The following is a 137,652-nucleotide window of genomic DNA, read 5'->3' on the forward strand; positions in this document are numbered from 1 at the left end:
GGACTTTTGGTTAGACATTTGACTTTGATTTTCTAGTAATTTAGAGTCCAAATTGGGTTGTAAAATATATATTTTGAAGAAAAAGAAAAGCACTGTATGTATAACTGGGATGAAATTCGATTAAATGGAGAAAATATAGACTATTACGTGTGTTTCCTATTTCTCAGATGTTTCTTCTGAAAAAAGCTCCGGTACTCTCATGTGTCGAAATCAACTGTGTGCAGAATTGCCATGAAACCAAAGTCAAAGATTTCCATATGAACTCGAGTGCAAATTATCGTTCGGTTTAGGATTAAAAGACGATCTGACAGGAGATGTGCCGTGATCAATGGTTCTCTTTCAGGTAGTTTTCCTGTGCCTTTATTTTGATCCAATCACCTGTGATGTGTTCAGAATCAAGGAAAGAGAAGAAGGGGAGGTTAAATATTCTGGATTTCTGCATGCCATAAATTGCTTTCTGCAGGGAAATGTAAATCAACATGGCATGAGCAGATTGATGGAGGCACTGGTGCACATGAGGCTGGGTGCACTTTTATTTGAGGCCAGGGCAAAATGCTGCGTGTTTATGTAGATGGAGAGGACTTCAATGCACACGGTAGGGCTGTGAATACATTGAATAATAGACGAAAAGATAACAACCCAGGCTCATGGGAAATACGTTACTCTGCCTACATTTTTGCAAAACCTGAAATACGTACCTCCAGGTACGTTTCCCTGCACTTTTCGAGTGAAAAGTCCACTAGAGGCGCTAAGTGGTATCATTTTTTCTCCGTTCCAGATGGTTAAATAAAGTTTATAAAAACAATAATATGAGTAATGTTCAGACTTCTCCGTAGGCCTATACACTCATTTTAATATAAATTAGGAATTATTTCCACGCTTTTGAGGTGCCACACAGCCCAGTCTCACGGCAGTTCGTGATATGGTCACGTCATTTAATCTACTGGTTCGTGATACTGACACGTTTATTTCATTATTTTCGTGATATCAGCATTTTTATTTAGCCTATTTATTTTTTTAGTAATGTAATTGCACGATTCTTTCTGCCAGGCGTGCTGCAGCAGAGAAAGCAGTTTAATCGGCATTTATTCACGATATCTGATCATGTTTATATTTGTATTTATTTTAATGTTATTATTTCGGTCTTATTGCCAGGGAAGCTGGACTGTTTTGCTGTTGATTTAAAAAAAAAAAAGTATAAACGACTACGCGAATTTTATCAGTAGGAAATCGCGTTGAAGAAGTCTCCTTCCGAACACATCGCGATATTTGGCATCAGTTCATGTGTCCCAGATGTTGGTAAGTAGTCGAAAATACACTGTACTAATAATGCGTGATATAATGTATATTCTGATGGTCGAAATGAATCAGATTAGCTCATGTTCAGTCACTGCATTATCTGTCATCTCCACGGAGGCTTTGCGTTTCATTGCTTTCTAATTCAGAACAGGGTGATTAAACACTATCTGTCACGTGACGTGCTACAGGACTAGACCTTCTATCAGTTACTCATATTCATATTAGGTTTAAAGTAAGTTAGTACAATTAGTTCCAAAGTGGTATTTGTAGTAGAATCACAGTAAAAACAACACTAACCTTGCTTTTACCACAGTAGCCTTAGTTTTACTGTGATAGATGTGGTAAAAGGACAGTAACCACAAAACTTACCACACTTTTACCACATTATTTGTAGTTTTAATGTGATATTTTTTGTAAATGCATATTAACCACAACACTTACCATGCTTTTACCACATTATTTGTAGTTTTAATGTGATATTTGTTGTAAATGCACAGTAACCACAACACTTACCATGCTTTTACCACATTATTTGTAGTTTTAATGTGATATTTGTTGTAAATGCACAGTAACCACAACACTTACCATGCTTTTACCACAGTAACCTTAGTTTTACTGTGATAGGTGTGGTAAAAGGACAGTAACCACAAAACTGTCCGTGCTTTTACCTCAGTATTGGTAGTTTTAAAGTGATATTTGTTGTAAATACATATTAATCACAACACTTATCATGCTTTTAATTTCTAATAATGAAACAACAAATATTTGTAAGGTAAATCAGTAATTTTTCCATTAAATAATCCGATATATTTTATATAATGATATTTTCTTTTCTCTTTTTTTCAGCTGAAAAGACCAAAAGGGCCTTTCGGACTCAGTCAGCTCATTATTGTTTGAGAAGTAAACGCGAGACGAAAAGCTACAAAGGCAAATATTCGCAATGGTATGTATGTGTTGGTTTTAAGCCTAAATCAAACATTTTATCAATCATTTGTTGTTTCTTAAACCTTTTCTTACAAAACCCATAGCCCAATCAGTACAAACATAGTCTCAAAGTCTTAATAATTCACAAGATTTAACAAGTTGTCAAATTCGTACAATACTTGTACATAATCATGCAGCTTTTACTTCTTGTGCTGTCAATGGCTAGTGCCTCAATTCCTGTACATATTTATCTCCATATTTGTAAATCAGTTGCGCACCTTCTTGGAAAGTAGTCGGATGTCCCATACACTGTCAGAAAAGTTTATATTAATAGCATTGTATTCATTATAATTATTACAAATTGGACCCTGTCTGTTGATGTTCCAATGATACATGATGTCTCTCCACAACTCATAACCTTCCTCTGTTTGCAAGAGTGGAAAAGCTAATTTGACTTGTCACATGACATCAGATACCCGATTATTTTGTCGTAATCATATCAGTTACACTGCTGATAACTGTCCCGCTTGCATGTAAATCATGTTGTTGTTTTTTTACGTTATCATGTAACATATTATGTCATGTTATCATAATCACTTTTTTAAGTTCATATGATTATTGCATGCTATTAAAGACATATTTTTATTCATAGATATGCTCACATATCAGTGAACTTATTACATAAAAATGCTTTTAATATATAATTATGCAACACTCCTTACATAAATAAATCCTAAAGTTATATATAAACTGACTACTTGCAAGTAATGTATTAAAATGACCTTCCTTTCTGTTTTGCAGGATTGTCTTTTTTAAAGCTCTACAATATCAAACTCAACAGCTCTTTTAGGAACCAACCCTCACAAGATCTACTAGTGAGTCGCAGCAAATCTTGCCGTGATCAGCCCTTCCCAGGTAAAGTTTCTATAATATTTCAATCAGTATTTACTCATCAAATGTTCTCCCCTGAATCGTATGGTAAATTAACTTAATTATAACTGTGTTAATTGGTATGTTTCAAGAACAATAGTAATTGCACATAGAGTAAGTGGAGACTTTCTTGTTTTACAGCAGAGAAGGAAGACCAGTCCTTATATCAACGCAAGCTAATCGAATAAGTCCTTTGTTTCGGGTGAGGAAGAAACATCTGGTGCCCAAAGAAGACAGAAAGGTGCGCAAGTCCATTGGTATGTCTTGTATTCAAACAATGCTGTGTATTACATAATTTGATCTTGACAATTTTACATTGTACAGATTATCACTCGATTTTTATATGGGTTAAACTGTTTTTCTTCAGTACTTAGCTTATATTATGTGCTGCAATATTATATATATATAATACTTCAATGTGTATATTATATAATGTACTGACTGCTGCTTTGTAAATTTAAATAAGGAACAGGCAACTCTGGCCCTTTTGCGTTCTCCTTTTTGAGGTGGAGAGTTTACCTCCAACCCTAATTGAGCACATCTGAAAATTTTAACCAAAGTCTTCAGGTTTACTTGTAGACAATAGGCAGGATGGTTCGAGGTTGGAGCTAAATCTGCAGGACAGTGGACGCTGAGGGCCAGAGTAGCCCATCACTGCTTTAAATAAAGCTACACTGTGTCATTTTTTATGTTGATTCTTTGCAAAAAAACACTTTGTTCTTTCAAAATTATATGTGCTCATTCATGTGTAATTACTTCCACCAACTAATCAAGTACTCTCGTAAGTGTAGAATCTGCCATTCAGAATACATATGAGCGAGTCGCTCGAATGGCGGCAGCCATGTTGCGCCTCCATCTTGAAAATACATTAGCCAAAGAGGGACATACCTGGAAATTCAAGCTTCGCCTTTCGAGCCTTTACTTAGTGGCACCGTGACGAATGCGAGGGGGAGATTACTCATAATAATACGGCCACAGTAGGAGTTACAACGCCCTCGGAATGGGAGGGGCTAGAAAGTAATATTCAGTTGGTAGTCTTATACAATTTCACCGCTATATGGGAGAAAATCTTACACAATGTAGCTTTAAATAACACAGAACATAAGCTGACCTGACTGTCCATTAAACAGTTTAATTTGAATTGTTTGTGTTTTTTGTTTTACTTACAGAGCAGGACTGGAGAACGCCTGACGATGAGATGTTGAGACTTCTTCCTCTGAGAAAAAGCTACACCACATCAGTAATCACATCTTCTGCTCATCAGTTGTACTGTAGGGCACAACTGAACAAACTGTTTTCACGAACAAACTGAAGAACACGAACACGATAGAGACGTACAGGGAAGAGCAAGAAACCAGTTTAGCTGTGATATTGAATTAATTTTTTCCAACACAATATAAAATCTGTTTTCTGTATCATAGGTGACTGAATAGGATTCTCTGGCACTCATTTGTGTGGCTTCAGCAGTTGTGAATGGATTAATTTGATGTTAATGTATTTTTGAAGGCTCATTGTTATTTATCTTGAATCTCATTTGTCTTTATGCTACTTTATCAACTTTATGTTGTGTCCTCAAATAAAGTGTTGTGTAATAAAGTATGGTGAATATTGTGTATTGAAAGTGGTGTTTGGGACAGAATTTTATTTGAGAAATTTGAATTTCTTATTTAGCTTAGTTCATAATTTAAAAACAACTAAATATAATTAATTACCATAATTATTTTACTTAGGACATAAACATTTTGTTGTGGTTAATGATATTTGGGACAACAATGCAGCAAAAGTTGCACATACTTGCATGTATGCCAGTTTTCAGTGAAATAAAGAGAAGGTGTGTGAATAACAAGAGGCTGCAGTGGGCTATCTTGCTACAAACACTTAAAAGTATAATTGAAGATGATCCATGTTGATCATTCTAGTACATCTACTACTGCATTTAAAATGAAAGCATAGACATTACTGATGTCAGGCAAATAATCAGCAGTCAGATGGGGTGAAAAGGATATTTTGGCACTGTTTTGTTGTTTTACTGAACGGTGCATTATCCTTGTGATATAGTAATAGTTCAAAATCTAAAATCTGTGTAGACTGTACTGCCCGTCCACCCTCAGGGGCCCAGCAACGGCCCCCAGAAGAGCAAAAGAATGCACATTTCAAATGGCTGTAACTCAAAGTCCGGTTAGTGTATCAAAGAGACAATATGAAGGACAACTGCTTATGCTATGTTTACTAAATAATGTTGGGCACAGTTTTCAGACATATATGGCAAGCTGGCATAAAGGTTATTTTAAAAGTGCTCGCAGTAAAATATCAAATTGCAACCTATCCCTCATATATATCATAAAGGTTTGCACAATTAACAAATTTAGATATCCAGTTGCCCATTAAAGATATTATTTATTTAACATTTACTGTTTCATTACTAAACGTTTTAAACTACATTACCCACATATCTCTGTCATTATATCAATGGAACAGGAAGCCTTGTGCTGTAGTTCATTGAAATGTGCAGACATGCTTAGGGTTAGGGTTGGGATCTCGGTAAAAGAGAAATTTCTCACAACATAGAGACACTTTCTAGTTACCTTAAGGTATAACTAACGTAATAATAACACCAAAACATACTTTGTAACATGAAGCGCCGTTTTATATGGGTTAAAAGATAGTCCAATCACAGCGAGTTCTGCGATAAAGTCACAGCCAATAACAACCCAGCTGAACAGATGCGTCACACTTACTTGCCCAATTATGGTAAATGATGACAGATCTCTTCCAGTTCCGGCTGCAGGGATAGATTCCTTAAATATTTAATATTTGGGCTAAATATGTATTGTTTCTAATTAAATTATAAAACTCACATTTAAAAACAAAAAGACTCCTTTCTGTGGTTACCATCCAAAAACGTTGGATTCATATGATCATGACACAAATTTGCTTATTTGATTAGACTGATGCATACATTTGAAAGAGAAAGCAATGGCAGGGTAGTTTGCAGTTTTTTTAATTAAAGATAATTGCATGTACTAAAGTGCTACTAACATTTACAATGTATGTATAGTATATCCAGTATATTATATAACAAAATGTAACAAAAGCATAATGAATGCACACAATTTTTAAAACAAATTCCAATATTTAATGTCAAACTGTTTAAAGACAAATGTAGTGCCAAAACTAATGCACAACAGAATAAAAATCAGATAATTGTAAACAAAACATAAAATCCAGATACAGGGGCAATCTATTATAGTGACACATACAGTTATTTAAAAAAATCGCTGATGAAGTTATATTTTTACAAACCACAAGATGAGATTCAACTTTGTTATGTGAAAATATATTTGTTTCTTCCCTTTAAAGAACAAATAGGTGAAAACTTAAGCACAACATTTTACATTCTCAACTTTAATTCTATATCCTTGTGATTATTGGTCACTTTTATTGTAACTAAATGAAAGGAAACCTAAAATAGTTAATTATTATAAATGTCAGCAAGAAAATGCTTCTATAAAATACATTCACAGGTAGGCCTGTATTACAATTACATTAAACAGGTAGTCATACAATGATAACATAGATGTAGTTATAGTGGATAAATAGTGACCACTGTAATCGAAGGTTTAATGAAGCTAAATGTAAGACATTAAGTCCATCTAAATGTAAAGGTAACAAACTCACAGAATAATGTCCAGTTGTCAAGTGTCATTTCTGTAATACTCTTTCAGCACCAAACAGAACTCCATGAATATTGCTTGTTTTAAAAGGTTTTCCTGAACACTCTCACTATCTTCAATTGTTCGGACAAACACCTGCTATATACACTTGCCGAAATATACATTTGACTATTGTCATGAAGTCGCTGCATGACTAGAACTAATGGATGTCAATGAATATGTCCTTTACCAAAACTTAAATAATGGTTCTGCATATATCAGAGATCATAAGAGTGGGACTCCACATAAAGACTTTCAGAAACTGTGACAGAAAAAAAGGGAGCACCTCGCTGGACACATCCTACGCATGCCCAAACTACACCACCCAAAAACAGTTATGAAGTGGACACCACTAGGAGGATGCAGGAGACAGGGAAGACCAAGGAAGACATGGAGACAGATGTTTCATGAAGACCAGAAGAATGTCAGTGTCCCATGGGAAGATGAGGAGAACTGGTCCACGGATCGAATACGTTGGAGGACACTTGTTGCCCAATGTGCCCAGCACAGGACTTGATGATGATGTTGTGAGTTTATCCATAACTGTGGGATATTTTTCTGTAAGGAGTATTGCATAATTAAATGTTAAATGCATTTATGTAATAAGCTCACTGATATGTGGTCATTTCTACGAAAACAAGTATGTCTTTAATAGCAAGCAATAATCATATAAACTTATTTAAAAAAAAAAACATGATTTACATGCAAGCAGGACAGTTATCAGCAGTGTAACTGATCTGATTACGACATAATAATCGAGTATCTGATGTCATGTGACAAGTCAGATTAGCTTTTCCACTCTTGCAAACAGAGGAAGGTTATGAGTTGTGGAGAGACATCATGTATCATTGGAACATCAACAGACAGGGTCCAATTTGTAATAATTATAATGAATACAATGCTATTAATATAAACTTTTCTGACAGTGTATGGGACATCCGACTACTTTCCAAGAAGGTGCGCAACTGATTTACAAATATGGAGATAAATATGTACAGGAATTGAGGCACTAGCCATTGACAGCACAAGAAGTAAAAGCTGCATGATTATGTACAAGTATTGTACGAATTTGACAACTTGTTAAATCTTGTGAATTATTAAGACTTTGAGACTATGTTTGTACTGATTGGGCTATGGGTTTTGTAAGAAAAGGTTTAAGAAACAACAAATAATAAATAAAATAAATAAAAATAAATAATAGATAAAATGTTTGATTTAGGGTTAAAACCAACACATACATACCATTGCGAATATTTGCCTTTGTAGCTTTTCGTCTCGCGTTTACTTCTCAAACAATAATGAGCTGACTGAGTCCGAAAGGCCCTTTTGGTCTTTTCAGCTGAAAAAAAAAGAAAAAAGAAAATATCATTATGTAAAATATATTGGATTATTTAATGGAAAAATTACTGATTTACCTTACAAATATTTCTTGTTACATTATTTGGCATTAAAAGCATGATAAGTGTTGTGATTAATATGAATTTACAACAAATATCACTTTAAAACTACCAATACTGAGGTAAAAGCACGGACAGTTTTGTGGTTACTGTCCTTTTACCACACCTATCACAGTAAAACTAAGGTTACTGTGGTAAAAGCATGGTAAGTGTTGTGGTTACTGTGAATTTACAACGAATATCACATCAAAACTACAAATAATGTGGTAAAAGCATGGTAAGTGTTGTGGTTAATATGCATTTACAACAAATATCACATTAAAACTACAAATAATGTGGTAAAAGCATGGTAAGTGTTGTGTGCATTTACAACAAATATCACATTAAAACTACAAATAATGTGGTAAAAGCATGGTAAGTGTTGTGGTTAATATGCATTTACAAAAAATATCACATTAAAACTACAAATAATGTGGTAAAAGCATGGTAAGTGTTGTGGTTAATATGCATTTACAAAAAATATCACATTAAAACTACAAATAATGTGGTAAAAGTGTGGTAAGTTTTGTGGTTACTGTCCTTTTACCACATCTATCACAGTAAAACTAAGGCTACTGTGGTAAAAGCAAGGTAAGTGTTGTTTTTACTGTGATTCTACTACAAATACCACTTTGGAACTAATTGTACTAACTTACTTTAAACCTAATATGAATATGATTAACTGATAGAAGGTCTAGTCCTGTAGCACGTCACGTGACAGATAGTGTTTAATCACCCTGTTTTGAATTAGAAAGCAATGAAACGCAAAGCCTCCGTGGAGATGACAGATAATGCAGTGACTGAACATGAGCTAATCTGATTCATTTCGACCATCAGAATATACATTATATCACGCATTATTAGTACAGTGTATTTTCGACTACTTACCAACATCTGGGACACATGAACTGATGCCAAATATCGCGATGTGTTCGGAAGGAGACTTCTTCAACGCGATTTCCTACTGATAAAATTCGTGTAGTCGTTTATACTTTTTTTTTTTAAATCAATAAACAGCAAAGCAGTCCAGCGTCCCTGGCAATAAGACCGAAATAATATATTTTCTAAATAAATATATAAATAAGTTATATTTTCTATAACTCACTGAATTTTGTAGCTAGAGTTCTCAAACTTTTATACAAAGCACCCACACGTGTTCACTACAAATCAATCCAATGCAATCCTCTACAAGAATATCACAGACCTTGTGAGGTGGTGTCAAATACATGAAGTACCTTCGTTACAACCTACCCCAATACTGGGGTAGGTTGTAACACATGCTGGGGTAAGTTGTAACAATTACACAAAAGAAGCAAAAATGGATGCCACACTATAAGATATGCTTCAAAAACATGTTTATTGACATAAAAGAACAATTTCTCAATCTGGAACTCTGGAACAGACTGTCTGATTTTGTGTGTCAGAACTTGTGTGTGCATGTGTGTGTGTGTGTGTGTGTGCGTGTGTGTGTATGTAAATGTGTCTACTTGAACAAACTTACTTAACAGTAATACTTAACAGTATACAGTATAAACAAACTACAATTTCTAACAAAAAAAACATATCTATCTGTGTGTGTGTGTGTGTGTGTGTGTGTGTGTGTGTGTGTGTGTGTGTGTGTGTGTGTTCTTAATCAGAGTCACAGTGCTGACAAATGAATGCTGGTAACCCAGGAGTGCAGGCTTTGTGGGCCCAGAGACTGCATAGGGCGCATTTTTCCCAGACCTCCTTCGGCTTTGAGTTGCCATATGGCTCCATGCACACAACACAAAAGTTTTCCTCATCTGAGATGTCAGAATCCTCAAAGTTCAACATTTTCTTGGTGGGCTTTCTCTCCTTTTTCTGTTTCTTGCCTTTATTCTTACCAACGATGCTCTGTCTTTTCTTTCCTCTTCCCTGTTGTTCTTCCATCAGTGCTTGTTTCACTGGTGTATCAGTGAGTATTTCAGACCGCCTCTTCTTCCTGATCCTGCCAGTTGTTTTTCTTGGCCCTGCTTTTGGAAAAGGCCGCATGGCTGAAGGACTGAATGGCTGACCTGGAGACAACCCTGAGGTGCCTGGCTCATCTTGAGCACAGGACATGGTGACATTGTGAATTGCAGAGGAGCCAGACGTAACCAGGTAGGTTGGAGGAGAGGAGGTCGTTCCCAGGTGAGTTGGAGGAGGAGAGGAGGTCGTTCCCAGGTAGGTTGGAGGAGAGGAAGCCGTCCCCAGGTGAGTTGGAGGAGGAGAGGAGGTCGTTCCCAGGTAGGTTGAAGGAGAGGAAGCCGTCCCCAGGTGAGTTGGAGGAGGAGAGGAGGTCGTTCCCAGGTAGGTTGAAGGAGAGGAAGCCGTCCCCAGGTGAGTTGGAGGAGGAGAGGAGGTCGTCCCAGAGTGAGTTGGAGGAGAGTCCAGCTGGGAAGGTCCAGATGTCGATGACGTACCTGGGTCTGGCCGGTCAGTGACCTGTGAGGGTGCATAGTCACACTCCTGAAAAATGTCAGGGTTGAAGGGCCAAATACCTGTGGATACAAAACCAGCTGTAATGTTTTTGGGTGTTGCAGCTGTGGGCATGGCGGTCTTCACAATACTCGGTATGTCATATATCGTAATCGCCTTGGCAGGATTCATCTTCATCCACGCATCACTTGCAGTGTTCACCATTTTCTTAAATGGGCCGTAGACACTGCGATCCAGTGGCTGAAGTTTGTGGCTGCATTGTGGGGGGAAGGTAAGTAGCACAATCCCCCTTTTTTTGCAGAAGTCGATAGCTTTCACCGATATATGAGAACCGTGGTTATCCATCAAAAGCAAAACCTTCTTGTCTAGGCTGACCTTTGTGTGTTTGGCAAAGTGCTCAAGGAATAACAGGAAGTCTTCCTCTTGCATCCATCCTGAAGCGTTTCCGCTTCCAGCACTCCCAGTTGGGCCACTCTGAATAAAGTATTCCTTGTACCGTTTACGGGGGAATACAAAGAAGGGGGGAATTGCATTTCCCAGTGCTTGCACAGCGCATGCTACCGTCACAAGCACACCTCTCTCACCCGATGTCATCGCACCCACCTGCTTTACTCCACGACGTGCAACAACACGGTCTGGTGACTGAACTGTGGTTACACCAGTTTCGTCCATGTTCCATATGTCACCCCCATCAAAGCTGTATCTCTCAATGACCTGTCCGAGGCTGTTGAAGAAACGTTCCACATTCAAATGATTAAAACTTGTGGCCCGTGTAAGGCTGGTTGGCTCTGGACTCCTCATGGACAGGTTGGGGTTCCGCTTCATGAAGAATGTGAACCAGTCAGGCCCTGCCATCCGCTTCTCACCCCATGTTTGTGGGTATTTGAGGTCATAATTTACAGCCAGTTCATATGCAAACGTTCTGACCTAAAATAAAGTAAAATAGAAAACATGATCATATAGAAAAAAAATCTATTTATCTGGAACCTATGCTAGTATTCAATTATACTCTGGTCTCCAGTAGCTAACCTTTCATATTGCTTACCTCACGTGGAGCCAATCCATAATACAGATCTGCTGCCTGAGTCAAATATTCTGCCAACACTTTCTCCTGCTCCTCAGAGAAAACTCTATTGCTGCTCCGGTAACCTACGCTGGGAAGATCACTGGACCCCTTGTCTGTCAGCTTCTGCAGTGATTTGCAGTATCTGCTCAGTGTCACATGACAGATCCCATGTGCCTTCGCAGCTGATCTGACTGACTTGCCCTTTGTTGTGACCTCATCTGATGCTTTTTTTAAAAGACTGGCAGTCACACCTCTGTTTGTCTTTCTTTTCCACTGCCTAGGCATTCTATAAAAATATTAAAATCAATCAGTTGTATGATAGGGGATGGTTGTAACACTTTTTCAAGAAGTGTTACAACCCACCCCACCCCTGTCAGTCACTGTTTAGCTAGCTGTATTAGCATACTAGTTTGAAATTAGCAGGGGCAAACTGCATCACATTTTGCCTAAGAAACTACATTTTAATCTAATATAAGTCAATCTTATTTATCTGCAATACTTTAGATACTAGACAAAAAATAGTCTTGGTCAAAAAAATTACTTTCTTACCTCAAAATCAGTTTTTTCTCGATAAGTTCAGATTGAATCAGTTTTCAGACTTGACAACCACCATGCGTTGTCAGGGAGACAGTAGGTAAACATTGAAATGATCACATGACTCCTATCTTATCCCCAATTGGCGGAAATGCTGATGTTACAACTCTCCCCGTGTTACAACCATACCCGGTCTCCCCTACATAAACATGATAAGATATCGTGAATAAATGTCGATTAAACAGCTGCCCGACTGGCAGAAATAATCGTGCATTACATTAGTAAACAAATAAATATATTAAATAAATAAATAAAAATGCTGATATCACGAAAATAACGAAATAAACGTGTCCGTATCACGAACCAGTAGATTAAATGACGTGACCATATCACGAACTGCCGTGAGACTGGGCTGTGTGGCACCTCAGAAGCGTGGGAAAAAATCCTAATTTATATTAAAATGAGTGTATAGGCCTACGGAGAAGTCTGAACATTACTCATATTATTGTTTTTATAAACTTTATTTAACCATCTGGAACGGAGAAAAAATGATACCACTTAGCGCCTCTAGTGGACTTTTCACCCGAAAAGTGCAGGGAAACGTACCTGGAGGTACGTATTTTAGGTTTTGCAAAAATGTAGGCAGAGTAACGTATTTCCCATGAGCCTGGGTTGAAAGATAAACTAACCAAACTCTTTGCGATGAAAGATTGGAGGAATTTTCTGTTTCTGTTCTGGTCTTGTTTTAAGCTTCTTCTTTTTTTAAGAAAGCAAGACTTAATATATATATAATATTTTCCTCATATTTTGATGGCTTAATCAAATATACATTGGATACATTTTTTGTCTTATTTTTCAGTGAAATTATTCAAACATTCTTGAAACTGGATAAATGTACCTAATATCCAAAGCTGCATGAGATATTGTGACTTGAAATACATGCATTAAATACATTCTTTAATTATGTATTTGATAATTAGGTATTTGTTTTTAATGACCCTACAAATTTGATTAAGCCATCAAAATATGAGGAGAATATAGATATATTAAATTTGAGGGAAGAGCATATACTTAAGGTATTTATCTGACAAAATGATTTAGCAAAAAATGCAAACTACAGCAACAGGTTTTATTTTACAATGCAAAACAAATCACAGCAAAAAGCATACATTGACTACTGTCACACTACTGCAAGGATGAAGACACAGAGAATGGCGTTAACAGGTTTTATTTTAGACACGGTATGCAACTCCTGAATACGGGAATGAGCTTCGAGATCCACACAGGAGAACACAGGGAGAAGACTTGAACTTGATGCCGTCTCGTAGATACTGGAAATAGCTGACCACTGGAGTCCTGATAGAGATCCGAGAATTCCACTGAAGAACACAGAGAGGCGGTTTGGAGGATCCCGGGGAACCACCGCACACAGAGGCTGCTTGGAATACACACACACTGAGAGGTTCGTGTTGAAGGACAATACTTGCGTAGATATACTGAGTATACTGGAACCAGACCGAAGAGTTAGGAACCGGAGAATCACTGGCGTCAAAAGACGAGACCTGACAGTGAGTATATATATATATATATATATCATTTATATATAATTTATAATAACTTAACAGTTTTGCTTCAGTTTGCCTTGTTTTGAGACAGTTTATTAATATTAAATTGACTGGAAAACAACACAAAATACTGACAAATATATTTTTCTTCAGTTTATTCATGGAATGTCTGTCATGAGAAGTCGAGTGCTGCGCTGCTCCTGACATTACTGTGACCCTAAGAGGCTGTTCTTCCAGCAGGGATGGCTGTCTGTTGATTTTTCCGATCCCATGTGTGTGAAAGCGTGGTGTGGTCTCTCCCATCTGCTGGATGCAGCTCATTAGGATGCGATAGAGATCCCTTCCAAAACAAACCCGGTCTGCGCTCAGAGAATGGGCCTGGTGGTAAACACCAGCGCGACATGACAGCTTCACTCTCACCATCGATAAATCCTCTCAGCCTGCGTGTGCACACCTGTGAGAGAGAGAGAGAGAGAGAGAGAGAGAGAGAGAGAGAGAGAGAGAGAGAGAGAGAGAGAGAGAGAGAGAGAGAGAGAGAGAGAGAGAGAGAGAGAGAGAGAGAGAGAGAGAGAGAGAGAGAGAGAGAGAGAGAGAGAGAGAGAGAGAGAGACTCAATGACAACAGATGACCCGGAACCAGAACAACTGTGAAAGATGATCAATCCAAACATCACCATTCCACAGACAATCCTCTAATTCAGGTTCAGGAATATTTCTGTTCATTTTTACATTATCTTAGTAGAGGTAATTTAGTGTTTGGTTTTGCATATTATATTATATTATATTATATTATATTATATTATATTATATTATATTATATTATATTATATTAATGTGATTTGTCTCAGAGGCTCACTTTAGAGATATAAAAAGAGACAGAAATTTGTCACTATAGTTGACATTCAGTAAGCGTTGAGTTACAAAATGAATGTGGATAACTGCTCAGATCATTTAATCAAAGAATTCATATTGAGATCTTGGACTTTTGATTCCAGATTTTAATGTTTTGGCAAATCTGTGCACAGTTTGAGAGGTTGAGATCTCTTCATGGTTCTCTTGTGGAGACATATGTTAGTCACTCCATTTAATCTTATTTATTTAGGAGATTCAATTAAAGAGATTCCTATGCTTCCTATGGATCACATTCCATGCAAACAAAAATGTCCTTGCTTTTCTTAATGGGAGATTTAGGTAGAATGATCACAGTCTACATTCACTTTCATTGCATCTTTTTTCCAATGTAATAAAAGTGAATGGTGACCAATTCTGTCATTCTACCTCCATTTGTGTTTCATGAAAAAAAACTTGGGAACGACATGAGGTTGAGTAAAAAATATTTTTGTTTCAAATATAAAAACAAAAAAAATCCCTTAAGCCAATTATAATCTCTGAAAACAAGTCTGACATAATTGTGAGAAATTAGTTATTTAGGAAAACAAGAAAAATGCAAGTAAGACTTTTTTCACCAAAATGTACTTTTGTTTTATTAATCAAAGTCCATAAAACATGCCTGCCCTACTGAACAAACCATATTATCTCAGCATAAATGATTTATGAGCTGGTTTACTGATTTTCTTGATGGCTGACCAGGAAGTTTCGCTGGTTAAGCTAGTTAAGAAGCCTAATGGGGACACAAGCATCCAATAATGATGACCAGCGTCCAAAACACAACATATGCTGGTGTTTTCAGCAGGGTGGATATGAATTAAACAGGCCTCTGAGAAATTATCCATATTTAAATGAGTTCTCTGACATTAAAACACGAGAACAACCCAACTAAACCCAACACAAACCTCTCAGAGACAAGAAGGAATATTTCAGCATTTATGAGCACATCTCCACTTTCAGGTTCAGACCACACATTTTTCGGTTGTCAGCTCTCCAGTTTTGGAGAATCAGCAGCACACACTTAAAAAACAAGTGCGTTTTTCTGAACAGGTTGGAACTTATGCATAAAACGCCCATGTCATCCCAAACACAACGGGATTTGTCCTCTTAAACCCCACGTAATGGAAACAGACCTCCTGCTGTTTGCAGGTGGAAACATGGTTAACCGCCGCTTAGTTATAATCATCATACTCAAAGCCACCTGCTGTCAGCCCCTCTTATGTAATTACAATGGGGTTTAACGTTATTTTTAATCTTTGATTTCATACAGTACTTCTTGATCTATTTGCAGAAGATTGTTTCATGCTTTTGCATTATTTATTTATTTTTGACCGCTTTTAGCAGTGTTTCTCAATCGGTGGGTCGCAATATAACAGTGGTCAAGGCTTAATAGTCATGGGAAAATGTGAGTCCCATGGCCAAACCAGTTGAGAACCACTGGATTTTAGTACTTTAAAGTACTTTAATACCTTTAGGGTCTTGCACAAGATAATTTTGTACTTTTTATGTCAGGGCAAGAGTAATTCAGGTTGTGAAAAAAAACCATATGTTGGCACATGTATTGTAGAATAAATATCTCTTTACATCATTCTGGACACCATGTAATTGATACACTGACTTTACCTTAATTTCATTTACGTCACTAGGATTAATTCATGTTTCATGACTTTTCAACCAACATGTTTATGTAATAAACTAAACAAAAGGATTCTCTGGTTTGACGTGACCCTCGGGTCAGAACGGCTACACAATGCTATATTGTCTAGTCTGTCCGATCTTACGAATAATGCTTCGACGCAGCACAAGCTTCCACAAGACAGATTCTTGTTTCCAGTGAATCATTTGATTTACTCATTGTAGTCCTCTTGGGGCTTCGTAATAGAATGTCCGAGCTTTCCACGAATCACATTGACATGTAAGAAATAGGTTTTTGGGTGTTGGGTCGACAACTGCTCAAAGCTACTCAGAAAATAGCCGAGCGGCTCAGTCACCCACGGTGGAAGGAATTTATGAGAGGACAATCGCTTTCACTGTTTCATCTACTGGGAATTTTGACAACCACATTTTTTAGAAAACAAGTGAGTTTTGTAAGAGAAAAACTCTGTTACTGTTATTCTAGTTCTTAATCAGCATATTTGTCTGGTTTTCCATTAAAAAGAAAAGTTTTCTTAAAGCACATTGTCTTTATTTGGATTACTAGTTTTAAACATAGAAGTCTCTATATTTAAGCTGGAAAGTCAAAAGCAGTATCAAGTGAACGTCTTTCAAAAGAGCAAGACGAAATATATGTATTCTATATACATTTTCTAGAAAGTCTTAAAGGGATAGTTCACCCATTAATGTAGATTCTGTCATCATTTACTTACCCTCATGTCATTCTAAACCTGTATGACTTTCATTCTTCTGTGGAACATAAACACAAACAATCTTATGCAATTTAGCTTTATTAAAGGTATTGTAGGTAGAAATCCCCAAAAATACTTTTTTCCAATTTTTTTCAAACTGTCTTTATATATCAATGCATAATTAAAATGTAAGTACTCTGGAAAATAAATTATAAAAATCGAGTGTCTGTAGTTCTCTCAGGACTGTAATAAACACAGCTCATTATTCCATTCGGGACGAAAGAAATGATTGGCTGGGGCGACTGTCACTCTCCCTCGCTACCATGGATACCACCTCTGCTGATACAGGAGGAGCCCAAATGCGCGCACCCGTTTGAAAAGGAACGGAAGCTAGTAATAACAAACAATTATGGCAGAGAAAGAACAGTCACAATTCTCAGTAACGTTACCTGCATATAGAGGCAGCGAAGTCAAACGAGTTAAAAAAAGGAAGACAGTATTTGAAAAGGCTATGAACAAAAAGTCTTTGGATAAATAAAGAAATCATAAGAGAGTCGGCGTGGCTTTCCAGCGTCGGCTACTACTGAGTGATCTCAAGGGGCTGAAAAGTGACTCCATGATGGCTTTATTTCTGCTGGACAGGTAATCTTGCTGTTTTCATTTTGATGGCATTTATTTTTTCATGAAGCATGTATCACTAGCACACCTAACTACCTAATATTAGCTACCTAACGTTACGTAGCATAACTAACGGTACTGGCTTAGCTATGACAGTGTAACTTTGGTGTCGACTAGTATAACGTTACTGTTAGTGAGCCAGGGTTGAGACGATACATAAGCAATAGGCCTATCTGCAGTCGAAAGCTGTTTTATTTAATTTCGCCGAATCTAACTTTAGGTTAAAAAGTTTAGGGGATCTATTTTTATACCTAGCTTTACCCTCTGCCTAAACTTTGTTCCTATTTTCACCGTGAACTCTACCTGCTCCGTTTTTTCACGTTTGGTTTGTTGTTATATGCTCTACATATGTTTACATATGTCTTTATGTTGTATTTGTATGTGCTATACAATATATGTTGTGTGTGTGTGTGTTATATTATCTTGGGTCTGCAATGCAGTTGTGAGAAGGTGTTTGAGTGTATGTAATTCAGTTTATCTGTAAACAATCTTATGTTATGAAACTTACAAATTCCCCTTCATCACAGTGTAACTGATAGTAACGGCAAACGTCTATCAATGAAGCTATTTATAGCTTTGCCTTATATTGAGTTTGATTCCGTTACGAGCTAGTAAAATATTTTAAACTTTACAAGTATCGTTATGCGAGCTGGATAGGGAGTACTAACAGCCATGTTAATTGTTTATATTCATACTGATAAAGTTAGTTATTTTATTACTTGTGATTCTGACATGATGTCACTACATCTGGTAAAGCTGGTAAACACGTCCGACTCTTCCAGCTGAGCGAATGGCCGGGATCGCGCGTTCATTTGTTTTGGGGGCGTGGCTTTGGAAGGAGCCGAGTAGGGAGGGAGTGGGAGTTAATGGAATAATGAGCTGTGTTTATTGTAGTCCTAAGAGGACTACAGACACTCGATTTTTATAATTTCTTTTCCAGAGTACTTTTTAATTATGCATTGATATATAAAGACAGTTTAAACAAATTTTGACAAAAAGTATTTTTGTGGATTTCTACCTACAATACCTTTAAGTAATTTTAAAGGTCTCGTTCCAAACGTTGATTTTCTGTTGAACAATTTCATATGGTGTGTGTTCCAGGTAAACCCTTCATTATGGGGACAACATTTCCCCACAAAGATGGCAATATCCAAAACCTTTGTCCATTTTTTGGTCAGAAAGTTTTCTGTGATGGGTAGGGTTAGGGATAGAACATAGAGCTTGTACAGTATAAAAACCATTATGTCCATAGAGAGACTCCATGAAGTGTGTGTGCGGGCGGTCGTGTGTGCGTGTGTGCGTCCATCTGGAGAAATATTCTGAATGTTATGATCCAATCTGACTTTTGACCTGTAATGCTGCCTGTATCATAATCATACACTGTTCATGGTTAGAAATGAAAGTTCTTAATAAGACAATATTTTCATCTAGATCTGCTGTACAGCCGAAACAAACTCTGTTGCATTATTTTCCTGTTATCACTGTAAAGCTGCTTTGAAACAATCTGTATTGTAAAAAGCCCTATATAAAGGTGACTTGACTTATGTGCGTGTGTGTGTGCGTGTGTTTGTCGACTGGACTGGTCCCAGCTGCACCAGGTCATGACACCAACTCGGATAAGACTCAAACTCCTCCAGGCGATTTGTCCCAGCCTGTTGCCATATGCCTCCTCCACGTTCCTTGGGGTCTGTCCCACATGGTGCCGTAGTGGCATGCAGACTCAGAGGTTGTAGAGGACACGCTGGCTTCTCTGGTCATGCTGATATTTGTGTCGCCTGCTGACAGTTGGCCTCACGCACACACACACACAGTGTCATTGTGTCGGGCCGGTGATGCAGACTGACAGAGCTTCACTACGCATCTGGCATCAAGGTGGGTGAGAGAGAATTCAAACACCTTAGACGTCCACAAAGACTGTCCTTCCAGGTTAAATATGGCAGACATGAACTGTGTTCAGAATGAAATACTTGCACACTGCTTATGTGTCCACCCACATTGAGTTTGGGTCATGAGTGTAGTAATTAGTTTACTTACATAATACATACTGCACTACAACTGTCTACTCTTATAATCATGGGCGTCGGAAGCAAAAAAAAAGTGTGTGGGTCCTCCCCCAGAAAAATGTTACTGGTGTAAATGCCATTTCATGTATTCTGGTGCCTAAAGTAAACTAAACTCCGTTTCACGTCATGCATTAAATGCACAGCTATCCATGGATTATCCCGCTGCTGATACCATGGTCATTTGCCAGCATTGACAACTTAAAGCTGTTATTGATGTTTGCAATGAATTTGTACAACCTCACTCGTACGAATTTGTACGATTTGTCTAAACCCACGTGATGGGTAGGTTTAGGGGCGGGGTCAGAGGTAGGTTATTCGTACAAATTCATACGAATTGGGCAACTCATAAAATATGTAAGATTTAGAAAAAATCGTATTAATTCGTACAAGTGAGGTTGTATGAATTCTCACGAATTAGCCACCTCGTAAAATTCGTACGAATTACCGTGAGATCAGGCTGAACAGACATATGCGCTGAATTGGAGACGGTAAAAGGGAGTGGGTCCAATATCATTGGTCTTAAAAAGTGGGTGGGTCTTGTCCCACCCATATACAATGGTTCTGACACCCATGCTTATAAAACACTACTTAATACTGGTTCACAGAATACATACTGAGGAATACAGTAGCTAAAGAGCTAGTATGCTCTTTCCACACACACACCCATAAAGAAAAGTGTAGTATGAAAGTCATTAACGACAAAAACAAAACCAGCGTTCTTGCATTTTCCCGCAGCCTGCTCTTGCCCTGTTCTGAGTCTGGCTCATGAGGAGTGTATGCAACACTGCATTATTTAGCAAGCCTAAACAATACAGTAAGTGTTTTCTTTTTGTTCTTGTTTTGTTTCTTCCACTTGACATCCCATGGAAAATACAGAGACCTTGAGAGCTACGTATAGTGGTTTGTAAGTATGGCAGGAGCTACGGCTGTCTGGATCAGTCTATGTGAAAGCAAGCGCAAGTACAATACACTCTGTCATCAGCTTTTTCTGCTCAATGTCAAAAGCACTTGTTCAGCTGGCTACATTTCCACAAATCGAAATTGATTTTGTGTGTACTGTGCCGTTGCCATGACGAAAGCAGCAAAAGAAAAGCAGAGTTTTGATTTCCTTTTTTTTTTCTATTTCTAATATAAAAAATGAATACCCAGTAGCACTACATATATAGTCTTGCATATATTGCACGCATGATGAATGCATCCACTTGTTCTCGCAGGACATCTGCAAACATTCGATACCCCCCGCAGCATATTGATTCCTCATTGTTTCCTCTTTTCACGAGAACTCTTGTGTTATCTCCACATCTGCGTGTTTGTGAGCATTGCTGAGATTAAGCCCACCCCGAGGCCGCCACTTTCAATACGCTGTGGTTCGTTTCCAGGCGACTATTACTGTAGGACAAATATAAACAGGAATTAATTTTCCCCTGCAGACCACTGCTAGATCCAGTCGCTGATTAGCCATACGCTTGTTCTCGCCTGCTTTTATTACATTAATGACAAGGGAATTAATTTTGTTTTATTGCGTTGATGAAACAAGGAACATTAATTAACCAGGCATTCAGAGGCGGGAGAACAGAGCAAGTGTGGGGATTGTTTGGATTACTGAAAATAGGGATTGTGAATTGAGATTTGGCCTGGAATGACATTCAGGTGAACAGGTCATTTGGACTCACAAACTATGTAATGAATATTTTTATTTTTATTTATTTTTTTTGCTGTCAAAGTCGATACAGGTTAGATGTTTTTCAATACGACGTCAGTCTGAACAGTCATTTCAGATGCTGTGCAAAAAGTTCGGTCCGCCGTCCCATCGCGCAAAGACACATGGTTTTTTTGGCCCTGTTTATACCTGGTATTAAGATGCGTTTTGGTCGATCGGATCACAAGTGGACGGGGTCTTAAACGGGGTCTAAAACGGTTTGAGTTTGTCCACTTTCCCCCACTTCCAGAGAAAGTCCTAAACACATTCTATTGCTTTTGTAGTGTAAAACCTCATGTAGACAAATGTGTCACAAAAGACGTCTACTCTCCGCCTACTGACCTGATGCGTGAACATTATGGGAAGCGCGCTATACAGACGAGATTTAAACTTTGTCGGCTGGAGACCCAAGTTTGGTTTGAAGATGAAATACGTACCAAGCACAATGTTCTCTCACTATTCCTGATTTCTAACACACAAACACTCACTGTGTCCGGCTGATCTTGCGGCTTTCAGAGCAGAAACTAAAGCTGATTTTTTTCCGTTGTCTACGGGCGCTTTCACATATGAATTGCTTGAGGTTATTTTGTCCATTGGATCGAAAGATTGGAAAAAACACATTAATTTACTGAACCCATAGACCCTCCCGTCAAAGAAATCAGGACAGAAGTGGTTGAAAGTGGACAGAAAAGACGCATTAAAACGTACTCGGTTACTAACGTAACCTCGGTTCTCTCTAGAGAGGGAACGAGTACTGCGTAATATCTTACGCTACGGGGAAAACCTCTTTTCCACGAGATATTGAAGCCAAAAATTATCCTTTAATTTTGATTAATGTAAAACGCTGTGCGGCAGCGTGCAGACATAGGCAAGACGGCTCGCGCGCCTATTGGCTGCCCTGCGGCAACAGCAGCAAGCCTATCGAGAGAGGCCCTGCGTGACGTGACATCCAATGGGGGTGCTTCGCGCCCATTTCGTCGTGTCCCGCCAGAATAGGCGTGGCCTTGGCCTATAAATACGCTCGACAGGCTGATACAAACTGGTTTTCAACGCTGAAGCGAACCAGCGCTGTTGTATGCACGGCAAGATACGCAGTACTCGTTCCCTCTCTAGAGAGAACCGAGGTTACGTTAGAAACCGAGTACGTTCTCTTACGAGAGTATCTCTCGTACTGCGTAATATCTTACGCTATGGGGAACACAATGTAAGACGCCGTGCGTACTGGGATCCGACACCAAAGTCCCAAGGGCAGTAGCCCGGGGCTCATATAGTGCATAATCACCGTAGACTCACAGAGAGTCGGAGAAGAGAGGCTACCAGCATCATTCCCCACGAAATAGCATCCCATAGGAGCTAGTTATGTCAACAGTATATCCCGCAGACAGGGTGAACGCGTTCAGCCTGAACTGGGCAAAAATACGGGCTATTCAACACCCATGGAGCTGTTCCATCGATCAGTGAGCGATACTCAATCAAAACTCAGCATTCTGCGCCGGCGCAGCGGGACAGATAGTACTGAATTCTAGACCGACAGCAGCTTGGCCTGTAAGGCGGGAACTTCTAGGTTATAGAACCTTATAAATGTAGACGGCGAGGCCCAGCCCGCCGCCATACAGATATCATGCAAGGAAATCCCACTAGACCACGCCCACGAAGAGGCCACGCCTCTCGTGGAGTGCGCTCTGACACCCAAAGGACACTGCAGGCCCTTAGAAGTGTAAGCCAGCACTATGGCATCGACTATCCATCTGGATAGGCTCTGTTTTGATGCGCCCAGTCCCTTGGAGCGTCCGCCAAACAAAACAAAGAGCTGCTCGGTCTGCCTGAAGACAGACGAGCGGGACACATAAGCCCTCAGCGGCCTGACGGGGCAAAGGAGATTAGCATCCGCTTCCTCATTGTTCACCGGGAGGGCGCACAGGGAAATAACCTGGGCCCTGAACGGTGTGTTGAGGGATTTTGGCACGTACCCGTGCCTTGGTTTGAGTATGACTTTTGAGTCATTAGGCCCAAACTCAGTACAGGACGCGCTTGCAAGTCCCCCATGCGCTTCATTGAAGCAAGAGCCACAAGAAATACCGTTTTGAAAGACAGGTGCTTCATGTCTGACAAATGGATTGGCTCGAATTGGGCACCTTTCAGGGCTTCCAGAACCGTAGAAAGGTCCCACATAGGGACTGAGGGAGGTCTGGAAGGATTCAGCCTCCGAGCTCCCCTGAGGAATCGCACGACGAGGTCGTTCTTCCCCAGTGACTGGCCAGACGTCGGTTTTGCAAACGCCGCTATGGCCGCCACGTATACTTTGAGCGTGGACGGGGTTCTACCCTTATCCAGCAGCTCCTGAAGGAAGGAGAGCACTTCCGTAACCCCGCAGTCTACGGGTGAAAAGCCCTGAGCTTGACACCAGGTAGAGAACACTGACCATTTCGAGGAGTAGAGCCGTCTAGTAGACGGGGCCCTAGCCTGCGTGATCGTGTTTAACACTCCCTCCGGGAGGTTAGCGGGTACCCGTTGATGGCCCACACATGTAGGGACCATAACTCCGGGCGAGGATGCCAAATCGAGCCCTTTGCCTGAGAGAGGAGGTCTCTCCTCACCGGTATCGGCCACGGGGCAGTGCTGGCCAGCTGCATCAGGACTGGGAACCAGGTTTGGTTCGTCCATAGCGGAGCCACGAGCAGCACTGGGCATCCATTTTCCCTGATTGGTTCCAGCACTTGAGGCAGGAGCGAGACGGGGGGTAAAGCATAGAGGGGGCGTCGGGGCCATACGTGGGCCAGCGCGTCCCTGCTCTTGGAGAAAAAGTTCGGACAGTGAGCGTTTTCCTGGGACGCGAACAGGTCCACCTGCGCTCTGCCGAATGTCTCCCACAGCAGTTGGATCGTCTGCGGGTGCAGCGACCATTCCCCTGCTTGGACATTGTTTCTGGACAGTCTGTCTGGTCCAAGATTCAGGTGACCAGGCACATGCGCTGCTTTCAGTGAAAGCAGGTTGTGCTGAGCCCAGCCCAGGGAAGGGTTTCGTCAGCCTGTAAAGGCTTCGGGACCTGACGCCGCCCTGGTGATTTATGTACGCCACCACTGACATGTTGTCCGACCGGACTAAGACGTGGCGGCCTTTTATCTGGGGACAAAAACGCCTTAGCGCGTTGTCTACTGCCAGCATTTCTAGACAGTTTATGTGTAGGAGCTTCTCCCGTTCTGACCACTGGCCAAAGAACGGTCTGCCCTCGAGCAGCGCTCCCCACCCCGAGGTGGAGGCGTCCGTGGACACCACCATCACACTCGAGGGAGTCCCCAGACTCACGCCTGACTGGTACCAGTCGGCTTTTTTCAAGGTTTCAGAGCCGAGACGCATTTCCTGTCGACCCTGAGGCGAAACAAACCAGCGGCCCAAGCCCCGGGCGGAACTCGTGCTTTCAGCCATAACTGCAGTGGGCGCATGCGAAGCAGGCCCAGCTGAAGTACTGAAGATGCTGAGGCCATGAGGCCCAGCATTTTCTGAAACCGTTTGAGCTGGACTATAGGGCCGCGGCGGAAGGATTTCATGGCGCGCTGAATGTTCAGTCCTCGCTCCGGCGACAGACGTGCTGTCATAGACAGCGAGTCCATCACTGTTCCCAGAAAGGAGATTTTCTGGCTGGGAGACAGCGAACTCTTCGCCCAATTGACTGTGAGACCCAAATTCTCGAGATGCTCGAGTAATGCGGTCTTGTGTTCTATGAGCTCTGATCGTGATCGAGCTAGAATCAACCAGTCGTCCAAGTAGTTCAAAATTCGCATGCCCTGAAGTCTCAGGGGTGCGAGAGCCGTGTCCATGCACTTTGTATTGATATGCCTGGCCCTCGAAGGCGAATCTCAAGAATCGCCTGTGACGTGACGCAATCTGTATTTGGAAATAGGCGTCTTTCAGATCTATTGACATGAACCAGTCTCCCTGGCGCACGTGCGCGAGGATTTTGCTGGTTGTCAGCATTTTGAACTTGCGTTTCAGAAGCGCTTTGTTCAATTGTCGCAGATCTAGAATGGGTCTGAGCCCCCGTCTTTTTTCGGTACCAGAAAATATCTGCTGTATACACCCCCTTCGCTCTGAGCCTGAGATAAAGGTTCTATGGCCCCTTTGCTCAGTAGTTTCGCTATTTCGGTTCGAAGTAGATGAGATACTTCATTGTCCACCGTGGTTTCGACACGCGCCGTGCAACGGCGGGGACGTCGAGCGAACTGTAGCGAATAGCCTCTCTTTATAGTGTTCAACACCGATTCTGATACCCCGGGAAGCATTGCCCATGCATTCGCGTGGATAGCTAGAGGCAGAATGATATCCGGGCTCTGGCCGCGGCACAGCGGCGGCTGCAGAGCTTCGGTGTGCTGAGACATGAACACTGTGTTTAAAGTGCGCGAGGCGGGGGGCGCGCCGATCACGGCGGGCAGCCTGTTCGCACTCGCTTTCTCTATGACAAATTGTGGAGAGAGAACGAGCGGGACAAACCCCGTAGGGTTCAGCGTGTCTGTGAGTGAATGTGGGCGCGGGACAGCGGGCACATTTACTGCACTGAAAACACCGTCGGCTTGCGCTGACTGAATATGTGTTGGTTTCGTTTTTACAGAAACCGTGGGACACGAACTGTGTAGTGTTCGTGGGCACTGCGTCGTGGGCACATTCACTACGTTTGCACAATCGACATGAGTCGATTTTATTTGTGCTAGCCCTGAACTGTGGCAGGCTGTGTCTGTGTGTGGGAATGGGCACTGTGACGTGGGCATTCTTACAACACTCATAACACCATCGGCTATGGCCGGGACACCAGAAAATACACTCTTTATTGGATTTATCTGGGTCGCCGTAAAAATGGCGTTAATGTGCAGGCAAGCGGGCTGTGGTACCGGCTTGTTTACTGCGAAATACACTGGAACAGTCACATTGTTTGGAACTGAACGAGCGAGAGGTTTCGGTGGAGTCTGGCCGCGGCGAGACTTAAACACCGTGGGTCTTAGCTGACTGTATGTGTGTTGGTTTCGTTTTACAGAAAACGTGGCACATGCAGCGTGTAGTGTTTGTGGGCACTGGGTTGTGGGCACATTCACTACATTTAATGCACAATTGACATGAGTCGATTTCATATGTGCGAGCCCTGCATTGTGGCGGGCTGTGTTTGTGTGTAGAAATGAACACTGGGCTGTGGGCATTTTCATTACACTCAAAACACCATCGGCTGTGGCCGGAATACCAGACAATACATTGCTTATATGATTTTTCTGGGTCGCCGTGGAAACAGCATTTGTGTGCAGGCAAGCGGGCCATGGTACCGGCTTGTTTACTGCAAAATACACTGGAACAGTCACATTTTCTTGGAACTGAACGAGCGAAAAGTATCAGTGCAAGTCTGGCCGGGCGAGACTAAATTTTATCTGCTGCGAGAGCTGGGATCGAACACGGGTCTCCCGTGCGATGACTGTAGGTTTCGCCACTGAACCACAGGGGGAAACGACAAAAGCCTAAAATAGCTCGACCACATAATAGAGCGTCATCACAGTTTTGTGTGTGTTGGCGTTTGTTTGCATGCGTGCGTGTTATACAACAGGCTCATTGCTGCAATATTGACATTTTCAGCCGCTCAAACTAAGAGGAACTGAGAAATGTTTGAGGAATGGAGATTGGTCCGGCCTCGGCGGGACTAAAAATACACTCTATCCTCATTTCGCCGATGACGCATGCCCACGGGGGGCGGGGTAGCTTTCTTATAACGTAAAGAAAAGCTAGCCGCGGTTTAATGCTGGCCCGTTTCCCTGACGACTCGCGGGCAGAAGGGGGAGATCCACAGAGCTCGCCCAATCCTCACTGTCCGACGCGGGGATATAGCAGCTGGCCTCCTCTACAGATGCAGCTATCTCGTCGTCATTAATGGCGGAAGCGGCGGCGCGCGGCGGCCGTTGTCCGTCAGTGAGCGACTCGATTGAAGCTGGTGAAGCTGGCGGGCGAACCGGCGAGCTTTCACGGCTGGAGAAGGATCAGGGACCCGCTGAGTACGGCGCTTTGCGGCGCGGCACTACAGCGGGCGGGAGTCTCACTCACCATGGCAATAGCTGGCCTCCTCTACCGATGCAGCTATCTTGTCGTCACTAATGGCGGAAGCGGCGGCGCGCGGCGGCCGTTGTCCGTCAGTGAGCGACTCGATTGAAGCTGGTGAAGCTGGCGGGCGAACCGGCGAGCTTTCACGGGCTGGAGAAGGCTCGAGGACCCGCTGAATACGGCGCTTTGCGGCGCGGCACTACAGCGGGCGGGAGTGCAGACTCGGAGAGAAAATGCCAGGCAAGTCCTCAGAGTCACCATGGCAATAGTTCCACAGGAACGAAGCGTCTTCAAAAAGACGCTTGCTCTTTTAGAACAGATACAAAACAGAGATAGAGTGTGAGTCGCAGCGGCGAACACACACTCAGCAGTGAAAAGGATATGAACGCCGGAAAGCGTAGCAGGTACGGCGGCTGAAGGCGGCGAGGTGTAGGCCAGCGACTTCAGGCTCGAAGGCTCGTCCCGCAGAAGGCTTACAATCAGACGGCGCGGCTTCTCACTCCGGATCCAGCGATGCAGTAGTGCTTCGCTGAAGAGTTGAAAATCAGTTTGTATCAGCCTGTCGAGCGTATTTATAGGCCAAGGCCACGCCTATTCTGGCGGGACACGACGAAATGGGCGCGAAGCACCCCCATTGGATGTCACGTCACGCAGGGCCTCTCTCGATAGGCTTGCTGCTGTTGCCGCAGGGCAGCCAATAGGCGCGCGAGCCGTCTTGCCTATGTGTGCACGCTGCCGCACAGCGTTTTACATTAATCAAAATTAAAGGATAATTTTTGGCTTCAATATCTCGTGGAAAAGAGGTTTTCCCCGTAGCGTAAGATATTACGCAGTACGAGAGATACTCTCGTAAGAGAACACCAGCTGTAAACAGGAATGTGTCTCCCTCGTCTACTTGTGATCCGATCGACCAAAACGCATCTTAATACTAGTTGTGAACTGGAATTTATTTGGTAAATGTGCTTCCGTCATATTTTTCTTATCAGATAAAAAATGCAGTACATTCAGTGAATCTGGAATTCAAACCAAAATTGCATTTCTCATCCCTACAGAAAAGGCAACATGCAGAGAAAAGTTGGGAAAAGCTTGTAGACAAAATGTCTTTGTAGGAGTCGTCTAGGACAGGCCTTCGTCCAACACTGAGCTGTTGTCTCATCTGTAAGTGACAAAATTCAGATGCTGCGACATGTTGTTTATGTGCTGAGCAGCACGGCAGAGGCAGCAGGCGTGCTGCAAACTTGTGATTTATTAAACAAGTCGCCTTGCCATGGCTACAAATTTCCCTGACATTACAAAAAAAACTGGGGATTGTCTCTGGCATATCAAAGAATTACAACAGGATGCAGAAGCGAGGACAAACACAGAGGTGCATTCATTTCTACTGCAAACTGCACTATAGATAAAACAACAGATAAAAAGCTGGACGTGGCGACACAACAAATGCAAAAAAACATACATATGTAATGTACATATGTATAATGCACAAAATTTTAGTTCTATTTTTTTATTTGAAAACAATACGACATTCTGTTTCTGCTATATCCTACTATGTACTATTCTCATTTAATAATAATTAATGCCACAAGTAAAATTAAAATTCAAGAAATATGAATAATATGGTTAATATAATAATAATTATGTAAAAAAAAATACTGTAATAAATCAGACCACATAGCATGAAGGAAATGAACAATAATATAAACCATAATATTTCATATTTTGTGGTTATATTTAATATTTATTAAATAAATAATATTTATTTAATATATATATATATTGGCTCTACTTGGCTCAAAAATGGCTTTACTTTATAAAGTATCTTCTTATTAAATTGTCTGTACACTTACAAAGTTCTCAATGCTTCGGTTTGCAGGTAGAGACCCTCATTGAGCCTTGTTAGTGGTATTAACTAGCGATTTTGATTTTTACTTATTCGATGCCCCATACACTAGCGTTATAAAGTAATCTCTGGTTGAACTAAAACTAACGTTAAAACTGTGTACATTCGATTATCATGAAAACGCATCCCAGAGAACGGTCAACTCAGTACCCATGTGTTATTTACCCCTAGGTTTATTTTTGGCTGGAATTGTCCTTTAATAACAACTAATATCAATGGTCTTATTAAAACATATTGAAGTGGCAAGTAGCACAAGGAGTTAGCTGACTCGGACATGTCCTGCAGAGATCGGGGCCGTAAGACTCGCTCCTGTTGTGTTGTTTTTTGTTGGTTTTTTTACTATTTACAGCAGCTCTCTCGTAAATCTCTGTAACAGAATGGGTTCATTCCCACGTGTGTGATTAAACACAGAGAGGATAATTTACTTTTATGTTTTACACACCTGTCACTGCACAAATCTGCTGAACGGGTTTTATTCTCAAGAAATGTGAGAAAATTGGTGCATTTTATTTGTGGTGAATGTGCTGAATGTTAATCATTAACTGTGTACATCTCCCTAGCAGTGATATTTTAGTATCATTGACATACTATTATATATATTTGTATATTTTGAATTTGAGTTTTCTGTTTTTATTTTAAAGTTTTAGTAGACTAATTTTGCTGTGTTTTATCACTTTTATTAGTTACTATTTTTTAAATATAGTTTTATGAAATTTTATTTTAGTTTTAGTTATTTTAGTGTATATCAAATTAAACTAAATGAAAATCTGAAATGTTGCTTTGGCAACTAGCTGAAATAAAATAAGTTTTGTAATACTTGAATTGAATTATTTAAATAAAGTTTTTCTTTTTTGTAATTTCCGGGCTTCATTTTGATTTTAGTTAAAGTTTTGGTAATTTTCACATTTTTATCAGTTAAAAAAAAAATTAAATAGTTTTCATACATTTTTATTTCAATTTTAGTTTGATTTTAGTAAAGTACATCAAGTTAAACTAAATACAAATTTGAAATATTTTAAAAAAATATATATATATATATATATATATATATATATATATATATATATATATTGTCCTAAGACAAGAACGGGTATTGTTCAAAATTCATATATAACTGATGAAAGGTTTTTATCCAATTCAAATGTTGACTACTGTATTTATTTGTATTTATTTTGTACTCTCGGTTTGTATTTACACAGCATGAAGGTAAGATCTGACAGATTTATGAATGAAACGCTCCTTTAAAAGATCTTCCTGGTCTACAGACATTTGTTATGGCATCCACTTCAAACACTACAATGCTCATGATAACTTTTGTTAACTCTACAATAAGTAAATCCTCTTCACCATCTAATTACTCTTCGACAGTGATTCCATAGAAATATACTGAGCTACCGCAAAAAAACGTAAGTTCTAAAGATGGCTGCTGCTTGTTGATATCCCAACATCCAGTAACGTTCAATTGCAAGCTTATGCTAGGGCATTTGGTATACTAACAATCTGAAATGTGTCTGACTTCAGAAGCTAATGCTTTAAGACAGCAGAGGAGCGAGCGGCACGTCACAGCACCCGAGGGTCCACACACAACCCACATCAGATAGACGCAAAGCGCGTGAAGCGTTTACGTTTTCTCACTGATCAGCCCGGTCAAGATTGTGGCGGGATGCTTATCAAGGGCCCTGGCACCTCGCATTTCCAGCTCACTGCAGCTGAAGACAGGCGAGGAAATACGCACACAGCGGGATGAGTTATCGTCCAATGAATGCTGAAGGAGAAAGGGCAGATAGATTGCTGTTGTCACTTCTTTTTCATTTATTTACCCTTGGCCCTTATCAGACTCGCCATGCAAACACGGGTGTTCAAATACCAGTGTCACAATTAGAATCAGGAAGGGCTCTTGTAATGGGAAATGAGAAATCGGCAAAGCGGGGCGTTGGGACAGAGAAGACCCGTTCTGCTCATCTAATAATCACTTGAGACGGGATTTACTGCTGCATGATGGCGTCTATGAGAAGAATTCAAGAATAATGTCTTATTCGGAAATAATCTGAAGATGATATTTAATGAAATATAGATTAAAATGTCATTATCTTCTCGTGGGCGTTCCTGTATGTTTCATGCAAAATGCACGAATGATAGTATTAAACAACTTATCACTATTCAAGAATACAAAGCTGTCAGCAAATTATGTGCTTTTGAATCAATTTGTAAGGCAAGTTAAATCTCTAAATTGTTTGCCATAGTGTCAGAACACCATATTTTGGTTTCATGTATATTCATGCTCTTCTCTGTACTAAAAAAAAAAAAGACAACCAAAAACGACAGATATTGCACGTCTAAAAATACTGTCGACTACTAGTACAGCATACTTATCAGATTACCAGCCAACAAAACAAATAATCATAATAAAAAGTTTTTTTTTCTACAGTCTAAAATGTATTCATTTATCAATAATTATTTATCATCATCATCATCATCTTCTTCTTCTGCTTTATTTATTTATTTATTAATAATTTTATTTGTATTATTAATAATAATAATAATAATAATAATAATAATTCTGGTCTTATTGATTGGCCTTATTAAAGTTTCCTTGGCATCATAAGGTTTGTTCAGTGTTTAAGTCTAGACTCAACAAAGTAAAATGTGTATCTTGTTTGATTTTCTGTAGAGTTTTTGTTTAATAAAATAACTTTTTCTTTTCCAGGGAAAATGTAATCAGCTACTATGTTTCATACATGTATATAAATATATATAAACATTTGATTCACTATTTTCTATTTAATAATAAAAATTAAATGTAATGAAAAATAAATATTATTGTTTATAATAATAATAGTAAATTTTTCTACAGACAAAAATTTATGAAATAAATTAATAGTAATAACAATAATAATAAATATTTAATTAAAATCCTTTACCATATAAACTGTTAATATCAGTTCAAAACACAGAACAGCTATTTTTTGTACGTCATGGAGCAATTGCGTCATTACATTGTCATTAACATCTGTGGAATATTTCAAGCTATCAGCTTTTTACTGTTTTAACATTTCTTTGTTATTTGTCTATTAAAGTAATTTATTTTAACTTCATCAGTCAAATTCTCGGTTTACTTTACTATCCACTCATTTACTGGTTCTCGCTATGGGAATATGTGGGAATATTAGGTGGGCTTATTAAAGCTGATCTGCTAACATACTTTTTTCAGTGTTTAAGTATTTGTTTGATATTCTGTGGATTTTAGGGGGGGGGGGGGTTTAAAGAAAAGGGGGGAAAGCCTTTTCTTTCAGGATAAAGGTTGCTTTATGCCTTGGGAGACTTAATCAGCTGTTTATTGGTTTCATTGGATTGGTTTCTTATAGAGAAAAAATATGCAGAAGCTCCCGAAAGGTCTGACTTTGCCCTCCATTTAATCAGATTTTTGTAAAAGAGAAACTCGTTTGTTGTATTTCTCTTCTTTAGGCTGTTCATATATGTAAATCTAAACTAATAGTCTGGTTATGAATGCATATGAATACTTTTCCTGTGGAATACGGCATGCCAATTAAGCGCTGTATCCGGATATGAGTGGAATGACTCATTAGTTAGGCTTAAAACAATCTTATTCATGGTGTGTCAGAGCAGGATGGAATCAGATATTTGCAAATTACTCATTCCCTAGAATTCTGGGATATGCATTGGCTCCACATGCTTATTCGGAGATAATGCAGCCGGGTAAATTATACATCCACACATATCCGTGGACTAAGGCCTTTTCTGTGCTGCGAATCCCTGCTCTATTCCGCTGACCAAGCGTCTAATGTATATTGTTATTCGAGCTCATTGGCCGACTCTAACAACTATGAAAATGACTTTTTGCCCATCAAAAGCTTCAAAGGTCTCTGGAGTGCCAAAGCCACCTTCCTCTCTTCAGGCAGTATTCAAATCTGACCTGTGAGCAGCATGCATAAATCTCAGCTGGAAAACTGCACAGGAGGGAAGCGTTAGCACAGCACAGCCTCGCCTTTGTGTGTATGTGTGTGGCTCGTGAGGGGTTTTAGTAGTTAGCGTGTGTAGATTTAGAAGTCTATTTGTTTGCTCGATTAGTTTGGCATAAAGTATTTCCATGGCTCTCTTGATTTCATTTACCCTAATTACCGTCCAGCGACAGACTCAGGGAAGCTTGAAATATCAAGGCCATGGCAGACCAAACAAATGAGCTGATTAATGGGAAGTGTATGAATGAGTTATTCGGACTGTTATTCAGATCTCGTGGGCAGTCGGAAAAAATCATTCTTTCTGCTATATGAGGGTGGATCCCATGGAAACTTGTCCTGATAACATTTCAGCTTGAAATCAAAATGAAAAAAAAGGAAATATTTTTGCATGAGGTAAATAGAGCATATTTTCTAGACCATTAGGACTGTGTTTTGTCCATTACAGACCATTATATGTGTGTGTATATATACACACACACACACACACACACACAATCGTTACTAAATAAATGCTATTCTTCTCAAGCCCCGCCCACAGTGAAATGTAATTGATCGTGCTTTACGTTCCAGTTAGTTCATTCGTTCCGAATGCAATGATACGATGTCCTACCTGCCCTTTCAGCGTATGTATTTTCATATCTCAGTGCATGACAGACGTCAGTCACCGAGCGCCGCAACCGAAACAGCAACCGCCTTTTACAGTTCCTCCTGAACTAAAACAACCAGCTTATGGTATTTCATGTCATATACCATAATTTGGAAGAGATGAAAACCTGTGACATTAAACTACAAGCGATTCGTGACTTAAATCTATGCATTTCTATGTCAACGCCGAAATGAATCTGCAGCAGTCGGGTGGTACGGGTCAGTGCTCTTTAAATTGTTTATGTTCATTATTATTGTAATGTTATGTGCTTTGAGACATGATGTAGTTTAACTCGGTCTCTTGTGACGCTTTTGTTTGCTCCTTGCTGTCCAAGTTCATGTGTTTTGTAGGAGGCATGTCTTCGGAGACGCTCTGAAGGGAGGGCGGGATCATATGCTTTCAAAGCTAGCTCGCTAATGCTAGCCACTCTGAAAATCCCCTACCCTTCCTTTTAATTATTATGCAATTAATATCACAGTGCAAGATAATCAAGTGTGTAATAAATTTTGCCGTGATGTTTCCAAACAGATTCCTGAACACTCACTCCTGAACATCTGCCATTGATCGGAGAAAGAAATAAATTATGGAAGAAAGTGTTTAACCACACATTTATTTTCAGTTCCCAGTGCTGTTTTTGGCTTTGTCTTGATGCTGCATCACCGGAGGAAAATAAGGAAGCTGTGAAAAGGTTGAATCAGCATTTCTAAAGGAGCAATGTTTTCTGGGGAGGTGGCCAAGCTCTGAATGGAAGTCACATCTTGTTTGTCACTTGTGAAATATTGAAAGGGTGAAAGATTGAGAGCCTTTCGTTCCCTCTTCCTCTCACAAAATGAAAAGAAAATAGTTGATCTTCAGCAAATTCTGAGTTCCGACCATCAAACAGGCTATCAATCATTGATCAAACAAAACTCACAGTGGATGTTTTGTTTGAGTGTTGTATAACTTTTCATCTCTCTGTCTTCTTGACTCTGGAACTATCTGGAACACTTTGCATGCTCAGAAATACAGATGTAATTCTGTCATTCGCTGATAAAACACTGCACTTATCAAGAGACTTTTTCTGTTTTAATGATGTAATACCCTGGCAGGGCGAAATAGTAGCACAAGCTTGATGATTGTTAAAATAAAATCTTCTATATGATTTTATACAACCAGAAAAAGCAGTGTTTAATCAGATCATTGATTAAGAAACACCAGCTGCCAGCCTGAAGCCTTCATTACACAGATGATCCTCAATGATCATTGAACCGTGGACATTTAACCTACATTTTCTTAATGTCTTATTTCAGTCTTTTTTTTATTTATTTTCCTGAGTTGGTGATTTATTGTGTTGAGCTTGTCCTTAACAAAAAGACGATTATAGTACTTTGATACATATATATATATATATACCATAGTGCTTTTTTGTAAGAGTAAAATCTTCAGTGTGAAACTAAATGCATCCCAAGATGAAAAGATGTGCTAAAAAATATTAGCTAGATTATAACCCTTACAAAAATATACAGTCAGATGTTTTGATATACAGTATATCATGGAAATATTACCATTTTGCAAATACTATGGTATTTACATGGTACTTTAAGGTGCACTATGGTGCGAAAACATGATAATAAAATTTTTTCACTTTTTTAAAAACTTTTTTTGTATAACATGATGAAGATTTTTAGCATATTTTATAAATACAGGTCCTTCTCAAAAAATTAGCATATCGTGATAAAGTTCATTATTTCCCATAATGTAATGATAAAAATTAAACTTTCATATATTTTAGATTAATTGCACACCAACTGAAATATTTCAGGTCTTTTATTGTTTTAATACTGATGATTTTGGCATACAGCTCATGAAAACCCAAAATTCCTATCTCAAAAAATTGGCATATCATGAAAAGGGTCTCTAAACGAGTTATTAACCTAATCATCTGAATCAACTAATTAACTCTAAACACCTGCAAAAGATTCCTGAGGCTTTTAAAAAAAAACAGCCTGTTTCATTACTCAAAACCGCAATCATGGGTAAGACTGCCGACCTGACTGCTGTCCAGAAGGCCATCATTGACACCCTCAAGCAAGAGGGTAATGCCTAGTTCACACTACATGATTTTAAAACGTCGGGCTGAACTGTGGGGTTCACACTACATGACTTGCTCTCTGTGAAATCAGGAGTGTTCAAGTTGTTGAGCTGTTCACACCACACGACACAACGTGATTGATCCGCAACAGGAGGTAACGCACTACACGAGTTGACAACAACTCTGTCACCCAACGATTCTATCTTGTCTACAAACCAGATTTTTTCACGAAAAATCACGCAAACCGAAAATGAGGTGAAACCGCACGCGCGCCGAAGAAGAACACAAACACGGCCGCGAATATGGACGTCAGACAGAAACTAGTGCTGCAAACTGTTTCCGCGATGATTTGCTCTGAGAAAAAAACGCAAAAAAGAAAAAATAAGAGAGTATGGCCGAGTGGATCTGCATACGCGAACAGCAGGGATTGTCTGTGCTACAGAGAGAGTTGGAGGTGAGTACAGCATGTTTATATCGGAGATGTGCATGTTTATGTTTGGCTGACGGCAAAAATCGTGTATTTACCCCCGTATTTACCCGGTGACCTCAACCCATGCCTTGCTCTGATTGGCTGTTGTTCATGACATCAGTGAGGTTGAGTCGTGCGACAGCTCTGGATATTTAGCATGCTAGATATTTTTCTAGGCTCGGCGACGCGTCCGTGAGGCATCTGCGAGCGTCTTTGATGCGTTGTTGGCTCTTTCATACTAACAGATTGGCGAGCGTTCATCGCCCGCTAATCCCCCGCGATTTGCACGCGATAACACCCTGACCTGTCGGCGAGCTCAACGATTTGCAAATCGGGCTTAAAATCATGTAGTGTGAACTAGGCTTAAGACACAGAAAGAAATTTCTGAACAAATAGGCTGTTCCCAGAGTGCTGTATCAAGGCACCTCAGTGGGAAGTCTGTGGGAAGGAAAAAGTGTGGCAAAAAACGCTGCACAACGAGAAGAGGTGACCGGACCCTGAGGAAGATTGTGGAGAATGTAGGGTCGGGACCAATCAGACACACACTAATTATTCATATTCACTATATTTAATGAATATAAAGGTCTATGAAACTCTCCCCCAAAACTAACCTCACAAATGAAGTTACTTTGTCAGCCGGGTGTCCGGTTACAGAACACTTTAAGACTGATAACAGACTCTACGACCTCAAAGGAATGTGGCCACATGCGCCACATGCTTAAGAGAGAGAGACCATCTTTAATTAAATAAACTTTGCGGTGTTACTCTGATCTATGAAGGAACATGCCTCACAGAAACTGTGATGATTTACTGTCTCGTGTACTATTAGGTATAACAACATGGTATGTTTGATTGGGGTGTATGTGGTTGAACAACCACCCAACGGTCAATATAACCTCACCTGTATCATGCTTCCTAGCAAATTAATCCTCATTTAATGACACACACTTTGATGTACATCACCTTCTCTTAGAATGCAATGTGAATTTGTTATGTCTATTTGAGCTTGAATGAACAGTCTAAGCATGCTGGGGACAAAGACCATAAATCAACTAAGAGCCGCTTCCCCTCTCGGACATGTCACCTTACTCATAGGTCCATTCAAACCTTAGGGGTTGGTTCTTTTCTCAGGGTATATCAGAGGCAGGCAACAGTGACCGCCCTCTCTTAGTTTTTTCATCCAGCCGCAACACTGTTCTGGTGAGACTGGGGAGCCCCCTCCCCCTCCACGGGGGCCCCAAGGGCCCAGCAGGCCTCGATTCCAACCAGAGGTGGGCTCAGGCAGGAGAGAGAAGACTCTCTCACAAAGAACCAAGGACAATCTCAGGAGTTTTGGAACAAAGACTCCAACCAACAACGACTACAATCACCCATCCTTTTGACTTCCTCACTTCTCCTGGGTGCTCGGCGTGGCCTCAACAGAGTCCCAGGCCTTCACCAAACCAGTCATGCGTTCCTGGAGAAAGAGAACGCTCAACCAACTTCCACTTGACACTGCCGGAACCATCAACGACTCCAATTTTCAACAACTTCAAGAATTGTTCCCATTACAAATGCAAGTATTCAATTCAATGAAATGTGAAAATGAAATTCTGATGGTTCTTCTCATAGACCCTCTTCCGGTTTCCAATTTCATCCTATCACTAACCTATTTATATATTCATGTGTGTATGTTGTTTAGTTTATTTATATTCATATAAATATCTATATTTAGTTAATAAAACTTGTACATAATATGTATTTGGTTCTGTTTTGTTTGCAATACAAGTCACTTTACGATCACGGTTTTTGCTACTGGCTCAAAGTACAAGTACAGGCGAAGAAATAATTATTCTTCGGTGGCCATGGAAGATACCCTTTATTAGAATAAATTAATAATCAAAATAGTTCGTTGGAAGAACTGATTAATTGATTGTAATATTAATTCAGCCACATCAAGTTAATCCAATTAACTGACCCAAATATTTATAATTAATAATAACAAGATATTATTGATTATTAATATTTCCAAAAAGCTGAGTTCCTTACAAGAAGGACCGATTCCAGACCTTGGGGGACCTGCGGAAGCAGTGGACTGAGTCTGGAGTAGAAACATCCAGAGCCACCGTGCACAGGCGTGTGCAGGAAATGGCCTACAGGTGCCGCATTCCCCAGGTCAAGCCACTTTTGAACCAGAAACAGCGGCAGAAGCGCCTGACCTGGGCTACAGAGAAGCAGCACTGGACTGTTGCTCAGTGGTCCAAAGTACTTTTTTCGGATGAAAGCAAATTTTGCACGTCATTCGGAAATCAAGGTGCCAGAGTCTGGAGGAAGACTGGGGAGAAGGAAATGCCTGAAGTCCAGTGTCAAGTACCCACAGTCAGTGATGGTCTGGGGTGCCATGTCAGCTGCTGGTGTTGGTCCACTGTGTTTTATCAAGGGCAGGGCCAATGCAGCTAGCTATCAGGAGATTTTGGAGCACTTCATGCTTCCATCTGCTGAAAAGCTTTATGGAGATAAAGATTTCATTTTTTAGCACGACCTGGCACCTGCTCACAGTGCCAAAACCACTGGTAAATGGTTTACTGACCATGGTATTACTGTGCTCAATTGGCCTGCCAACTCTCCTGACCTGAACCCCATAGAGAATCTGTGGGATATTGTGAAGAGAAAGTTGAGAGACGCAAGACCCAACACTCTGGATGAGCTTAAGGCCGCTATCGAAGCATCCTGGGCCTCCATAACACATCAGCAGTGCCACAGGCTGATTGCCTCCATGCCACGCCGCATTGAAGCAGTCATTTCTGCAAAAGGATTCCCGACCAAGTATTGAGTGCATAACTGAACATAATTATTTGAAGGTTGACTTTTTTTGTATTAAAAACACTTCTTTTATTGGTCGGATGAAATGTGCTAATTTTATGAGATAGGAATTTTGGGTTTTCATGAGCTGTATGCCAAAATCATCAGTATTTAAAACAATAACAGACCTGAAATATTTCAGTTGGTGTTCAATGAATCTAAAATATATGAAAGTTTAATTTTTATCATTACATTATGGAAAATAATGAACTTTATCACAATATGCAATTTTTTTGAGAAGGACCTGTATATATAAGCATGGTTATTTTTAGATGTCATGATCCAACAACTTAAAGGGATAGTTCACCCAAGAATGGAAATTATGTCAGTAATTACTCACCCTCATGTTGTTCCAACCTTGTAAGACCTTCATTCATCTTCGGAACACGAATTAAGATATTTTTGATTAAATCTGAGAGCTGGATCACTCCTCCATAGGCTTCTTAAGGGATTGAATCTTGCCAGCCCCGAAAAGTTATTAAAGACATCGTTAAAATACTCCAAGTGACTACAGTGGCTCAATCTTAAGTTTATCAAGCGCCGAAAATACTTTTTGTGCGCAAAAAAACCCAAAAATAACGACTTTATTTCAACTATTGATTTCCTTCTCTATGGGCCTCTAGTCAGTTAACGTAGTGTAATAGCGTAGAGCTACGTCACACGTAGGCTCACTATTGGCCGACGCTGGTCATGTGTGTGATGCGTGTGACGTACAACAACAGAAGCTTACACTATTACACTAGTAAATAAATAATATAAATAAATAAATACTCCTCTTTTAAATCTTTCCTTCCCTTTTAAATCTTCCCTTGTCTGGCTTTTGCTACTCTGAGCAATGCCTGAACTTTGTCTTTTGAGCACTTCTTGCGTCGTTCTTCCCTCTTCACGATGACTCGCTTGCTTTAGTCCTAAGATGTAAGTCGCTTTAGATAAAAGCGTCTTCTAAATGACTAAATGTAAATGTAAATGTACTGTGTTGTGATTGGTCAATCACTTCAAGCGTGTTTAGGAAATGCAAATTACTATTCATAACAGGCCGAATAGTATTATTCAGGCTCAATGCCATTTAAATAATCTTGCACCAGAGCTCACAATCTTCTCTAAAATATGCTATTTTAATCATTTTCAAATGTTGTTAAATTCAACAATCAGAATTATTAAGAATTTTTATTTGCGCATAAAGACCACCTTTTTTAAAACAAATTATACGGTCACACTTTAGATTAGGGTCCAATTCTCACTATTAACTACGACTTTTTCCTTAATAAACTCCTAATTACTGCTTGTTAATAATTAGTACGGTAGTTGTTAAGTTTAGGTATTGGGTAGGATTAAGGAATGTAGAATGGTCATGCAGAATAAGGCATTATTATGTGCTTTATAAGTAATTTGAATGATAATAAGCAACTATTGGAGCCTAAACTAAAGTGTTACCGATTTTACTTACGTCCGAGTCCTAAATTTATTTATAGGTCTGCACAGAAATGAACGTTTATAGCAAAGACCTGATGCAGGTCGTGACCTTTAAATGAGGTTGATAAGGAGAAACACAATCCGGAGGTCTAATATACAGCAGCATCCCCAGTTTCCAAGTAACATTTTCCCAGACTATTTTTAACTTTTAAAGGGTATTTCCACCTCATGCATTTCTACTAATCAGATAGTAGCAACAAATCCGATCTGATAGCAACTGGATCAATGAAAGCACATGAAGTGACTAAAGGTCCACAAGAGAGATTGCTGTAATTGGAGGATATATTTTGAACATTATTTTATTCATGTGCCAAACAGATGTGGCCAAACCAGACGGTGGCGATGCAGCAGTGCATTGTGGGGTCAGACAGGTTCAGAGATGACTCTCTTTACAGCACTTAAGAGGTGGGCAGCACTTCCTACTTGTCTTAATGAATAAGGTGAGTGTTTTTATGATGGTGGAGGACAGTAAGGATAAAAGTGGTGTCGTAAATGCAAATCGCAAATCGTAAAAGTTTAAACTTGGAAGTTGAAGGGCTGGTCTGAACGCGAGGGAGATTAAGAGAGATTAAAACTGCTTAATACCTGGCATCATGTTACTGGATGCTCTCCGTGCAGCCGCGACAGGAAAGGTGACTTTAGCTGAGAAAAGAGTCGAGCTGTCCGTCACCTCCAAGGAAGTGTTTGCCCTGAAGTGATTAACATACCATCGCTATGTGTTATATGAAGAAAGATGGTATGTTAACACTAAGTTAAACAGATTGTATTTATCATTCTGATGCATCTAGAAATCAAGATTTTTGTACCTGATGCAACCATGATGCAATGAGATTCCAGATTGTTTTTGCTGTTTTTTGTGCTTTTTGGAGCTTTACAGATGTTGTCACTGTAGAAAACAGCTGCATAACAGCAGCATGCATCTTATTTTGTGTCCTGCAGAAAATTGTTGAACTTTTGAGGAAGTTATCGTATGCGTTCCTTCACCAAATAATCCTGAAGTAATTTATCACTGTTTCCATTTTTTTCAACATGCAGTGTTTTCAGCATTGATGATGATAATAATAATAAATGTTTCTTGAGCAGAAAATCAGCATATTAGAATGATTTCTGAAGGATCATGTGACACTAAAGACTAGAGTTATGATGCAAAAAAATCAGCTTTGATCACAAGAATAAATTACAATTTAAAATATATTAAAATAGAAAATTTTACTTTAAAATGTAACAATATTTCACAATCAATCAATATTTTTTCTAACACTTCATTAATATACTTTGTCTCAATACACAATGAATTAAAAAAATAGGGACTGAGCCTTTAATTTTTATCATAAAACAATTTAACTTGAGTAGTAATTAGTGCAATAAGGTTCATTAGTGTTTTAGACATCTTTATCAAAAAAGAAATAAATAGAATTATAATTTTTATATAAAACGTTCAAATCTGATGGATTAATGTTTTACACCTTTTCAATTAACCTCAGCATTGATTTTTCTATTAATTCAGTGCACCTTATTTTGTAATCCACTAAAAAGCAACAGGATGCAGGTTTGGAACGGCATGGCTTCATGAATTTGGTTTTCTGATGTAAAATTAGACGTTTTTGCAGGTCAGCTTCAATAAATGATTATTTTGGTCTTATTTTGGTTTTAACAGTACTCAGGAACACTTTTAGGTCGAGGGGGGAAAAATTCCCCTTGATATGACCCCTTAGAGATGAAAAGTGTATTATAACCTGTTTTGGTGCTAATAGTACAAGTTGACCTGAGGGGAAAACATAAATAATAATAAAAATACATGATATAACCCCTTTAAAGCACATAAAGCGAAGAGCATATGAGTGATCTCAGTATGCCACGGCACAAACTGCCTCGGAGATAGACACCATGTTGTGTTATAGTTTCCATAAACCACACATCATCAACAAAGTGATTTCCTGCTGGCAAAAATCAATAGTACTCCTGTTATGTTTACACCACGACGGCAGACAGACATGGCCAGATCAAGTCTGAAAACAATCTCGTCTGCTTCGTTTCATCTTCGGTGATGGACAACAGAGCTCACCTGCTCCCCAGAAAAAGAGCAAACCTCACCTCAGGTCATGGATCGGGAAGAGCGTCTCCGGCTCAATGAGGCTCTTGTGTTGTGTCTGCGTACGCGCATGAGTCAGTCTTTATGGGAAAAATATGAAGTCCTGCCAATTGCCTTGTAAATACAATGTTGAACATTACCACGGCTCCATTTATTTTTAGGAAGTGTGCACGGATCATGTATCACGGTTAGCACACCAGCCAAAATATTTCCATTCTTTATATGACGGATATCTCCAATTTAATTATCAAGTTCTGTGAATGAAAGTCGCAGAGTTAGGGAGAATAATCGCTGGTTTAACAGCATGTAACATCTGTAATATTATGCATCTATCTGTGCTCTCTTACCTGTCATGTTTGCACATACTGTATTTATCTGGAGCAGGGGCTTCAGCTGAACCCCAAAATACCGTTCAAAATTTTGGGGTCAGTCAAATTACATTTGAAAACTTTTAATCAGCAAGGATGCATTTAATTGATCAAAAAGTTACAATAAAGGCATTTTTAATGTTTGTAAAAAAATTAATTAAAAAACTTCAAATAAATGCTGTTCTTTTGGACTTTCTATTCAATAAAGAATCTTGCATAAAAATGTATCACAGTTTCCAAAAAATATGAAGCAGCACAACTGTTTTCAACATTGATAATAAGAAATATTTCTTGAGCAGCAAACCAGCATATTAGAATGATTTCTGACGGATCATGTGACACTGAAGACTGGAGTAATGATGCTGAAAATTCAGCTTTGATCACAGGAATAAATTACATTTTTAAACATATTCACATAGAAAACAGTTAGTTTTAATTGTAATAATGTTTTACAATATGACTGTTAAGACACTTTCAAAACCTTACCAACCCTAAACTTTAGATCAGTAGTGTACTTACTGTTTAAAGTTATTTAGTTAATTAGGTATTTTTAGTTTCCTTTAAGAAAGTATTTTTAAGAAATGAAAAGAAAATGACAATCCATCAATACTTTTCTAACTTTTTTCATATTGTTGTGTATACATCTATAAAGGCAACTATAAATTGTCTTTTCAAAAAATAAATAAAACATTATTGGACTAAAAGTTCAAATGGATGCTGCCTGTACCCTTTTATCCTTTAATTTCTATCATAAAACGCACAATAAAAGCTTGATTTTCACCGCAGGGGGACTATAAGCTTGTAAGCTTAAAAGTAGCTTCCCCTACACTAATTATGCTCCTATATTCTAGCTTTAATATTTGACCCCTGTTTTACGAAAAAAATCTGTGAAATTTCTTCATTTGTGACAGCGACAAACATCGAAACATGCAATGAAATAAAAAGACTCTCTGGGAACTGAAAATGCCCTGCAGTGCTAGTTTCGATAATGAAACGGAGGCACATATGACCCCAGTTGACTGTTTGTAACCACAATAACGTTGATGTATTGTAGTTATGCCCTCCTGTTACTGTACTGTTTCCAGCCACCTTCGCTGAACTGGAGCGCACAGGCGGCCTACAGTCGTGAGTACAGTACCAGAGACACGACCCTGACGTGACCTCTGTCAAGGCTTCAATAGGATAGTCCGCTAAAGACCCCCAGTCGCCACCCAACACGGCCCCGATGACTCCAATTAAGGCAGCCCGATGTGACAAAGAAAAATGAGTGTTTTGGCGGGGAGCCGTAATTGCGTGGATACGACCCATTACCTGCCTTTCCCAGGTGTAATTATTAAGCCAGTGGTGCCGAACAAATGAGTGGAGTACAAACCTGGAGGCGTCTCTCCTCCAGACCAACAGCTGCGAAAACACCAACCTCTCTGACTGATGGAGGTCCCTGAGCTAGACAGATCCACAGCCCCGCTCCTCACTTACACGAGGGGCCTGAGGTAGAGCATTTCAGCTCACGACCATTCACGCGTGCGTGTGATTCAGAGAACCAACCAGTGGCGGTTGCTGGTCTTTCAAAGAGGGAAAGCTCATTTTCGGCCTACATCATAAAAATTGTTCATTTATTCATACTTACTGTATGAATGATTGAACAAACGATCTAAAAACAAAAGATATTAAACTCGACGGAGGAAATGTGGGAATTAGGTTAAACTGAAACAAGGAATGTGGTGTATATTTGTGTGAAATGTATGATGAAACTTGGCTAGCAATTTCGCTGTCAAAATCGCTGTCAATCAAATGGAGATGCAGTCTTTCGACAGACCCTCCAATCATCACGCGGAAGCCCGGATTCCAGCCCCGACATAATCGCTGATTCATCCAATGACCGTCTAGTTTCGAAGCACTGGACAAAACTGTTTAAAGCAGCCCCACTGAAGTCAATGGACGCTGGGCTTCAACAGGGAAATGCACTGTGACGCTCCGGGAATGAATGAAGAGGGAAATCCGAGTCAGCCGACCTGCTATATGAAGCTGATTCTGAACGAATTCGTCGTCGAGATGAACGTGTTCTAAAACATTTTTAGTCAATAAAATGTTAACACAATATTTGACCATTAATTTTTTGACATTATAGGGGAAGCCGAGCTTCCCTTGCAGTCTTAAAGAAATCCCCACTGGAACCAACGTATACAAAAAACCTGCGTACGCCTCTCTTCCAGATGTGAAATTTAGAAATCGCGAATGATCTTGAAATTGTGCGCAGCTGATTAGTCTCAGAACTCCGCTTTGTAAACGTCTCCTATTAATGACATACACATACAACAGAGCACCAGTCAACGTTCAAAAGCTTTTCTTGGGAATCGCGAGCGTATTTCCAAATCCCTGCAGATCTCCGACTCTGTCACAAGGAAAAGTGCACGCGTCTGCTTAGACTCTGACGTGATGCTAAGCACTTTTCCAAGTCAAACACTATTTTTATAAATATGAAAGCAAGCGTAGATTTTAGTGTAAGCAGACTCTGAGACCAAGTCTGTGCGTACACACGTTTTATAAATGAGGCCCAAGGAATAGTGCGGTGAAGGTTAGATTAAACTGGTTAAACAAATAGTTGGAGTATTTGAGTAATAACATACCGTAATTTACTCATTGCTCCAAACCTGTATTATTTTCTTTCTTTCTTCCTCTCTCTCTCTCCTCTCTCAGACTCAGAGGAGTTCAAGAATTGGCTGCCTTTTCATTCATAAATCAGCATTTGATTGTAAACTGGACAGATGAAGTTGAATAGGAATTGGCAGGAAGGGCCAGGTATTGAGTAACACAGCTAAGGCATTCTGGGATATTAAGTGTTCTTCCACCATGTCTTGTAAGACCTATAAAAATGTCAAGCCAACATTTAGACATTCTATCCATCACCTTTCTGTCTCTCTGTAATTCTATCTATCTATCTATCTATCTATCTATCTATCTATCTATCTATCTATCTATCTATCTATCTATCTAGCTTGTCCTTTGTAGGGTCACGGTTATTTCATTATTTATTTAAAGCACATCAAATCACTCTTAAGCAGTCTGACTGAAGTCTGTGAAAGAAAGTAATGCAGCATCAAACCCACATGAGGTGGAGTAAATGATGACAATCATGTCATTTCCTCGTAATAGCTCTGTTAGTAAACACAAACAATGCTAGACAGAGTCTTTTGTTAGAAAGGGCTGCAGATATTATTATGTACATACTGTCGAGATTCATTTTTAGTCGTTCTAAACATCATCAATGTGCAGCCTGTCCTCTTCCTGAAGTCCGTGTTGTTGGCATGTTTATGTTGTTTAGTGACTTGGGATATTGAGACTGCATGCGAGTGCCGTCACAGAACGCCACATCTGTCTCTGCTCTCGGAGAGCGTAGCCAAACCCGGTGCGCTCCAGTCTCTTAATGTATCCGTGAGCCCAGAAAACTGCTGTTCGCTTCCGCTCTCCATCTGTAAAAGGTGTCCAATTTCATTGTACCTGCTGCTGTTGTTGGATTTGAGCCCATCCCAGCATACAAAAAGGCATTAACTTAAGCGCTATTCTCCTGGACAGAGACCAATGTCTTGTATTTGTATTATTCGCTGCAATTTCTCGCCCCTCATATGTTTGGCCCATATGTTATGGAAGCGTTTTTTTTAAATCTCCTTAATCATTTTACAGAGCTGGCTTTAGGAAGACAGGGCATATATTTGAGGCGAATGGCGAATGTAACTTAAGGTTATGCTATCCATTACAGTGGGCGGCCCGCATAAGATATATGGCAACAATAGCAGCATTGCAGCATAGGGCCAAAACCAGAGAGGCTATATTTAAAATAAAGGTAGTCATAAGTAAAGAACACTTAGCACACTCACTATTTCTCCCTGGAGACTATTGATGCAAATAGCAAGTGATGGGCAGCACCAGGAAACAACATTATCTGTTATCTATAGCGTTGGGTCTGTGCATTTACTTGGCCGACTGCATTACATTAATATATTCAATTCCAGAAAGGTACCATTATGCTTGTCGTACAGTTTTTATCAACTGAACTGTGTATTATGCATGTAGTATTATGCACATAATGATAGTTAGCAATCGGTCAGAATGGTTGATAAAGCAGCAAGGATGAATTTACAGCTGCAATTTCTCGGAAAGGTATTTAACATGCTAACCATGTGTTGTACTGTGCTTTTGCATCCTAACGGTCTTGCAGTGACTAAAAAGTGTATGATCGGTGTCTGATGTATGTGGTAACACATAACCGGCCTAATTATATTATTTTTCTATACTATGGCCAAAACAAAGCCATTGAAATTATTAGTGTTATTTTAGTATTATTTATAGTATTCATTCAATGTTTAATCAGCTTTTATATTTTCATTTTCATTTTCTTTTTAATATAAGTAGGTTTTAGTAATTTTGTGCTTTTGTAATTTTTATGCATTTTTGGCTTTATTTTCATTTTAGTAAATTAAGATCTTCAACTATTTAAATTAAATTAAATTAAATTAAATTAACAAAAATGTTCTTTTGGAAAAACTTTTGGAACCTTTTTTTTTTTTTTTTTAAAGTATCTTCCATAAAATGTATGTAATTACATAAACGTGTTAGCACCAACAGCTGTTAAGGACACTATAGTGAAACGTGTTTGAGAATCTAGATGTAAATATAAGACAACGGCCTGTTGAAACAGATGAATGGTTTTTTGTCATCTGTAATCTAGTAGTGATTCCGCAGTCATTCTGACTGTAAATAAACCAAGAAAAAGAAAAAAACATCACATGCTTTTGCTGGCGAACCATTTTCTTCATGCTGCACAGTGAAAGTGTGTGAGCTGTCAGCTCACACACTTTCATTTTCCGCTGTTGAGACACACAGTATAACATCAACTTTATATCCCCTCTCTTCTTTTTTTTTTACAGAAGTTGAAAAATAGGGCTCTGTTTCCACTAAGCGAGTTCCCCTCATGATCATCAGCGCTCTGAAACACATCATCTATTGACGTCAGTCCACACATATACTTTTAAGGCAGATCTTTCTTTGTAAAGCTTTGAAATGTTTTATACCACTTCGTACCAAATTTGATTCTTCATCTTATATCCCCGATGAATATAAGCCCATATAATATAAAACAGGACTTTTCTTATGATCTTTTGAAATAAAAGAGTTATGATGAGTTTTGTAAACTCTAATATTCAGAATTCAAAACTCCTGCCTAATCCACAGAGAACATTTATTTATAAGCTTCAAAAATCTGTCTTGTTCAGAAACTGGCATGGTAATGATCGCAAGAGCTTGTTAAAGTATGACTGGCCATTTCAACATACAGTATCAACAGCTTTTCAGTATTCAGCAACAGTACGTCGGGTGTTGTTTGTTTGTTGGAAGAAATTAATACTTTTATTTAGAATGCATTAAATTGATCACACTTGACAGTAAAGACATGTATAGCATTACAAAATATTTCTATTTCAAATAAATGCTGATCTTTTGAACTTTATATTCATCAAAAAATGAAAAATGTATCGCGATTCCCACAAAAATCTGAAGCAGCACAACTGAATTCAGCATTGATTATAATCACAAATGTTCCTTGAGCATCAAATAATCATATTAGAATGATTTCGGAAAGATCATGTGACACTGAAGACTGGAGTAATTATGCTGAAAATTCAGCTTTGATCACAGGGGGAAAAAAAATATTTTAATAATAATAAATGTTATTTGTAATGCGCCTTTATCAGACTCAAAGCGCTACTTTACAATAAATTTAAATAGAAAACAGAAAGAAATTATTACTGTAATTAATATACATACATATTACTGATTTGATTGTATTTTTGATCAAATAAATGCAGCCCTGATGGGCAGAAGAGACTTCCTTCAAAAACATTTAAATATCTCACTGACCCCAAACTTTTAAATGGTATATTTTTTTCGTTTTTCTTCCCTCACTGTGCATGTTTCACATGTTTCAAATGATGTAAAAAAAATAATGTGGTCTTTCAACAAATGTTCTCCATACGCCGAACACACCACGACCTGCACTAGTAGAGCCACCCATGAAGCCCCCGATGGAGTGATGAACCCCAGCTGTGATCCTCTCTAGAGCGAGCGACTCGATCGGCCCTCGCAGCGGAGGGTCAAAGGTGACGTGATGCGTGTTCTGCACAGGGAGCAGACGCTGGGGATTCTGATCCAGGGTCAGTGGAAGATCTTCAACAGAGCGCTGAGGTGTGTGCATGTGTGCATGGACAAACACACAACTAATACCCCTCACATCTGTTCAGAGACAGAGGAAGAGCTGGCCGTAATCTCACACCTGCTGCGAGACGACGCGCAAGACACACGCAGCTGCTGAGGATCAGTGATGCCACCAACACACACACACACGCGTTTACTTAGCTATCTAAATGGGGACATTCCATAGACGTAATAGTTTTTATACTGTAAATACACTCCCCTTACACTTTCCCGACCCCTAAACCTGCCCATCACACAAAACTTTCTGCATTTTTACATTTTTAGAAAACTGTTAATAACTTTATTTTTCTACCAGATTTGCAAATGAGGAAATCCCTAAAGGGAGGTTTTTGGAGATTTTGTCAGGTTTTGATCTATCTGGGTATCTGGACACATTTGTCCCCAAAAATATAGTAAAGTAGGTACACACACACTCTGTCTGTTTATCTACATATCCACCTATCCATCTATATATTAACCTTTCCACCTATCCATCCATATATCTATCCACCTATCCATATATCTATCCACCTATCTAACCACCTATCCATATATCTATCCACCTATCCATATATCTATCCATCCACCTATCTATCCACCTATCCATATATCTATCCACCTATCCATAAATCTATCCACCTATCCATATATCTATCCACCTATCCATATATCTATCCACCTATCTATCCACCTATCCATATATCTATCCACCTATCTATCCACCTATCCATATCTCTATCCACCTATCAATCCACCTATCTATCCACCTATCCATACATCTATCCACCTATCCATATATCTATCCACCTATCCATCCACCTATCTATCTATCCATCTATCTACCTATCTATCCACCTATCCATCCACCTATCCATATATCTATCCACCTATCTATCCACCTATCCATATATCTATCCACCTATCCATATATCTATCCACCTATCCATATATCTATCCACCTATCCATCCATCTATCCACCTATCCATCCATCTATCCACCTATCCATATATCTATCCACCTATCCATATATATATCCATATATCTATCCACCAATCCATATATCTATCCACCTATCCATCCACCTATCTATCTATCTATCTTTCTATCTATTGATCGTCAAAAATGTTTGGAGAATATGTTTTTGATTGAGTTAGTTCAACTATATTTAGGTGATTTTATGTAACCAATATCTGGCAACAGTACTGTATATCATTTTTCCACTCGGACGACAATTCAGGTACAGCTTTTTTAGCACCTGAAATTCCCCATGGATACATGCTGATCTTTTGTCAGTTTAACATAAAATAAAGCAAAATGAACATGTACCCTGCTGAAAGAAATCCAGCATAAACCAACATAAATTCCATGCTGGTATCTGCTGGTCTAGCTGGTGGACCAGTGTAGTCATGCTGTTCTCAAGCAAATCTGAGCTGGTAAACCATCAAATCATGTATATTGACCTGCAATGCTGGATTAGGGTATACAATACACAACTAACAAATTCCCTACCTTTTTTACCTTAAGTACTTTTGTCTCATTTATTATTTTTTATTCCATACAACTTAATTGTGGGTTTTAGTAACTAGTTTACACAGTTGGGTAGAAACAGTCACTGTTTATTTTAAGTAAATCCAACGTTCTTCTTTTTTTATGTATTACGACTTCAAGGTACCTTTCCCAACACTGCACACAAACACCCTGATCAGAAGTGTCCACACACACACACTTGAGTCTGACATAGATATATAGATTGCACAAGTCAGAAATGATAAAGAGTAAAGAGGTAAGACGGGCACTAGTGAGGAACCATCCGCAGGTGCTGTGCCACACTTGATCGCCGTCCTTTCACTGAGATTATACAGCGAGGAGAGCGCTATCATTTTATCAAACCATTCCAGCCTTTTCCTCTCGTTCACACTAACCTTTCCTTCTCCCTCAGAAACGCCTGCAGCTCTAGGGAACATAAAGAAAAGAGAGAGAGGAAATCAGACAGAAAGAGAAGAGAGATATTCTTCATGCCATCGTGGCAGCACATGAAATATGCAGCTGTCCCACTTTTTGGAGCTTTACAATTAATCTAATGTTTCTCCAGCAATCGTGACGGTGGTAATCCAGATCCCAGTGGTGAAGAGACTGCTGGAGGAATTACACGAGACACGACACCAGAGAATAACCACACATTACTGAGAACAAGCCAGCAGGTGCCGAAGATTTATCCTAAGAGTCCATGGAGGAGGTGAAGAGAGGAACACACACACACACACACACACACACACACACACACACACACACACACACACACACACACACACACACACACACACACAGGATTCATAAGTGAGGGCTCACCTTTCTAATAGAAATCCATCCAGTTCAGTTGTTAATAGTATTATTCCTAAATGGCATGGGTTGCATATAAAACTTTGCATAGATTTTGTCCAAAAACTATGCACAACTGTCAGATTTTCAAAATGTACTCTTGCCAGATCCTTCATAAAAACCGTGCCAGTGTTATTTTATTTTAAAAACTATAAAAACTTTTTATGCATTTTACTGTTCATTTACACAGCAGCAGTGTTTTGGGGGCCTGAAAATAAAACTTTTTTAAAAAGTGTTTCAAAATGCACGTTTTTGAAAGTGATAGTACTGTTATCATTTCTGTGTAACTACAAAAACCCAAATCTGTGAGAACGTTGACATCATGCGCATCACGTGTTCGTTCTACAGGCGTGGCGTGTTTCTTTACAAAGTGACATCGCCAACTACTCTTTTATCAGATAATGATGATTCCATAACATTATCTTTACTTGCCATCTTTAATTTATTCTTTCCCATCACCAACCCAACAAATCACAGCAAGTATCATTAATCCGTGAACAATAGAAAGATCGACTCCATCATGCAGATATTAATGTACAAGAACTCCATTCTCCACTTTTCATTTTGATTTATCTACAACCTTGTTAGTCTTTCACTTGGTTTGATCCTATTATAATTGAGATTTCACCAATATTCTGACCCTAAACTGTTTCATTGTGCACTAGAGAGATTATCTGTCTGATTATGATTTTTTTTCCTTTTTGCATTTTTCGTTCAATGTTGTATAGCAGCCAATCTTTGTTTATAGAACACATAGAATTAAATGTATATTGTTGAAAAATTGTGACCTTTACCAAAAATGTATGTATTCCACACGCACACACGCACAGACACACACACACATATTAATACATATACATACACATATACATATACATATACATACATACACATACATACATATATACATACATATATACACATACATACACATTCACACACACACACACATACATATATATTGTACTATAAAAATATAAAATGATGTAGCTCACTCCAGAATAAATGATAAACTGTAGCAAACATGCCAAGTAGTGAACAGTAAGTCAGTTTATGGTCAGTTTATGGTGTGACGAGTTGTTTCCACACAAAGCATCTCCTCCATTGACTTCCATTCAAACTGAACAGCTTCTAGTCTCTGTCGGGATCCTGCCACAATACTTTTCTTTTTTTTAATCTAACCTCTGAGGCTCCCCCTGGGGGAGGAGCTTTGTTAAAACTCGCCCGGGGTGCCCTGCTAGTAAGAAATAGAATAAAATATTGTAGTGCCACCAATAATGCATTGCAGACAATTGAGCTCTGAGCAAGTTTGGGTCCACATGACAAATGTTTGGGGGTGTTTTCATAGGTATAGAGGTTCAGAATTTGGAGATATTGCATGCTCTAGTGTTGTTACCATGTATAGCGGCACTGCATGGATTGCTAGACATGTTCATTATTGTTTCTTTTTATGCTATACACTGTTTTGTGTACTGTATGTGCTTTGTGATTAAAGTAGCATCATTAATATTTCTGCTTATATAACATTGTTTGATATTCTATGGACACTAGCAAAGCAAAATATCAAAGTTGTATACTGGTACACCAGTAATATGGTGCTTTCTTATCTCACTTGTCAAATGCAAAGTAAAAATCTTTAGATTTGTTGTGAGTTTAACAAGCTTTTTTTCATTTTATTTCTGGTTGGATTGAAAATAGCAATGCAGATATCATTTATGTATTATTTTGTTACAGTTAAATTGGTTTCATTGCTATATGCATGCCTGTTTTTGTTCATAAAAAGTGTGATATCCTGTAAATCACTTTGTACATTGTTTTAGGAACTAATCATTATTTTCTAATCTTTTTTTTTTAAAGAACACATAAAAGCCAATGCTTTTTTGAAGAGATGCAGCATCCTCTCCTGAGGTCTCATTTATAAAATGTTACGTAGAGAGACCGTCCTACATTTGATTAATATAATTTCTCAAATGTGTGCACGTGTGATTCAGAGAAAACGAACGCATGTACAAAATCCAACATATGCTACACACACACAAAATGCATTGCATGCCATTTTATAGCCTATAGTTCCACACGTGTAAATTAGTTCAGCTAGAGTATGCATACTAAATAATTGAACTTCAATGCTGTGTAATTATGCTAACAGGGTTTTATTAGTATTATTGCTGCTTTGATTTGCAAATACCTGCAGCTGCATGCAGTACTCTGACTCTCTGCCTCAAGGAAAGTGCATACATCTATTTAGAACCGGCACTTTTCCACATTTTTTATAAATCTAAACGTTAGGGTGGATTTTAGCATACGCACTCTCTAAGATCAAATTTGCACATTTTAATAAGGCCCCTGGACTGCCACTCAATTGGAGTCTCATAAGAGGTTTTGATGATCTAAATGCAGATTTATTGAACCTGAATGAACATTAATGGGTAAAAACAGACTAAATGAAACCACTCCACATCAACAACCAACAAGATTTACAAACCTTTCAGATTACACAAGCAATCACAAAAAACCCATGGTGGTTTTTCAAAAATGTTATGAAGCTGACTTGATGCAGTTCATTCATTATGATGCTTTTCGGCTGTCGGTATAGCGAGACACTTTGAGGATTTGTATCTCTGAAGACGTTTGCCTTTGATGATCTTTTTTGATTTTTTTCAGTGAGGGGATTACTAACAACATTTGCTGGTTTCTGTGTTGTTTGTGAACTGCATCAAGTTGCGTTTTTGACTTGCGTTGTTCAAGTGGGACAGGTCGTAGACATTCTGTAAGATCAAGCATTCATTATGTCTCTTCACACAGATAAATGGCTTAACTTTGAAAAGTGGCTATTATGGATCAATCTACTGTTGCAAGCAAGTGCCAGTGTGCTAAAGACACAAATACGTTCAAAAGATTGGTGTCAGTAAGATTTTTGCTGCTTTTTTTTTTTGAAAATAAAAAGCAAATATAATACAAATATATATTCCATTTAAAATAAATGCTGTTCTTTTGAGCTTTCAACAAAATTCTTTAAAAAAAGTTTGTTTATTTATTGCCCGTTTTCCCCATCACATATTTCCATAATCATCATAAATTCGGTATCAATCGAAATTGTAAAAACTCAAAAGTCATCCTGTTAAAACCGGTTTGAAATCGGACATTGCATTACCAATGAAACGGTACTTTTTCAAAACATTTTAGCAGGCTCCTCCCCTTAGTGGACGGTGTCATGTTTCACATTACAATTTTTTTTTTTTTTTTTATAATACTTTTTTTTTTTTTTTAAACACACCGTCGGAAAGGTCTGAAACTCAAGGTTTCATATTTGATGACTGTTTTGTGATATAATTAATATAATGACACATTTATTAAATTCTGTCAGAACGCATTAAAAAATCCAATGGAATGTGGGTCTCACCTGGTGGCTATTTTTGGTATAGCGGCCTAAACAAAAACAATTTTCATGATATCAACTTCAAATTTGAAACACAACTTGGTTAGACATATGTCTTTCATTTTATAGCAATTTTATAGTAAAATATTTTTTTCTAAAATATAACATTTTTATATAAAACAAAAAAATGTTTAGTACAATTTTTAAACTTTTTTTTTTACATTTTTAAAGTGCATTCACCTCAGCAATAGTCTGCTGAATTACACTTAAGTCTGGATAGTGAATTTTCACTTCTATGCTCAAAAAGAGGGGTGACAATTTAGGGGTTACATTGTAATAATATCTCACAATCAAATAAATGCATCCTTCCTGGTGAACATAAAAGTTCTTTCAAAAACAATACAAAATCTTAACAACTCCGAACTTTAAGTAATGCACTTGATTTTTTTTTTATTCAAGTAAATTAATAAAATAAGAAATAAAATAAAGTCTTTGAGAGAAATATATACAGATTTAAATGAATCAATAGTTGACAGTAAAATAAAGTAAAATGATTGTAGCCTATAGCAGCTCAGATCAGTTGGTCTCGGAAGAATAGAATTAGAAATACTTGAGATCAAATTGAGATTTTTTTGATTGCAGAGGTTGGCCTCTTGGCAACATGAGCACAGAAAAAAAATTAAGTCATATATTTTTTATTGTTTGGGGGGTTTTTTTATCCCTTTGTTGGTTTGTGTGCTTTCTAAAGCTCTCATTCAGCCAGCATGTGTGTGTTGGTGGTCAGTGCTCAGTGTCTGGGAGTTCGAGTGGGCTGATGGGTAAGAATAATGCCTGTGTTAGTCTGTGGGAGGCCAGGATACAGTCAAAGCAAAGGCCATCTGCCACAACACACAATATGATTATAAATCTGGGGAGGAGTTCAGCTCTTTACTCACTCCTCACACTCACACACTTGAGGATCTGGCAAGAATACATTTTGAAAATCTGACAGTTGTGCATAGATATCATAATTTTTTTGGACAAAATCTATGCAAAGTTTTATATGCAACCCTTATATGCAACCATCACACTCACATGTTCTCCATTCGCTGCCAATGGGGGGGTGACAGGACATCTTATCTCAGCTGTTTTCTCACAGACAGCTATGAGATTAAATTGAAAAAAGCAATGACGTTAAAACTGAGAAGAAAAAAAAACTCAAGTTACCCAAGATTTAAATCAATAGACAGAGATCTCAATATGAACTCGACCATTTCTCACCATAAAAAAATGCTAGTAATGCTACAGTAAAACTAGTTATCTCTAAGCTTCCTTAAAAATACTGAAAGGAAATAATTCGGCTTATACTACAGTTACCACATCTCAAGACATTGTTCAGATGTCAAGTTGTCAAGTTATTGTCCTTTAAACGCTCTTGTGTGTAGGAAGAATTTCTTAGGCATCTAATCCAACGCCTCCGTTGCCAATTTCGAAATCTAATTTTAGAGCTTGTGGCTTGAGAAACTGATACCAGACTAATGTAGTTATTAGAGAGAGAGATTAAGGTTGATTCAACGGATTTTGAATGATCGATAACTTTACTTGTGATGGTTCTCATAAGGTTTATAAGAAAGAAAAAGGCTATAAATCTTGTTTTCAGGAATGAATCCCTCAGGCCTGTAACACAATCCCATCTTCCTCTGGCTTCTGTCTTTCTCTTCAGGCCGATGGCGGGTTGCACTTTTTTGGAGGTCGCTCAGAAATGAAATGCAGATTTGTGTCTCTTCTCCTTCCTTGTGCAGTCTGCTGCCCGAAGCACGACAGCAGCACTTTATTTCAACATAAATGTATTTGTAAGACCGTTTAAGGAATAAGGTATGGATTTTCTCAAGCGTGTAAACGCTAAATGCAAATCAGGAGACTGTTCGATGGGTTTATTCAGGTAAATTGTTAAATGCATGCTCTAAAGCATGAGAGGAGTCTACTGCGTTCTCCAAATTAGGTGACAAAAAAAGGCAGAATGCACGAGACCTCTTTGGTCCATTTAAGAAGGGAAGTGCAAACTTAATTTTGATGGATTATGCCAAAGCACCTCCGTTAGCGTTCTGAGGGCTATCATCTATCTCTGTCAGTTTACATAACTTTGATGAACCCTTTAGTCATACGCAGGTGATGCCTTACCAAAGGAAAAATGCAGAAGGGAACCATCGATCATGGGAAAACCTGTATACATAAACATTTACTTGTCAACATACCGCTGCCATGAAACAAGATCATGTTTGCTGGCGGCCATGGCAAATGTTCTCTCTCTTGAGGATTTCTCTCTGAAACAGTATATGAGTCTTTTTTTCTAGTATCTGTTCAGAGCATCAATGTTATGCAATAGTCTGTTTAAAAATAACTTACAATAGGTAACAGGCTGGTTTATGTCAATAAACTGGTTCAAAAAAATCATTCACTTAGTCCCTGTGCCACATTTTAGGTCTTCTTTTAATTAGTAAAATATTTTGTCTTCAACTCCTTCATTCAAGTTGTAAAAATCCAGATGTTTACTATTTTTAATTGAGCAATTAATTTTCACAAAATGCAACTTAAAAGTCAAAGTTTAATGGTCTCATTTAAAGATTTAAACACTAAATATTACTGTGCTAGATAAATGTGTCTATAATAATCAAATAAAATATATAATTTGTGAAAAATATAATGTAGTTAATATATTTATCAATTTTAAATAGCATAATGAAATAGTAGCTTGACTAATTGAACGATGTACATTAGTAATGGTTAGTAAAATGATACCAAGAACTAAAATGCTGAACTAGGGTATGTTTCCCGTACAACGACGTAACAAAGACACAAAATTTTATGCAAACATTCCAAAAACATTCAGCAAATATTATGATAATATTATAAAAGCATTCAGCAAATAAAAATGTTCTGATAATGTTTTTCTTAGAATTTTTTCCTCTCAACATTACAAGAACATATTAATAATATTACAAGAAAGTTCCATTAACATTATTTTAAGAAAGTTTTTGTCCTGACATTAACTAACGTTCCCTGTTAGCTGGGTATGCTCGTCCTGATTTTGCTCTACAGTATGCGATTTTGGATGCAGTAGTAAAATAGAATTCGCATATATTTGGAATAAAAGATATAGAATGTACTGCATGTTGCTTGCTCATTGTGCCAAGAGCATGACCTATTTGAGACCATGGGCCCCATTTTAACTATCTAATTGCACTCAGGGAATTTCCAAATCTACTTTTGCTAGTTTAAAGACGGGAAAATGGGCGCATAAATAGGCGCAAATGCATTTGCTATTTAAACAACGTGGCGCAGGACGTGAAAATGATAACTGCGTCAGGCTGAAACTAGCAACAAACACTTGAAACAGCTTGGCGCTGTATTGCACCAGGTGTATCTGATAGGGCCCCATGTGTCATTCTAGCAAGAAACCATTTCTAACCACAGAAATGAGAGCTGTAGTTCCAACAACACAATTACGAATGTTCATTGGAACTATGGTGTCAGAAAACACTGAATCATTGAACTATGCTGGTAACGATGGAACTTTTGGGATATGCACCCCTGACTGACCTAATGTAACGTCAAGATGTTTTCAAAACTCCAAAGAGCCATAAAGAGGAAGTTGAATAGACAGAACTAGCTGCACCTAAAGAGGGCTCATGTGTCTAAGAGTTGCCCTTTACAAGCACAGTCCGACGTCTGTCCATCCCCATCATAGCTTATAGAGTTTGTCCCACCGCGGGAAAGGGCTGCTAAAGACCTCGCCACCTCACACACAGCAGGCAGGATTGAGAGTGATTGCTGCGGCCCCTAGAGATCCGCAGGAGTTTGAGAGGGAAGAGATTTCTGGGACACAGCAATCCCCCACAGGGCCCTGTGCTCTACCCCACAGCGGTGCGCTCGCTCCCAGATCTGTCCTCCACGCTGAAGTCACAGTTACACACATTTAAGCTGCAGATTCACTGAGAGAAGGTTTGATGCGCTCACTGTCCCCATGAACAAAATAAAAGGGGATTTGTTCGCTTTTTTGTGCACTTCTAGAAAATAACCTCCGTTTCTAAATATAATTAGAAAGCAGGACTACAACAGTGCTTCAGAACACATCAGAATGATAAAGAAATACATATAATTTACAGTAATGTTCAAATACATGAGTGAGTTTCTTTCCAAAAGTGGCTCCATAAAGATTCTTATTTGAAGCGAATGGGAAACTCAACTTACATTGATTCTAATAGAATTTTGTGATAGAATCTTGATAATTTTAAAGGTCAAATGTATAATTTTGTGTGTTAGAAAGAATTGCATCTCCATCTGCTATTGGGTGGACAAACTATTCCTAACCAGAACAGTTATAATTCTAGTATTTTTCATCAACATTAATTTTAAATTAAATGTAGTTATAGTGTTCAAAACAATGCTGCAATAATTCGATCAAAAATACAATACAAACAGTAAAAGTGTAAACTATCTTGATAATTTAAAATAACAGTTTTCTACTATAATATATTTTAAAATGTAATTTATTCCTGTGATCAAAGCTGAATTTACAGTATCATTACTCCAGTCTTCAGTATCACATGATCCTTCAGAAATCATTCTAATATGATGATTTGCTGCTCAATATAAATAGTCAAACATGCATCAAATCATTCAAGATGCTTAACATGGTAAAAGTGCTTGATAAAAAGATACCGTATAAAAAAGCATAACAAAAGTAGTCCATAAGCCTCATGCATTACAAATATTCTAAATAAAGGAAAAGACCTAAATATAAAACGTTACCTGAAATCTCATTTGCAGCAAAACATTAAAATATGTCAAGACGCCCAGAGCCAAGTTTGATCTCAGTGTTCTCACGTGTCTCGTGAACCATTGACATCAATGACATGATGTCAGCGGGTCTATTATGACAGAACCATTCCTTGCCCTTCAGAAAGACCCTTTAGTCAAGATGGGAAATGAGAAAACATCTTTCTATCTTTCAGATTTCAGCTCAAAGCCTCAATGATAGAGGACTATTACTGTGAGATCCTACCTTGAGCATGAAGACGCTCCACATCCACAGATCTCAGATGTGGTCCACGTGCTCCATCTAACTGCAACCTTCGAGCTGAACGTCCCAAGGTGGTGGACACACACTTTAGCCGGTGTAAACCTTTAAAAGAGCAGACACTCAATTACAACGCTCATCCCAAAACATGCAGGTTGTAATTGTCGTAAATCAGTTCGGCCCAGACAAATGCAATCGTTTGCTGAGACTGGAAGGCCGCCAAATTGACAAATTAAGAAACAGATTTACTTTTATTCTTTACCGCCAGTCTGACCAAATTTAACATAAGCGGTTAAAGAGCATTTTAGAGCTCATGAGCAAGTCCACTAATTTTCGATTGCGGTAGACGAAGGTCTTTCATCTTTGAGCTCTTGCAAAGGTCATAACAGCAATTCATCTGTTTTTCTACAGACTAGCGATGTGCAATGGTGTATTTTTTTTCAGATACATGAAAGACAGAAACAAAGGGGGTTTTTCTGTATATATCAAGGATAATCACTTTATAATCAACGTGCTGGCATTTCGTTGGTCTGTTGCAGTGGACTAATTAACTACCTCTTGTTAAAATTAAATTTCTTTTAGCAAACTGTCAGTATGCGGCTAACTCTGATTTCAGGAGCACAGAAACTGCTCATTTACCTTGAGAAATGGAGGAACGAAAAAACATTCAATTAATATTACAAAACAAAGAGAGAAAAAGTAATTTTTCATATGCAAGGCACTTAAAAAATGTTTTGCACCAAGCAATTGCTCAGGAAGCAATATTGCTGTTGTTTTTCTAATGTTTTATTTTGTATTGCATGTGATTAATTGCTATTGACAATCATATTTAGCATTTTGTTGCTACTTTATCAAGGTAAATTATGCCATCCCAAATAAAGTGTCAGTAATGTATGACTTCACATACTGCAGTTTGTATAAAATGCAACTGTGCTTTATAATCAGCGTGGGGGGGGGGGGGGGGGGGGGTAAGGCATTACAAGTAACATGAGTTACGTAATCAGATTACTTTTTTCCAAGTAACTGCAACTGTGGTGGTGGTGATGGCGCAGTGGATAAGACATATGCCTTTGGTGTGAGAGACCTGGGTTCGAATCCACTGTGAGACACCAATGTGTCCCGGAGCAGGACACTTAACCCCTGGTTGCTCCAGAGGCGTGCGACCTATGAAATATAGCAATTGTAAGTCGCTTTGGATAAAAGCGTCAGCTAAATGAATAAATGTAAAGTAGCATTACTTTTAAATTTCATGCATTCTTGAAAAAATTAAGTTATGTGGAATACTCAAGTTCATATAGTTTATTTACTTAATTTTAAGACAACAGGTTTCCTCACTTTTTACAGTGCAGATGAGAAAAAGTAACGCAATTTTGTAACTAATTACTTTTAAAAGCAACTTTCCCCAACAAGGAATACTACAGTTTTTACTATATTTGATCAAATTAATGCAGTTGTTACAAACTGCTCTGAGACAAAAAGGTTGAGGTTCCATATGCAGTTTATTTGAGTAATCCAGAATCATAATCAAACAGGCAAATGGTCAAGCACAGGAAGGCAGTCCAAACAAGGCGTGGCGGCGGCCATCTTGTCCGAAGACACAGGCTTGTCTTCTGGATCTTGGTGTTTGGTGTAAAAAACTTTTAGGGGAAAGAGTCCTCAACCTCCCCAACAGTGAAGGAAGAACCAACAAACAACAGAGCATAATCCAGAAAGTCACTGAACGACCCTGGAGGGGCATCGTGGATTAATTTGTCCTTGAGCGAACGGTTAAGCCAATAACAGAAAAAGTCGATGAGAGCACAATCTGACAGTTCAGAAACATTCTCAATGTCCAAAAAAATATGAATGTGCTCTTCAAGGGTGCGGTTACCTTGGCGCATGCGGACTAACTCAACTGCTGGATCCATATTTGGTGAAGCCTTCTGTTACGAGACACAAAGGTTGAGGTTCCAAATGCAGTTTCTTTGAGTAATCCAGAATCGTAATCAAACACAGGAAAAGGTCAAGCACAGGAAGGCAGTCCAAACAAACAAACAAACAAACAAACAAACAAACAAACGTCAGAGGCAAACATTCTAGAACCAAGAGACAATGAAACCAGGGACAATGCTTAGAAATGCAGTGTAACACCATACAAGACTTCACAGGGAATGAATGAGTGTACATGGTTTAAATAGGCTGAGACTAACAAGGTAATGTGACACAGGTGGATGCAATCAGGGATGACGAGTCCGTGCAGTGAGTTATGGGAAATGTAGTTTGTGAGGGAATCACAATAGTCAGATGTGGAGTGCCCTCTGGTGGATCTAAAGGGTTACAGCAGTTTGGTAAGCATAAGAGACCAATCTTACAGACCCCAAACTGATCGGTGGTGTATAAACAAGTACAAAATAATTCTTACATTTAATTTAAAATGACAATATAAAATGTACTGACATGTAATGTGCAAGGACATGTTTGTCCAACCAATAGTAGATGAAAATGCTGTGTGGTTAGTTTAACAATTTTTTCTTTTGTAATGCATGTTATTAAGTGCTTGACATTCGTAATTCTGCTGCTACATTATCAAGGTCAATATATTGCCATCCCAAATAAATAGTGTCAGTGATGTACGACTTTGTGTAGTTTGTATCAACTGCACTTGTGCATAATGCATCACATCATGAACAAGATTCTCAATGCACAAATCAAACTCACTTAGAAATAACCTGCTGTCATTGAAAACTAATGACTCCAGGTGCTTGGCTATCAAAGTCAATGTCAGTGTCAACAGGGGCTTTACTGCATAATGTTGGTGCTGTTATGAAAATAGAAATATTACCATGTTTTTTAAATTCATTGCAGACACGTGTGTACGGCTGCCAGTCATACAAGTGATGCTTAATAAATGTGCTGTATGTTGACAGATGCGTCTTATCTGCAGATGAATTTATACAGATGCCAGATCTCAGTGTCGATATTCTACACCTTATGCTTGTCCTCATTAAGGGACAGATGCATGACGGAAACTTCTGTTGGATGCGTTTACACGGAAATAAAAGTTTTTGCACAGTAACTTTTCTCACTCTGAGAACTTCTTCCAACCGCTGATGCAGAATGTGTGATGAATGCATTTGAACATATGTTTTTGTAATTAGTACTCCAGATTCAGAGTCATTGAGTGTGCATATTTACTCAGTTAATCCAAATAATCTGTGTGATTTAAAATACTTTCTTTTAGGTTTTGAAGACCTTCATTTTGGTTCTATGTCAAATCACATAAATATGAATGTTTTGTAATACTTTTGTAGGCTATAAGCTTAAGTATTTTATTTTTTAAGTTTAAGTTAATGGTCAGCATTACGTTTAAATAGTTATAGCATCAAACACAGTAAAATAAAGTGTTCATCAAAAGATATTTATGTCATTAAAGCAAAACGGCTTCAAATCAAATCAATTACCGCAGGCGATGTGCCTGCGCAGAGATGTGCAGAGAGTTTATTGTACTGTAAAGCTGCTTTGAAGAAATTTGTATTGTACACAGTTTCCACAAAAATATTAAGCTGTTATCAGCATTTATAATATTCAGAAATGTTTCTTGAGCAGAAAAGCAGCATATTAGAATGATGCTGAAAATTCAGCTTTGATCACAGGAATAAATTACATTTTAAAATATATTCACATAGAAAACAGTTATTTTAAATTGTAATAATATTTCCTGTTTTAACTGTATTTTTGAACAAATAAATGCAGCCTTGGTGAGCAGAAGAGACTTCTTTCAAAAATGTGTTATTTGAGCTGTAAAGTGGTCATTCTTAATAATTTAGTGTTTTCTATTGCAAGCACATTATTGTAACCACAAAGTTTGCTTGTTTTTACAAAAGATGAAAAGAGCATATGAATAATATGGGGGGGGGGGGGGGCATAAGTTGACAATGGAAGATTTTATATTGTCAAGCAGTGAGTCACAGGTCTCTCACAATGAGATCTCAGTGATCTGAAGTTTAAATGTTTGTGTCTGAATTTTCTTTCCTCCTCGTGAGGAGAGGTTATTATGGGAGTATAGGAGACCATATAAGTCTGAGTGGACATCCATGTCATGCGGAGTCCCTCAAGGCTCAATTCTTGCGCCACTCCTATTCAACCTGTACAAGCTCCCAATGAGCCAAATAATGAGAAAACCATATCGCTTACAACAGCTATGCAGACGACACACAGCTCTACTTATCCCTATCGCCTAACGACTACAGCCCCATTGACTCCCTGTTCCAGTGCATTGATGAAGTAAACAGTTGGATGTGCCAAAACTTTCTTCAGTTAAACAAAGACAAAACTGAAGTCATTGCATTTGGAATTCTCAAGGTGAACGCTTCACTCTAGGGGTCAAACAACTAAAAATCAAGTCAGGAATCTGGGTGTGACTCTAGAGTCAGACCAGTTTCAGTAGTCATGTCAAAGCAATGACTAAATCAGCATACTATCACCTGAAAAATATTGCAAGAACTAGATGCTTTGTTTTCAGTCAAGACTTAGAGAAACTTGTGCATGCTTTCATCACCAGCAGGGTTGATTATTGTAATGGACTCCTCACTGGCCTTCATAAAAAGACCATAAGACAGTTGCAGCTCATACAGAACGCTGAGCAGAACCAGAACATATGAACACATCACACCAGTCCTCAGCTCTTTACACTGGCTCCCAGTTACATTTAGGATTGATTTTAAAGTATTATTACTGGTATATAAATCATTCAATGGCCTAGGACCTCAATACATTGCAGATATGCTCACTGAATATAAACCCAACAGATCCCTCAGACCATTAGGATCACATCAGCTGGAAATACCAAGGGTTCACTTTAAGCATGGCGAGTTCGACTGTTTGTACTGTTTTTTTTTTCAAAACTGTTTTAATTACTCTGATTTCTTTTGATTATTTTAATTTCTTCTATGTAAAGCACTTTGAATTACCACTGTGTATGAAATGTGCTATATAAATAAACTTACCTTGCCTTGCCTTGCCTCACACGAATCATACAGTGCAGTCACGTGTGCGTCTGTGACCGCGAAATGCACATCCATTGCCCCTATATTCAATCTCTGAATGCTGGGTCTGACACTCTCTCTGTCTTTCTCTCACTTTATCCCTTCTTTCTCCAATAAAAAAAGCAGGCTATTGCAATAGCGGGACGTACCACGGTGCATTGGGAAGATTCGTTAATTCTTTGTGCTCTTTGTGTTTTGGCCTAATGAAGACTAATGAATATCTTAAACCTCTGTGGTGCAGGAGGAGAGACCTGAATAATAAGAGATGAAACTATACAAATCACGATGCAGAAACGACCTGTGGAGATTAAACCACCGGCTGAGAGAGTCCAGCTCGCACTAGGACTCGCCCTGCATCCCAGAATGCAAAGGGCTCAACTTGACCTTGGGAATGGCATACTGTTAAAATATGTGAAATATACATTATGCAATAAACAGTATGCATGCTACATTATTGACCTCATATGACAAGTGCAATCCAGTTATCAACTTAGATTTCATTATAATTTTTAATGTAACGTGTATAAAAAAATGATTAGGAATGGAAAGTCAAGCGCATTGCATTGTGGGATATCCATTGTGTCATTCATTCCAGGGTTTAACTAAAACCATAAAAATAAAAATAAACATTTTCATTACTTTAATAATAAACTTTAACTGAAATAAAATAAAATAAAATAATAAAAATATATTTCCCTTTCAAGGGAACTCAAGCTGTGGGAACGCTCTGCGTGATTGCGTCGTGAAGCACGTGTATAATCAGTCCAATGGAAGAGCGAGATGTCATAGGCGGGTGACGTCATAGACCAGGAAGCTATAAAGCACACCAGAAAACAGACCGTGACAGCTTCTGTGCCTTCAGCAAGCGATCCGTGTATTCTGTCCTTGTCATATTTATTGTTGTCTGTCAAGTTGCAAGATATATATATTATGTCAAAAGAGAGCAAGCAGCTTTGTGTTGTTCCCTGCCCACGTTATATCACGGATGGGGACACACACATCAGCTTGTTGTTACTATTTGGGAGTGGAGCATGCCACATTCAGTTCTCGAGTGGGCTGACTGTGAGCATTGCGAGAAGCTGTCCGTGAGGACGCTCCGCTCCCGCCGGGCGTTCTTCGAGGAGGACGGTTCGGTTCACGCTCCCCGCGCGGGTCCCGCGGTTGCCGAGGCACGGCGGCGACTCGCATTTTGGGACGGATCTGACAGCGGGGGTTGGGACAGGCTCCGCCCTATCTCAGCTTTCACCTGTCAGATCCAGTGCTGGCGATTTCCAGTTCCGAGGAATTGGTATCGTTAGTGTTTTGTTTAGAAAAAAGATAACAAAACAAATAAAGATATTAAGAAAAAGACAGAAGTCAGCTCATAACTCTGTTGAATAAAGAGGAGCTTTACAAGGAGGTTTATTTAGTGCTGTTGCTAGTTAAATATTTACTGGCCAGCTGAACATTATGAGAGTGAAAATAAAAAGAGTTTATTAGATGAATATATCTAAAAACAGAAAAACTCTGTATCTCAGCCTCCTCGTCGGGGACTGCTGTTTTTCCCTATCTCCACACTGAGGTGTCGAGATCATGGAATAAGCCGGTTTCTATTTTATTCAATTCAATTCAATTAAAATTTATTTGTATAGCGCTTTTCACAATACTTATTGTTTCAAAGCAGCTTTACAGAATGTGCATTTCAGAAATGTACATAGAAAAAAATACAGTTAGTTAATCATGTAGTAATTTAGGGCATAACATATCGCCGGCGTTGAGTCGTCTCTTCACAGGCGTTTAGTCATCTTATCGCAGGTGTTGGGGCATCTGAGGTCTCCGTGAGAGGCTGGATACAAGCCGGAGCTGATGAACGCTATTTACCTCGGGACTAGCATCCCGAGATAACAGCAGAAAAGCAGATAGGAGATAATTAGCATAGCTGCTGTTCATAATATTAATGCATTCGATCTGATTCAACAGTGGTATAAAAGGTAAGCATTATGTGAATGCTTGGCTAAAGAGATGCGTCTTTAATCTAGTTTTAAACTGGGACAGCGAGTCTGAGCCTCGAACAATATCAGGAAGGCTATTCCAGAGTTTAGGAGCTAAATGCGAGAACGCCCTCCCTCCTCTAGTGGACTTAGATATTCTAGGAATGACCAGAAGCCTCGAATTTAGTGATCTTAAAGAGCGCGATGGATTGTAGGGCGATAGAAGGTCCATTAAATACACAGGAGCTAGACCATTTAGGGCTTTATAGGTCAGTAGTAGTACTTTGTAATTGATATGGAACTTAATAGGTAACCAGTGTAGAGATGATAAAATAGGTCTTATATGATCATATTTTCTTGACCTAGTAAGAACTCTAACAGCTGCATTTTGCACTAAGTGTAGCTTGTTTATTGAGGATGCAGGACAGCCAGCTAACAGAGGATGCAGGAGAGCCAGGCTCGAGGTCATGAATGCATCCTTGCGGCACTCCATAGTCTACTGACGTTATCTTCGATTTTTCCCCATTTAAACAGAAAAAATGATAACGGTCTGATAAGTACGATCTAAACCAGCTTAATGCCTGTCCCTGAACACCAGTGTAGTTTTCTAGTCGATCCAAGAGTATTTTATGATCTATAGTGTCGAACGCAGCGCTAAGATCGAGCAGAACTAGTATTGAGATACAGCCTTGGTCAGAAGCTAAAAGTAAATCATTTGTAATTTTAACTAGCGCAGTTTCTGTGCTATGATGCGGTCTGAAACCTGACTGAAATTTTTCATAGATATCGTTTTCTTGCAAGAAAGAGCACAATGAAGCAGACACAACTTTTTCTAGTATTTTAGACATAAATGGAAGATTTGAAATGGGTCTGTAATTTGCTAGGTTATTCGAATCTAATTGCGGTTTCTTAATGAGAGGTTTTATTACTGCCAGTTTGAATATTTTTGGAACATGACCTAAAGATAAAGACGAGTTAATAATATTGAGAAGAGGCTCTTCCACTACAGGTATCACTTCTTTCAGTAGTTTAGTGGGAATTGGATCTAATAAACATGTTGTTGGTTTAGATGCAATGATAAGTTTATTTTGCTCTTCCTGTCCTATATTTGTAAAGCGGTGTAGTTGTTCTTGAGGGGCGAATTACCATTGAATTGTCATTGAGACTGAATCATAAGACATCATAAAAGATTGTACATTTACAATTGTGTTTCTGATGCTTTCTATTTTCTCATTGTAGAAATTCATAAAATCAATACTACTATACTGTAACGGAATATTTTGCTCTGGTGATGTTTGTTTATTTGTTAGTCTAGCTACGGTGTTGAATAAAAACCTTGGATTATTTTGGTTATTTTCTATTAGTTTGCGGAGATGCTCAGCCCTGGCTGCTTTTAGAGCCTTTTTATAACGTGACATACTGTCTTTCCACGCGATTCTAAAGACCTCTAAATTAGTTCGTTTCCATTTACGCTCTAAGTTACGAGTTTCTCTCTTGATTGCATGCGTAGCACTGTTGTACCATGGTGCTTTAGTTTTCTCTCTAACCTTTTTTAATCTAATTGGTGCAACAATTTCTAGTGTACTAGAGAAAATGGTTCTCAAACTGCTAGTCATTTCCTCTAGTTCATCCGTTTGTTTGGGTTCACTGAGCAGCTGAGATAGATCAGGTAAGCTATTTGAGAATCTATCTATAGTGGTTGGAAGGATTGTTCTGCCTGGTAGATAACGTGGCGCAACATGACAAATTTCAGCAGAACGTATTATGCAAGTTATCATGTAATGATCAGTGAGATCATCACTTTGCGGTATAATATTTATATCAGTTGGATTGGTTCCATATGATATAATTAAATCTAGTGTATGATTTAGACGATGAGTGGGACCACTGACGTTTTGCTTGACCCCAAAGGAGTTTAATAAATCTGTAAACGCAGCCCCTAACGCATCATTTGTGTTATCTACGTGTTTGTTAAAATCTCCAACAATTATTGCTTTATCGACATTGACCAATAGATCTGAGAGAAAGTCTGCAAACTCTTTTAGGAAATCAGCATAGGGCCCAGGAGGTCTATATACAGTAGCCAAGGCTAGAGATAATAAGGATTTATTTCTTACATCTAAGAGCGTAACATTTAGCACAAGTACTTCAAACGAATTAAACCTGTGACCTGTTTTCTGAGTAACATTTAGAATATCTCTATAGATTGTTGCAACACCGCCGCCATGACCGATCAGACGGGGCTCATGCTTATAACAGTATCCTGGTGGAGTAGACTCATTTAGACCGAAATAATCATTTGGTTTAAGCCAGGTTTCAGTAAGGCAAAATACATCGAAACTATTATCTGTGACCATTTCATTTACAATAACCGCCTTCGGTGTGAGCGATCTAATGTTTAGAAGACCTAGCTTTAGAAATTGTTTTTGTTCACTGATATTGAGATTTTATGGTTTAATTACAATAAGATTTTTCCTAGATCCTACAGTAGATTTATTGTTTGGCCTCACTAAACGAGGAATAGACACAGTTTCTATATAATGTTCTACACTACTTATATCAATTAAGTTGGGACAGCAAAGACTGTGATTTGGACTTTGACTTACTAGTCATATGGTGTGTAACGTCTTGGAGATGTTGTCCGACAGAACAGCCGCTCCGATTCTGCTGGGGTGCAGGCCATCAGCACGGTAGAGCCTAGGTCGCTCCCAGAACAGATTCCAATTATTTACAAAGAGCAGTTTCTGTTCATTACACAATGACATTAACCATTCATTTAGTGCAAATAATCTACTGAACCTTTCCTGTCCTTGTCGGTACGTGGGAAGCGGTCCAGACACGATGATCGTTGCTTCAGGCGATGTGCTGTGTACCGTCTCGATCAGGCTCCTGTAGTCCTTCTTCAGAACCTCCGTCTGGCGCAGCCTGATGTCGTTCACTCCCGCGTGCAGCACAACAGCTCCGACGCGCTCGTCACCGTTCAGGATCTCGGGAACATGTGCAGCGACATCTAGAACACGAGCACCAGGAAAGCAGTGGGTGCGCATCTTACCCTTACCTGAGGTAGCACGGACATGACGGACGATAGAACTGCCGATGATCACGGCGTCGTCGCGTTCCGACTCGCGAAGAGGGGAGAAGCGGTTCCGGGTGGAGATCTCGAAGACCGGGAGAGGCGGAGAAGTTCTTGGTCTGGTCCTGGCTCGTGTCTTCCGCTGAGGAATCACCCAGGGCCCATGGTGTTGTGTCGGAGTGAATGAAGCCAGGGAAGATCGCGTCCTGGGAGAGTAGACGAGGTCGGAGTCAAACAGTTACTAACCACTGACTTGTGAGCATCGGCGCGTGATGTTTCAAGCGCTGATCGCCGATCTCGCAGCTCGGCTTGCCTCTCTAGCAGACCACGGATCTGCTTCTCCACGGACTCCAGCTCGAACAACACCGAATGCAGCTCGAATGTGTCCTCACCTGCACTCAGAGGTAACGTTAGACACACATCCGATATATTCGCCATTATAACAGATGAACAGTAAATTAGTAGTGATACTACCAATATCACTACTAATTTAGGACTGGAATCCTGGATATAACCCGTATCCTTTCAGTGAATCGGGTGTAAATGAGACGATCAATAGGCGAGAGTCCACGCGTGCGATGCTAGCGGGCTAAAGGCTAGTAGCGGAGATTCGGAAAGTTGGATCTAAGTAGCGAAATCAAAGCAATCCGATTGTTTTTTATAAGGAAAAGTATCGAAGATAAGTTCACATGCTATAAAAATAGAAAGTGCTTGTTTATAAATGAGTGTTAAAGAAGAAAATCAAGGATTTATGAATCAATTCGACGGAGCTCCAAACACAAACACAAACCGCACCATGTGCGTTTTATGTGTTTAATGGCCAAACGTCTAACTATAGTAATGCTTTGGGTATTAAGTATCATGGTATGACAGTGCCTCGGGTTAACGAGATGCTTGCGAGCTTTCTCTCTCCCGAGTCAACGTCATCGTTTTTAACCCCGACGTTACCCACCAGCCATCTTAAATAAATACATTTTATTAGGCAGCGCTGGTGGGTAAAGTATAAGGACATGGATGAATGTGAGGATGTCAGCACTGACGCTATTCGAGAATTGCGTCGTGCAAAAACAGATAAACTATACTGGGGAGGGACGGTTTCGAGAAATCGTTTCTCTTCTGCGTCCTCTGGGGGGGCGACTCTCTGAGGAGGGTCGCAGCACGGCCAGTTCGGTTGTTATCCTACTGGTTGCCACGGAGTGATATATTCATATATATATATATATATATATATATATATATACGTTTTTCTGATTTAAAAATAAAGAAAAATAAGATAAATTATGTCTGTTCTTCTGGACACTCCGCTTTCAAAAAACTAAGAAATAAACCATTCAGCGACGTTCCAGAGGTTTCTTCCTCACCAAACTAATGTTCCCGAGACTGCTGGGCGGGAGCAGTCTCGGTCTACTAAGCTCCTCGCAGCACAGAGTGCAAAACGAGCATCACCATTTGGGCTCCTCCACAATCGAGGGGGACCTGGGTGGTGGTAGCAGTCTAGCTAGTTAGAGATATGCAAGATCTGAGGACTGTTTTATCTCTAAAATAGCTTGGACAAAGAGGAAGCCCTGACGCCGAGGCTATCAGGCTTCTAAGGGTGGTCCCCTCCGGGGTAGGGATGGTTTTGAGAAATCGTTTCTCCTCGGCACCCTCTGGGGTGCGACTCTCTGAGGAGGGTCGCAGCGCTGCCAGTTCGGTTTTCCTGCCGGTTCGCCGTTCAGGGCACCAAGGTGTCAGTGTCCCCAAACGATCCTCCGAGGGGGGTCGTAGAGCAGTCAGTTCGGTTTCCCTGCCGGTTCGCCGTTTGAGGGTGCAAGGTGCCTGCTTTTTCCAATGATCCTCCGAGGAGGGTCATAGGAACTAAGCTATTTAGAGGTAGGCAAGATCTGAGGATTATCGTCATCCCTAATAAAGCTTAGACAGGAAGTCCTGTCACAAAAAACGAGGCTATCAGGCTTCTGAGGGCTCCTCCGGGGGAGGGACGGTTTTGAGAGATCGTTTGAGAAAACAAAACCTCCGAGGAGGGTCGTAGAACAGTCAGTTCGGTTGTTCCCTGCCGGTTCGCCGCTTCAGGGCACCGTAGTGACTGTTCAAACAAATCCAGAGGCCAGTCTTGAGAGACTGGTTCCCCTAGTAGAATTTCTGGCAGCGTGGAAACTACTGCCACATATTTCTCAGTGGGTCCTGCACACTATAGGAAAGGGTTCAGAATTCGGTTCTTGTCCGCCCAGATTTCTAGGGGTCCTCCCCACTGTGTTGGACCCCGAGCAGGCTTTGGTTATGGAGCAGGAAGTACTGACACTTTTGCAAAAGGAGCTGTAGAAGGGGTTCTTCCTCCCGGCAGACAGTCAGGGTTTTACAGCCATTACTTCATTGTTCCGAAAGAGGATGAGGGGTTGTGTCATACTCTAGACCTGCGTCATTTAAACAGCAGGTTTCAGAATCTTAAGTATGCTTACGCTAAATATGATTGTGTCACAGACTCAGTCCGAGGACTGGTTTGTCACAATAGACTTAAAGGACGCTTACTTATCTATCCATCCTCATCACAGGAGGTTCTTGAGGTTTGCTTTCAGGGGCGAAGCATACCAGTATTGGGTTCTTCCATTCTACCCAGGTTTTAACCCTGCACCTTTACAATATGCGTGGATGCAGCTCTGGCTCCTCTGAGATTCCAGGGCATTCATGTATTAAATTATATCGACGATTGGTTGATATTAGCTCAGTCCGAGCTTTTGGCAGTTAAACATCGAGATGTCGTTCTGTCCCACATAAGGAGGTTGGGGTCGCGGCTCAACACCAAAAAGTGTACTCCTCCCAGCTCAGAGGACCACTTTTCTAGGTGTAATATGGGATTCGACAACATGAAAGCACGTCTGTCTCCTGCACGTATTTCTGCGTTTCTCAGCCGTAAAGAATGTAAACTAGGTCAGTCATTCACTGCAAAACAGTCTCTGAGACTGTTGGGGCTCATGGTAGTTGCCTCCAACGTAGTTACTTTTTGCCTTCTGTACATGAGCCCAGAGGGCCCACAAGGGGTTTTCTCCGAGGGGAAATCCGTTTTCGCATGATCAAGGCCACATGGCTATGCCTTCGTGCCTCAGCCATGTGGAAGAAACCTTGGTTCCTCGCCCAGGGCCCAGTGCTGGGGGCTTCTTGTCGACGCGTCACGCTATCGACGGATGCTTCCCTCACAAGTCGGGGGCAATCATGAGTGGTCGCTCGATGAAGGGTCCGGACAACACACTGATGGTCTCGTATATCAGAGCAGATATCCTGTGAAGGCAGGGGCTGTGGCCCGGGGAATTGAGACTTCACCCCGAGGTGGTGGAGCTTCTTAGGAAGAACTTCGGTCAACTCAAGTCGACCTTTCGCATCGTTTGTACAATGCATTGCCCTTTGTGGTTCTCCCTCACGCATCCAGCTCCGCTTGGACTGGACGTGATGTATTAGGTGTGGTTGACGCTACACCTGTACGCATTCCCGATATCTTTGCTCCTGGAAGCTCTGGAGTTATGGAAACTGTGGGCTCGGCCTCTGAGGGGGCCCAGCTCATAGATTCAGGTCTCTCGACCGAGGTCGTGGAGACCATACTCCAGTCCAGAGCTCCCTCCACGAGAAGACTAAATGTGCATTGAATGGAAACTGTTCTCTGCCTGGTGCAGAGAACGCCTTCTGAATCTTGTTTCTGCCCTGTTGGTATTGTCCTTGATTTCTGTAATGAATGTTTCTTTGCTGGGTTACCTCTGAGGAGAGATCCTTAATTTCGTCTTCTCCGTGGTAAATGAGGCTGAGGCCTGCACGTACTTGGATTTTCACCTGGTTTGGTGGTAGTATTTCTTCACCCCAGGGCGTGTTGTATTTCTTAGTTCCCTACTAAATGTGCGGGTCATTTGTGCTCCAGGCCTTCTGTCCTCCACCTTTAATACCCCAGATCAGAAAAAAACTTAATCTGTTATGCCCTTTCCGGGCTTTGGATGCGTATGTCCACAGAGCTGCTCAGTGGCGTATATCAGAACAATTATTTGTCTGCTTTGGGTAACTTAAGATAGGTTGCCCTGCATCTAAACAGATAATGAGCAAGTGGGTAGTTGAGGCTATCTCACTTGCTTATGAAGCGGCCGGACAGCCTTCACCTATGGCTGTTTAGGCCCATTCTACAAGGAGTATGGCTGCCTCTAGGCTTTAATTTCGGGGGTTTCCCTTCAGGACATTTGTAATGCGGCAGGCTTGTCCTCACCACATACATTTGTCAGATTTTATGACCTAGACCTCTCCACTCCCAGGGCTAGGCTGCTTGCTTCTTAGTGTGCACAAGGACTTCACACAGAACGGGCATTTCTCATTATGGCGTAGTGGGTATAGGGTTCCCACAGCGTCTCAACGCAGCTAGAGTTCCCTTGAAAGGGAACGTCTCAGGTTACGTATGTAACCCTGGTTCCCTGAGAGGGAACGAGACGCTGCGTGTGCCTCAAGTGCCTGCCATACTTCCTGCATGCCCTGATCGACTTGCTTCAGGCTTTTTCAGAAGCTGTCGCGGTCTGTTTTCTGGTGAGCTTCCTGGTCTATGACGTCACCCGCCTATGACGTCTCGCTCTTCCATTGGACTGATTATACACGTGCTTCACGACGCAATCATGCAGAGCGTTCCCAACGTGTCTCAACGCAGCGTCTCGTTCCCTCTCAGGGAACCAGGGTTACATACGTAACCTGAGATGATTTCAGCTAATTGCCAACATTTCTCACTTTCATTTAATTTGAAGTAATAACTAAAACTGAAATGAAAACTAAGAAAAACTGCAAAGAAATACAGTAGTGGCCAAGAGTAATGTCTTGCCTAGAAAGCTTTACATTTTCACCCTTTATTTAAAAATGTGTCAAAGATTTTGTACGAATTTTGCATTGTGGTTGGAATTTTGCTTCCTTCAATTTTTAAGTACAATCAACTTGATGTTTAAGTAATTTCAACTTAAATAACATTAAAAATTACTTTTATATTTTTGTTGAATCTTGTATAACTTATTTTTATGAGTTAAAGCAATGTAAAAATATATGTTGTCATAACTTATTGATCATATAATTTTATAATACAAAGAAGTTATGAACATGTAAAAACAAGTTTCATAAAAAACTTTTTGTTTTTTGCATTTTTTGCATAGAAAAATAAAATCTGTAGGTGTAGTTTGCCTTTTTGCGAAATCATTTTGTCAACAAACAAAAAACACTAACTAAGTTTAGTGTTTTGTTTTTCCTTCATATTTAAAATACTTTAATATAAATATAAAATATATTTCTCATATTTTGATAATTTAATCGAACTTGGTCACAAAAAAAAAACATCCCCTCCGGACATTACATTTGGCCACTTATTTATTCTGCCTACTGTGTATATTTGATTCTAAAAAACAACATATTTCAACAAAGCATACAAACATTAATACTGTTTTTGCAGTGTAATGTGTAGCTTATACTCTGTGAAGTATGCAAATTTTCTGTGGACCACAAGGATGACCTGCATTTGCCAGAATGTGCAATATACAACAATACAGCAGAGAATATGCAATGCACATGACTTGACTTTGACTCATCATCAACCGGACTGCCAAAACAATTCGATTTACATGCAATGCAAAACAAACACGTTTAATTCTACACACTAAGGTACACATTGCAATTTAGTGAAGCATACTAATGTTAAAAACTCAGAATTATACTTCTTTTTCTTGAGAAGATGATAACCAACCAGAAGCATAGAGTTTAAGCCGAGAGCCTCTGCAGACACAGATTATTCTGTTTCGGTCCCTCTGTACCAGGTAGTTCATCACAGCGGCATAATTAATACCCATAGAGCAGCGCGAGTGTTTGTACGCCGTGATTTGTACACTGCAGAGAGCTGCTGTTTGCATTAATAATCCCACAGCTTGCAAATTCAAAGGCACAATGAGGCACGTGGGACAGCCGGTGGGTCCCGGTGTGGGTCCCGCTAGCTCATGTGCTTAAACCTACAGAGGTTTATTTAATGATATCTAATCACACCAACTTCCTCCCAAGCAGGAAATAAGAGCCTGAATCTCTCATCACACATAAAAAAACATTGATTCTTTATATCATATATTGTAAGGGGAAAATATATATACACACCCAGACACGCACACACACACACACACAATATATATATATATATATATATATATATATATATATATATATATATATATATATATATTATTATCAAGTCAAGATACATTTACTTTAGTAGCAAAGTGTGAATGCGTCAAACTGAACTCAGCTTAAGCTTAAAATAGTAAAAAAAAAAAAACTGCCAGTGGTTTCAGAAAAATAAACTTAATTCAAAAGACAAACAAGATTTCTTTTTCTGACCCCATTGACAGCTATTTTTTTTTCTTGTTTTAAGCATAAATTGACACATTTTTCAGTAAACAAGATTTAATATCTGCAGTAACTTTGCTTCGCAAGTAAGAATCTTTAGATACTGATAAATATTTTTTTGCCGTAAAAACATTTTTAAATCAAGATGCATTTACTTGAGAAGCAAAATTAAGTAAAATATAGTCAGTTGTGTCTTCTGATAAATGTTGTAAATTTAAGTGGATTTATGCCTTTAAAAATCTGCCATTTGGTGTAAGAAAAATAAACGTCATTTTCTGACCCCGCAGGCAGATATTTATTCTTGTTTTAAAGGGTAACTAAACCCTAAACCAGCTTTTTTTAGTTAATGATCTGTAAGAATGGGGCTTTATTAGTACTGTTCATTGATTCGAGAAACTTTTTTGACATTTGTGTATAAAGTGTTTTAATTCTACAATATATGGTGTAAAACGTCTGAGTGCTGCCCTCTTCAGGTTGAACGGTGGGTACTGCAGTAGAATTTTCCTATTGGATGTTTGCGGTGGTTCGTGACGTAAGGGGTTGTTGGTGAGGTAGGCAAGTTCCATACAGACAGATGCGTCTCAGGTGCACGCCCCCCTCCGCTGGGCTCTGCCCAATTTTCCAGCATTTTTCAAATATTGCCAGTGGGTGGAGTCAGGCTCTGACCAGGGGTTTAGTTACCCTTTAAGCAAAAACTCACTAAATTTTTATACATTTTTCAGAAAACAAGGCTTAATATCTTGTAATTGTTTCTTATAAAGTAAATGGTTCTTGATATAATAATGTTTTTGTACTGGAAAACAAGATACAAATAAGTTGAATTAGTCATTGTACGTGCAAAGTTCTGACAACTTATTATGAATCAGTAAGTGACCATTTGAATCATTTGCATACTAGATCTCAAAATAGGGTGAATCCCATCAAACAAAAACTAAAAATATCCAGCTTCAACATTATTCCTGATCAGACAGAAGCTACTTTAAGACCGTTGTCTAATGTAACACTGAATCTGATTGATGATGACAAACCACTTGAACAAGAACATAAGTCCAGCTCTCTATTTTTGATCTGTTTCAGGGTTCTGTATTCCCGAAAACATAAAACAACTAAACCACCTCTCCTTCTCCCTTTGAGATCTATTTGTCTTTACTCTCTGATTGTTATAGCATGACGATGAAATAATGTCAAGAAAACACCAATGCGAACAGCAATTACATTTAAAGTGCATGAAATGTTGTATGTCTGTTCTTTGCCTCAAAAAATGGTAAACGGTGAAAAAATGACTGCAGTGTTGTGCTGCACAACATCTGTCACAAAACGAAACACGGAATCCATTATGTCAGATCAGCCGATGTCAGGCACAAAAAGGCGCTCTGGAAATATCTCCCGTCGAGAGAAAGCCGAGCTCAAGACAGGCTTCTGGCGCAATTTTACAATCAATCCAAATTCTGCCGAGACATAGTGTTGTTTAATGACTCAGGGAATAAAGTCCATTGCACAAGGCCTTTTAGCTCCGTGGATTGCCGATGCCAAATTGGGAGAGTAATAACAGGGTAGGGGGCTGGAAATAAACAGAGACCGTTCAGGGACCCACAGCAAGTGATGCTATTTAGTTCTCAAAGTCATACAATGAAGGGAAAATAGAGAGTTAGACTGTGTGCTGCTTATGCTTGGATGCTTTTACATTGTGTGTGTGTGTGTGTGTGTGTGAGAGAGAGAGAGAGAGAGAGAGAGAGAGAGAGAGAGAGAGAGAGAGAGAGAGAGAGAGAGAGAGAGAGAGAGAGAGAGAGAGAGAGAGAGAGAGAGAGAGAGAGAGAAAAGAGAGAGAGAGAGAGAGAGAGAGAGAGAGAGAGAGAGAGAGAGAGAGAGAGAGAGAGAGAGAGAGAGAGAGAGAGAGAACAGAGAAAGGAAACAACAGAAGGAAATTCTTAATGATTTTTACATTTCCTGAGAAAAATGTGCAAAACTGGCTGCTATTATGGGTAGTTGCCAAGCCTCTGTCAGCATTTTACCTAATTAAAAAGTATCTAGCCAAAAACATACTTGAGTTAAAAATAAATTTAAAAAGCCACAATCATTGATCTAAACGTATAAAGTGTTTTAAAAAGGTTCTAACTGACTGATCATGTCGAGAGATAGAGGAGGAAACTACTTTTCTCATTAAAGTAGTTTGGATGTAAAACAGCTGGTTTAATCATGATGTCCTGACTATGTAAAGCTTTAGGACACACCAGATGTTCAACCGAGAGCAATATCCTGAAACCAGAGCTGATTTGATCGTTGTTAATATACACTGATCACTAATCGTGTTCAAACTTAGAGTTTGTCTCTACCTTGTTAGCGCAGTCAGAGAAACAAAAATATGCTTTTTAATATGAGGAGAGACATGACAGCCAATTTGCACTTTGAAGTATTAAAATAAATTAGTTTATAGTACTCAAGTAAAAGTGTTCAGTTTCAATTGTGAAATAATACTTATATATATATATATATATATATGTATATATATATATATATATATATATATATATATATATATATATATATATATATATATATATTAATACTTTGGGGGTTTTATACTTCAATTTTAGTTATAGTTTTAGTAATTTTGTTTTGTTGTAATTTTTGTTCGTTTTTTTTAAATATGTCTATATAGTTTTATTAAGTTTTAGTTTATTTAGTTTTAGTTTTTTTTAGTACTTCAACGTAAACAAAATGAAAATGAGAAATGTTGCCTTGGCAAATAGCAGAAATAATTTTAGTAATGGAATAATCAAGTAATGGAAATATTTTTTTTTATGATTTTAGTTTTAGTAAACGACAATAACTCTGTCTATGTGGTTATCAACAGGTTCAGATTAACAGAATCCTGTACAGTCATGACTCAGTGATTCTGATCTCTCCTTCAATGTAAGTCTGTAGGATATTCTTTCATCCAGGAGCTGAAAATCTGGAAAGTCCAGGGTTTCCACAATCATCGAAAACGTGAAAATAATTATATGACTTTAAAAAACTGATTTCCAGGTCGAGAAATGTCAAACTTTAAAAATAAAAAAAATAAAACATCTAAATGTTAAAAGGGCTATATATATATATATATATATATGTATAGTATTGCCAATGTTTGTTACAGCTTGTAAAAGAAAAAAATGAGACCTTCCTCGACTTCCAGGTTTCACACTCAAGTGTGAAAACGTCCATATCAAAGCCTGTAAAGGGAACCTCGGCCGGTTTTGCCTGAAAATAGGATGCAATGTTTACACGCTTCATCTCTTCCATTCTACACATTAAATTAATGCTTATACAATGTTCAGGATAATCACAAAAGAACCATTCTGTACTGTCATGTCAATGTGTCATGGAAAGAAAAGGGATTCATTCAATCTCATAAGTAGAGAGTATGCGATGTTGGACGCAGCCTCTGTCTCTATGCGACAGTTCAAGCATGAGCAAAAAGTAGCTGTCTGCAGTTCAATTGTCGTCCACTGGTGTCGCTGATTACAAGGGTTTTTGAATTCTACTTATAGCCCGTTTAATAGTAAATATCATTACAAATCAGCACACTCAGCTGGAAAATGTTTTATCCACTACAAATTGCTCTTCATGATAACCATAACATGATTTTTTAAAATCCTTATTTGTAATGAAGGCCTGGAATCAGGGAGTTTCACAGTAAAATAGCATGTATCATTCACATCAGTTACAGTATATGTTCAAGTTTATTACTTTGTGTTAGTGATTTGAACTAAACTAAGTATGCACAGAAATAGTAATGTTTTAATCTAGCAATAGAATTAGTAAAAGAAAAGAATACACAGAAATGTATTAATGATAAATGGATGAGTGTATGAGCCACATTTAAGCACAACCAACGAAATGTAAGGCAGTTCTCAATGTACTATCTTGTATTTCATCGTAATTGAGGTGTGTGTGTGTGTGTGTGTGTGTGTGTGTGTGTGTGTGTGTGTGTGTGTGTGTGTGTGTGTGTGTGTGTGTGTGTGTGTGTGTGTGTGTGTGTGTGTGTGTGTGTGTGTGTGTGTGTGTGTGTGTGTTTGTTTGTTTGTTTGTTTGTCTGTCTCACTTCTGTTTAATGAGAGCGGTTAGCCAAGACTGAATCCCTCTAAATATATAACCTCAAGTCTGCTGAATAAGAAATTACATTTTCATTTTGACTTGAAGCCTCGGCAGAAGAGGGTAATACATGCAGATATATTTCATTATTCAGCCCCTGTAGAAATTAGCTCATAAATTAGAGAGGGAAAATAATATAGTACACAGAGTCTGGATTGTGTTTCTAACCTTGAGAAATATTAAAGTCAGACCATCCTACATGAAAATACACATTTGTATTTATTGTATTTGTATTATGCATTTACCATCCTGGAAAGTTCTTATTAGTTTGAATGTCATATGACGCAACAAAATGGTCAGAACAAAATGGACATCTCCAACAGCTTAAAATCAACATGAATCCGCATTTACAAGCCATTTTACTTCTTGAACTTGATTTTACACATCAGAAATTGATTGGAATGTTGGGAGTTGGACAGCCGATTGGAGTGACGCAAAAATAAAAGTTGTTGCCGAGGTGATTACATTAGTTATCACGACTAGTTTTTACTAACTAATCTAATCGCCTCGGCAACAACTTTCCTTTTATGCACATTTAAAAATCTCGCAAATAATTATAAAGACAAACGTTTTTCCAAACCGATCTCACGGCAATTCGTACGAATTTTACGAGGTGGCTAATTCGTACGAATTCATAAGATTTTTGCTAAATCGTTCATATTTTACGAGTGGCCCAATTCGTATGAATTCGTACGACTGAGCTACCTATGACCCACCTCTAAACCTAACCATAACTACTCGGGGGAAACTCCTTTTCCTCGATTTACTGAAGCCTTTATGTAAAGCGCATTTGCAGCTGCACAGCTAGAACATGAGCGTCTGGCTCGCTCATAGGCTGCGCTGCGGCAACTGCACATCCAATGGCGCGGGCGCCTCTGACGTGCGACCAATGAGATCACTCTGCGTCATACACGTCAGAGCCCGCCAAGGGGGCGTGACCTCAGTCTATAATAGTCCCCGAATTCGCCATTATAGCAGGTTTAACGACTGAAGCGACAACTTGCCATGTTACTATAGTGCGGCTGGCTACGCAATACTCGTTCCCTAACTCAGGGAACTGAGGTTACGTGAGTAACCGAGTAGTTCCCTTTCGAACGGTCACTTCGTATTGCGTAGCTATACGCAGTGGGGACGCCATGCAAAACGCCGCACTGAGTAACTGGCTGCCACTGCAACTCAGGCCCCTGAGCATACAGAACAAGCCATAACCGCATAATTATGTATAAATAGACCAGACACCGTCAGGTCTAAAATAGTACACATCAGTTAGAAATAACCCAACATACTACACCAATGAACCCAGACACTGTCGGGGTTATTGGTATATGAACATATAACCAGTCAAGTGGGTTTATATATGAAATTATAACCGGCCAAAGCAGGTTTTATATATGTATGGAATATAACCGGCAAAAGCGGGTTTTATATATGTCATATAACCGGCCAAAGCGGGTTTTATATATATGTAAATATAACCGGCAACAGCGGGTTGTTGCATGAATACAACCAGCCAGCAGCGGGTTTTATATATATATGTGAATGTGATAGTGCACAGTAATATATGACAAGACCAGCCACCGACGGGTCTTAATCATACCGAAAGCACCTTCGCCTGCAGGGAAGGCACTTCCCTATTATAGAAACTCATAAATGTGGAAGGCGAGGACCAGCCGGCCGCATCACAAATATCACTAATGGGCATGCCAGATGACCAAGCCCATGACGAGACATACCTCTGGTCGTATGGGCCTTGATACCTATAGGGCCAACTTGACCCGCTGCGGTATAAGCCATAGAAATAGCATCCACTATCCATCTAGACAGTCTTTGCTTAGTGACTGGATCCCCCTTGGATCTACCACCAAAGCAGACAAAAAGCTGTTCTGATTGTCTAAAAGACGCAGAAAGCTCCCGATAGATTCTCAGCGCTCAGACAGGGCAGAGAAGATTAACCTCTCCATCCTCTGCAGAAGGAGGGAGGGCTGATAATGTCACCACCTGTGCTCTGAACAGTGTTGAGAGCACTTTAGGAACGTAACCATGTCTGGGCTTGAGGATGACTCTGGAGTCATCTGGACCCAACTCCAAACATGCAGGGCTCACAGAGAGCGCCTGCAGATCTCCCACTCGCTTGATAGATGCCAACGCCATAAGGAGAGCGGTCTTCAGCGAGAGGGTTTTTAGATCAACCGATTGGGGCGGTTCGAAAGGCGGACCTTTCAGAGCCCACAGGACCGTGGAGAGGTCCAGAGGCGGCACAGACGGAGGCCTGGAGGGGTTCATTCTCCTCGCACCTTTCAGGAATCTTACGACCAGGTCGTTTCTTCCCAGTGACTGGCCAGCCGTCAGAACATGATGTGCTGCTATGGTTGCCACATACACTTTGAGCGTGGACGGGGAGCAACCCGCGTCCAGCAGCTCCTGTAAGAATGAGCGAACCACTGATATCACACATGACTCTGGGTCAGCCTGATTTTTCGAGCACCAGCTGGAAAAACCTGACCATTTTGAAGCATACAGGCGCCGAGTCGACGGGGCCCTGGCGTCAGATATAGTGCTTAAAACCTTCTCAGGAAGGTCCTTGGGTACCCGTTGAGGGGCCAAACATGAAGGGCCCATAAATCGGGTCTCGGATGCCACAATGTCCCGTTCACCTGTGTGAGGAGGTCTTTCCTCAGTGGGACAGGCCATGGGATTGTGTCCGATAACTGAACCAGTTCCGGGAACCACGATCTGGTTTTCCAGAGAGGGGCCACCAGAAGGACTGGGCACCCGCTCTCTCTGACCCGTTTGATGACTTGTGGAATCATCGAGACGGGGGGGGGGAAAGGCATAAAAGGGACGGTTGGGCCAGACATGGGCCAGCGCGTCCCTGTTCTTCGAGAAGAACAATTTGCAGTGGGTGTTGATTCTCGAGGCGAAAAGGTCGATTTCGGCCTCGCCAAACACCTTCCATATTAGACTGACCGTCTGTGGGTTCAGGGACCACTCGCCGAGGGGAGTGTTGTCCCATGAAAGCATATTCGCGCCCACATTCTGGACGCCCGGGATATGCGCTGCTCTCAGAGAGCTCAGGTTGGTTTGTGCCCATATAGAGGAGGTCTCTCGCCATCGCATGCAGGTTCCCTGACCTGATGCCCCCCTGGCGATTCATGTAGGCCACCACTGACGTATTGTCTGTGCGGACTAAGACGTAGTGACCTCTGAGGTTCGACAGAAATGCCTTCAGGGCCAACCCAACTGCTTTCATCTCCAGACAGTTGATATGTAAGCTCTGCTCCGTGCTCGACCAGAGGCCGGATGCAGGCATGCCCTCGTGCAGCGCTCCCCAACCCAGGTTGGACGCATCTGTAAGAACCACTTTCCTCCTGGAAATTGTTCCCATTGTCACCCCCTCGTGGTGCCAGTTCTGAGCCCGCCCGGGAATCAGGGTTCTTAAACAACCGTGATTCACCATAACGCGCAAGCTGCCTGACTGCCATGCATGAGTTGGCCCACAGCGTTTCAGCCAATGCTGCATCGGGCGCATGCGCAGTAATCCCATGTGGAGTACTGGCGATGCTGCTGCCATGAGACCAAGCAGTTTCTGAAATTTCTTCAGTGGCGCGCGCTCGCGCAATCTGAAAGTGCCTGCAAGCGCTCGCACCGAGAGCGCGCGCTCTGTGTGAGTCACGCTGTCATAGCTCTCGAGTCTAAAACTGTGCCCAGAAAGATCATGCTCTGGCTGGGGGTTAGTTTGCTTTTTGAAACATTGATTGTGAAACCCAGGCATTTTAGATGGCCGAGAATCAAATCCCTGTGAGCTAATAGCTCGATTCTCGACTGTGCCCGCACCAGCCAGTCGTCGAGATAATTTAACATGCGCACTCCCTGAAATCTCAGAGGAGAAAGCGCTGCATCCACACACTTCGTGAATGTACGGGGTGCCAACGATAGACCGATCGGCAGAACGGTGTATTGATAAGCCCGGCCCTCGAAGGCGAATCTCAAGAATGGCCTGTGACGAGGATTTATTTGAATGTGAAAGTAAGCATCTTTCAGATCCATTGTGACAAACCAATCCCCCGGGCGCACTTGCGCAAGGATATGTTTGATAGTTAACAATTTGAACGGCCGTCTCATGAGAGCTTTGTTCAAATGTCTCAAATCTAGAATGGGTCTGAGACCGCCGTCTTTTTTCGGAATCAGAAAATAGCGGCTGTAAAAACCCATATTTTTTAGCGCGGGGGGGACTAATTCTATCGCCCCTTTTGCTAATAGATTTTGTACTTCGGTGCGAAGCACGTGACCCACGTTGCTTCTCACCGAAGTCTCAAGAACCGCCTGAAATTCCGGGGGTCTGCGAGCGAATTGGAGCGAGTAACCTCGCTTTATAGTGTTTATGACCCAACTCGACACATCGGGGATAGCTTGCCAGGCTAGAACCCGTGTGGCTAGGGCTTGACACACTGATTGGGGCTGGTCGCCTAACGTAGGGGGACCTGATACCCTTATATTGTGATTTGTGCACACATTGAGTATTGGACTGACTGTACAAGCATTTGCGTGTGGGGAAGTCAGTGTTACAACGGGGGAGGGGCCACCTAGTGAAGGGGGACCGTGAACCCATATATTGTGATTTGTGCACACATTGAATGTTGGACTGACTGCACAAGCATTTGCGTGTGGGGAAGTCAGTGTTACAACAGGGGAGGGACCGCCTAGTGAAGGGGAACCGTGAACCCATGTGTTGTGCTTGTGAAACTGATAGCTAACATTTTGAACGGCCGTCTCATGAGAGCTTTGTTCAAATGTCTCAGATCTAGAGTGGGTCTGAGGCTGCCGTCATTTTTCGGAATTAGAAAATAGCGGCTGTAAAAACCCGTATGTTTTAGCACAGGGGGGACTAATTCTATCACCCCTTTTGCTAATGAATTCTGTACATCGGTGCGAAGCATGTGACCCACGTTGCTTCTCACCGAAGTCTCGAGAACCGCCTGAAACTTTGGGGGTCTGCGAGCGAATTGGAGCGAGTTGCCTCGCTTTATAGCGTTTATAACTCAACTCGACACATCGGGGATAGCTTGCCAGGCTATAACCCGTGTGGCTAGGGCTTGACACACTGATTGGGACGGGCCGCCTAACATAGGGGGACCTGATGCCCTTATATTGTGATTTTTGCACACATTGAGTGTTGGACTGACTGTACAAGCATTTGCGCGTGGGGAAGTCAGTGTTACAACAGGGGAGGGGCCGCCTAGTGAAGGGGGACCGTGAACCCATATATTGTGATTTGTGCACACATTGAATGTTGGACTGACTGCACAAGCATTTGCGTGTGGGGAAGTCAGTGTTAAAACAGGGGAGGGGCCGCCTAGTGAAGGGGGACCGTGAACCCATATATTGTGATTTGTGCACACATTGAATGTTGGACTGACTGCACAAGCATTTGCGTGTGGGGAAGTCAGTGTTACAACAGGGGAGGGGCCGCCTAGTGAAGGGGGACCGTGAACCCATATATTGTGATTTGTGCACACATTGAATGTTGGACTGACTGCACAAGCATTTGCGTGTGGGGAAGTCAGTGTTAAAACAGGGGAGGGGCCGCCTAGTGAAGGGGGACCGTGAACCCATATATTGTGATTTGTGCACACATTGAATGTTGGACTGACTGCACAAGCATTTGCGTGTGGGGAAGTCAGTGTTAAAACAGGGGAGGGGCCGCCTAGTGAAGGGGGACCGTGAACCCATATATTGTGATTTGTGCACACATTGAATGTTGGACTGACTGCACAAGCATTTGCGTGTGGGGAAGTCAGTGTTACAACAAGGGAGGGGCCGCCTAGTGAAGGGGGACCGTGAACCCATGTGTTGTGCTCGTGTGCTTTATTTGGGTCGCCGTGAAAACGGCGTTTGTTTGCAAAGACGCGCTCACTGCTGCGGGCCTGTTTACAATAATAAAATCCCCAGCCGCCTGAACTGTACAGGGGGCTGTGGGAAGTTTTGCTGGCTTCTTTGAGGGTGGTCCGGCAAGCGCGGGACACGTGCCCTCTCTTTCCTTTGCGTGCTAGGACGGCTTTGGCGGGAAGCGTTCGGCATCAGCCGCAGGGCGGGGCTGAGAGGCCTGTTTCGCCGGCTTTGCTGGTCGGCGCCAGCTAGCACGGTTAGTTCCACTCGAGCTCGAGGTCCGCGACGGCCTGTGTTAGGATCCGAAGCATTTCAGCGTCGGAGTTAGTCCTGCCTCGCTGGGTCCGCCGAAAGAGACGAGGCCCGCCACGTGGTGGTGGGGGGGCGCTGATCTCCCTCGAACGGGACCGGAGATGACTGAGCTGGAGTGAGTGAAGCACGCGGGGACGTGGCCGGCGTGCATTCACAAACGTCCGTGCTCTCTGGATGCCGTTGGCTGCGGCGCTTCTTCTTCCTCGGCTGAAGTAGGGCCGGAGAAGGGAGCGCGGGTGACGCGGCGCCGCCGTCTCGAGAGAGAGCTAACGTTAGCCGAGTTCGCAGCACGGAGATAGGCATGCACGCGCAGGCCGCACATCCGCCGACAGAGAGTGCATTCTCTGCGTGGTAGAGTCCCAGGCATGAAATGCAGCTCGCGTGTTCGTAGGCCTCGCATAACACGAGGCATATGGAACAACGCTGATACAGATATAAACACATAATAAACAGATATTGAAAAGGATATCGCCGGATAGCCACAGGAGAGACGGCGTCAGGAGAAACACGGTTGAGATGTGTAGTCTGCTGAACTGTAGCTCGCTCAGGCTGAAGGCTTGTTCGACGGCGAAGGCTCAATAAATGGTCAGAGACGTGAAGTTTGTCGCTGAAGGAGTAAAATCTGCTATAATGGCGAATTCGGGGACTATTATAGACTGAGGTCACGCCCCCTTGGCGCCCGCGCCATTGGATGTGCAGTTGCCGCAGCGCAGCCTATGAGCGAGCCAGACGCTCATGTTCTAGCTGTGCAGCTGCAAATGCGCTTTACATAAAGGCTTCAGTAAATCGAGGAAAAGGAGTTTCCCCACTGCGTATAGCTACGCAATACGAAGTGACCGTTCGAAAGGGAACATGGGTTTAGACAAATCGTACGAATTCGTACAAATTGGTTGTGAGATAGCATTGTTTTGTCTTTAGAATAATGAGCACTGATTTTTTTTGCAATAAAATCTGAAATATATATTTAAAAAGTCATCCCAGTCTCAGCAGACATGAATACTAAGCATCCAGCTAGTAATTAGTAAACATAATTTTATACACCACGCATACGCTTCGCTATATCACAGGCCATTGGCAATTCACGTTGTTTGCACAGTATAATTAAAGCCCATCCATGGGTTTGTAATGACCCTTTGGACATTGCATTTTAATTATTATTCATACTTGCTGCTATTAATTAATCAAGAGAGGGCTAGATAATGTTTCGTGTGGCTCGTGTTGTTGAATGAGGAGAAGTGTGCTGGCACTGCAGAAATGATCCGACTCGCAAACTCTCATGTTATTGCTGAGGAGAGAGACGCTTGAGTGCTATTACACCAAACATCAGTGCTCAACCTCTAATGAGGCAAAATAATGCTGAATTAACTAACAGGCTAAACAACGATGGCATTTGAGAAGCCAACCAAACAAATCACTGACAATAGACTGGTGAGCGAGCATCTGCTTTTTCAACATTTAAGACAAACTGTATCATAAGCAAATAGCCTAAAGGAACATTAACGCTAACCGTGACCCCTTGATCTATCGATTCAATAAATGAGGTGGCTTAAAGGGATAGTTAACCCAAAAATGAAAATGTTGTCATTTATTACTCACATATGCGTGTTGTATTGATGCGAGATGAGACATTGGAGGTTTAACCACTGGAGTCGCATGGATTACTTTTATGATGTTTTTATCCTTCTGGGGCTTGAAAGTGGTGGTTGCATAAAGGGTGACCACCCGTCCCGCTTTGAGTTGTACCGCACAGCATTTTCACCCCTTGTCCCCCACTCGCATATTGAGAAAATGTCCCACATTTTCATCAGTCTGTTGGTGTTTAATTATCATATTAAGAAAACGTGCATGCTTCTTTTGCCTTTTTAAGAGAGCATTTTATTTATTCTTTTTGTGGTGTAGTTTTTCACCTATATTTAACAGCGCTTCGTCAGAAGTACAAATACAACAGCCGTTTTTATAATCCTACCCAATGGTTAAAAGCAAAGGAGTAAACACGGTCACTAGTGGGTTTTGACGGCTGTCCATCAAAATGTGGAGCGGTGATTCGTTCCTTGTGTTTCTGTCAGAAAACAAATGGATAATTCGGTAAATTAAATTTTAAATTTAACAGAATTTATCAACTTGTTTTAATTCACATCCTTTCTAAAAAAATATGAACGTTTTTGGTTTAATATATTCTTAATATATAAGACTGTCAATGAACTAAATTCATGTTGGTTTATATTTTATTTTTTCATTATTTATTTTGTTGGATTTTAATTGGACTTGGTCAGAACTGTTTCAAAAATAGTGATCTGCATGATGCTGCTGCCTTTCGGCTCCGTGATGTTAAATTTAAATTACATGTAAAATAAAGACATGTTATGTTACATTGTGATGTAATAGTGTTTTCTGGAAGGGATTAAAGAACAAAGAATTTTTATCAGCTGAAAGGCAGAATACAAATGTTTTTATTAAGTTAAATAAACATTATATAACAGTTTCAGGTTATGTTTTAGTGTTGGTAACATGTCCCACATTGTCCCACACAAACTTATAATCGTCCCACATTTGGTTTGTTTGATGGTGGTCACCCTAGTTGCATAGACTGTAAATGAAGGAACAGAAATCATTAACTTTCCCACCATTGATGGAAATTTCCAGCTTTCCATATTTCTTGTTATATGGTGGGGGCACTATTACGCATCCTCTAAAAGAGGACTGAATCTCCTGATCAAAATGTAGGCGAAGAAGCAGAAACATGTGATATCATATGCAAACACATGTAAAATAATGCGATCATCAACAATAAACAGCATAAATATCAAAACTGTCTAATGTTACTGAATGAAATGTCGACCCAGGACGAGCTACAGGACTGTGAAGCTTTGGGGGTGTTGATGGACTTGATGGGGTGTTGAATACCATCCAGACGTAGATTTTGACAAAAACACAATTTTCTGGAACACAATTGCTTTTTTTATGAAACTTAACCACATTCAAGTGTTGATTAAAAAAAGAATGGATGTTGTTGTTTAAAAGCAGAGGCTCTATTCTTTCTTTTGATATATTGCATATTCAGATATTTATACAACAAAATATTCTGGAGGCCATGAAACTTTTGTGAAAATGATCATAAATGCTGGCGGTGGTTGGCAACTTTTTTTTATAAAACACTGGCGGGGAAAGAGTTAAAAAGATCTTCATTTGTGTTTCCAAAGATGGACAAAATTCCTACGGGTTTGGAACGGCATGAGGGTGAGTAATTAATCACAGAATTTTCATTTTTGGTTGAACTATCCCTTTAAGAATCTGTGATCAAATTGGTGATTTGTGTCTGAGTAAAAGAGCTGAAGGAACAGAATATGAGGTTTGCTCATTCAACAATAAGGGGAAAAAAACAGAGGCACTTCAATAAAAGAGTGCACAGTTTACAAATGTGTAAAAATGTGACTGAAGACCATAAATTATTAAAATGATGTTAATTGCAAGTAGCCAATTGGTAATGCAGTATTTTGTTAGAAAGGGAATCAAAACAATGACTCAAAAACAAGATTTTGTCAACACTGGATGTTGTTCAGAAGGACTTGCTGACCAAATGGAGCTGAACACGACTCAAAACAAGAAATCTAAGTGATATTTTTAGGGAACAGATCCAAAAGATCTGATCACAGAATCCCATATCCACAATGCCTGTGCTGAGCCAATCTCAGCCCGTTCCATGCATTTGCATGCAAGGCCTAATTTCACAAAACTCTGAAAAACAGAGCAGAACTTCACATGTTTGAATTGCTTTTTGGTCCAATTCATCCTATTCATCAAACTCTTTTAAGAAAAACTGAAAAAATAGGCTTCATATTGGTAAATTTCATAGTCATGAATGTGAAATGTAACTAATATAGTAAGATTATTTTTTCATTAAAAAAATATATACATACATTACCATTCAAAAGTTTAGGGTCAGTAAGTAAGAAATTAAAACTTTTATTCAGAAAGGATGCATTACATTCATCTAAAGCGACAGTAAAGACATTTATAATGTTACAGGGGAAAAAGCTGTTCTTTTGAACTTGATAAAAATATCACGGTTATTAACACAAAAATATTAAGCAGCACAGCTGTTTTAACATTGATAATAATCAGAATTGTTTTTTGAGCAGAAAATCAGCATATTAGAATGATAGTTTAAATTGACATTTTTTACTGTTTAAATGTATTTCGGATCAAATAAATGCAGCCTTGGTGAGCAAAAGAAACTTCTTTCAAAAACATTTTGAAAAAACATTTGAACATTTGTGTATACAGTATACAGTATTAACATTATATATTTAAATAACTTCTGTGTTATTTAAATATATTTGATGAATAGGATGAATAACACAGCTCTCAGTGATATGTGTCGGGTCCCCGCTATGATAACAATAACTTTCTTAAATGTTTACAGAACAAGCGGGAACCCAGTGTGCCTGTATCTTTTTCTATTGCTGTTCGATTACATGATAGAAAGTCTAAGGCCTTCAAAAGCCGTACAGCAAACCCATCTAATCTGGTGCCTATTACACGACATACCAAGATTGCTGTGGGGACAAAAAGTAAGACTGTTAAGTTAGCACTTTTAAACATCCGCTCACTTAAAAATAAATCACTTTTAGTCAACGACTTAATAACCACATACAACCTGGATTTTATGTTGCTAAATGAAACTTGGCTAGAAGAAAGTTGCAGTGCAACAGTCCTCAATGAAACAGCCCCTCCTAACTTTACTTTTATGAGTGTCTGCAGAGCTGTCAGAAGAGGCGGAGGTTTAGCTGCTCTTTATAAAGATGTCTATCAATGTAAGCAAATATCATTTGGGAATTACCCGTCTTTCGAATATCTGGGTATTGTGTTAAAAGGTGCTCCACGCATTTTACTTATCATTGTTTACAGGCCTCCAAAATACTCTCCAGCTTTTGCTGAGAACTTAACAGAACTGTTATCAACAATTTCCTCAGAGTTTGACTGCTTTGCCATTGCTGGAGATTTTAACATTCACATAGATAATGCAGAAACCAATATGGCAAAAGAAATCAAAACTGTTTTAAAAACTTTTGATCTGACTCAGCATGTACATGGACCCACACATAATCGTGGACACACTCTAGATTTACTTATCAGTAAGGGTCTAAACATTTCATCAATTGTTATTAAGGATGTAGCACTGTCTGATCATTTTTGTATTTTCTTTGATATATTGATCTCTCCTGCCATTGAAGCTAGATCTGTGTCTGTCAAGAAGAGATGCTTAAATGAGAACACTAGTGTACTATTTATGAAGGCTATATCTTTAACACCAAGCATATCTGCTGACTCTGTTGATTTTCTCCTTGATTCTTTTAACTCAAAAGTTAAGAGTGTAATTGATGATATTGCTCCTGTGAAAGTAAGGAAGAAGAGTGGCAGACAAAAAGCACCTTGGAGAAACTCAACAGCAGTGCAAAATATGAAAAGACAATGCAGAAAAGCAGAGCGCATGTGGCGGAAGACAAAACTTGTAGTCCATTATAACATCTACAAAGACAGCATCCATGCTTTCAATAAGGAACTAAGCAAAGCTAGACAGACTTTCTTCTCGAATATTATAAACAGCAATATAAACAACACGCGCACTCTTTTTGCTACTGTAGAGAGACTGACAAACCCCCCAAGCCAGATTCCCAGTGAAATGCTCTCAGTGAGAAAGTGCAGTGAGTTTGCTTCTTTCTTCTCTGAGAAAATTAATAATATCAGAAAGGTGATCAGCTCATTCTTGAGTTGCGCTGGTGTCAGGCAGATCAGACAACAGCACGAGAAAGTAGCCACTATGTCTGATTTCGAAGAAATTGATGGCAAAATTTTGGAAGAAACCGTACAGCAACTAAAAACATCAACCTGCGCCCTTGATGCACTTCCCACATCTTTTTTCAAAAATGTGTTACACAGCTTAGAAGCAGATCTCCTGGAAGTGGTAAATGCCTCACTTCTCTCTGGGAGTTTTCCGACCTCCCTGAAAACTGCTGTTGTCAAGCCCCTCCTGAAAAAGAGCAATCTGGATAAGACCATATTAAACAACTATAGACCGATCTCAAATCTTCCTTTCATAGGCAAGATCATTGAAAAAGTTGTCTTCAATCAGCTGAACAAATTCTTAAGCTCGAATGGATACTTTGACCATTTTCAATCTGGTTTCCGACCGCACCACAGTACAGAGACCGCGCTCATAAAGATAATAAATGATATTCGCTTAAATACTGATGCAGGCAAATTATCAGTGCTGGTACTACTCGACCTCAGTGCTGCATTTGACACTGTCGATCACAAAATACTTCTTGACAGGCTGGAAAACTGGGTCGGGCTTTCTGGGATAGTCCTAAAATGGTTCAGGTCAAACTTAGGAGGCAGAGGTTATTATGTGAGTGTAGGAGACCATAAGTCTGAGTGGACATCCATGACATGCGGAGTCCCTCAAGGCTCAATTCTTGCGCCACTCCTATTCAACCTGTACATGCTCCCAATGAGCCAAATAATGAGAAAGAACCAAATCGCTTACCATAGCTATGCAGACGACACACAGCTCTACTTATCCCTATCGCCTAACGACTACAGCCCCATTGACTCCCTTTGCCAATGCATTGATGAAGTAAACAATTGGATGTGCCAAAACTTTCTTCAGTTAAACAAAGACAAAACTGAAGTCATTGCGTTTGGAAACAAAGATGAAGTTCTCAAGGTGAACGCTTCACTCTAGGGGTCAAACAACTAAAAATCAAGTCAGGAATCTGGGTGTGTCTCTGGAGTCAGACCTTAGTTTCAGTAGTCATGTCAAAGCAATAACTAAATCAGCATATTATCACCTGAAAAATATTGCAAGAATTAGATGCTTTGTTTCCAGTCAAGACTTAGAAAAACTTGTGCATGCTTTCATCACCAGTAGGGTGGATTATTGTAATGGACTTCTCACTGGCCTTCCCAAAAAGACCATAAGGCAGTTGCAGCTCATACAGAACGCTGCTGCTAGGATTCTGAGCAGAACCAGAAAATATGAACACATCACACCAGTCCTCAGGTCTTTACACTGGCTGCCAGTTACATTTAGGATTGATTTTAAAGTATTGTGACGAACAGGACGGCCGAGGGACGTGAGAGAACGGCGCGAGGCCGGTGGTGCGATTGATAATGAGCAACACCTGTGAGCACACCGGTCTCGCATCTCTCACGGAGGAGCGGAAGCATAAAGGAGGAGCGACGACGTTGATGATCGAGAGAGGAACAGGCCTGATTTTAGTTGTTCTGGTTTTTGTATTTGTGTTTTATTTTAGCCAGCAGTCGTCCGCGAGGGGCTGCTGGCCGTTATGTTTTATTTTGGGTAAGCCAGCAGTCGTCCGCGAGGGGCTGCTGGCGGTATTTTAGTTTGTTTGTTTTATTTTAAATAAAGTTTATTTCGATTGTTCGCCGGTTCCCGCCTCCTTCTTCCCTGAACATTGCTACACTGGTGCCGAAACCCGGGAAGAGGGAGGAACGCGCTGTCAGAGAGTCCTCGCCGCTGTGGGGAATCCGCGGTGTCATCGAGCATGGTGCGTGAGTCGCCGCCGCTCGCCGTGGGCCGGAGCCTGCTGCCATCCGCCAGAAGGGGAGGAGCAGGGAGCGGGGGACTCGCGGCCATGGACGCTCGAGGCGGTGCGCTGGAGAGAGTTGCCGGTTGGACGGTCGAGCTCGCTGCCGGCCGCCTGTGTATTGGAGGGGCGGCTGCCATCCGGGAGGGAGAGGGGGAGTCGCCGCCGCTCGCCGTGGGCCGGAGCCTGCTGCCGTCCACCAGAGAAGGTGAGGTGCAGGGAGCGGGGGACTCCTACCGTCTGCCCAAGGCACCCGAGGAGCCGTCGCCGTCCACCGGGCGACGGAGGGGCGTCGAGCCGTCCACCGAGGGCCATCCAGCGTCACCGCCAGGCACCGCGGAGGAGATCGCCCAGCTGGTGGGGGACCAGATGGCAGCGCGTTGTGGGAACCGGACCATTTTTTTTTTTTTTTTTTTTTTTTTTCCTCTCTCCCCTCTCTCGATCTGTCGCTCCTCATGCTTCCGTCTCCATTTCCCTCGGCTTGTCGGTCCATACCCCCCAGGGATCGCCGCCGCCGGGGGGGAGTAGGCACAGGCTCGTGGGTACCCCCCGGCCTGTGAGGGGCGATGGGGGTATGTGACGAACAGGACGGCCGAGGGACGTGAGAGAACGGCGCGAGGCCGGTGGTGCGATTGATAATGAGCAACACCTGTGAGCACACCGGTCTCGCATCTCTCACGGAGGAGCGGAAGCATAAAGGAGGAGCGACGACGTTGATGATCGAGAGAGGAACAGGCCTGATTTTAGTTGTTCTGGTTTTTGTATTTGTGTTTTATTTTAGCCAGCAGTCGTCCGCGAGGGGCTGCTGGCCGTTATGTTTTATTTTGGGTAAGCCAGCAGTCGTCCGCGAGGGGCTGCTGGCGGTATTTTAGTTTGTTTGTTTTATTTTAAATAAAGTTTATTTCGATTGTTCGCCGGTTCCCGCCTCCTTCTTCCCTGAACATTGCTACAAGTATTATTACTGGTATATAAATCATTCAATGGCCTAGGACCTCAATACATTGCAGATATGCTCAGTGAATATAAACCCAACAGATCACTCAGATCATTAGGATCACATCGGCTAGAAATACCAAGGGTTCACTCTAAGCATGGCGAGTCTGCTTTTAGCTACTATGCCAGCCGCAGCTGGAACCAGCTTCCAGAAGAGATCAGATGTGCTCCTACAGTAGTCACATTCAAATCCAGACTCAAAACACATCTGTTTAGCTGTGCATTTACTGAATGAGCACTGTGCCACTGTTCGTCCGACTGTTTGCACTGTATTTTATTTTATGTTTTAATTATTCTGATTTCTGTATTTTATCTTTTATTCTAAACTGTTTTAATTATTCTGATTTCTTTTGATTATTTTAATTTCTTCTATGTAAAGCACTTTGAATTACCATTGTGTATGAAATGTGCTATATAAATAAACTTGCCTTGCCAAACTTGCCTTCTGTCTGCTAAATTAGATTACTTTTCTTACTTAAATTCCTGTAGATACGTCATCATTCAGCTCTAAGTCCGACCAGTTCTGAGCAAGATCTGCAGTTTCCAGCTGTGGAAAGAATCAAAGTGCTATTAGGGTGTGTATTATGTGTGTCCTCTTATCTCAGCAGACCTTAATGACCCAGTGCACAATCTCGATGTCCCACTGTCCCAAATGCTGACTGGTGGGGTGCTGCGACGGGAGCCAGATGGGATGATATATGAGCATGCACTAATCACCTGCTCATTCACATCAATTACACTCCCATCTGACAGGCAACCCACCACTGTACACTAATGGTTTTTTAAACGAGTCGCTCCAGATCAACTCTGCCGTTCCCAAACTCCCACGCGTGATTGATTGGCCGGTGAATTCCAGTTGACTCGTCCCCGTCGTCTTTGTCTTGACGTTTCCCCACAGGTAACTGACAGTTGTGGCACGCTGACAGAAGTTTGAGAGGCATTCAGGAGAGAGACGTGAACAAATGCGTGGCGCTGACGGATGGATCATGTTTGAAGCCTGTTGCTGCGGCTTAAAATGGCAACGTCTTTCTCCTTCAGCTTGTTGCCATTTGTTTCAAAATAGGAAACTATGTTAGGAAAGCAGCGATTCCCTCGTATTGTCGAATCTGACAGCGCGCTAGCACCCCAGTATGTGCTGCAGATTATGTGGATTGATGTGCTAATGAGAGAAAAATCCTCTTGGCACAGAAAAGAACAGAACTGTTGTACAGAGCGCTGTCGTGTGTCCTATTCTCTTCTAAAGAGCATATTGTTGTGAATATAGCAGATCCACAAAGTGCTCACCTGCTTTCACAGTCCCCTGTAGCTTTAGCGAAAGACATTATGCCAGAATGATTGTGTTTGTGGGCCAAACAGACAGAGAAAACAGCTTTGCAATATATTTGTGCTGATTCTGATATCTTTGATAGGATGCAACATCATGAATACCGTTTGCAATCTGACTAGTTATGCAATCTTTAACAAAAAAGGTGTTGAAGTCCCCATGAAATGAAAAATTTAAACTTTTAGTATGAATATGTTAGCCTAACTGTTATCTATAAGCTATCTGCTACAAAAAAAAAATGCATTTAGAAAATATAAGCATTCAAAACTTACAGTCTCCCCTTTAACCAATATGGATTAATGGTTTTGATGACATCACTCTGCACTACAGCCTCTCATCACATTTTCTGTCTAATCAAATGCTCTCTAGAATCTGAAGCCCCGCCCCCTACATTATAATTTAGACGCTGAAGCTGTGGCTAAAATCGGTAACTTGTTCACACATTTACTATTTTCTACATGGTGAATGGCACATACGCACAGAGGCGGCGGCGCCGAGTCGTCGTCCACGGAGAGGTCTGACCCACCCTGCGATGCAGCGATCGACATCTGATCGTCGCGGGGAGCACCAAAGGAAATGACTGGTAGTCAAGTCACCTTCATTTATATAGCGCTTTTAACAATATGGACTGTTTCAAGGCAGCTTTACAGTGATAACAGGAAATTAAAGTAACGGAGATTGTTTTGGATTTACAGCAACGATCATTAGTTATTAACTTAGGGGCCGCTAACACGACACCGTTGTAACAGAAAAACCTTTAGTGCGATCCGGCCGCTCATTTGCATAAAACAGTGCCTGGTGGCTCGGAGAATTTTTTATCGCTTCTGTGTAGCCACGTGAATCTGTATTATCCCGACAACGTTTTATCAGTACAGAGGTAAAGGGAAGGAGGCCTTCACAAGGGAGAGACACTAGGTACACACCTCGAGGATGGTCCAGCACGTTCTGTTGTTGGCTTAACTGGCTTCGGAGCATGAGCGGGATGAGGGTTACTAGGGGGTTGTTTCCCCGAAGGAAGCGTGCTCACCGTAATCAGAGACTATTTATTTAGAGACATACCACTTCCTCAATCCTCAATACAACTATATAGGGAAAAACCCGTAACGCCAAAGATGGCGGTTGTATCCACATGTCCCGCCCATCCCGCTGGAAAGCCAATCGTCTGCTTTTAACAGTCAAGCCGGGAAACATTTAAGCCTATCATCTGGTTCCACTGACGCATGCGCACAGTTGAGGTTTGCTCCTTGATGCCCGAAAATTAGTTCAAATCTCCCAGATTCTAGTGTGAGCGAGCAAGAGAGCGCACATACTGTGCTTCAAGCCGTGTAGCGCGCACGCGGCAGAGAGGGAGAGAACCCTTGCGCATGTGTAGTAAAAGTATAACCTGTGGGGAAAAAGGCATTTTAAACCTTAATTTGGGGCAAAGTCATCAAACTTTTTCAGCGATTTTTATTATATTTTACTGCTGTTTCTATACATGCAGTTTTTATGTCCTGGTGACCAGTGAAAGTGCAGTTCTGACTCTCTGCCCATTCATTTAGATAGGAGCCTGGTCTTGTTAGTCCGAAATAGCTGCCCGGAGGCGTTGCAAAGATGGCGGCTGAGTGGCATGACTTGCCTAAAAGGACTTTGCCGTAATCCTCAGGTCTCCCACGTCACCTTCCAAAGCAACCCTCTGGGGTGGGTTGGATCGAGGAAGAGGCACGGGGACTCCGCCCCTTTGCAGGAACGAGAGTCTCGACCACAGTTCGGAGATGGTCATCTTCCCACAATGGGTGCGTGACTTATCCACGAATGCTGCCTCAGCGTGTTCGAGGCCCAGACACACGAGGCAGTGATCGTGACCACCCCGTGACCCCAGGTAACGACCGCATCCAGAAAAACACAGATAGAAAGTCATCTTGAATAAGATGCGATCTATCTGTGTAAGCTCATTTAGGGACTCCTCTCATCCATTAAATTCATCAATTGACTGCTGAAGCACGCAGGGGAACAGGTCACCGCAAACACAGACAGGAATGTGCACCTCTCTCTCGCTGGTCTTACCAGACTTGAAAACCGCTGTTGAGCCCTCTCACTGCGCACCTTACCAGCTGTTTTTTTGTTTTGCTCAAGTCAAAAAACAAAAAAGAGAGAGAAGAGAGAGAAGAGAAGACCACTCGCGCTGCTGTACTATCATACACCAGGGTGGAGAGGTCAGAGAAAAAGGCTGGTTTGAAGTTGTCACAATCTCCTGGGAGTTTGTAGAGAGCATCGAAGTGCTCGGCTACGAAGAAAAAAGCTGAAGTGCAATCGCACCTGCTGCTCATTATATACAAATGATGCAAATGATTGCACGCCAATGTGCATTGGCTTGTTTAGTTTCACTCAAAGTAGATTGGCCTCTCTAGCGAGATTCCTATTCGTCAGTCTCGACGTACACCGAGAGTGACCGACTGATAGGGAACAGTTGTGCTAAAAGTAGAAAATGATCTAGAAAAATAAATCTTACCGACCCCAAACTTTAGAACATATATATATATAATTTTTTTTCTAACAGAACATGAGAAAACATGATTTCTGAGTACATATTGAGACACATACAGAATATTTTCAAAAGACTAAACATATTGTTACCTATATTGTCTACTCCAAATCCCTGGCAGATTTCAGTGCAGAAGCATCCTGAATTTGCAGCCTGTAGAAGTTTCTTCTTTTTTTTTTCTGTACAGTAAGTCACACACACACGCACACACACACACACACACACACACACACGCACACACACACACACACCCACACACACACGCACGCTATGTCAGACATCTTCCATAATATGGAGCGCTCAGGAGGCCACATTCGACATTGATTTATTACAATGCTGCTCAATGGAACAATGAAGCACACACAAAGTGACGTTTAGAGTCCGCAGGCGTCGTTTCTCTTACACACACTGCCTTTTGTCGACCTTTTCTCCAAGACCCACGTTCCTCCACAGTAGAACACACTCCCCGCTGAGTGAGTTATAGTTTCAACAGCAATTGAAATGTCTGTCCAATCTGTCCGAGTCTTGAATGAGAACGACATGAGGATGCTTCAGGGAGAGTGATGAATTTTTAAGCAAAGTGGTTCACTGATTTTGTCTCCCACTAGTAAAAAAAAAATGAAATTAATTGGTTAGAACGAGGATGAAACTCACAAAACCTGTCAAGAACATGTCTAAGTCATATTTCACCCCCAATTCATAAGAGAGAAAATAAGAAATATTATTTTTTGCTTAAAGAAAATTAAGTCTATTTTTAGACTTAAATTAGTGTTTGCATTGTGACATTATTTTAATAATAATTAAGCATATTTGCAAACATATATATATTATATACATGAAAGGTAATTATACACCATGGTAGAATTAGTTGCATAATCTTTGGATAAAAGTAATGAGAATCCCCATTAAAAGTACGAAAAAAGAAAAAGAAAAACACTATGACATTTTGGTGAGAGATGTCATAACAATTAGTCACAAAAAAAATGCAATTTTGTTCCCCTTCAATCATGCTTCCCTGAAAACTTGTGGCCGATGGAGAATATATTAATGAAGTTTGTAAAGGTTGTTTGCTTGCGTTCAGTACATTCTTCAATAGTTCCAAAAGAACCCAATGACACGCAGCAATTCTGACCTTTACAGAGTCAACAATTTACACAAAAATGAGTTTATGAGCAGAGTGCATAATATCCTACAACTACTCACAGCTCTGAAAACACAAGTTCCTCCTTAAGTAATTTAATGGAAAAATGCAACATGCCCAACAGTTCACACATGGGAGTTTCAAGTAAAAGTTGCAGCCTGTAGTGTTAGTAGTTATTACACACATGCACAATGTACATTTACATCCACATTTTTAAGTTCAACAAGGAGAGGACCTTGAACACGTAACAGTAGAAGATATCTTACAAAAAATACTTTATTTAGAGGTCAAATGCAAAAAGATGCTTTTCCAGTATTTGGTGCAGACTTTCTACAGCTTTTCGGCTGTTTTTAATCTACATTTTTATAAATATTAGGATGGATGGATGGATGGATGGATGGATGGACTTTTTCATTGTTTTTTGCTGATTAATTTTAATCCTTATTATGTATTGTCCGTCTTGTATTTTTATGTTTGTTCTTAAGTTTGTATGGTGTCCTAGAGAGTTTTGAAATAAAATGCATTTATAAAGGTATTATATATATTTATATGCACATATAAATGTTAATCTGGGTCTTACAGATAATTTTCATGCTGTCCACAGTATAGCCTAAACATTATATGCATAAATTAGTAACTGTGTATGAATGTTATTCCAAACATATCTAACAGCGTATATGCATGAGTTTAGACAGTTATGTGATGTTTGTTAGTTTTAAGCGGAAACCTCCATCCCTCAGAGATATTGCCAGGAAGTTTAACACAGGCAAACTCAGCAGTTGAATTTCAATGTGCTGCAGGCAACTCTGCATTGATCTCGGCGTGCTTCCATGCAAATTTCTGAAAAATTGAGATGCTAACATCTTCATTACGAAGCTCTATGGCTCTTGGTAAGCTAGAGGGAGGTATTCTATACTAGCAATAAAAGCTGCATCAAAGCCCCGAAGAAATCAAATCCCAGAGATGGCCCACAGTCAACTGGATAAGGATTCAACATTAAAGAGTCTGACAATCCAACGCAGCGCACCATCATCTACCACACAACTGCAAAGCACAGATAGAGAACATGGGATTCGCATGAGCCCTGAGCCAAGATAGCCTATGCCACCTCATTAAAATTCAGAATACATATCTTGGACGATTTGTGCCCGGTTGCCTTCTCTAAGCAGTTCTTGAGAACCGCCAGCTGAGCCGCAGTCATTTCCTTGTCTGAGAAGATCAAGTCCCTCATTTAGCGGCGAGTTAGGAGCGCAGAGGTTGGGCTCTATATACGCACTGTCATTTTGCCCATCCAGTTGAACCCAGCCAGCCTTTGATGCTCGCAGCTATTCCAAAAGATCTTATTAGGTCCTGGTTTAGTAAAACAAACAAGACGGAGCATCTCTGCACAGAAGTTAAACTAGGCACAATAACTTCTCTTTGACGATTAAATTATGAGGTTTTCCAATTAAGGCTTAGCTGCGCCGCATATTTTAAAGTTCCCTACAGGCTTTTTGACGTCATGGTAAGAGAAATGGAGGAGATGCAGGAGAAAGCGGGATGAACTGTGGTCACGGCATAAGCAATGTAATAATTATCTGAAGTCTCCTGCTGGCCGATGAGTGCCACGGAGCTCTGAATGTAAAGCTGTTGATGTTTTTACTGCTGTTTACTATTACTTACTGCTGTTTGCAGTTAGTTATTTGCACAAACCCCTAACTGCAAATATATTCATTTTTGCATGGAAGATGATAAAACACAATAAAGTCTCATATATACCAGTTTTAAAGGAGGTGCCCAAGTCATATCTACTAACCAAGATGAGGTCATTTGACCCTAGAAATCAATCATAATAGCCTAGAAATCACAAAGTTTGAGTAACATATGAAATTTGACCAGTAAGCACACATCACATAGCAACCACCCCAAAAACTCTACCAATGATATAGCAACACACTTAAAGGCCACTTAGCAACTGCATAGCAACAGCTTACCAACCACTCAGAATACCTTAGTAACCACAACGTTTAAGTACTATTTAAAATTGGACCAGTAAGCAAACTTATCTCCTAGCAACCACCCAGAAACACCATACCAATGATAAACCAGCCTGCTTAAGGCTCCTCAAAACACCTTGGCAACACCCTAGCAACTACTCAGAATACCCTAGACCCCACAAAGTGTGAGTGCTATTTAAAATTGGACCAGTAAGCAAACTTATCTCCTAGCAACCACCCAGAACAACATGCCATGATATAGCAATATGCTTAAGGCCACTCAAAACACCTTAGCAACATCCTATCAACCACTCAGAATACCCTAGAACCCACAAAGTGTGAGTCCTATTGAAAAAAATGGACCAGTAAGCAAACTTATCTGCTAGCAACCACACACAACAACACACCAATGACATAGCAACAAGCTTAAGGCAACTCAAAACACCTTAGCAACACCCTAGCAACCAATGAGAATACCCTAGAAAACACTATTTGAAATTGGACCAGTAAGCAACCTAACGACCTAGCAACCACCCCAAACACCTCACCAATGATAAAGCAACATGTTAAAGACCAGTCAAAATACCTTAAGCCCCGTTCACACCGCCAGCGACTTTGTCGCTGTATGTCGCTAGACTCTGTACTGTGATGTTGCTTGTGGGCGTTCGTAGTGCTGTCGCTCTAATGTTATTGGTAGACTGCACATCTGGCCATATCTATACAAAATACCATCACAAGTGATATATACAACTATACAATTTTAATTTGACTAGGTACAGGCTCAAAAGAAACAGTATATGCTGTTATATGCTGGGAGAATGTTTTTATATTACCACAGCAGTGTTCAGTAGATTAAATAATTTACTAGATTAACGATCGATCAATCAACAAATTAAACTCACTAATACTGTCATAAATTACTAAAACGTCATTCGAATTTGACACATAATCGATTTTCTTGTCTCTAATAGAGAACATAATGCAGGGGAAACTGTAAAATGAACTGCATCAGTGCTAAACTTGCATGCATCATAAAACTACACCACTCGAACTATAAATGTATGAATTAAACTATTAAACTCACTGAGACTGTCGACAGTTTCTTTTCCATGCATCATTTTATTATATCCGTATATGTGGTTACAGTCAAATCATATAAAACACTGAACTCTTCTGTCTTGCCTGCACTCGAGACGGTGACGTGAGCTCCACTGAAAGGCTTCTTTCCTATTGGTTGTCGCTCGTGAAAATCGCTTCTCATTTGCATAAAGTTGAAATTTCTCAACTTTTGTCGCTTGTCTCTTGTCGCGCCCACATTCTGTCGCCAACGGTCAATGTCGTTCGTGTCGCCGGAAGTCGCCATGCGCTCCATTGAAATGAATGGGATCATGTCGCTTTGTCGCTGCGTGTCGCTGGTGGTGTGAACGGTGCTTTAGTGTGGCAAGCACCACAATACCCTTGCATCAGATTTTCTTCAGAATATGCAAAAATCAAGGATTTTTGATATTAGATTTGGCCCAAAAAATTAAATTCCTGATGGCTTTTTAAATTTGTGGTGACTGTTATAAAAACTAAAACGGCGACATGACTGTGCCTGCATGTTCTTGTACCATTTGTTTTTACCAAGGATGGCGATACCTCAATCTGAAACAAACCATAATGTTGTCTCACGGCAATCGTCCTATTTCACCGGCTTTCAGAATGAATGGGGTTACCTGAGCTTGCAATTATTTACTTTTTGTGTCTCCTAATAGCCTCTTTGTTACTGACCGAGCAGAGATCTTCCCTCCAGCTGTGAGCTCTGTGCTGAAAAGATGCTTCCCCTCTCTTTGCTCTTGGGCGTAATTGTTATGATGTGTGTCATCTCACTCTCTGCATGCCTGGGGTTTGCCACACACTTTTTCAATGGTCTTTTTACTGTAATGAAATATTTCTCAGAAAAAAAGCTAGAGTGTACTTGCATTGATTTTTTGTCTGCTACAGAACCCCACAAAGACTCTGCATCAAACAAACTATAAATAGAACAAATTAAAGTAATGACTCTGAGCAGCACTGCAGTCTAATGATCTGGTAAGCATTATGTAAAGTGATAATATTTGTTTTTCAAATATTTAAAAAATTTCATTTCAAAGTTAACCTATGGTTCAAAGAGAGGAAATATGGTGTAAGTTTATAGTGACAAGTTTATTGTAGGCCTACAAATCGAATTTTGTGAAATGCAAAGTTAAATTTTATCAGTATAGCATCCCCTTCAACCATCACCACCACTAATGACAAAAAAGTGCACATTTTTTCATGCGCTCATGAATTCTTGGTAGCCTATTTAAAAGAATCACAACTTAGAACTAAAGACTATTTCATGACTTTTAGGATTCTTCAAAAAAAGAAAATATTTACTGTATGATGAAATATCTGCGATTTAGACACTACCGTTCAAAAAATTAGTAGTCAGTGAGATTTCTTCAAAGAAATTAATACTTTTATTCAGCAAAAATGCATTAAATTGATCAAAATGACAGTTAAGACATTTATAATGTTATGCAATAGTTCTATTTCAAATAAATGCTGTTCTTTTTAACTTTCTATTCATCAAAGAATCTTGAAAATAATTATCATCAAAAAAAAGTCAACATTGATGATAAAAAGATGTTGTTTGAGCAGCAAATCATCATATTAGAATGATTTCTGAAGGATCATGTGACACTGAAGACTGGAGTAATGATGCTGAAAATTCAGCTTTGATCACAGGAATAAATTACATTTTAATACATATTCAATTAGAAAACAGTTGTATGTAATGGTAATAATATTTCACAACATTGTTTTTATTGTATTTTTGATATATAAATAAATGCAGCCTTTCAAAAATATATTTTTAAAAATCTCACCGACACCAGATTTTTTAACGGTATATGTGGCTTCCAAAAAAAATAAAAATTTATCAGAATAATTCAACAACTTTTAAATGGCCTATAATGATTTTCCCCACACAATGATGTAGTTACTGCATCTACCAGCAGAGGCTAACCAACAAAACCTTGACTCTTATCTTCAACCCGTTCCCCAAGTCATTTTTCAGTCATTTAGAGCTCAATTCGAATAAAGCCCAAACCTAAGACAGCCTGAAGCACCCAGAAGTGTTGCCGCTGAGCATTTGTTTGTAAGCACTAATTTAATCTATTCTGGTCACTAAATGCAGTCTCATCACAATGATGCAATATCACATTTAGACAAGGCACTGAGAGATTCATATTACATATATTATTAGAGTTGTGCGCCGAGCGTGTTTAATGCTGCTAAAGAAGCCTGTCTCCAGCTCAACTCTGTGCTAGTAGTGGGACATATTTCTCATTAATTTTAGCTGCTGGAGTGGTTATTTTCCTGGGTAACTCATTCATCAAACAACAACAGGCTTTCAGGTCTGCTGTGTCTACATGAATCCTATTTCCCAGAGGGGCAAAAATCTCATGTTCTCCAAATGCTGCTAATCTGCAGAGGCGTGGAGGTCTGTAGGTCAACCATATACAACGTACAACAGGGCTTGGTCTGCAGGTTACCAGTCATATATATAATATGTATCCCATAATATCACATACTTGCTCAGTCTTTGCACCCTCTCTAATTCATTCAAGACTATCAAACAATATATTAAGCCATCAAGGGTAATATTACTGTAAATTACCACCATCATATCTAAAAACTGAAAGGCCAAGAATGACGTCTAAAGGCCAAAACTTACTGTGAGCAAGAATGTAAACGAAATTGTTTTCTACACTAGGTTGATCTCATATATGTATTATACGAAACATGCCAAACTGCAATTCATAATGCAACTCAAGTGGATTTTTTCTTAAACTATGCACTTTTATGCCTCAATAGTTAATAACTTAAAAATATATGAATATATAATAATAAGTATGATTATTATTATTATGTGAAGGTCACATTAAACAGTTTTGGAAAATCATAAAATCATCAAAAAAAATTAATTGCCCATGAATTTAAAAAATTTATAAAAAAGGATAAAATAACAAAAATGATTCAATTCAAGTCAAGTAAAATTTATTTGTATAGCGCTTTTCACTATACATTTTTCAAAGTAGCTTTACAGAAAATCATAATGTGAAGGTTTATAATACCTTAAAGGGATAGTTCACCCAAAAATGAAAACTCTGTCAGTAATTACTCTCCCTCATGTTGTTCCAACCTTGTAAGACCTTCGTTCATCTTCGAAACACGAATTAAGATATTTTTTATTAAATCTGAGAGCTGGATCACTCCTCCATAGGCTTCTTAAGGGATTGAATCTTGCCAGCCACGAAAAGTTATTAAAGACATTGTTAAAATAGTCCAAGTGACTACAGTGGCTCAATCTTAAGTTTATCAAGCGACGAGAATACTTTTTGTGCGCAAAAAACCCCAAAAATAACGACTTTATTTCAACTATTGATTTCCTTCTCTATGGGCCTCTAGTCAGTTAACGTAGTGTAATAGCGTAGAGCTACGTCACACGTAGGCTCACTATTGGCCGACGCTGGTCATGTGTGTGATGCGTGTGATGTACAACCTATGCGTAGAACACAGAAGCTTAGGCTGTTACACTAGTGAACTGACTCGAGGCCCACAGAGAAGGAAATGAATAGTTGAAATAAAGTCGTTTTTTTTTTTGCGCACAAAAAATATTCTCGTCGTTTGATAAACTTAAGATTGAGCCACTGTAGTCACTTGGACTATTTTAACGTCTTTAATGTCTTTAATAACTTTTCGTGGCTGGCAAGATTCAATCCCTTAAGAAGCCTGTGGAGGAGTGATCCAGCTCTCAGATTTAATCAAAAATATCTTAATTCGTGTTTCGAAGATGAATGAAGGTCTTACAAGGTTGGAACAACATGAGGGAGAGTAATTACTGACAGAGTTTTCATTTTTGGGTGAACTATCCCTTTAATATCTTCATGCCTTATAATCACATATAGCAGATATGATAATATGATTTTCCCCACATGATGTAGTTTTATTAGTATATTTGTATGTAATGATATAAGCAATCAAGCAGTTAAGATTTGTTATAGTTTATATCCCCCAAATATGTGTATATTGTGTTTATGTGGATAAAGTTGGATGAACGTATAAAACTTTTTATATATTACTGAGGTTTTAACTCTAAAGTAATGCAAACATGCATGTTAAGTATGTACAATATCACGGCATGTTTGGCTTCTGCATTTGTGCATTTGCACAGAGTAAATGTGTCTGGCCTCTGTCTCTAAAGTCTGGCTGAATTGAAATAATCAAGGGGCAGATTGATACCCGTTTGGGTCGGGCTCAGGCTCAGGCTCATGTGCTGTAATGTGAATTAGTTATCAGGCCATGGCCGCTTGTGTCAACCTCATTCAGCATTATCCAGCACGCACCTCTGACCTCATAATGGCTTAAATACATGCCACTGTTTGCCTTGTAAATAAAACATTGGTAATGGGTATTTTAATGCATTTGCTGCACACCACAAGGCATTTTATAATAATGCAAGATGAGGACCTGAATGAGAGACACCTGCAATGCTATAGCACGTCTTTCAAGGGTTTATTTCAAGATAGGTAAAATAGGCTAATCGAAACTAGAAAGAGCAGCATATTGTAATTAAAACTAGTCACATCGATAGCAATCTAGGCTGGCTTTAACAAATGTCAGAAAACTCCACAGTGCTTCTCTTTGACTAATAAATGATAAGCTTTCTAATTAAAGCACAGTTGTACCACAGATTTCAAAGTCCCTGCGGCTGCTAGACATCATAGTAAGAGTAAAGGAAGAGACAATGAAGAAAAAGCCAGCAGGATGAAAAATGATACCGGCTCAAGAAATACTATAAAATTTAACACACGAAAGAAACTAAATTTTCACATTTTCAGGGGAAAAAAAGAGTGCAAAACCCACATAATGTTTTGAATGGTTGCCAGGGCGTTGCTATGCAGTTGCTAGGGTGCTCTGGCTGGTTGCTAGGGGGTTACTCACTGGTCTAAATCAGAATAATACACTCCAATCTCTTTAGATATGGTTTGAGTCCTTGCTTCAATGTAAGTCACATCTGCCATGTAAAAAGGAAAATAAATGATTAACCTCTCCTCAATAAGCCAGATATTGATAAGTTCAAATGATCAAAGTTTAATACTTAGGCCTGGTTTCACAGACAGGGCCTAGATTAAGCCAGGATTAGGCCTCAGTTCAATTAGGACATTTAAGTAGCTTTTATAAAAAGTAGCTTTGCCTTTAAAAAAAAACGTCACTGGTGTGCATCTCGAGACAAAACAATGGCACTGACATATAAAGATATATCAGTGCAAGCAGTGGCGTCATGCCCATTCAAAGTGAGGGGGCACGTGCCCCCTCAGATTTTTCCTCCCTGATCATTTTTTTGTCACAACTTTATACCTATTATGCTCCATTATTACCAGAGCCTATAACGACTCAAATGTATTCTACTGGATGTGTAATAAATCGGTCAGCTTCAGCCCGCCCCTTTTTCCTAATATGATGTCTGTGTATATCAAATCTAGAGCGCTACGCGCGTAGTGCTCTAGAATCTTTGCTATGTATGTTCAAGCAACTCACTCGTCTCGCACGTTGAGCTGGCAATGTTTTACAGATGGTCTTGAAGTGCTAAGTGGGCAAAGCAACAAATCGGCATTGAATTAGTTATCGGATGATATCAAAAGGTAGTGGGATTATTTGTGGTTGACCTGGAAATTTTAACTTGATCAAAAGGTTATGGATTTGATATTAGCTGCGAATTCAGAGCATTAACTTAAGCTGTGTCAGTGTAACGTTATTGATAGCTAGCCTAGTCTAACCGTAAACTAGTTGGCTAACATTACTGCCTGCCATACAAAGCCAATAAGCCATAGTAACGTTATCTGATCGGTTTTGAAACATCTGTTCTGTTTTGTCTTGTGTCAAAGTTTCCAGCTGGTTCAATTGTTTTCAGTTTCATAGAAACGAGGGTGTTAAATTTGTTGTAGGCTAACTGCAAAATCCAACCTAACGTTATCAAGGCATCGACTTGATGTTTCTCCCATAGACTGTTATTCACGGTTCTTCACGGATCAGGCAGCTAATTCAAATGCAGTGAAAAAATATAGTCTACCCGTTCCAAAGCTACAGCATAGTTGTTATACAGATCGCTATGACCGTGATGTAGGCTTAGAGTGCACGAAAGTGTAGCAGTCAGCCTCTCTCTCATGTGCTCATATAACTTCCGTCATTATTATCAGGTCACTTTACTTGCTCATGATTCGCAAGTAGCAACTTACAAATGAGGTACTACTTGCCATAATACAACAGTAATGCAGTAATACAAAATATATTATTATCATTACTAACCCAAACCTCCCAAACTGCATTGAAATGGTATGTTTAGCAGCCAGAATTTAAAAATTTTCAGGGGGAGAAACCCCCTGACTCCTCCTAACATGATCCATATGACCCGTCAGAAAACAATTGCAACGTCTCAGATTGTGCCCCCCCAGAATTTTGGCTTGCATGACGCCCCTGAGTGCAAGTTGCTTTCAGTTAAAACAGCTCAAACATGCATTTTAATCTAAGACTAGACTTAAACATTGTCTATGAAACCGGGAGTTGTTCAAATCACTAACCCTAATATAAGTAGCAATACTAATACTGATTTTAGATTTTACATACCTCCGCTGCAGAAACTACAAGAAGACTCTCAAGGGGCTCCCGATGCTGCACATAATGAGGTGATATTTTTAAATGACATTTTTGAGGTTGAGAGTTGACTTATTTTGAGAAGAGCCCTTAATACTCTCCGTGAGTCACCCTGACTGAAGACATACCCAGAATTCCTCACTGACACAAAGGAGAAAGAGTGCAAGACGGGGAGATTTTTCTTATGGATTTCCTATTGAAACGCTGCATATCTCTGACAGATACCCTTGGAAGAAGCTGAAAAAGAGGAAAAGTGCAGATCCAAAGACAGATGGAGCACCAAATGCTCCGGCAAACCACGAAAGATTCATCGAGGCAAATTTAGGTTTGTCTGGCCAGTGACACCTGGTGTGGATAGAACACCATGCAAAAGCAAAAATGTTCAGTTACCAGTGACTTACAGTACCAGTGAAATAGACAACCATTCAAAACACATTAGAAAATGCATTGCATTGGCCTGGAAATTGGAAACTGGAACCGCTTAGAAAATGTACAAATAGTCATTTCTTTAGGTGTTAAACTCGTTACTCCACCTTTTAATATCAGTATGTGAGTAATGGCACACAGGCAGTGAACCGCAGAAGAAAAGCTTAGAAATGAGATTGGAGTGAATCCTATTTTTATGAGGCTAGACTTGTATCTCAGCGCTGCTCTGAGAGGCGGACGGGGGATTTAAAAGCACACAGACTCTGTGCTGTCCAGCTGACATGTTAATCCATTTTAACAGCGGCCCACGACAGGAGCCAGAGCAGCGACGCGAGAACCATCTCACGTCCCGACCACAACACACTCAAACGCAATCAGACACCGAACTTTATTATTCAGTAACTCCCTTCCTATTATCTCCACCTTGCTGAATCACTTTCATAACAGACGGGGGGGGGGAGTTTGCTTGAGTTATTAAAGGTTTAGTTTACCCCAAAATGATTCATGATCATTTACTCACCCTCAAGTTATTCCAAACCTGTATGAATCTCTTTCTTCTGCTGAACACAAAAGAAGATATTTTAAAGAATGTCAGTAACCAAATTTCGATGCACAGTTGACTTCCCTATATTTTTTTCCCGATTCTATGGACGTCAATGTTTCAACACAACTGTTTGATTACCCATATTCTTCAAAATATCTTCTGTTTCGTGTTTTCTGTTCGGCAGAAGAAAGAAATCCTTCGTCATGAGCGTTAAACAAGTTACAAAGAAATATGTTTAGATATCATGCAAAATATCAACATTTCCAATCACGGGTTAATCTGAAACAAAGAGCAACAACAAAGTAAGTGAGTGTTAGGGATGCACCAATTTTAAAATGTCGATAAGCATGCCCTGATAACTGATAAATTATTACCAATATTAAAATTGTATGGCTACTATATAAATCTCAAAATATATTTCAAATAAAACACACTAGAAATAAAATGTATGGTTTTATATGCAACAAGATTGCTATATGATAAACTTTACAATTAACAATAAAGCAAACACATTTAACAGTGTTATTAAATTATTAGTGTAATGATCATGCTACGAGATGGCAAAGGTAATCTAAATGTAAAAATATATTGAAAATAGGGAACACAATTAAATATCCAATATCATCTGATATATACTATACTGCTCAAAGGTTTGGGGCTGATTTGTGTTTAAAATAAGTCTCTTATCTCTTATACAGTTGTGCTGCTTAATATTGTTTTGTTTGTGGAAACCACAATATTTTGAGGATTCTTTGATGAGAGTTCAAAAGAACAGCATTTATTTGAAATATAAATCTTTTGTAACATTGTCTTTACTGTCAATTTTGATCAATTTAATGCATCCTTCCTGAATAAAGTATGAATTTCTTTACAAAAAAGTATATTTTCAAGGTTGAGTATGTCCAATATGCACTTTACTGATAAAAAAAAATCTAAGTAATATCCTATATTGGTACTTAAACATCATGCAACCCCAGACAGAATTTACAAATGAAATACAGAAAAATATGTACAGTATCATACATAATACCTGGATCTGTGTTAACACTCCATTACAATTGTATATATTGGATATCTATATCACGTCTCGTAACTCTGAGCTCCTCTTAATAATAGATGTGCGTTGTTGTATCTGTCAAAGCATGTGTCTTGGAAAAGTTTTGCAGGCTCGTATAGACAAGGTACTTCGAGAATACCGTAAGACAGGACCGAAAACTCTTGAATAAAGTGCTTTGGGTCGTTCCAGCTCTTTGAACCATGTGAACTACAAACAGAATATCTATCGACGGCCAACAGAGCGGACTGTTTTAACCTACAGCATAAATTATGCATCTCCCCATAAAGAATGACCTCTCATAACTTGTTTCCCACACAAGACGGCTCGGTACAGGAACACAACAATGGAAAAAAAAAGTCACAATATTAGCATAGCCGTGTGAAATCGGCGCGGTTAGGCAAACATCAGCTAAGTTTCACCTCTCTCTCTGCGTCAGCATTGATCTCTGTGGGAAAAATCAACTCATCCTTAAAAAGACTGCCTGAGTAAATGGCAGCGAGAATGGCTCTCTCCGTCAAGTAGCAATCTCCGCAATGGAAGGCATTTCATGCTGCAAATCCCCCGCTTAAATTGGACTGGTGTGACAGCGTCAAATTTTCTCCCAGGGATATATCAAAATGATTCAGATTTCTGCCAAGTGTTTGAAGCCTTCACATTAATGCATACTTGAGTCTCGCTCTTTACAAACCCGGATTCGCCGAAGTAAACACTGGCAGGAGCCCTGGGATCGCTATTCCAGAGGACAAGATTAAGGGCAAAGTAGGACAGGGGCGTTTCTAAATGAGAAGTTTAGCACAATCTTATTGTTATTAATGTCAGCGCTCAAACGCTTAAACAAAGCATCCGAGCTGATTCATCAGACTACGGAAATGTATGCGCCATTAAACAGAGGGGAATACGCCGCGACAATTTGGAATTCAAAGAGAGCCTCAGAGGTCGAGCCGGCGCAAATAAAAAGTTCCAGGAGCCGCTGAGACCGACTGGATGTTTTAGCATTCGATTTGCATAGCGAGTAGCCTGGCTGCTCTGATGAATAGGTAATACCACCCCTATGAGGCGAACAGGTTGCATTGTGGGACAGTAGCTGTGGGGTGTGTCATTCCAGTAGAGTGGATTCGCCTGACACTCCAATTTCATCGAAATCCTCCCAGTTTTGTCCCGGGGCTACGGGTGACAAAATTATACATTATGTATTCATTCATTTATTTATTTATTTGCACTTTTTTATTTCTGTCCCCGAAACAAAAGTTGTAAACATCCCTAACTCTGGCTGTCATGTATACACTAGGGGCCGCATTTCCAAGACGCAATAAAGCTATAGCTGATATTGTTTGTCGTACCTAGTTGGAACTCTCACAGCAATATAAATCTCATTTCAGGCCTCAGACACATCCAGAAGATTCACGAAATGCAAGAGTGTAGGTGACAAAAACACTGGCCAGCTTTTGAAACACAGCTTTAATAGCGTTTGCATGTTGCTGTGGATGTGATACGACTTGTCTGCCAAACTACTTATAAATCAAAGCAGTTAAACTACAGTCAAGATATTCCACACTACAAACGGCAAGAGAAAAGCAGTTATCTTTTAGAGTCGGTATGAAACAGAAGTTGCGATAGTCTTTTTTCCCCCTATTGTGACGTATATCCGAGTAAAACTGCTTCTGGAGCAAGAATAATTGTAGGGCAGGGCTTGATTTTGTACGAGGGGAATTGATTGGATAGTTGTGGTTTGCTATTGGTGGATCTCATGAGAGTGACAGGTTGCCCCGCCCTCGTCATCAGAGAAGAGAAGAGAAGAGAAGAGAAGAGAAGAGAAGAGGAGAGAAGAGAAGAGAAGAGAAGAGAAGAGAAGAGAAGAGAAGAGAAGAGAAGAGAAGAGAAGAGAAGAGAAGAGAAGAGAAGAGAAGAGAAGAGAAGAGAAGAGAAGAGAAGCTACAAGAGGGAGGGGAAGGGATTTTGATTAAAGATTACGAAGCACATGAAATAAAAATTATAATAATGATGTGCCCAGATAAATCTCTAAGAAATACTGCAATATTCCATTTAAAACAAGAATTTTGAATTCATGGTGATTTTTAAATATATAGGCCTTCCTTTATAATGTCTTAATTATAATTATAAAATATAATTTCTTTAATTTATCTGGCACAAAAAAGCAATGAGGATTTTTAAATTAGCATCAAAATATAATTTCATAGCTTAGTAAACAGAAAAATGTACTGTAAAAAAAAAAGTTGTTGTCTTTAGATTTGTAAGTACAATTAACTTGGATGTTTAAGTCTTTCAACTTAAATGAAAAACTTGAGTTGAAACTTGAAACTTGTATGACATAAAAAAAAAAGTTGAACATTGCTTAACTTATTTTGATGAGTTAAAGCAATGTAAAAAACATAACTTATTCATCATATTCTTTTTACAGAGTGCCAGTAATAAAAGTAGGCAAAACACTAAACATGGGCCCTATTTTACCGATCTATGCGCATGGTCTAAAGCGCAGGACGGAAGTTCAACGACGGTAAAAATAGCTTATTACTGGCAAAGCTGCACTGAACCACCAGTAAATGCTAAATGACTAGTAAATGATATAATGCCATGCTACTGGCAAATTTTATTAGTTGCATTGTTACTTTAATTAGTAACTCCACAACACTGGTCTTCTCAACCTAGAAATATGGACAGAATGCCTTCAATAGATCAAGGGAAAAGAATATAATGCCCTCTCAATATAATGAAGGATGAAGAATCTAGACTAGATAATTAAAGCGGAAGCATTCTAACATCAGACATGCATGATTGGCTGGGGCCACAGAGGTTAGAATGACGCAAATCTTCGAAGACAAGAAAGGTGACATTGTTCTCCATACTTAACCTCACTGTAACAGTGGGAGAAGATAAAACGTGCAGAAATTTAAATGAATGAAAGAAACACAGAGGTCTACCTTTTCCGAGCGGCTGCCGAATGTGGTTAGGCGGTGTGAAGTTTCTATTGTGGAAACGCAGCTTCATTTTCATGGGGCCATCTGTTTGAGAGACCTGAAGATGTAATTATACTGTCTTCGTTCAGACAGATCATGCACAATCAAGTGCAATTAGGTGGCCTTCTGCTCCAATTCCCAAGTGTTATGATGGGGAGGTATCTTATGTGGAGTTTTGTGGAACTTTACTTATGCAAGTAAATACTTTTGTAGTGCAATGGCCTAAACATATGATAAACGCTTTGCAAATGAACTCCTTCCTAACATATAAAGAAAAACTGGTAACACTTTACAATAAGGTTTCATTTGTTAACATAATGCATTAACTAACATTGAGCAATACATTTGTTGCAGTATTTATTAATCTTACAACTGTTCGTTGTTTGTTCATGTAAGTTCACAGTGCATTAGCTGTTAACAAATACAACTTTTGATTTTCTTAGGCCATGTTAACTAATTTAGTCAAATAATGTTAAATGAAACCCTATTGAAAAATGTTACAGAAAAAAATAATTAAAATATTTTCTGTAAAAAATTATATTATTTTTAAGTTTTTTGTTCCATACAATATACTCACACACTATATTATACACATATTTTCTGTAAAATATTTTTTATCTATTATATATTTTTTAAATATATTCATATATACATAATATTTTATATATTTTTACAAAACCATGATTTTTTACTTGCAGGAAGGCAGACGAGGGCATATTTCCAAAACTTTATTTGGAATTAAACACAGGACGGAAGAACAGGTAGCAACACAAACTAAATAAGATGGAGATCAGACAAACACTGCCTGAACAGAAGGAACTTAAATACAAACACAGATGACACTGATTAATAGAACACAGGTGACACAACTGAACTGATAATGACAGTAACCATGGATACCGAAGGAGTAGCAGGAAAGAACAAAGGAGAACAGGAACCAATCAAAATACAAACTGAAAGTCACAAACACTGACACATGACACTAATACTTAAATATTACAGAACCATTTACAATATATATATATATATATATATATATATATATACACACACACACACATATATAATTACAATGGATTTTTTAAGCACCATTACAAAAATATTGACATACACCTACTAAGCCAGAGAGCCAGAAAAACACAACACATATACAAATATATCAACACATTGCAAAGAAACAGAAGAAGAGGTTTACCTGGGCACTGTCAGTGGACGGCTGAAGACTGGAAGCAAGGCTTGACCGATGAATCAAAATGTGAAAATCTTCGCTCCGTCACGCAGGGCTCGAGGAGGTGAAGGGACGGAGGAGGAACCTGTCAAACACGGAGGTGGGAGCGTGATGGACTGGGGCTCTTTTGCGGTACACAAAGACTGAGAATGAGTGAGTAGCACCCTAAACCAAAAGCATGGCCAAAGCATTTTGCAGAGCCATGCAATGCCCACTGGTATACGCCTCGCTGGTCAGGGGTTCATCCTACAGCAAGATAATGACCCGGAACATACCTTCACGCTCTGAAGAAACAACCAAGTTGCAACGTCCAGCACAGATTTAAACTCCATTGGGCTGGTTTGAGATGAACTGGACAGAAGAGTGCATGCAAGGAAACCAAAGAAGCAAAGTGCAAATGTGAGAACTTCTGCAACAGTGTTGGGGAAAACTTTTCAAAGAATATTTGATATCTATTGTAGAACGTCACAAGTGTGTTCTGAAAAAGATGCAACTTTGAGTTAAAATACAGAATTCTAACTCAAATGTAGGATTAAAAACTATATATATATATGCATATTTTTACTAAATGTAAAAAAATATATTACAGTAAAATAATTACAAATTTTGCATATTTTTTACATAGTAATTTTTTTCTCTTTATTTGTTCTGTTTTAATGTTACTTTATATAATCATGGAGTGTGTGTGTGTGTGTGTGTGTGTGTGTGTGTGTGTGTGTGTGTGTGTGTGTGTGTGTGTGTGTGTGTGTGTGTGTGTGTGTGTGTGTGTGTGTGTGTGTGCGTGCGTGCGTGCGTGCGTGCGTGCGTGCGTGCGTGCGTGCGTGTGCGCAGGGGCGCAGTAAAGGGGGGGTAAACGATGACGATTCTCGGGGCCCAAGACTAAGAGGGGGCCCAGAGAAGCCCCCAATAAAATTGTGGTGCTAAAAAAATATATTTGATAGTAAAACTAATGAACTTTAAATTATTCTATTTGCTGTTTCCTGGTGTCAAAAAATGTATTTGTTTAGGAAACACAAAAAGTCCGTGGGCCCCTCTCCCCCTCTCGATTATCTTAAAATGGTTCAGTCCGCCCAAATTGTATTCAGGCAACGTATTTTACGCTCCGATTGTGTGAGACGTAAGTTACACGCTAGGACAGATACGGCTTGAAGTCGTTCATTCTCGGATGCGGTGCCGCTAAGCGAAATGAGGTCTTGCGCACCGAACTACTTGTCACTTTTGCCGCGCTCGTGTGGACGCTATAAACTTTACTCCGTGTCAGCGCGCGCTCTGATCGGTAAAGGTGCACAGACCTCTCCCGAATCATCTCCAGCACTCAGCCTCCGCCTCCGTTTCCCTCGTAAGCTGATATTAGTATTTAAACATTCTCTATGATAATTTTTTTTAAATGACACAGTCTCTTTCTCTCAGTCTCATACACACACATTCTCTTTCTCTCACACATATGTAGGCTAGTTATAAACTCTTTAGACTTTTAATGATTAGTGCTTTATTTTTAAAGTTTGTGGTTAAGAATCGTGTAAAAAAATCGCTTATTTTGGGGATGGATTCCGGGAAATCTCCCTTATTTTCAATGTTGACAGCTATGGCGTACGCACGCTTTGCATAGACAGTAAAAGAAAGGACGCTTTGTAGATAGATAGTTTCAGACAAAAAACTTAGTCTCTCTCAACACATTTGAGCTGACAAACAGCAGCATATTTACAACAGTCTGAAACAGGTGTAGGCTGAAGCTCTTGCTTATACCCTTTTTTGAAAACCTCTCATATTTAAAAAATAAAAGTAATTATCATTATAATCTTGACAAACAAATCTAAACAGAATACAATTTTTTTTATTTCCTATAAATACAGTTGCACCATCCAAAATACAACAAAAACAGTTTGTTCATTTATCGCTCTTTAAATTGTTTCATATAGTTTCATTGCATTATTTTTAAATAATTTCTTTAACTTGCTAAGTGTCCCACGTTTTTTTAATTCCTCATCACAGCTGTTCCATAGATTTACACCTTTAACTGAAATACAATGGTATTTTGCATTGGTCCTCACTTGGTTCTTTTTGAATATACAAGTTCCCCTTAAGTCATGTTGGCATTCTCTTTCTGTGAACAACCCTTGGATACTTTCTGGCAATTGATGTTTTTTTGCTTTGTACATGATTTGTCATGTTTTAAGTTCTACTAATTCTTTAAACTTTAAAGCCTTTAATTCAATAAAAAGGGAGTTTGTTGGCTCCCTATTGGTGGTTTTCTTTACTATTCGTATGGCTCTTTTTTGAAGCATAAATATTGGGTCAGTGTTTGTTTTATATGTATTTCCCCATACTTCCACACAATAAGTAATGTATGGAAGCACAAGGGAACAATACAAAGTATATAATGATTTTTCATTTAAGAGATCTTTAACTATATACAATATTGCGATTGAATTGATATCTTGTTCAGATATATGGGGCTTCCAATTTAAATTGTCTATAATCACTCCAAGAAATGTAATAGCTGACACCCTTTCTATTTCAACTTCATTAATCATTAATTTTCCTATTGTATTCGATAAACGATTACCAAATACAATAAATTTTGTTTTCCTTATATTTAATGTTAGTTTATTCGAATCAAACCAATTTTTTAGCAGTACCATTTCTTTTTCCATTGTATCCAGAAGTTGTTTCAGATTGTCACCAAAACAAAATAAGTTTGTATCATCTGCAAATAATATAAATTTAATACTTTGGAAACCTCACATATATCATTAATGTATAACAGAAAAAGCAATGGGCCCAGCACAGAGCCTTGGGGAACCCCACATGTTACCTGCACCAATTGTGACTTGCAATTATCTATTTTGACATATTGATGCCTTTTCTCTAAGTAATTACTTATCCAAGAGTGAGCTACCCCTCTTACTCCATATTTTTTCAGTGTCTCTAGTAATATGTCATGTTCGACAGTGTCAAATGCTTTTTTAAGATCTAAAAATACCCCAACTGTGCATTGTTTATTTTCTATTGCGTTAGATATTTTTTCCACAAAATCTATTAATGCATGTGAGGTTGTTCTATTAATTCTAAACCCATATTGTTGCTTGCTTAGTATATCGTATTTTATAACAAAATCATTTAATCTTATGTAAAATAAATTTTCCAATATTTTTGGAAAATTGTGAAAGCAAAGAAACGGGCCTATAGTTTGAAAAGGTATGTCTATCTCCAGTTATATATATGGGTATAACTTTAGCTATTTTAATTTTTTTTAGGAAATATGCCATTTTGAAGAGACAAATTGCATATATGTATCAGGGGTTTCTCAAAACACTCGATAATATGTTTTACTACAGACATATCCATGTCATTCCAGTCAGTTGACTTCTTATTTTTAAATGATCTGACAATATCAATTATTTCTTTTCCATCTGTTCCTCTTATAAAAATTGATTGCTTATTTACACTACCCGTTTCTCTTTCCGTTCTACTTTTCTTATCAATTCCTACAATCTCCCCAGCCAGACTACATGTACATGAGGCCCCAGGTCTCTACGGTAGCATTTTTCGACAAGTTAGCACGTTTCGACAGGGTGCAGCGGGTGCACGGCTTTGTATTACAGAGGACAAATTACGGGTGAGGACATGGAGTTCAATTGTCTGATTGACTTAAATATATGAGAATGATAGTCAAAATACCATAAAAGCGCATGATTTTATGTAAATTAATATGAAAAAAGTCTCAGCTGTGTTGGGGGCCCTGTCAAGATTCTTTTCATGGGGCCCAAAATCCTTAGCAGCGCCCCTGCGTGTGCGTGTGTGTGTGTGTGTGTGTGTGTGTGTGGTTCCACTAGACATTAATTTGAATCATTATTATTAACAAACACAATTGGTCCATAATGTCACATGTGGCTCATAATGTCATTAAGAGTATAACAACACGTCTGATGTCAGACATTGTTTACTTCAGCTTTCATTTTGCAATCTAGCGAGCTTTTTCCTCATCCTACACCTCTAAATAAACCACAACAGTGCTGAAGAGGACATTTTGGTTTCGCAGGAGTGGTGTGTGCGTGTGTTTGTGTGTGGGAAAAAAAGGCACAATCTCAGCTTTTTTCCAGACTGTTTTGGAAGAAATAGGGCAGTCTCATCTTTCCGGACAAGAAAACTTCTCAGTTCTGCTCTTTTGCTCCTGAAAGGTGCCTCGGGTCTCCTGAGAGAGCGTCTTCCAAGACAACAGCTGCGTCTTCCTGATTCTTAATCTAGTTCATTTATGCTCGGCCTGCATTCATCTGCGACGGACCGACGAGGTTACCTTGCGTAGATCTTCATTTCCAATTCAATAATGCTCTTCAGCTGTGTTAATTAAACAGTTAATATTGAATCTAGCAGAAATTAAACCAGAGTCCACACGAACCCTTTGGCTCTAATGCGGGCGTCCCCTTGAGAGATTAGTGGCATTATAATGAGGTGGAAAAACAATTATTTCAGGTGCTTTTCATATACCAGCTTGATTTCGTCAGGCGCATTATTGAGTTTTATTTCGCCTGACTGTTGTTGTTATTGTGCTCGTCATGTCAGTAATGTCATTAAGAGTATAACAACCTCGTCTGATGTCAGGGATTGTTTGCTTCAGCTTTCATTTTGCAATCTAGCGAGCTTTTTCATCTCATTCATTTCAATTAAAGAAGTGAGAGGACTTAATTGTGCTTGCTTAAAAGATGGAGTACGAGAATCGCATTGACGAACAGAAGATCTTTGAGGAGAGATGGAGCTCCAGCTTCTGACAGCAGTTAAAGAGATGTGAGATTGGCAGATGCAACCCCAAAACATTGTCTCTGGAGGGATCGCTTTTCTCAGAACTGTAATTGAAATTAGCTTTCACGGTTTAGGAAAAAGTCAATGAATTCATTAAGGCGATCAAACGGCTCTGTGGTTTAAAATGCATGGCTTTAAAATAAAAACAAGAAATGACCCTTGTAAAGTTCAAGTTCAAATAGATGATTAAATAGATAGTAGTTTCTAATGTTTTAAACACTAAACACAAAACAAAAATAAAAAAGCAAATAGCAATAAAAAATCTAAAATATTATATATATTATATATGTAGGCTAGTATATAAAAATATAACGATAATATATATTTAACATATTTGTTAATTTATATTATATTTTATATTAAATTGAGATTAAAAAACACAACTATATATTTTTTTTTCTTTTCATTTAATATAAATATTGGCATGAGAGAAATTCTTGACATACATTTTTGACATCTTGTTCCCTAGTTAGTTATGGACAACAAGATGAAAACTTTTCCTCTACAAAAAATAAAAATTCACAACCTGAATTATTGAAATCCCATGAAAGAGTTGTTTTAATTTTGATGATTTTATTTGAAATCAAATTCAGGCCTCATTATTCAGACCATCTTGACTAAGATTTTAATAAAGAAATGAAACATTTACCAGCGATCACAGAGGTGGGTTTAAAGCCTGCCACTCAGTTCAGGCCGCAGGTTTTTTAATTAGATTTTTGAATTAAAAATTTATTTACTTTTTACATCTGATGCCTATTAGGTTTCATTAAATATGGCAGCCTATAAAGATTCCAGAATGAAGTTTGGAACCGTAGTGGCCAAAAACTGTGACGCTGACATCATTTCACTGGCTCTTACGGTATTCATGGGCCCGGACCGCAGCGCCTGGCAGTCTGTATACGGTAACTCAATAGAGGGAACAGCAGCTGTCTGTGGAAATACCAACCGGCCAGTGCAAACGCTCGCATATTCCAAACCATCATATGGCCTCACCGCCAGCCAACGGCGTGATTCTGTAGAACTGGAAAGACTGAACGTGAGAGACAGCTCAGCCATTTTTAATTTCCATTTTATATTACCCACTGACATATCTCCCGAATGAACTAATTCACTTTGCGGAGGTAACAGCAGTGCCGACTAATCAAATTGGACAATGATATTGCATAATGTCGTAATCTTCCATCTCCCCCACTGCTGTTCGGGGCAGTTAATGGCTGGTATCAGTCATGAATTCTGCTTGTTTAATGAGGAGCAGCGATGAAAAAGGCCAATTGGACGGTTTTTTACCCTCTTCCACCAATCAAGACGGGGTAAAGTGATGCCCATTATGATGTCATCAGGTCAAATAAGACACTCAGACAATCTGTTCAAGCATCAATCTAGAGAAGCAAACCCCAGAACGGAGGGATTCAGATGACACTCGTCTTTCTCTCAAACCTGGTTTGTTGTGAATCATAGACTATAGCAGCAGCTCAGGTCAATTCAGCCCACATGAGTAAAATGTTAAAAGCTGTCAGCCCTGAAAAGCATGACACAATCACAGGACGAAAGAAAAAAACAGGCTGACATTTGAAACATGTTCTCAGAGATGCTGGATGGTGTTATGCAAGACGTTAAGAATGATTCTATCTGCCGAGTGCGTTACAACTAAATGTGGTAAAATCACAACTTTTTAATACATCAAGGGCGTCTGATCTGCCAAACTTTCACGTCCAGAAACCCTTTAAAATCTATTATATTTGAATTTACAAAAAAACTATTTCATAAAGCACATCAATATAATATCAGATCAAGTAACTACATTTATACACTGCGCCACAACAGCTCGAGGCTGTCTACACTAGACACGACCATTGCAAATCCTTTTGTTCTTTATGTCAGAAGTAGCGTGAGCGCTTTAAGTACATCAGAAATAGAACGTGGCATCAGTTTACTGTCGGATTTTTTTAAATTTCATCCAGTGAAGACGGGATGACTGATTATAATTGCTTTTGTCGTGTCGTGACGCTCACGTCCTGTGTAGAAGCGGTATTTGAGTATGATTCTCTTAGCAAACAACACTAATTGACAGATAAAGAAAATCCCATACAAAAATGTAATATATGGCCATATATGTACTTATATTTTAAATTGCATGACATATATCTATACATATATTTGACTTATCTGAGAACACAATATATGCCTGCAACATATATGAACATTTATGTGTCCAAACATGTGAAGAAAATATTTGAGTTCATCCATTATAATACCATATATCTGCATATATTACAGTATAGTATTGGTTTCTCGCATATATGGACAACATTATGTATAAATATGTGACAGAAGCGTTCAGCCTTCTCGTGTGAAGACCGACTCGGGTAAAGACCATCGACTCTACCTGTGCGACTCCACCAAGCAACGACACCAGCTACGCACTTAAGTATCTTCTTCTCCCTTTCCTTTCCTACTTGTACTCTATTTCCCTTAATCAACATGTGCTTTCAATACATTCCTGTTGTCTCTCGACAACGCACTCTCATCACGCACAGAAGGCAACGCAATACTGCTAATCTGCGTCCCGTTCTCTCATCCACACACACACCTCTCTCTCTTTCTATGGGTCTATGGAATTGTCAGTCAGCAGTCAATAAAGCTGACTTCATTCCTGCCTTTGCATCTCTTTCAACTCTTAATATCTTGGGCTTGACTGAGACCTGGATCCGTCCAGAAGACTCAGCAACCCCTGCTGCTCTCTCTAACAACTTCTCTTTCTCTCACACCCCTCGCCAGTCTGGTAGGGGTGGGGGGACTGGTATTCTCATTTCTAACAATTGGAAATACTCAACTCTCTCTTCTCTATGCAATAACAACTCATTTCAATATCACGCTATTACACTTACAACTCCCTTTAAGATCGAGATTGTAGTCATTTATCGCCCCCCAGGTCAACTGGGAAGCTTTGTTGAGGAGCTGGATGTGCTGCTGTCCTCTTTCCCTGAGGACGGCACTCCACTTGTAGTCTTTGGCGATTTCAACATTCATCTAGAGAAGCCGTATGCTACAGATTTCATCTCTCTCCTAGCCTCATTCGATCTCAATCGGCTCATCACCACAGGTACTCACAAGTCAGGCAACCAACTGGACCTGGTCTACACACGCAACTGCATCACAGACAACATTTTGGTGAAACCTCTCCATGTTTCAGATCATTTCCTCATTACTTTCAATCTACAACTCACTATCCACACTCCACCAACTCCCCTACCAGTTACTTTCAGACGAAACCTGCGCTCACTTTCTCCCTCCCGTCTTTCCTCTGCTGTGTCATCTTCTCTTCCCTCACCCTCACAATTCTCATCTCTAGATGTGAATACCGCAGCGGATACTTTATGCTCCACTTTAACTTCTTCTTTAGACACTATCTGCCCTCTCTCCTCCAGGCCAGCACGCGCTACCCCCTCTAACCCCTGGTTATCTGAGGTTCTTCGGGAACACCGGACTAAACTCAGGGCAATGGAGAGGAAATGGCGCAAATCAAAAGATACATCTGACCTGAGTATGTACCAATCTCTACTCTCTTCCTTTTCTGCTGATGTTCACGCCACAAAATCTTCATTTTTCCATAACAAGATCAACACCGCCTCTAACACACGAACACTTTTCAAGACATTCAACTCTCTCCTCTGTCCACCTCCACCACCACCCACCTCCTCGCTAACTGCTGATGATTTTGCTAACTTCTTCACTAACAAAACAACAACCATTAGCAGTCAGTTCTCTCCTCCACACACACAGGAACCTAGTCCAACCTCTCCCACAGCCAATAACCTTCTCTCCTCCTTCTCTCCTCTAACCGAGGAAGAAGTATCTAAACTTCTCCTCTCCAGTCATCCTACCACCTGCCCTCTAGACCCCATCCCCTCACACCTTCTTCAAGCCATCTCTCCCACACTTCTACCAGCACTCACACACATCATCAACTCATCCCTCCATACTGGCATTTTTCCTACAGCATTCATACACTCGGGTAACCCCACTGCTTAAAAAACCAACATTAAACACATCACTTCTAGAGAATTACAGACCTGTCTCTCTCCTACCTTTCAATGCAAAAACACTTGAACGAGTTGCTTTCAACCAAGTATCATCTTTCCTGTCTCTGAATAACCAGCTGGATGTTAACCAATCTGGCTTCAAGAAAGGGCATTCGACCGAGACCGCATTACTTTCAGTCACAGAAGCCCTGCGGATCGCTAAAGCTGCTTCCAAATCATCAGTTCTCATTCTCCTAGACCTGTCTTCCGCCTTCGACACTGTGAATCATCAGATCCTTCTGTCCACCCTCTCATCACTGGGCATCACTGGATCTTCCCTCCACTGGTTTGAGTCCTATCTCACAGGTAGGTCATTCAGGGTCGCATGGAGAGGCGAGGTATCCAAAGCACATCGACTGACCACAGGAGTTCCCCAGGGGTCAGTCCTTGGACCCCTCCTCTTCTCCATTTACACCACATCACTGGGACCCATCATACAGGCACATGGTTTCTCTTACCATTGCTATGCTGATGACACCCAGCTCTACCTCTCATTTCAACCAGACGATCCCACAGTAGCTGCACGTATCTCTAGCTGTCTGGCGGACATCTCGGCATGGATGAAGGAACATCACCTGCAGCTCAATCTGGCAAAGACTGAGCTTCTCGTTCTCCCTGCCAATCCGTCTCTACAGCACGACTTCACTATCCAGCTAGACTCATCCTCAATCACCCCATCAAGGTCAGTCAGAAATCTTGGAGTAATCTTTGATGACCAGCTAACCTTCACAGACCACATTTCAAAGACAGCTCGATCATGCAGGTTTGCAATGCACAACATCAGGAAGATCAGGCCTTTCCTAACTGAGCATGCAAAACAACTTCTTGTCCAGGCCCTGGTTATTTCTAGGCTTGATTACTGCAATGCTCTTCTAGCTGGTCTTCCATCATGTGCAACTAAACCCTTACAAATGATCCAGAATGCTGCTGCTCGTCTTGTCTTCAACGAGCCCAAAAGGGCCCACGTCACTCCGCTGTTCATCTCCCTGGATTGGCTACCACTCGCTGCTCGAATCAAGTTCAAGGCGCTGACACTTGCTTACAGATTGTCCACCGGCTCAGCTCCCTCCTACTTTCACTCGCTCCTACGGGTCTACATCCCTACCAGAAGCCTACGATCGGCCAAGGAGCGACGGCTCGTGGTGCCTTCACAGCGAGGCACAAAATCACTGTCCAGAACATTCTCATTCACGGTTCCAAGCTGGTGGAATGACCTACCCACTCTCATCCGGAATGCAGAATCCCTGACAGCATTCAAAAGACAACTGAAAACTCATCTGTTCCGTGAGCACTTAACATAGAAAAAAAAAAAAAAAAAAAAAAAAAAAAAAAACTTTTTCTTGAAATCTTCGCTTGTCTGGTTTATGCTACTCTGAGCAATGTTTGAACTTTGTATTCTGAGCACTTCTTGCGTTGTTTTTGCCTCTCCATGATGACTCGCTTGGTTTAATCCTCAAATGTAAGTCGCTTTGGATAAAAGCGTCTGCTAAATGACTAAATGTAAATGTAAATGACATACATATTTGTTTCCCACATATTTAATAAATGTATGTAAACATACATGCATGTGATACTGATGCATTGAAATAAGTACATATATGCATATATACATATATGTGTCTTACATATATTTAACATTTATGTGCATACATGGGAAAATATATGGCACTTGCATGAAAACGGCCATTTTTGATATATTTTGAAATATGTTTCATATATGTCTATGTGTTTTATATATATGAATTTTGCATATATTCTCATATAGGCAGCAGACATACATGGGCACTGACAATATATATGTGATTTACATATATTGACATATATTACATTTCTGTATGGCATTTAGCAGACGATTTTTTATGGAAGCTGGTTTCCGCCACTGAATAAAATTAAAAAAGTAATTATGACTTTTTAGATATAAATTATAAGACTTATAAACTTATAAGATATAAAGTCAAAATTGTATGATAAGAATTCCCTGACAATTGTGAGTTATAAAGTCAGAATGGCGTGATATAAACCCGCAATTGCATGTTATAAAGTCAGAATTGTGAGATGTAAACCCGTAATTTTAATGAAAAGGTCAGATTTGTGAGCTGACTTTTTTTATCTCAGAATTGGACTTTATAAATCTCAATTGCACAATTATATCTCACAATCCTGAGAAAAGTAGTTTGCAAGATATAAACTTGCAATTGCGAGATAAAATCTTTTGCCTATTCCTCACAATTGCAAGTTTATATCCCGCAATTCTGACTTCTTTTCTCAGAAGTTACAGTATATCTCGCAATTGTGAGAAAAAAGTCATAATTGTGAGATAAAAAGTTGCAATTATCTTTTAAATGTTTTTATTCCGTGGCGGAAACAAGCTTCCAAGCTTTTATCTTTCCAAAGGAGGAACAAAAGCAATTTGTGAAGAGCCAACAATATTCATAACATACTGTACATTTGAAGGTTTACTAAACAACTAGATTATGAAACAAGCTAGAGAAGTAGATAAATTCAACATACAAATGCATGCTAAGCCAAGCCTTAAAAAAACAAAGAAAGTTCAGAAAACAATGAATGCATGGACAAAAATATGTTAATAAATATAACTATCAAAAAAAATTCTCTGTTTTTGATGTCAAGACCAAAAGACATGTAAATGCCGGTAAATAGCTGTGTGTAAAAATGGGCAGAAAAACTATGTTTAGAGATTTTTTTTTTTTTTTTTTTTGATTAACATTTTATTATCTTCACCTGATAACAAAACACCATTTAAACACTCTCAATGTAAGAAACCCACAATGACTGCAAATGGTTCCAAGAAAAATGACTGGAAAAATATCTACAAGTCTCTAAAGGTTCATTAAGACGAGCCCAGAGGATTTCTAATGCAGGTGTAAGTGAGATGATATTTAAAGACTATTTTTAGACTGCATTACCTACAACAGCATTCTTAAACAGTGCTTAAATAACATAAATCTGCCTTGATAATATCGGCCAAAATGAAAATATTAAAGGTGCATTACAGAAGATAACATTAATTGGGGGAAAAACATTTTTTTTTGCTTTTCAACCAGAGAAGGCAAAGAGGCTAAAGCGCACCTTTTCCAGCTTAAGAAGCAGAGCAAGTTTTAAGAAAGATTACAAATAATTTTTTTTTTTTTTTTTGCACGTGCATTAAGAAAGTAAACACTTCGATTTTCCCCTGACTTCAAACAGTGGAATTGGATATTCTTGTAAGGAAGTAGATTAACCTCTTATGATTTACTAGTCTAAAACGATTCCTTAAAGATATAAAAACAAACCAGTGACATTGAGAAATGCATGCGAAGCCTTTCAGACCAACAGCCTTGGGTCTGTTGTATATGCTGGCTTTCCATTGATTTGTTTCAGTAATTGACTGTCTTGAGAGTCCTCTAACCTGGAACTCACACCATAATCAGTTTGTTCGTGGGTAATTACTAACACCTGCCCTCGAGCCCTTTGACTCACCTCGCCAGCTTCTTATGCGGGTTGCGTTGAGTCTTCGCAGACCTCCGTGGATTCCTCTTCATCCAGAGGCGTCTCTGCGCGGCTTAAGAGGCTCCGTGTTTGTGCTGATATTATATCTGACTCGTATGATACAGGTGGTTGTCACAGCTATTAGATTTGTCTCTGGCAACATGGTTGATCCCTCATGAGCGCTTGGTGAGACAAGTTCAACAGACCTTCTGTTCAGGGAGCCTAGATAAATAGAAATCACAGGGTTCAATTTATGATTACAGGTATCTGTAGCCTTGATCTCAGGTTCACTCCAACTTTATTTATATGGCGCGTTATAGGATTGTTTTACAGGGATAAACAGGAAAATAATGATTCAATAAATAAATTGTCATTGTTCAGCTGAAGTCGGTTTAGTGTTGATTCAGTTTCGTTCAATAACTGTGATGAAGTTGAATGGTTAAATGGTCAGTCTGGTTAAAACTGGTAGAATACGTTGGATATGCTGGTTGGGAAAAATTTGAGCTGGTTAATCATGTTTCAAAACCTTATACTTTCTAAATACACATTTTTAGTGACATATTATATATTCCTTGATTTAAAATTCCTTAACAAAAACATTGAAACATTAAGTCCATTCCTGAAGTTTTTGCTTATTCATAATCCTGTTTCCTTTAGTAATACATTCACTAAAGAAGTAAAGTGGGTTCATGTTGACTTTAAGTTGATGTGCCCTGGTTTTTCCCCCAGGGTTATGATTTTATCCGCATGCAAAGTCTACAATAACAGGACAATATCTTGTCTAAAGCTTCAGTGCATTTCTGTATATCTGGTACACAAGCAAACACACTCCAGCACACTGAAACTCTTTAGCTGTGTCAGGCTTTGGATTAGGCTACACGAATGATGAAACTGCTTTGCTGAGTAAAGCGACTTTCTCTATTTGCTATTCATGTTGGCAGAGCAAATGCTTTGTACTAGGACATGGCCTTGACCTCCAATGCTCTTGGATCATATACAGTATGTAAGGAATAATTGACGACGGGCCGTTGAATTGTTCGAAAATAATGCACACCCCAGGTGGTAATGCGGACACACCGCGAAACGAACCTCGGGTGTGAATTATATATATGATTATATAATAATTCAACGAACCAGAATCAATTATTCTGCTTATACTGTTGCCACACCTCAATACATTGTTCAGATGTTGTATTTTAAGACACTAGTCAGGTTTTTGTCCTTAAAATGCTCTTGTGTGTAGGACTAATTTCTTACGCATCTAATCTCAAGCCTCCGGTGCAAATTCCAAAACATATTTTTTGAGCTAGTAACGGATGCTTGAGCCACTGATAGCAGACTAACGCAGTTATTAATGAGAAAGAGAGAGAGATTAGGCATTTTACCTGATTAGGCACGAATTACCTCAGTCTGAGCGTCTCTCAACAGTGTTCGGCAGCAGCGTTTCTACAAATAGTAAATGTAGAAAAGGCCCCAAAGTTATGTCAGTGTTGATATTATTTAGTGTAGTTGACCATATTAGGCTTTATGTTTCACGTTTACTTCCGTTTATTCAATGCTTGTAACGGTAGCCGAAGCGCGCGCTGGTTTGTATACTATCTGACGTCACACAGTTAGTATGCAGTACGATAGAGATAGTCAGTCAGTCGGTCGGTCGGATTGTAGATGTGAGCTGCACCTTTCTTCAGAGTGTGCGTAAATGAGAAGAGTAAGTACATCTGTGATATTGTATTATTTGTGAAACTAGTTATTTCTGTTATTTGATGTGGATAAGAGGTAGGAGTTTAAGGAGTCGCTATGCGACCGTGGTGCTAATTATATCCACGTTCGTTCATTTCACGCTCGAGCTTCGACTCGTCTGATTTAGTACGTCGAGTTAACGATATGTAATATCGTGTTTAGATGTGTTCATACTTTCATATTTGTTGTTAGGATTGATCAGTACTTTGTGGTTGAGTAAATTAAGAAGTAAGTGGTGGTAAATATTGTTATTTTGATCGCTATCGAGGTTTCTCTGTCAAGGCTTTGCTAGCTCGAATGGAATATAGCATTCAGTACGGGGTTTTTTCATAATAAAACCATCCAGCTGTTTAGTTAGTTGAAGCTATAAAGTGGATTATCATAGATGACAGTAAGTGCTTTCTATGAGGGAATTTAACTTATGATAGAAAATCTGAGGATCCTTTATAATAAGTGTTTGAATCTTTACATTATGCTTACAGTATTAGAGTTTAAGAGATATACTGTATAGTTATATATACTGACTATTGTTTGCTTTGTTTAGTAATGTATATTAGTGCTTAGAGAGGAATGAGTGAATGCATATTTTTGATTTATTCATTTGTAATTTGTTTCTCTCTTTATAGAAACCACACTCATAATTACACTCACCCTCAAACTCACTCACACAAGAAAGAGGAATAAAGAAACAGAATCAGAACTATTTCTCCGCTCTTTATTTCATACTCTGGAACATTTGGCCTTAAGTGGTGTTCTGGCCGACACACCTGAGTGAACTTGGTGATAAACCCAGAACTAGCACCTAGACTGAGCGTCTACCCATTATCTTCACTACATTGATGGTCCTTCGAGCCGGATCACTGAGTTTACGTCAGAGATGGAACTACATCCAGAGTATGATGCTAGTGGTGCACGTCCCAAACGGCACATTCGCCCACCTGTGCGCTATGCAGATTATGAGGTCGATTATAGAGGCTACATCGGTCAGAGGTACAGAGAGGAATCAGAGAGTTCTCACCAGGAGGGAAATGCCAGGATGACATCCCTCACCTCCCCACCAGACTCTCCTCTTCGACGCCAGAGGCGGGATGCTATTCTTCAGGAGATGGACCTGGGCTATAGGGCTGAGAACCAACAGCACAGCCAGAAGAATCAGCTAGCCCCCCAGCGGTTTCCAGAGAGAGAGTTTAGGGAACAGCTACGAGATTACTCTACTCCCCTACCTCCAGCGCTGCACCCCATACATCCACAGCATGACAGCCGAGTTGAGTTAGATGACATTCGTCATGAAAGACACCTCCTGCAGCAGACACAGCGGCACATGGCATCAGACTTAGTCGAGCTTAGAGCGCTGCGAGCAGACATGAGACAGTTAGTAGATTCTGTTTGCAACATGCAGAGTCCAACCTCTCTTCATACCAGAAAGCCAGAGTTAACGGTGATGTCATCACGGCCACCTGTTGAAAGTGAACCTAACGCTGAGGAAGAGGATGATTGGCCTGCACCACCACCATGGCCAGACCCAGTAATTGACGAACTTCTGCCTGGTGACCCACCTATGCTAAATTCGCTTATTAGGAGAACAGATGAGGTTCCAAGAACTAAGGAAGAAGCATTGCCAGCCCCAGCTCCTGACATGTTTGTGGGCCAGCCACAAGTTTATCACTCAGCACGTGGGGCCCTTCCTACTGCAAAGCCATGGGAGGACACTGTCCGTCAGCCATCGCCCTGGTTCAAGCCCGTTCAGTTTCTGCCACAGTCACACGGATTACCTCCAGCTGAGCCCAAGTGCCCTACAGGTTATAGTGGTCAACGGAGTAAGCTTGGCTGTAACGCAACGCCCCAACAGCGACATCCAAGCATGGCATGGACACAGCCACTGCCCTTTAGATCACCTCAGGGTCATAACTCCAACGTCCCAGAGCCAAGTTACCGTGGGCCACGCCCAACAATCCGCAACTTCGCCAGTCGGGACCCAAGTGAGTTCGCACGGCTCAAGATCTCATTGGAAAACCTCTTACCACATGACGCATCTGAGCTGTTTAAATACCAAGTGTTGGTCGATCACCTGCAACTAGAAGAAGCCAGGTTAATAGCAGATGCTTACCTTAACTCCCCAACACCCTTTTCAGACACAATGGTTGCCCTGAATGACAAGTTTGGCCAACCACATCAGATAGCGCTGAGGCGTATTGCTGCTGTACTGGACTCACCAGACATAAGACGGGGAGACTTCGCTGCATTTGAGAAGTTTGCACTCCAGATCCAGTCACTCGTGGGAATGCTGAAAACACTTGGCCACGAGGGTGAAGTGGAACTACAATGCGGCTCACATGTTGCTCGTCTGCTGAGCAAGCTGCCGTCTGAGCAAAGAGCCGAGTTTCGCCGCTGCATGTATCATCAGGGAACAAGAACCCACACCTTAACTAATCTTTCAGATTGGCTGAAATACGAGTCTTGGTGCCAGGACTTTGAAGGACAGTTAGCTGTGAGAGGAGTGCGGGAGAAGCCGGTGTTCCGACAAGAGGGTAGGAAGGGTAAGCAACCTACCACTGTCCTCCATGGTGTGAAGGACACAGCTAAGAAACCTGAGGCTCCAGTGCCACGCAGCTCCTTCAAAGGGAACAAGAGCAAGCCATACTGTCCATTCTGCAATAACGAGGAACACTACCTTAGCCAGTGTACAGAGGTATCCAGGCTATCAAAGGATCAGCTGACTGAATGGATTAAAAGGAACAAGAGATGTTGGCGATGTGCACGGCCACACCAGGCGGCTCAGTGCAACTTAAAGAAAACTTGCAGCCTCTGCCAAGGGAAACACCTCCAGGTGCTGCATGAGGTGAATATGAGGTCACCTAAGGAGGCATCATCGACACCAGCAGCGGAAAGCCATGGCATAAGGGGCACAACAGAGGTTCTGTATCTAGACAGACCCACTGAAGGCAGTCGGGTTCTTCTTAAAGTTGTCAAAGTCCTCATTCACCATGGTGACCAATCAATCAACACCTATGCCATACTTGACGACGGTTCAGAGAGAACTATGCTGTTGCCAGATGCTGCAGAGAAGCTAGGTGTGCAGGGGATTCAAGAGAACCTACCACTACGCACAATTAGAGATGAAGTGCGGACCCTCCGTGGTGCATCAGTGTCGTTCTCCATTTCTTCGCCGTCAAAGCCAAAGACTAAGTTCAAGATCATAGGTGCATTCACCAGTGCTCGTATTGGACTAGCTACCCATACTTACCCCATGGAGCAACTCAGGAACACATACAAGCACCTTATTGGCCTTCCCATTCAGACCCTTATGAATGTTAAGCCCCTGCTTCTAATTGGAAGTGACCACCCCCATCTCGTCACTCCCATTGAACCTGTCAGATTGGGACCTCCAGGAGGGCCTGCTGCCATCCGCACAAGGTTGGGCTGGACACTGCAGGGCCCAGCGAGTGTAGTCTGTCACCTCACCCAACCACGGCAGTGTCTATTTACAACAGTAGCACCCCAGGTGAGCGAACTGATGAAACATGTTGAGAGATTATGGCAGGTCGACGATGTCCCATTCAGAAGCGAGAAACTAGTTACTCGTTCAAGACAGGACCAAGAGGCCATCAGCATCCTGGAGACCAAAACCATCAGGGTAGAGGTTGATGGCATTCTACGTTACGCCACCCCGCTGCTCCGCAAGAGAGACATGCCGCTCTTTCAGGCTACTGAAGAAGCCGTCATGCCCAGTTTAAGAAGTGTAGAGAGGCGACTGGCTAGAGATTCTGCACGGGCAGAAGCCTACAGAGTGGAGATGGAGAAACTTATCAAGGCGGGCTATGTCATCAAGTGTGGACCGAAAGTTTCAGCCGAGGAAGGTTGTGAGGAATGGTATATTCCTCACCATCTGGTGAGCCATAATGGCAAGAATAGGCTGGTATTCAACTGCTCCTACCAGTATCGAGGGCAGATCCTCAATGACCATCTACTGCCTGGGCCGACATTAGGAGCATCACTACTGGGAGTTCTGCTAAGATTCCGAGAGCATGCAGTTGCGGTTAGCGGAGACATCAGAGGCATGTTCCACCAAGTTCGCCTCCTCCCAGAAGATCGTGCTCTGCTCAAATTCCTTTGGCGCGACGTCAGTCAAGAAGGCCCTCCTGCAGTGTACGAGTGGCAGGTGCTACCGTTTGGTACAACATGTAGCCCCTGCTGTGCCACATTCGCCTTACAGCGCCACGTCTCTGATAACAGCCAGCCAGATGAAGAGGTGAGGTTCTCAGTTGAGAAATGCTTTTATGTAGATAACTGCCTCCAGAGTGTTCCCAATATTGCTGATGCGAGGCACCTTGTAGACAAGCTACGAGCCCTTCTTGCGTCTGCAGGCTTTGATCTGCGTCAGTGGGCAAGCAACGAACCAGGTGTAATAAGTCACCTACCACAAGAGAGCTGCTCTGCCAGTGTTGAGCTATGGCTGGCTCAGAACAAGACAGATACCCCAGAATCTACTCTAGGGCTAAGCTGGCTCTTCCACACGGATGTACTTGGCTACAAGCATCGCCATGTGGAGTACGGGGTTCCCACGATGCGTAATATCTATAAGGTGCTGGCGAGTCAGTACGACCCCTTGGGGTTCATCCTACCCTACACCACCAGGGCTAAGATAATTGTCCGACACCTTTGGGACAAACACAGGGGATGGGATGATCCATTACTACCGCAGGAGCTTCTGCAGCAGTGGAAAGACTGGGAAGAAGAATTACAAGTCTTATCTCAAGTCACCCTGCCCCGACCATACTTGTCGAAGGACGTGGACACCTCCGGTCTTCAGAGAGAGGTGCATGTATTTTGCGACGCCTCAGAAGAGGCTTATGGATCAGTGGCATACCTCCGGACCACTGACAGACACGGTGAAGTGTATCTGTCATTCCTGATGGCCCGTTCTAGAGTTGCTCCCAAGCGATTTCACTCTATGCCCCGATTAGAACTCTGTGCTGCCCTTACGGGTGCACAGCTCTCGCAGGTGCTGAAGAGGGAGCTTACCATCCACATTGATCATACAATCCTTTGGTCAGATTCCACAACGGTGCTGACATGGCTGAGGTCTGAATCTTGCCGATTCAAGGTTTTTGTGGGCACCCGCGTGGCCGAGATACAGGAGCTGACTGACAGGCATGCCTGGAGATATGTTGATACCGCAAGAAACCCTGCTGATGACGTAACACGAGGGAAGAAGCTGAGAGAGCTTGTTCAGCCAAATAGATGGAGCCTGGGACCTGCCTTCCTCCTGACCAGTCCAGACTCATGGCCAGAGGACCCTGCTGTTGAACAAGCAGAAGATACCTCAGAGCTGCGCAAGTCTACTTTCTGTGGGGTCGCCACAGTTGCATCAAGCCAGTCGACTTCAGACGTGAGTCAATACGGCTCGTGGAAGGAGCTGCTGGATGAGACAGTGCAGGAGCTGCATGGGGCGGCCAACTCTAATGATAAGCCCACAGCTGAAGACTACCGACAGGCTGAACAGTTAATACTTCAGAGGGCTCAGAGGGATAGTTTTCAACAAGAGTACAGCCTCCTGAAAGCTGGTAAACCAGTTCCCAGCAGCAGTCGACTCCGCACGCTGTCTCCAGAGCTGGATGAAAAGGGAGAGCTCATTCGTGTTGGAGGACGACTCCGTCGAGCAGAAGGCTTAGAACTGACCACTCTTCATCCAGTCATCTTAGACCCAGGTCATCGAGTGACTACCCTCTTGATCCAAGACTTCGATAACCGCCTACGCCACCCAGGCCCAGAGCGGGTGTTCGCTGAGCTTCGACGCTCCTTCTGGATCCTGCGAGGGCGTGAGGCTGTCCGGCGCTACCAGTATAGCTGCGCTGACTGTCGGCGATGGAGGGCAAGACCTGCAGTGCCGAAAATGGCAGACCTGCCATCAGCCCGTCTGCGCCTTTACAAGCCGGCTTTCTATTCTACAGGGATGGACTGCTTTGGGCCATTTGAGGTCAAAGTTGGCCGGCGCCGGGAGAAGAGATGGGGGATCATTTTCAAGTGCCTCACAACGAGGGCAGTGCACTTGGACCTCCTTACCTCTATTGATACGGATGCTTTTCTGATGTCCCTTCGTCGGTTTATTTCCCGTAGAGGAACACCTGCCGAGCTGTTTTCCGATCAAGGGACAAATTTCAAGGGAGGTGAGCGAGAACTCCGTGAGACCTTCGCTGGAATGTCTAAAGAACTACAACATCTCCTTGCACCACAGAAGATCTCCTTCCGCTTTAACCCCCCAGCCGCTCCTCACTTCGGAGGGGTGTGGGAGAGGGAGATACGCTCAGTTAAGAGCGCACTCTATGCCACAGTCGGTGCTCAACCTGTTCCGGAAGAAGTGCTTCGCACTGTACTTACTGAGGTGGAAGGGATCCTTAACAGTAAGCCCTTGGGTTATGTGTCTTCAGATGCCAGCGACCCAGATCCAGTGACTCCCAGTGTTCTTCTTATGGGGCGGCCTGATGGTTCGTTGCCTCAGGTAGTCTACCCCGAAAGTGAGCTCATCTGTCGCCGCCGTTGGAAACACTCCCAAGTTTTGGCTGACCACTTTTGGGCCCGTTTCATCCGACTCTATGTGCCGTGCCTGCAAGCTCGCCAGAAGTGGCAGGCTACACCAGCTGATATTGAAGGGGACTGTGTAGTGATGATCGCTGACCCACATCTACC

General features: G+C 40.2%; 2 long non-coding RNA genes across 2 annotated transcripts; one reads left to right on the forward strand and one right to left on the reverse strand.

The window, feature by feature from the left end:
- The first annotated feature begins 3,029 nt into the window (after nucleotides 1-3,029).
- LOC143732739 (uncharacterized) lies at nucleotides 3,030-4,350 on the forward strand. Its single transcript, XR_013201170.1, has 3 exons — nucleotides 3,030-3,138; nucleotides 3,295-3,394; nucleotides 4,328-4,350. It is a non-coding gene; the product is annotated as an uncharacterized LOC143732739 (long non-coding RNA).
- Nucleotides 4,351-48,104: 43,754 nt separating this feature from the next.
- On the reverse strand, nucleotides 48,105-117,152 carry LOC143732828 (uncharacterized). The gene is made up of 5 exons (XR_013201184.1): nucleotides 116,822-117,152; nucleotides 110,598-110,861; nucleotides 99,881-100,392; nucleotides 96,416-96,487; nucleotides 48,105-48,236 (listed from the first exon to the last, which is right to left on the reverse strand). It is a non-coding gene; the product is annotated as an uncharacterized LOC143732828 (long non-coding RNA).
- Nucleotides 117,153-137,652: the final 20,500 nt, after the last annotated feature.

The sequence above is a fragment of the Siphateles boraxobius genome, unplaced genomic scaffold (assembly GCF_051911475.1).
Source record: "Siphateles boraxobius isolate OS27281-9 unplaced genomic scaffold, OSU_SipBor_1 9, whole genome shotgun sequence".
Classification (NCBI taxonomy): Eukaryota; Metazoa; Chordata; class Actinopteri; order Cypriniformes; family Leuciscidae; genus Siphateles; species Siphateles boraxobius.